Source organism: Chaetodon auriga, chromosome 17, assembly GCF_051107435.1.
Source record: "Chaetodon auriga isolate fChaAug3 chromosome 17, fChaAug3.hap1, whole genome shotgun sequence".
Taxonomy (NCBI): domain Eukaryota; kingdom Metazoa; phylum Chordata; class Actinopteri; order Chaetodontiformes; family Chaetodontidae; genus Chaetodon; species Chaetodon auriga.
Window position 1 is genome coordinate 18,961,944 of NC_135090.1, and position 105,733 is coordinate 19,067,676.

Genomic DNA, 105,733 nt, shown 5'->3' on the forward strand with positions numbered 1-105,733 from the left:
TCTAATCTAATCTACACCATGTTGCACTGCCTGTAAAGCGGCAGTTTTGGAAATAGTTAGATGAGAGGTTTGATCCCACTCTCTTGTAAGGCGGCTAAAAATGATATTTTAATGTATGTATCAAATGACAAATATGAAAACAATGTGATAATGTCACTTGAGTCGATCAATCTATCACCTGAATCTGCAGCTAGCTGCAGCATTACGGGGCTTTATAATGAGTTTCAGCTCGTTGTTTAACTGTCTGGCCCACAGCGTCACTGTTTTGGTTGACTCTCACCGCTCTCATGGTGTCGTGGTCACCACAGCCAGGCTAAGCTAAGCTAAGCGCCTGCTGGCTGTAGCTTCATATTTACCATACAGATGTGAGAGTGGCTCTCATCGAACTCTCCACCAAAAAGCGAGTCTGTTTCCGCACAGTCAAACTTTTGCTTTAAGACAAGTTCTCTCTCTGGAAAGTCGTCTCGAACATTGACGTGGTATTTTGAGTTCACCAGACGCATCTGTGAACATGGAAATGAATGTCACAGAGAGATATCTGCTCTCTGGAAACAACAGAAAAAACAACAACATAGCGCGAGAGTTAATTATACCTCATGCTTATTTCCATCTGCAGAGACACAGGATGCGATCCAGCTTCAAACCGCAGTGTCATCTGCTCACAAGCAAATCAGTTGGACATTTTTCCTCAGCTCTGCTCTCGATAACCACACCAACTGCAGACATGCTTGACTCCCACTCTGTAGCAGCTGTGGTTATATTCAGACTCTGACTTCAGCAGTGTGCTCTCCAAATATGTGTACTCGCCCTGTAAAACCAAACCATTGTGTACTCGGAGCTTTTACAATGAAAAAGCGTTTTATAACTCCCTTCTGCAGACAGAAATGTGCTCTCCCCTCTGGTCAAACGTGCAGGGAGGATCCAGACGAATGTTTTAAGTGTAACTGCAGGCTTTTTGTTAAGAGCCTTTTTGTAGTGCCTTGTGTGTAGGAGGGGCAATTAACTACGTGCCTCTATGGGTTTATGGGAGGCTCTCTGAACCTCCCCAGGTCTCAGTCAGGTGCAGGCGAGTACGGACATGCACTCCCTCAAAGAAAGTCTCATTGAGAAAACTCTTTGTTGTCGGAAAAAGCTCAAGGATACGTGGAGACTGAATCACTAGCTTGTCTATCATGGCTGATTTATAATCTTAAATGCTCAGATGTGCTCTAAACAGGTATGTTAGGGTGAGACATGATACCAGTGATAGTCTGAGGGATCCTGTTTGTCTCGCTAAAGTGACGCTGCCTGCACCGGAGTGAACGGCTTACAATGTCAAGTTGGGCTTATGTCTGCTGCCTGGCAGTACATCAGTGGACTGCAGGCACAATTTGTTCTGCTGTAATTTCATGAGTGTTGAGGCCCAAAACGCTTGAAGACACATGGTGTGTATTTATGGAGTCCTTGAGAACATGAAGGTAGAAAGATAATGACATGTGAAAGCTGTAGAAAAGCCATGCTAGCGAGCGGCGGGCTTCAGCGATGACAGTGTGGGTCAGTCAGACTGAAAACCACCAGACTGAAATAACTCGAACAGACGTTCATGGTCCCCAGCGGATGAAGCTTCCTGACTTTGGTGATACCCTGATTTTTCCTCTAGCAGCACCATTAGGTTGAAAATTTTGCTTTTGAGTGACAACAACTACATGGCTCACCATGAAATGTCATAGCCCACAGACGTACAGACGTACAGGACATGTCGCCCTCCAGTTTAATTATCATGGCTTTACTGCTGTTTTATCTAACACCATCCAACGTGTAATCTGCCTTTGGTTTATGTCCAAACGCCTGCAAAACTAATGACATTCCCATTAGCCTCAGCTGTACTTTATACTTTGCCCTTATTAGCAAATGTTAGCATGCTAAGCTAAGACTAAGAACATGGTAAACATTATAAAAGCTGAACATCAGCATTTTGACGTTGTCACTGTGAGCATGTTAGCATTTAGCCCAAAGCACCGACAGCGTCACAGAGCAGCTAGCATGACTGCAGACTCCTGTTCTTTTCTTCTTCGTGTCCTCATAAAGAGAGCATGGCTGTCAGCAGACATTGTGCTTTGTACAGTCGCTGAAACCTGAGGGGAACTAAAAGGTTTAGCTATGGTCTAGTTTTCATTTTACTGCCAACTGTGTCTGAAGACCATCACCACTGCAACAAAGATGTGCTTTGATGAATTAGGTAATTTATAATTTTGTGGTTATGGCTTTGAAACCCCCCCCCCCTCGCTATAACACATGACTTACAGTAGCAGCATTTTCTAGAAAACAAGTCTACTGTGTGATCAGTGTCAGCAAGCGCTTCTCAACCTGTCTGAGATCAGATTTGTTGTGGAGATTGCAACTCCAGATATGTAGTGGCGGGACATGGAAACACAAATGCTCCATCCGTCCACCCATCCACACCCTCCACGAGCCAAGTTTCTCCTGCAGATGAACAAGATAGGTGAGGTTTATTGAGCGCTGCCTGCCTTTCTCCTGCTGCTGTATTACATTTCCTGTCACTGCGTTTCCAAATCTTATTACTGCGTCAACAAATCATTTTTTTTTTGCCAGACTCCAGACTCAACAACAGTGCTGGCCGCTCCCTCACAGGCACCAACAGGTCAGATACAGCTCCATTAGCCCTGATGGAGCTGCCTCTCTTCCCCTTTCATGTGTCTCAGGGCGGCCAGTGGATTGATTAGCAGTGTTTCAGCTCATCTTTATCCTCCGTGTAGCATGTTTAAAGGAACACGTCAAACAAAAAGGATGTCACCTGGTTGTCCATAGCTCAGCTGGTTTCAACTGTCAAATATGTAATCTTAGGCCGAACTTTAAGAGGAAAGCGATAAAAGCGTTAAAAAGATGGGCCAACCATAGTGAACGATCTGGACGTCGAGAAGTCTCTAGCATCAGCCGCAACTCAAGTGTTTCGGGTCCTGAAGTCTTAAGTGTCTTCACCAAGCTAAATGGGTCATGCATATTTTATCTGTGGTAACGCTCACATACGTTTGGCCGTTCAGTATTTCATGTAGCTCCACCGCGTCATCATGTTAAACGATCTGTCCCGGTCCAAAGATGCTCACAATGACATTTCAAGGAATTTTTATTATGTTTTTTAACATGTATTCGTACTCGGTCTCGTCCTTTATGTCCTGCAGATTCAAGAAAAAAAAACAAAACACAGATGACCTCATCAATAATTAATCTGAATTTTTTATCCAAATGACCAAAAAGCGTTGTCGATGTTGTTCTGGTCAGCCTCCTTTAAAAAATGAATGACACGCCTCCTCACCCTCCACTTTTTGCTCTTTCTTCATCTGCGAGAGAAGACGTCATTGAAAATTTACTGTCATTTTGATAAATAAATGTCATTTTCATATCATAACCACTGATGCAAAAGTGTTTTGACAATATCCAAATTATCCAGTAATTGTCACGTATATGTGTATTTTGATCAAATAAGCCCCAAATAAAACAGTGTTTAACGCTGCCATGGTGTCATATACATTTCACACTGGCTCTGGGTTTGTTTCCTCAATATCCTTTCCTTTTTTTTTCCATCTTCCTGCTGCTTCTCTTTTTATCAGATAAGACTTGGTAGCAGATTTCCTCCTGGAGGACTGTCCTCCTCTGTCTCCTCCGATGGCGGGAAGGTCACATCAATTGTTAATCAGCTTGTCATCACCAGTACAGTGAGCAGCGTACAGGCAGATGATGTACTGTCAGTTTTTTAAAAGCAGGAAAGATGATTTAGGAATACAGCATTTTGCATATAGGGTATATCCTAAAGAAATACAATGGGCATGGCATTGTTGGTCTATTCATTGTAGGTTTATAGACACCTTCGATAGCTACTTAGTGTTGTTATTACTATTAGTACTATTTTTTGTTTATTGGATTTCCAGTAATATTTCAGTGAGATCTCATATTTCCTGTGGGAATTAAGCCAATAGGCCTTAATTAAGAAATCATTATTATAATATTAAGTATTTTTCCTAATGGATATCTTGTCCGTGAAGTCTAGAATGACAGTTACTGTTACACATTGTTAATTAAAGTGTGCCTAATTGCTGTAATTACACACGCGGTCCGTTTTTTATGCTGTAATGACAACTCACCTCGTTCCAGGCAGCAGGGCTGATTTCAGCTGCTGGAAATCATCTGATGGATCAAACCATTCACTGGCTTTGAGAGTTATGAGGAAGCGTCTGTTACTGCGGCTAAAACTGATAAGAGAGGCAATGCGGAGAATGAAATGTATTGTTTCACGTTGTTAATACGTCCCCGATAGATTTTTTTTTGGCCTGGTTTCATGGCTACATTAGTTTCGTCCCTTGCGAGTCAGTTGGTATAGTCCAGTTGTCCGGCATGCGGTTTTTCGCTGCCATCGACGACATCAAGCTAGCAAGAGGCGAAAGTGACTACAGCCGGAAATTCAGCAGTCGTGCCTTCAGAATAAAACGGTTAGTTCAAAATGGAGTAAAAATTGAAACATTTGAATGAAATTATTCAAAAACTGTCATTAGTAATTGTCTATGAATGATGGTTTCAACCAGAGCAGCAGTAGGTATTTCAATTTAATTATTGGGGCTTTGCCATGAAGACAATTCTGGGACAATAGGTGTATTTCAAGCAAGAAAATATTAAATTATTAATAGTGCTTTTGTATTACGTGTCCTGTCCTGTCTTTTTAGTGTTATTGTGTTATACATCATCATTTGTATGATATAATTGTGCTTTAGACCAAAATTGGCTTTAAAGCAAATCTAGTGCAACACATACAAGGGCAACGTTTTGTCTAATATGATATATGATGATATTAGATGATATTCTGATATTCTGCTTCAAAATATTTAAATTTTTATTCTATTTATTTATTACAGCCTCCTTTGACATGTATTGTTTCTTTTAATTGTATTTTATCACAGTGTTTGCTCTGTGTATGTTTAATGTTTGCCACAGTTTGTCACTTATTGTCTGTTAAAATAAGAAAAGCTTATTGAAATATGTGTTTATGAGCACAAATCGGCAACTACTTACAGAAGAGCATAATTCTTGACCTCAGAAATCATAGTTTGACAAAAAAAAAGCTAACCAAAGATCCACTTACTAGCTTTTTTCTGGAGGCTTCACCCCAGAGGATGGTTTTTGCATTTGTCATGGAGATAACTCAGCTTTCTAGGTCACGTGATGACAGCTGAACCCTCTCAAACTGAGCGAAAAAAGGAAATTTAAAGCCCTGTAAAACCCTAGTTAGTGGATCTTGAGTTCTGCTTTTGTCTAATATAAATTTTATTCTGATTTTTTTCACCGGAAGTGCTTTTCCCATTCTTTGTAACTTGACTCCTGCTGCTTTCAGGACTCACTGACGCTTTTTTATTCCCGCACTGTAGATTTTCCTCCGAAGAGCAGCTGGACTGGACTGACTCTCTGTAATTTAACAACACATTTTAACAAGTTTTATTACAAGTTAACATTTCAAACACTCCCAGGTGTTTTCGGTCAGATCCTGCTTTATTTCCACTTTATTTTTGGGCCACTTTTTCCTCTATTCCGGTTGGATTTACAAAGGGCGTGTTTGGGCGATCTGTACCGGGAGTTTCATCTCCTGTACTTGTGCGACTCTGAGGAATGACAGCAACTGGAAAGGGACTGCGATCCGGCTGAATGGAAACAATGGATTATAAGGAGCTGGGGCTGAATTTCGAGGAGAAGCTGACACTAACAGACAAATGTGAGTATTTTACAGTCAACACACATAAAAAATAGGTCATGAATAACATGACTGTAGAATTAAGGTGACAGTAGGGTGGTGTTGGGGGCTCTGAATGTGAAAATGATACCTCCTTGTTATTTTCCTTTTTATGGTTCCGATCATAATGAAAGTGTGTCGGTATTTTCAAGCCTTGATGATGAAACGCACCTTAGATTCAACAGCTGCGGCAATGCAACACCTCAGATTTTCCCCCCTTGAATCTTATAAAATGGGATGTTTGTCCGTTCTGGCAACCCGCCGTAATTCCGCCACAGCAAACAGCGGGTTGTCCGCATCTCTAACAGGCGGCTCTCACCCAGCAGAGACCCTGGAAATGCAGCACCGAGCTGTGGTCTCCATTACCAAACGCGTCAGGGTGAAAAATGGCCCCACATATGCAACACACAGGCAGGCCGGTGCAGCTGAAGACACACACCGCTCCCTGCAAAAACAACCAGCCAGTGAGGCAGGAAAACCCCTCTTCTATCTCCCTCTGGTGTCGGGAATAAGTGTCTTGCTCAGGAGCACTTCAGCAGCAGATGCAGAGGTTAAACATCTGCATCTCACACTGCTCAGCCTCTCTGTGTTGGTCTGGGAGCCCAGATTTCAATCAGTGAAATCCTTGTAATTATGCACAAATAAGCTGATATTAGTAGTCATATTTCCTCTTGTACTGTACATACTGTACTACAATGATTCACGGTAGTTATAATGATGTGTTTGCAAGCTTTGTCTCAAAAGAAGGCTTCATGGACTGTTTAATTAGGCTAGTATTCACCCTAATTTCTCCAGTATTATCGCACAGGGCTGCAACTAACAGTTATTTTCATTGTTGATTAAGCCCCTGATTAGTTTCTTGATTAATCGATTAGTTGTTTGGTCTATAAAATGTCAGAAAATGATGAAAAAGCCCAGGATGACGTCCTCAAATGTCTTGTTTTGTCCACAATCCAAAGATGTTCAGTTTACTGGCATAGAGGAGGATAGAAATTAGAGAAGATTCACACTTAAGATGCTTGAATGAGAGAATTTTGACTTCTTTTTTCCTAAAAAATTATTCCAACTGGTTAATTGATTATCAAAGTGTGTCAACAAATTGATTAATTACTGCAGTTCTATTATGGAGTAAATGATTTTGCCAATGATTTAAGGGATTTTCTGTGGTCTGATGGTCTGATGATATGATTGCATGACAGGTCATCTATATTAATATAAAAAAAACCCACAGAGGACGACCCTGATGGTGCCTCCGCCTCCATCACACACACCTCCCCTTGACCTGTGTAGTGGTAGAAGGTGACTTTATGTTCACTGGCAGCCCTCCCCCCCATTTCCACTGGATGTGGAGAGCGTTGGATGGAGGGAGAAACGTCTGCTGCAGCTTTTTATCACCGCAAAGGCAGGCTGTCATGGTGCCCGCTCGCTGCATGTGTGGGAGTCTGTATGTACATCGACTGCTGCGAGAAGAAGGATAGAAACTACAGCGAGACGGACGCTGTAATTCTGACGCCAATACTGATATCAGTATTTTGGAGTTTAAAAAATTAGATTATGATCTTCTTTTGGTGCAAGAAATGCAGCTTACTTATGAGACTTTTGTGTTGAAGGTGTAATTTCTGCTTTCCAAAGCAGGTTTACTGAAATACTCAACACCCTCGTATTGTTCTTGAGCGAATTCACCCATCAACGAGTGATCTACGACGACAAACAAAGGATGTTTTGGTTGCAGGACCTCTACCCAGAGCTCCAGCAGGCTCGATCAACATGTGACGTTATCGGGAATGCGAGATGCCGAAAAAGGCAGAGGCGTTAGATCAACAGCAACATTCTTTCTCTCTGACTCTGAGAGCTGTGAGTCTCATTCCTGTCCAAAAAAAAGAGAAAGAAAGATAGAAAGAAAAGCTAACTAGGGTTTGTTTTTTCCAGCCCTGCAGAGCTGTGAGAGGGATCATAATCCCATATCAAAGTGATTCATTCAGGTCTGAGGTTGGCAGACCTTTGGTTTAGCCCTAATGCATGTGGACCATCCAAATCCCGAACACCCACCCTCCACACACATACACACACTCACCCCTCCTGACCTCATCCCTCCTGTCATCCCTCAATACCCCTGAGACCAGTCGACCAGCAACATTATGCCGCCTAATCAGTCTTTTTTTTTTTTTACTTCTGGAGTCGGTGTTTGTCTTTGAGGAGACACAGTGAGCAGCTTCCTTTCTTACTGGCGAGTGCTGGAGTCAAACCGAGCCTTTCCGAGACACGACATGTTCAAAGACTCTCTGTTTGCGGCTCACAATAGGAGCGGCACCGTCGCAGAAACAATCCACCTTTTGTGTGAAGCAGACAGAAAACATCGGCACTTGTTTCTGAAGGAGTTTAAATTATCTGCACAACACCTCCCTCCCAGAGCAAAGCTTCTCCTCCCTGATATCTGCACTGTCACTCCACCAACTTTTCCAGCCTGGCTGGCCTGCAGTCAGAGTCTCAGTGTGGAGTTAAATGCTCCTCTGTGGAAGTAATCATGAGACGTGGACTCCCTTCGGCCCAGCGAGCTTCCCAGTCATGCTGACGTTATGTTCTTGGCACACGTTCAACATCACAGCCAGGCTGGAAAACCTTCTTCCACTGGCTTTTGATTTGCCACCATCGTGAACCATCCTCAAACTCGTGAAGTAAACTTCATCTGAGGTTTCCAGCCTGTAAATACAGTTGAATTACTTTCATTATCAATAAATCTGCTGATTATTTTATCAATTCTTTGGTGAATTGTATGTAAAATGTCAGAAAATAGGGAAAATGCCAAGCATACTTTCCCAGAGCCCAAAATATCTTAAAATTGCTTGTTTTTTTCACTTATTGAAATCACTATAACACATGACCATAGCAGCATCGTCATAGCAGCTGAAACAAAATGAGTCTCCAAAAATAAAAGAGCAAAAAACAAAAAAAAAAAGAATAAGAAATGGATTGAACAGTCTGCTCTATCAGAAACTGCTAATGTTAGCATATTCAGCTAACTAGCTAACTACCTGAACTATCAGCTGAATCCAGTGTTACTTTCAAGGCCAAGGGAACTTAAACTGCCTTATTTTATGGGGTTAAGTTCCATAAAAATGGAGAATAGATGGAAAGGAAGATGAATAATGAGCTCATGTAAAGATGTGAACGTGAAAGGATGCTACAGAGTTCAGGCTAACGTTAGCAGCTCTGTCCTGCTGTTTATTACATTAGCCTCAGCCAGTGTTAGCTGAGAGACGGTTATTTTTGCTAAAGATGCTTTTTAGTCCTCATCCTAAAAGCCTTTTCTCTAAACATAAATTTAACCTTATTCTTGTCTAAGTATGTTAGATAAGCAGCCAAACTCGATTATCATAACATTTTAAACTTTGGGGGATAACTAGCTCTAAACGGCAATATTTCTTTGTCCTCTGCATGGATCATCCACCGGTGAGTATATTGATTGTTTGCTAGCTTTAGCCTCCTAATTTTAGCGTGATATTACACATGCATAGCTGTCAAGAGCATATATAAGACCATTTTACAGAATTCTCAGTTTAAAAGAAGTCAGCTGGAAGCTTTAAAGTCAGCCAGAGATGGTGGTGTCAACCAAATCATGGAGCTAACGTTAGCTTAATTAGCTAAGTCAGGTTTTCCACAATGCTATCAGTGTATCTCGTTTGCGGCCTGGGGGCTTGTTCGTGTGGGTGGGAGGGTCGGGTCTGGACGGGATCGGCTAGAATGACTCTGAGAAAGTGGACGGGGAGTCGAGGTTTAGGCGAGTTGTTGTGGTTTGAGTGGATCCTTGAAGAAGGAGGAGGGAGGAGGAGACCGACCAGACCGGAGCGCTCTCCCCCAACGCTCCACGTCAGCGATCCCTGTGACCAGATGCTATAAATCACAGCCATGACAAGAGCCGCTCGCACAGGAAAGGAGAGGAAACGCTCCATTCTGCTGCCGAGTAAGACGAAGGACGAGGCTTCCTGAGAGCTTATGCACACATTAGTCATGTTTCCCTTCGTATCTGACACTCAAAAAAAGCAGAAGTCATGAATGGGGCATTGATATTAATAATCCTGTTTGCAGCACAATCCTGTTAGGGATTGGTGTGAGGCAGAGTCTCGTCATAAAAGCAACTGTCATATCACATTTCATAGATTAGAGTCACTGTAGCAACACCTGCACATCTGTGGCTATTTTAGAGCTAATGTGGAGGGAGTCATGAGATAAACGAGAGGCAGATATAGTGTTGACCTCTTTCTATTTCAACTACATGTACAGAATATGTCTCAACGATAATCCAAAATGACCCAGTGTTCAATCACGATGATGAAATGTGCCTTCTGTTTCAGTGTTGTTAGATAGTGCACTTAGTAGCTGTTAATGCTAATGCTATCGTCATATATATCTCCACCCGTTTCTTCTTCTCTGTATTCCACATGAACTGCTGCTGCTTCAGGAAAGGCTCATCACTTCCTGCCTGCGCACCAGAGGACGTTTACTATTGTAAAGAAAAAGCTTTTATGATTCAGACTTGTGTCACTGCTGCGTTACATCGACCAGCAGAGGTGTGGATTTGAGTCACCAATCTGATGACGACACACTTTTATTTGACAAAGGAAAAGATTTGGAGCTCAACTTTAACACTAATGATCTGTTACGTCACTCCCTTTATTCACTTTCTCTCCCAGAGCCCTTGTTGAAACTGTTGTAATAAAAAGTGTTAGGAAATAATCAGTCTGACAGCAGCCAATCAGTGGACTAAATGACTTGTAGGACTTGAAACAGGAAGGATGGGACTTGTTCTTGACTTGGTTCATTGTAGCTGAAACAAAAATTTACAATTTAATTTTTATTTTAGTCATTTTTCAAGCAAAAAAGCCAAATATTCTCCAGTTCCAGCTTCTCTATAGTAAAGATTTGCTACCTTTCTTTGGCTTATGAGATAATAACTTGAATATCTTTGGGTTTTTCACTGTTTGAAGATGTCACATTGGACTCTGGGAAATTGTGATTGTATTTTTCTATTTTTTAATTTGCAGATGAATTGATGATGAAAAAAAAAAAAAACCCATATTAAGATTACAGATCCAAGCAGACTTTCTGTGTCAGGTGTTGGATCCTTGGTGCTGTAGCCACATTTCGGTCAGTACCGAAGGAGTGCCGAGGTCTGACATCCGGCCGTGGTAGCGTTGCTCTTCTGCACTTGAATATATCTTAAATATTCAAGCTGAAGATTTGCTTTGAAGTGCTGAGTACCCGCAGTATTGATCGTGTCCTCAGGGTCTTTCTTACTAACCTGCAGGCACACCCCTCTCTCTTCTCTTATTCCTCAGCTCACCCCTCTTTAACTTCCTTGGGCGTTGGCTGTATATTAAAGTTTAATTGAGCAATATTAAGGCCGCTGAATTCATTTTTAGTGTTAAATAGGAGCTTTCTTGCAGCGCTTCCTGCAGGAGACCTCCTTCCTTCAAAGGAGATGATGCGTAAACATGTCAAGCTTTTTTTTTGCATTTGGTGTCTTAGCTTCATAGGCGTTCAGCTGTTTCTGTTTGGTTCCTGTCCTGGACTTGTCTCTCGTTACCCATGCTGCCTTGCACTATGCAGTATGTACTGCATGTTTTTGTTGATGTGTCACTACAACCTCCGGGGAATCACTAACAGATGCGTCCCCACATCCTCCTGCTTTGAAGTGTATGTGTGCTTATGTGTGTGTGCGCAGATAGCAGCGCAGATGTAGCTACATTTGAGGTTCATGCTCACACACACACAAACACACACACACACACACTCACATGTCACTGACCACACGGCATCTCAGTCACAGGACGCACAGGCTCTAATATTAGAACGCAGATGATGGCTGATGCTTGCTGCTAACATATTGCATGACTGCAACCGAATTTGATTTGTGAGACAGCACAACAGCAGAACTCATAATAATAAAAATATGATCAACCACCTCGACTCGACATAGATCTGACAACAGGAAATAGCTCCCAAACACGATGCAAGGAGAAAATATTTGGTTGTGTAAGGATGATGTTGTCATGTGGTGTGTTTTCTCTTTTGAACGGAGCAGCATTAAGCCAATTAAAATGCAGCATCTCCTGCTGCACCAGTCAATTGATTACCTCTGCAGTCTCCTACAGTGACGCTACACTGCTTCTTCCTGACCGAGCGAGCAGCTCACTCTTCCCTTTGTTGCGTTGAAATGATCCTCAAAAAGATCTTCTCCTGCTGCAGTTTTGGCTGCAGCCGGTCAGGTTCACCTCTTGTCTAGAGGGCTTTCAGCTGGCATTGGAGACCCTGTTGGTTGCCAGATTTGATGTGTCTGAGCTGCAGTAAATCACATGCAGGCTGTCTGACCTCTCTGAAGCGTCATTCCTGTCCTCCGGCATGTTGACTTTTTTTTTTTTTCTCTGATGATGACTGAACATCTGATGTTTTTGAAGCCAAACACTGCAGAGTTGATGCCCAGCTCCCTGTTGATTTTAGTGAAAAGAGGTGTTGTATCCTCGTCTTTGAGAGTAGATCAGAATAGTCAAGCAGCCAATACTGGATGCAAAAAGGGCATTAAAATTAAAAACTGTTCCCAAACATCAACTTTATTAACTGTAATAATTTAGCACAAATGCAGAAAATGATGATTTATTTCCCACTTACAGATTTCTTACAATTAATGGATGTTTGGGAAATAAATTTGCAACAGTATACCATTCATATGGACCTGTTGCTGACTTGAAAGTCCTTCTTTTTCCTGACTGTCACAGTATAACTTGTTGACCTGCTGTGACCGGGCTGAACGCACAGCACTGAAACCAGACCTCAGCTGAGATTAAACTTAGTCACACCTCACTGTGCTGCCAGGTCAACATTAGTCAGCCAGACACAGTTATGCCCTACTTTATGAGTCCAAAACAAGAGTGTGATGAGGCAGCTGTGCTCTATATGCACCTGTGGTGACTTGATTCTGATGCTTTAATGACAAAAAGACCATTGAAGATTTAGTCAGTTAAAATTGTTGTGCACAAGGTCTCTCGTGAAAAATAGTTGGTTTAAAGCAGTAAAAGAAGTTAGGAGTATGGCTGCCTTGTAAAAACACAAGAAAGATTTGCTTTGCAGACTCTCTTGCAGTGTCTGATGCAGTAAGTGGTCAGTGTCTGGTGGTCTGCGGCTATGAGAGAAGTAAACAGCTGCAATGCGACTCATTGTTACTGCAGATCTGTGTTTGCTTTCTTGTCTGTCTATTGTTTCATTTGCTTCTGTGTCTCTTTTTTTTTGTCTGTTTTCATATTATCTCTGCTTTTATTTAGGCAAATCCCTTTCTAACATCTTTTTTCAGTGGTGCTATACAGGGCTGAGCATTGTTTCAATGGCACTGGTGCTGAAACAACACTGGAGTTTAGACAATAATAAAAAATTCAATAGTCTCGTTTTTCATTTGACAAAAGAAGCCAAAGTTCACAAACATTAAGTGTTGTCTCAGCACAAGTAGCTGTACAAGAATTTTGCCTTACACCTGCATTAATTGATTTTTTTTGCTGACTCAGGAGTTGTGCAATAAGCCTTAAACACAATATTGATGTATTATTATTATCTTATAAAGTTGTTAAGGTAAACGTTTTAGCCTACAGTTGCATAGTTGCTCATCTCATGGACATGGATCAGCATTCATTTTGCATGTCAGAGCACCTGATGAATCTAAATCCAATATTCATCATCTCTTAGCTCTGTTTTTGGTCTCCACCAGCTCCTGTGGGAATTATCAGGCTCTTAATCCGCTAAATGTTCCCATTTATGCACCAGCTAATCACTAAATTTGTATTTGCTTAGCAGATAGCTTATATATTCGGTGAGAGTGAACCAAAACATTAAAGTAACAGGAGCTGCAGAGCGATCGTTGTTTGTAGGCTTGTCACTGTGAGGAACACCCTTCACATTACACGTTAATATTTTTAAGTCAGGAACTGGAACAGACCTCGAATACCAGCTTTCATTACTTGACAGTTTTCTCTTTTTTTGTCTTTGCCTCTCTGTGTTCTTTGTCACTCTTAAAACAGTAGCTATGAATGTGTTTGGCTAAATCAAGCTTGTACTGCACAGCCTTGCAGAGTGTGCACTAATGACTGAGTCTGTTAATACTTTATTGCCCTCAACGTAAAGAGAAACATACCTTGTGGTAACTTGTTTATTTTCATCGTGTGTCTTGCTTACCGTTGCTATCTTGTGGCGATGACATAATGATGAGGTCATGACTGAGGAAGTGAAACTCCCTGACGACGTCCTCAGTCACAACAAACCATGCCTGAGCTATTTTCCCTCTGTCTGGAAGAACGGCTTGTCTCAGCGGCACCCGCCATTTAAAAATGGTTCAAAAACCTCTTTTCCGTTCTCGCTGCATCACCTTTGACCTTATTCTTTAGTATCAACCCTGAACCGGTGAATAAAGGAGGAGAAAAAGTTGAATAATAGATGATGCATATATGATTCACGCTCGGCTCTGTTTTAAGTCTTTGTGACTGGGTAACCCACTTCTTTGTGGTTAAAAGCATCTCCAGATCTCTCCTGTTTGCAGTGGAGTAACATCCTGCTGCCTGTCCCTTTCCATTCTGACTCAGTCTATTTGAGCTGTCTTGTTCAGACCCGTACTTCTAATAGCTTGTCCTGTTTTTGCCCTGTGTACAAAGACAGAGGAAGGGTTGAGATAATGAGAACATGGACCTTCAAACTGATGTTTACTATAATGAGCCAGCTTTTGTGTCCTGATTGGTCAAGCTTTGGTGAATTGGAGTAGAAAGTAGGACATACAGGTTTGTATTAAAGAGACAATAGACGTAGCCTCAGTGTATTTTAGAGTTCATTTTCATAATGACTGAAATTTAATTTCAACACATTTTTATCAAGATCTTATTTAATGTCTTCTTAAAAAAGTCTGTTTTTATTTCATTACGCCATTTTTCCTGATTACACACTACAGCTCAAATTTAGCCAGTTAGCTTCTGTTAGCTAGAGCTCATGCTAACACTTACACAGTAACTAAACTTCACTTATCAGCTCTGAAGTAAGCCGCAATCGTTAGCACGTCCAGCTAACTAGCTAGTACCGAGCATTATTTCCAAAAGCAAAGGGCACATCATTAGCTAATAATTTTTGGTTACGTATCCTGGAACATTCACGTATATATCTAACCACTGTGTTGTTTGTCCAAATACTTTTTTCTATAGTAAGCTTGTGCCTGTGACCTGTTAGCTTTAGCTTTAGAGGGTCCTTATTTAAAAAAGGTCAACTTTCAACCAACTTAGTTTAGCATGAGGAGCTTATGCTAGCCACAGTTGATAAAATCTGAGACAGGCGTCATTTCAGGTGACTAAATCCTGTGTTTTTGGTTGCAAATGAAAAGCCTTATTGTGTCTACTTCTGTTTGAAATAGAAGACCCATAGTTTCAAAAAAGGGCTAAGGACAGAGCGGAAAAGCTAACAAGTGTAGCCGCAGAAGCTAAGGGTGCCATGGCTCTCTTCGCTTTAGCCAAACTTGCACATTCAGTGATCTAAAGGGAAAACACAGCATCCCGGCTGAGACACAGTAGTTCTGACAGTAAGTGGTCTGTAATTGGAGCCCAGCTTTAAATGTAAGGTTTCTCTTCTTTCATCATTACAGGGAAGCCACATTTCTCCCTCTGAGACAGTGATTAGTAGCTGTGCGTGTCGTTGTCGCTTGTTGCCGCGACCTGGAACTCATCACAATCACAGCTGCTGGTGTGGTGACCTCTCACGGCGTTATGGCAGAATCTGAGGGGTTCAAAGGTTCGTGCAGCATTTGTTCGTGAGGCCTGAAGTTTTCATGTTCCCTCAGAGGCAATGGTGCGGTTGACATTCTGTTTGTGGGCTTTTTTTCCATCGTGCATGCTTGAATATGGACTCAGTGACCTTTTGATTTACTCAGTTCTACTGTTGCTTGTCGTGGGATGCTGGATTTTCAGTTTTATGTGGCAGCCAGTTGGTGTAGAACTTGAATATTTACCTCAGAATTTTAATTTGCAAACATTTCACTCTCACTCGCTGGTTGTAGCTCTCCAGACATCCAAGCCGGAGTCGTGTAAATGCCTCAGGAATGTTCTTCCTCTGTTTTTCCCTGGGGTGTGGATGCCCAAGAGCATTTCCGTTTTTTTCTGTCCATAGAGGAAGAGGTGGCGGAAGCGTCCATGAAGGTCCACACGTGCTTTCTGACAGTGTGTAAGCAGTCAAACTCGTCCCGTTCTTAGTTCAAACATTGCAAATTCCTGGAGTCCGTCAACCTGTGTTTGTGCATTTTGTGCGAGTGAAATCAATCAGACATTGTCCTTTTGCTCTGACTGCACATACTGGGTTTAATCTCGTCTCTTTTTGGTTGATTTTAATCTCTTGATTCCTTGGCACATGCAGGTCATGCAGACACATAGGCCTGCAAAAGACACACGCTTGTTGTATAAACACGTGCGCGGGAAATGTGAATGCCAGGGATTCCTGAGGTTAGCCTGACCCAGATCCAACATGTCCCACTCATCACAAAGACACACACACACACACACACACACACACACACTGTATGTGCGTTTACATAGTGGCTCTCTCATGCACATAACTCCAAACAATAGAGGCTGACCTGCTTCACACAGCTCAGGGTCCGGCCGCCCTCCACCTTTCAGAAATGACTGATTAAAGAGATGCTTCGCGTATCTACTGTCAGCCAACCTCATTAACAGCTTCTGAAAAGAAATTTCTTTAACAAATCTTTTCTCAAGTCGATGAATAAAACCTATTGTTTAGAAAATGAAACTAACCGTTCCAGAATATGAAGATGCGTCCTCAGTGGCCGAGGTAGACGCTTGTAAACATGGAGTGAAACAGATAATTACGGTTAATAATGTTATTTAATTGTTGGTAATGTTAATATTGAAGTTAGCAACTTTGTTACTAGAGTATACACTCAGTTGCCAGTTTATTAGGTACACCTAGCTAATACTAGTGTAGTCTAACATAGCAGTTCATTAAGGTTATTCATTCAGAAAGGAATGCTGGGAAATGCAGTGCACTCGAACTTGGTGTTAAAGCATCCATACTCCCCCACTGTCTGAGGGAAAGAATTGTTGGAGCATCTAAGGGTTAACAGATTGTTTCCTGACTGTCATTGGTCAATTTCAGCTGTGGTTGAGACTTAATGTGGCTAAGTTTGGCTCCCAGTTTGGCAGGTTACCAGCTCTCATTTGGACGTCCCTCTTTGTTTTATTCTATTATTGGTTTAGCAGTTTTTGTGCCAGATGAATTTGGATTTTACCAGCCAACATGGCCCACACACAAACAAAGTTAAGTTTTCCTCCCCTGCCTGTCCAGTAAAGCTGGTGTACCACACGCTGCAGCTTGTGGTCACTGTGCCGTCCCAAGGTGCCTCGACAGAAGCCAGCCCCTTTTATGGCCGACATTCTCAGTATGGTGCTTAACGCTATTTATAAACCCAGAGTCTGTCACAGTGGCGCAGAAACCTGAGATGGCAGTGAGGGATGAGGATCTGAGGGGGAGAAAGCAGAGAGGGAGGGAACGACGGGTGAACATCATGCTGAATTTGTGTTTCTGTGTTAAATGGAGCCTGTCACATGAATGGCTGATCATGTGTGATAAGATGCACTTGTTGACTTGACGCTGAGCTATTTCTGCAAGGCTGGAGAACACCACTGAAAACACAGAGTTAAGACTGTCATATTTCATTAATTATTATCCAATGTCATGATTGTAGTTTTCACAAGTAGTAAGTAGTTGTTAATATACTGGAAGCAATTATGAACTTTGCAGTTGAATTTCACCTTTAATGAGTGTACACTGAAAATATAATGATAAAAGTTAATATTCATTGTTTTTGTCAGTCCTCATATTATCCTTTGTCTTATTTTTCTGTTTGGGGGATAATCATGCTCTAACTTTTGCGAACTACAATTCCCATAATTCTTTGGGGGATGTAAACAGGAGGTATAATGCTGCCATGGATTCAGTGAGCTCTGTTCTCATAGGCCCATTGTTATTAGCCTGTATTTTGTTATATTTCTTTGCAACCTGGCACCATTAAAAGTATGCTGAACTAGTTATTTGAAGTTGCTGTTCACAGTGTACCCATGGACATACTGACCAACATCACTGGATTAATTTGATACTTAAGGAAACTTAAAAACAGGATGATTCTCAGTGAAGTTCTGTTATAAGGAGCGTCTTTTTTCATATGATTTCTGAGTGGATTTATGGACATTTATTCACAATGGACATCTGAGATAATTATATCCTCAGAAAGTGTAAGTCACACTGAATCTAAAAATATGTGTGTCACATCTGTGTGTTTGGATTTGACTAAGTTATAGGACCTCAACTGCCTCCATGAGCTGTGTAACCTTAGCTAATGTTAGCCACTATATGCTACTGGTTATACTAGACCAGGTAAGACTGTGGCAGTGCAGTCCTGAGTGTATTGAATCGATGAATTCAGCTTTTCATTTGTAAGAGGTAGAATCTGCTACTTGTTCTTTCCAGTGTTTAGCTTAACACAGCACCTATCATCACTCCTCTCCTACAGTACATTTAGATGCAAGAAAATACACAACAGCCACACCCGTGCCATGCTTACGGTAATAACTAGTCAGACTGAGCTCTGCAGCATAAACTATGAGGGATCTGCCATAACCACACGCTTTTCTGTGGTCTTTTCTGTGCAGTGTATCACAGTCGTACCTGGTTTTTAGATATTGGTGATAATCCACAAGAAACAAGACACAGCACAATAATCTAGACAGTAGTGTTGGACACTTTCTACTTAGACATTTAAGTAAAGGACGATACTTCACCCCCATCACTACTACTGAGAAAGTCTTCGAGGTGTGCAAATCAACCAGTGCCGACTGCCAAAACACAGGAATTAAACATCCAGAAAATCGAACCATAGATAAAGACCCAAATTAAAAACTACAAGAAACATTCAACCCACAGCATAAAAGCTAATTAGGATGAAAAATTGAATTAAAATAAGCACTGCTCACAAATTTCTGCTTGTTGTCAAGTCTTACAGTAGCTCAAGCATCTTTTTACAGAAACGCCATTTGTCTGGTTTAAAGTCTGTCATGTGTTATGGGGGCAGTTTAATCAGCACCACTTGTTAATGTGTATTTTTAGGTAGTTGAGCTATATATGCTATGAATTCAAGGGATCCTAATAGTTCCTAATTTGGCCTCTCGGTGTCTCTTGCAGCCATGTAAGGCTGTAAACTGATCAAATTCAAAAAGTCAGCCACACTTGGTGAACAAGTAATCTTCTCAAGTAAGGAGGAGCACCGCAATCCTCTTTTTGCCAAATCCTAATCCTTTTTTCAACATCAGGAAGAAGCAGTGCCATCCTGTTTGAACATGATCCTGCATATTCTTTCTTACAGTTGCTCTCTTACCCAAATGCACACGGGGCTCCAATCCACATCCTATTATTCCTCCATTAGTATTCTATAGTGCAACCTGTGCGCTAAGCTCGGTGTTGAAGTACAGTGGGGGTAGCTGGAGAGGAGCCCAGTGTTAATCTGTGATTTATGTGGTTCGGTGAGCGTTTGGATGGGCCTGAGTCGAGCGTCACGCTCCATCTGCCCACTGCTGGCTGACTGGAGTGGAGAGCTGGCCTCCAGCCTGCAGCCGCTCACCTTCCTGCCTCACTGTCTCTGAGCTCCTGTCTCATTATTTCTCAGCTCTGGGCCTCGGCTCTCACTGTCTTTATCTGTCCTCCTTTTTGTCTTTTCAAATCCCATTCTCCTTTTTTCCCCCTCCGTCATTATAAAAACACCATCTTTCCTCCCTCTCATTGTTCTCCAGCTCTTCTTTCTCTGTTCACACCCTCTACATGTCCTTGTAGGAGTGCACAAACTCTCCCTTCTTCTTCTTCTTCTTCTTCTTCTTCTTCCTGCTCCAGCCCCCCTCCCCTCCCTGCGTCTTTGCAGCTCTGCTCAGTTTGTCACCAACTTCTCCAATATGACAGCCAGAGAGGGATAAAGGGAGGGAGAGACTCGGACAAGCAGCAGCCGAGCTCAGTGTCGATATCAGCAGCGTGACCAAGCTTGAAAACAAAATCCGAGCGGGCATTAAAACAGGAAGTGTTCTGTGGCTTTTTGCTGCCTCTTTGTCACCTTCTGCAAGGGTCAGAGGTCAGGAAGTCTGGTCACATGACCGGATCTGTGTGGAGAAATCAATGGCACTAGTTGTTGACAGTTTTCATGCAGACCTCTAGAGGTTTCATCTTACATTAAACATTAAATTACTCGAGTAATTTGCTATAAGAAGTATATCAAGTGTGATACATGAGAGCTTTCAGAAAGTTTCCCAGATGTAATTGCGACTTATTAATAATAACATGTTTATGACATAAACACAGAATAATGAAAAATACAGTCAAGTTGCTTTATAAGCAGTTTGACCAACGATCCAGAACAAACAGAGAAAAGCAACAAGTCATTTGAAACACTGAAAAAAGACTTAAACAGTTATTTATCATGAACGTTTTGTTGATTAATTTTCAACTTGAACAGCGTTTTGTGCCTCATAGTGAAGTCAGGGGATTTATAGATGAGTTTAGGTCGTTCTGTGGGGTAATTAAACCAATTATCATTAACTATCCCCATGATAATCACTATGTAAGCATTCTTCTTTGAGGGAATCGAGCTGCCTTAAACCACAATCTCCAGTGTTTTCCTCTTCCCCTACAGGGAAAATAAAAGCGTGTCTCAGCCTCTGCATCTTACTTTTACTGTAAATGTGTTACACTCGTTAAAAGAGAACTGAGATTTGTTCTCATGCTCGTGTCTCACCTGCTGCTGGTGTGTTAAACGCTGTTGACGGGGCTGCAGGACTGAAACCCTCAGGGACGCCGGGGGAAGCGTAACGCCTTGCTGCAGATCGCCTGATGTGTGCGAAGTGCGTGTGAAAGAGATGTTAATGATTTCTAATGAGGCGAGAGTGTTGTGTTAATGAAGACACAGAGGACGTGTGATGGATGGATGTAGAAGAAAAGTCACCAGTGTTTACTGAAGACTGCACGCAACAGCAGTGACGCAACAGCAAGACGTCACATGTTCGACTAAGAGCATCAGTGACAGCACAAAGAAAAGAGGGTTAATCAATTATTGGGATGATTTCATGCTGTGATATCTGAGATAATTAAACTGTGTGGTCTTGTGTCTGTCTTCCAGCTCTGCCCCTGCAGACAGAGTCTCAGTCCATCCAGAATGGGGACAAGTCTTTGGGGAAGGACCCTCTGACTTCAGACGACTCCGCCGTCACAGACCTCTCTCCTAAAACAAACTCCAGCCTCCAAACGGAGACCCCCACCAAGACAGATGCCTCCTCCAAGACAGACGTCAGGCCATCGACCCCAGGCAACAGCACCAGCCCTCAGCCCAAGAAAGGTGGAGTTATGGATGTTTTAGTTTAATATCTGTCATGTCTTGATTTAGCTTACAAAGTCCAAAGTGGAAACATGGCAATAAATCACATTTGCCCAGTTTTAAACTAAATTTGGCATCCCAAATTAGAGAAGAAACAGGAGAAAATGCTGCTGTTTTCTCCTTTTTTCTGTTGTAAACTGGTCCGTTTTCTACCCTGTTGTTCACAGTATTAGCTGTTTAATAGCTGATGAGGTGTAAAATGCAGAGTCAGCATTTTCTCCGCCTGCTGCCGCCCATGTGACTGTCAGGCTGTGGTTTGTTTTCTGATCAAAACGTGCTTGGCGTTAATCATTCAGTCACTCCCATGAAACACTGCAGTGCCGCCCTCATTCTCCAAAACACAGGACACTTTAAAAGGCACTGAAAGTATGAAAGGAGTGGTAAGAAATGAATTAAAGGATTTTCCTGCGTGTTTCATCTCTGACCTTCCTTCAAAGACAAAACCGACACATCACATGAGTCCAGACTAAAAGCAGTCATGCATGATCTTCTGCATACTGTCTGTCCTAATGGAAGTTTTGATGGACTGTATATTGAGTCGTCACCACACAGATGGTCGTGGCTGAAAGCCAAATCGTCATTTGCTATGGGGAGACAGGATGTATAGTGAGGAGGAAGAGTGATGGTGGCAAGGCGGAGGCGGAGGGGCTGATGCATTAAGTGACGTCTCAGTGCGACGGGCATATCAGCCAGACTGAAGTCTGCAGCCGCGCAGGAAACTCTGAAAGATGGGGAGAGAGGGAGGAAATTCAGGTTGCTATGGAGACCGGGCTGAAGTGCTGCAGGGCCCTCTGCGATTGGTTGAGAATGCGCGGCATGCATATTACAAAGCACGGAGAGGACGTGCTCAGCGAGCACCCCAGGGGTCCTGGTTTTCAGCGGCGTGCACGGCTCCTCAGTCACCGCTTTTCTCAGCCAGTTTTAAGGCGGAGGACAGAAATCGTCGTGTTGCAGCGCCGCGTCGTTCAGCGAGCGCGAGGGCTCACGCTCGTTATCGCTGCAGATGAGAGCAGCTGAAAGCACATGTACATCACAGCTGAGCTGCACCAGAGTTAAACATGGTCTGTGTACGGAGAGATGGAGCTGCGCTGACCTTGAGACCAAACCTGCTCTAGAATACTTCTGTGATGAGTCTTTATACATGAAGAAGATTCATCGTTAAAGGTTCAGTTCATGATGATTAAGAAGTTTCTCAATTACCTCAAGTGAAGTCTACCCCTGCATATAGTTTTGGTGTTTTCTGCCACCAACCCAGTGCAGTAGAGGTCCATCAAATCTCGTTTGTGGTGTTCACAGCTTTGAAAAATGACATAAATGAATCTACAACATGTTTTATTCCAGTAACAACATTCCTCACAACCCACAGCCCAACTGTGAACAGTTTGTCACACTTTCTGCTGAAGAAATTAGACTGTTTCTACGTGTTGTCTTGTTACTATGTACGTAACAAGACATTATTACAGGCATGACGCTTTTGGTGGCAGCAGGCGAAGCAACGTAACCCAGATGTTCTTCTTCTCCAGCTCCTCCTGGGGGATCCAGGCCAGATGGGATATGTGAAATCTAAAGGTTATGCCTTGACTGAAAACTTTATATTTTCTTTCTCTCTTCAGATTCAATGAGCTCGGAGCAACGACAAAAACTTGCCAAGGAGCGGAGGGAGGAACGAGCCAGATATATCGGTGAGACATTGTACACTCTTTTTGAACAAATCGGATTTTCCTAAAAGAGACTCTGCTGGTGGTGCATGAACCTGAATAACAAACCTGAAGCATGCACATCTTCTCTTCTCTGTGGAGTATTAACTTTCCTCTGTCCTCTGTCACTCCGCTCTGACGTGACTGACGGTTGTTGACGTCTCTTGTTGTTTCTTCTTACACGGCTTTCAGAACAGCAAACTCAGCTGCAAGGTAAGGGCTTCACTAAAACCCTCAGCGTCCGCAGCGGTCATGCCATTTGGGAATAATCAAACTTGTGATGGGAATCCCATTTCCTTCCATTTCCCCCGGCTCCGGCCTGAACAGTCGTGCCTTTTCTTCTTCCCTCCATGAATCGATTATGTTGTTTATTTGGTTTTCTGTTGTCATTGGGAGCTTTTCAACCCTGTGAGCCCTCAGCAGTTTCGCTTTTTGGCTTAAATGTTTCCGCTCAGGTTATTTTAAATGTAATTTTACTTTATGTTCTCCTGCATTCCCACCCAGCGTGCATGTCCTGTACGTATAATCATGGTCTGACTCTGTGGCTGCAGACTGAAGCTTTTCTGTCTTATGAAAATATTGCTCTAGCACAAAGACATGAAAGGCCGTGTCTAGTTTTCAAACACAGGGCTTCTCCCTGTGGATGAAGGCCAAAGCGTGAGCAGAGTTTGGTGGGCGTCTCCTTGCAGAAACGTCCCTTGGGCGTGAAAAATGAGCAGTCATTAGCATGAACTGAGACCAGGCCTCTCAGACAGATTAGATTTAATTACTACTTTAATTTGCATCATTAATGTGGTCGAGCAGCAGCCACAGAACAGTTAAAGGGGAATTCCGCTGCCTTTTTATCGATAAAATAAGATTTACTTGGCTTTAGTTGCTCTGAGATAAATTCAGTGTCCTGCAATCTGCTTCTGTCTGTAATTACAAGTTACCATATTTAGGCCTTTTTCACGCGCAGCATGCAATTTGTTGAAAACTGTACGGACTTAATTGCATGTAGGTCACACAACACGATGTTTACTGTTTGTTTAACCCTTAAACAACAAACACATCTGAACGTATTGTTGTTATATAACAGCCGCTGTGCATTGAATGTGCTGTGCGGTGGTAAATCTCTGCAAAATAAGTACGTGAAAGCACGCTGACAAGCATTAAACCGACATATTTTGCAGTCCAGCTGCACAGAATGCAGATAATTGGATTTTTTCAGGAATTGGATTTATGGAGGAATGAAGACGGCTTTCTTATTGTCGATGAGGCTCAGACTCGTGTGCCTCTTTGGCTCATTAGTGAAGATGAGCCACAGAATACTGAACTAAATACAAAACACGTCTTTGCCTCTCAACACTGCTACATCCCCACAGAGCTAAACCCACTAAAAATGTTCCTGAAGCCGTCTAACTCACAGCAATATGAGGTGATACTGAAACCTGTTATGCCATGATTTTGGTAACGTAACGTCATCACCCGCACTGACCTCTTCGCCATGCGGAGGCTTATATGCAAATGATAAGAAAAATGTAAATGTGAACATGTAAGGAAGAGAGCGACGCAGCTGCTGTCCAGCATAACGACGGTTTAATTTAAGAGGACTGATTGTTGTTTAATTGTTCCTTCAAGAAATGAGCCTCAGCAGCGTATGTGCAAAGACAAACTGGCATCTGCTGGAGGCTGCTGTAAAACGCAGCGGGGAACTTCTGCTTATTTACTGTTATCAGGATTACAGTGTAATGAACACAGTGTCTTCCATCTGCTTCACCCTTTCTGCCGGGGTGTCGGTGAAAGAGGCTTATCAAGAGTTTAAGTGATTATGCAGTGTGGAATGTGAAGTTTGGAATAAAGAGGACATTTCTTTAAATCGCTGCTGAATTACTATATAATGCATAGATTATGTACTTTTTTTATGTGCTTTTTAATAGCTTTAGCTAATTTTAACACATGGCTCTTGTGCTGTAACCTCAGCCTGTTGATTGGCTCACCACTTTGGTTTGACTGCCATGAAAGTTGGCGCCGATATTCATGATCCCCAGAGGACCAATCCTTGACTCTTCTCTACACCAAAGCTTTCTTTCATCTAGTGAAATATCTCCACATGCACCAGATGGACTGGCACACGATTCTGTGCAAACACTCAGAGGAAGAATCCTGCTGACTAAATCTTCCTCTAACATCAACTTGCAGTTCACATTTGTGGATCTAAATGAAATATCTCGATGAGTATTGGACTGTTTCCCATGAAATTTGGTGCAGACAATCATGTTTCCCTTCAGAATGAATTGTAACACCGGTGATCTCTTTCATTTTTCCAATACATCAACAAAATGACAAAATACCTGCAAAACTAATGACGTTCCCATCAGCCTCAGCTTTACTTTGTTTTGTTTTGTGCTAATTGGCAAATGTTAGCATGCTAACACGCTAAATTAAAATGATGAACACGGTAAGAATATCAACTAAACTTCAGGATGTTAACTTTGCTATTGTGAGCATGTTAGCATGGTCATGTTAGCATTTAGCTAATAGCATTGATGTGACTGAGTGAAGCATCATTGAGCCACTTCCTAAACATAATTTAAGAAAAGTATCATAAACAACAAAGAAATTATTCGTCCTCAACAGAGGAACACAAAATTGAAAGAAAACACTTAAAAATAAACATTCTAACGTTCATCGTTGTGAAGTTTAACGACTCTGTGTGGCGACCCTGCAGCGGCGAAGAAGGCCCAGTGGCTGGAGAAGGAGGAGAAGGCCCGACGTCTGAGGGAGAGCCAGCTGGAGGACCGCAGGAGGAAGCTGGAGGAGCAGAGGCTGAAGGCTGAGAAACGTCGAGCTCTGCTGGAGGAGAAACAGAGACAGAAACTAGAAAAGAACAAGGTCAGAAAACGCAGAACGACCAAGTTTAACTCATCCGAGCGTGGACTGTGACAAATGATGGTTTCATTTCAAAGCTTGTTTCTAAATACCAACACTGAGCTGATCTGGTGGTGTCTGTTATTGCCGGTCACAGCACCGTGTCCTGCTCGCCAAAATATTTAGCATCAATTGAAGTGAGGGTGGAAAAATCAACACCATGCCAGTGTTTAAACAAGCCTAATGCTTAGTGCAGTTTTTTGACCACTGGAAAATTGCCGACGTAACAGGGATTTGGTCCCATCTTGAATATCGTTCATGATGCCAAGTAGCGGCGTGCAGCCAAGTTTCCAGTGTTCATAAGTGCAGATTTTTCATTGACTGTAATTTGATTTACCTGTTATTGATCACAGCAGTGACGACCTCTGGAAATGAAACAGTGTCTTATTGTGAGTCCTTATACGGGCCTATGAGCTGTTTCTGGCTGCAGATTGTTAAATTTTAGTTATTGTTGAAGCTTTCTTAGCTTAGCATAAAGACTGGACGCAGGGGGAAACAGCTAGCCTGTTCTAGGTGTATTTCACAGAATGTCACACTATCAGTTAAACTGTTATGAGTGTAAATATGTGCAAAGGCTGATTCACTTGTGACTGTCCTCCAGGAGAGATATGAGGCAGCTATCAAGAGGTCGACAAAGAAGACGTGGGCCGAGATCCGCCAGCAGAGGTGGTCCTGGGCGGGCGGACTCAACCAGACCTCCCGCAGAGAAAGTGAGTCTCAAACGAACCGCAACCACACGGACACTCGTAGACCAACGCAATGGCAGGCGTACATCACATCCTCACGTCCTCACAGCCTTCAAGTTGAGCAACACTGCACAGATTGTGACTCACTGGTTCAAGTGATGCAATTCAAGGAAATAGCTGCTAACATAAGGGTGTGGGTACAAATGACCTATTCAGTAATTCATGATGTTAAAACATTGTAATTCCTCTGTGAACGTCTCTGCTTTTTAGGCAGAAATTGGTCTGAGTATCAACTTTCTCCGTTTAAAAGTGATCAAAGAGGCAGAAGGCTGAGCAGCCAGGTCGCTGCCATGAGCATGTTTCATTAGATTAGCAGTGTGAACAGTGTTTTTCAGACAGCTGTGAGATCATTTCCCTTTTCTTTAGCTGTCCTGTGTGTGACGGGCTGCTTCTGTCGGATCCCTGACACTGAGGTCAAGTTCCTCTCCTTCAGAGTGTGAAAGATCCTGAGTGTGTGTGAGAGCGCATGTGTGATATTTGACGCTAATTCCTTGCAGCACATAAAAGTAGTTACTCCAAATGTGATTTCTAACTTTACCAAACCCTTCCACACTTTCCTCAAATTTCCTCCCCGTTTCCCACAAGTCTGAATTGAGAGTAATCTCCTCCTAAATATGAACGAGAAGCCAGTTTGACCTCAGAGGACGGTGAGTCCGCGCTCTCCTCCGGATCCAGATCGAGGGAGTCGGCAGCCCCGTCTCTTGTCAGCCCTCGGCCGGGGCCGCCTGCACCCCGGCCGCCTTGTGAACAGTTGTTGTCTGTTGCGTTCTCTCCGGTGCAGGCAGATGCTCGGCCTCCACGGTCAACTTGCCGAGACAGGTGGACCCTGTCATTAACAACAGGCTGTCCAAGTCCTCTGCCACGCTCTGGAACTCCCCCAACAGAAGTAAGGACGACCCGACGTCAATGTCCACCAGGCTTCCTCTTCCCTCCCTTTCCCTTCCTCTTCATCCCCCTCCACCTCCCCCCTCCTCTTACCCTAATCTGGTTTTTGGTTTTTGTTTTTTTATTATTATAACTGTCGTCTCTGGTGGCCTGCCTGCCTGCCTGTGCTTGGTGACTGGTCATTTACCACCTACTCCCCCCTCTTATCACGCTCTCGGTCTCGTATGCATCGTGGTTTTTAATTTCAGTTGGTGGTTGTCATTGATTTGACTCCTTTCTGCATTTTTGATCAGCCTCCCTTTCACATCGACATCACCGAGCCATGTTTTGTGATATGTTTTGGTGTGTTTCATAGGTTTATCAGTTCATCAGCACCTCCTTTATTGGTTGGTCCCCTCCACTTTACTGTTGGTGGTTTGATGTGGTGGTGGTATTGGTGGTGGATATAAGTGTGACTGTTGCAAATGGAAGTAAAGCAACTATATTCAGTGATCATATTTTGATTTTATGTATTATTTTGTGTTGCTATAGAGCCTGTTTACGTAGAGATTAAGCCTCTCTTGCTTTGTTTGAATTTACAGCAACATATTGCTGCCACATGAGAAAAAAATGTTCATTTTGTTGTCATAACATGAAAGGTTTCTCACTGCAGCACCGTACTTACTCATTTTTAGTGTTTACTTGTTTTTATCACATGCTAATTTATTCTGCTTTTTCAAGAAACATTTCTCATTATAACAACACATCACTTTAGCTTGTTGTATCACAAACTTTCCCGTAATTACGCAAAACATATGGTTAAAACAAAAACTTCCATATGTTGTTTTAAGAGGAAGGTTTTGTGTTATGAAACGATAAAGTGATATGTTGTCATTTCGTTTCTTGTAAGATTTGAATAATTTGGTGTATAAAATATGTGTATAATATATAAAAACTTTTCACATTGTCACAAGAAAATGCTGATTTTTTTGTCGCTGTGGCGGCAATACGCTGCTGTATTATGACAGATATTTAAATTAACTTGTAATATCGAGCTCATTTCATCAGACCCCTGAGTTTCCACATGTACGTAAGCAGCACTGTCTTCATCTCAGATTCGTCTCGCCTCATAACATGCGACATTATAGATCGTATCACCCACAGTGCAATCAGCAGTTTGGCCCTCGTCTCCGCCGTCACAACAACAGAGATTCAGATTTCGTGCTCGATAACGACTATAGGCGACGCTCTGACAGTGCGGGAACATGAACAAGTCGAAGCTGAATCATATTTCTGCAACGCCAGAGTCGATATCAGAGCTGATGTCTCTGGCCTTGACAGATGCTCTGTGCAGTGGACCAGTAATACTGGGGGGGGGGGGGGGGGGGTTAGCCATGCTGGACTGGTGACGTTCATAGATCCAGGCGTCATTCTACCTCCAGGTGAACAGTCGATCACCAGGCAGCAGCTCAGCTCAGCCTCCTCTTGCCGCAATGGAGAAAGAGGAGGAGGAGGGAAACGACTGTTGCCTAGCAACAGGAGGTAGTCGGGTTATCAGTTAGTCATAAAACACGTTAAAATGATCTGGCCGGCGTGCAGCAGAGGTGACTGCAGGAGCTGTTACATAAGAAAGGCCGCTCTACGTTGCAGGAGTGTTTGTTTTGGTGTTGAAGGAGACCCGCAGGCCCCTCGTGCCGTTGTTGCAGCGCTGTTGTGATTGCACTATTATCATGTGTATGTGTTTGTAGGTGTCATGCATACCTTTGTGTGTGTCGACAGAGCGATACACTTCAGTAGAGCATTGAAAAGAAGCCGTGCACATGATCGCATGTCGTCAGCAGAAGTTTTTGTTATGAGAGACGGGAAACCTGCACAAACTGGACTCGCTGTCGTCTGTCATTAGATCTCACGTTGGGATGGTGCAGTTTGTGTCCATCTGTCTGTTTTATGTCTCCTGTGCACTTACGTGTTTTCTGTTGTAGCAGGACAGAACAGTAAAATAACTTAAAAAGAGAACAAAACCAACATGAACACATCATGTGCCAGTATCAAGTTACCAGGCAGCAGCAGATAAAGGATTCAGGTGTTTTTCAATAAAGGGATAGTCCGACAGTTTCTGAAATCAACTGGTTATTTTCTTGTAAGAAGAGAAAATTGATGCCACTAACATGTCTGCACACTTATCACGAAGCTACAACCAGCAGCCGGTTAGCTTAGCTTAAAATAAAGACTGGAAACAGGGGGAAAAGGCTAGCCTGGCTCATTGACTTCCTGGAGTCTTTGTCCGGGGTTTGTGCTAAGCTAAGCTAGCCGACTGCTAGTTGTAGCTTCATGTTTACAAGACGTGAGAGTGGAACTGAGCTTCTCCTCAAACTCTCAGCAGGAAGGCGAATAAGGGAATATACAAACATGTCAAACTAAGTTAAAAAAAAAAAAAACATACCCAAATATACATAAAAGTCCTGCATTAAAAATGTAAATAAGTAAATGTACACTTGTATTATCTCAATGTACAAAAATATCAAAAGTAAAATTACTTGTTTAGCTGCTCTACTGCTGTCAGTGTTATATAGTAATACTACTGATTCATCAGTGTGTAATAAGAAGTTGAGGTTCATGTGATTTTAACAATTTTACATAAATATTTATCATATTTTAGAAGAATCTTAACCTGCAATGCAACAAGCTAACTACAAATGTGCTATACTACTATCGACATAGTGGAGTGAATGACTGTCTGAAATCTATTAAAGTTTAATTATAAAGTAGCATTTAATGGAAATACTGGATCAAAGTACCTCAAAACTCAAACAAACATTGAGTAAATGTAGTACTTTCCACCCTGAAATTATTCGAAGAAAAATGCTTCAGTTGTTTGTTCCTTAATTTCAGTTCATTTTAGGGAAGTCTGAGCTTCGTTCTTGATGATATTCTGTGTGAAGAGTCTCTAAATCTGAGCTCTCTGCTTCATTCATACGTCTCTTTCTCACTTCTGGTATTTGTGTTGTGCTTTATATAATTCATGCACAGGCATCGATAGTCAAAGGCGGCGCCGACCTTTGACTAAAAGCAGCTTTATCCTCTGACATTAAGTTTGCTCATATGAGAGAGTGATTTACTGGTGTGAGTGTTTCTTTCCACCCGTCATCACAATGCATTTGATTATATTCCGCTGTCGTTGGACGTCACAAGTGCTGAATTTTCATCACATGATGCTCAATAACAGTTCGATACACACCGTATGATCCCAGAATGGTGTTCGGGTCAGAGTGTGTTGCTTGTCGAGCAAACAGCACTAACACCACGCCAGGTGTTTGCATTGCATTGGGTTTGAGTGGGCTCGAGTAAGCAGCCACTCTGGCTTCTTGTGTGATGTGTTTTTTGGCGGTAAGTAGCAGAAATTAACTTGGGTTTGCTTCTGTGTGTGTGTTATCTAATGTGTGTAACGTGTAGGCTGAAGTGCCATCATTCATCCTGTTCGACTTCTCTGTATCTTGTCCGTCTGATTGGCAGACAGACACGTCCTGGCAGCAGTAATAATCTCACTGGGTGAGTTAAACCTCGGTGTGTGAGGCTTAAAAAAAATAGAAAGACGAGCGGTCAGATGATCAGACAGGTTTTCAACAAATCCCCCAAAATAAAATGCAACCTGTAACAAAAATCCATCACAGTTCACAGACTGATTATCTGGTTCCACCTTGAACCAATATGACCCTCAGCTGTGCAGACTCGCTGTTCTCCTGTGCAATGAGGGATTATTAGCAACATCATGGGTGCATAAAATGGAAGCTAATGTGGCTAAAATGTGCTTGTTTACTACCTGTAAGATTCTGTGACTGTTTGTTGTTACTTTTTATGAAATTAAAATAACCGATAAAATTACCGGTTAGGGCCAAAAAACACAGCTGCTGCATCAAAGTGAAGCTTCCCTTCAAGACTCAGGCTCAGTGCCGTCTGTAGCTACCTTAAAATAGAACTTTGAGAGGTCAAACACAAAGTATGCTTCACGTGGTTTGAGTAATAAGAGCGCTTTTGTTCGGCGACCTTATAAATTGACGTCACCTCGTTCCAAAAAACGTCAGAAAATTTCTACTGATGGAGTCGTGACCACATCAATGGTCAAAAGACTAAAAGACTAGCCCGGCTAGCCTGTACGGCACAAGCTAGCTAGCTTCCCTGCTTCCCTGTCGGCAATAAATAGAAAGAAAGAGTTCTTAAAATTTATTTTTGAATGTCAGATTTGCCAGTTAACAGAGTTAGTTAGTTAGTTAGTTAGAAATACTGTGGAGTCTTGGCTCTGCCTCCTGATGTCTAAATCAGCCAATGAGATTATTGATGCTCTGGGAGAAGCATTTCTATACTTGAGGGAACATTCATGTTCTGCTGGAAAGATCTGAATAATCCTACAGTTTATTCATGTGCACCAGGAAGATGCTTGTGCTTGATTTTCAGAGGTTATCAGGGTTTTCTGCCTAAATAAACCTTAAGTGACACTAACAGGGTCAAAGTCATAAACATTTGCTCAGACTTTCCAACTTCATCGCACCACTTTGAGGAATGTAGTTTCTGTGATGTTTCCAGCAGCGCATGAATGCAGTGTAAACAGAGGCAGAGTGTGTGTGTGTGTGTGTGTGTGGGGGGGGGGGGGGGGGGGGGAGTGCTGCTGTGTGATCAGTGAGGAGCTGTACACCTCCTGCAGTGTGAGTGTGCACCTGTGCGACAGCGTACCTGTGTGCAGGAGATGGGAGTTTGTTTTGAGTACCTGTGAGTGCCTCTGTGCGCTGACAGTAACCCGACACTGACGGCGCCCTCTTGTGTCAGCCCGCAGCCTGCGCCTGAGCCCGTGGGAGAGCCGGATCGTGGAGCGGCTCATGACGCCGACGCTGTCCTTCCTGGCCCGCAGCCGCAGCGCCGCCACCCTCCTCAACAACAGCGACTCTCGTGAGTGTGAGAGCACACCTAAGTCTTTCTCTCAGTGTACCCATAATCCCGTTTGGTCACCGTGTTTTTCCTTTCCTCTTTCTATCTTGCTTTTTATCTCTTTATGTCTTTATATAAAACTCTGTGGTGATATTTGGTTTGATGAAAAGATAAAGCTGCAGCGAAAGATTGCGGTCAGATTGTTTTCTCAACAATAATTCTTGTCAACAGTGATAAATCTGTGAATTGTTGTTAGATTAATTGTTAAAATATAAAAATATAAGAAAGTACAATGTTATGAAAAACCTAAAGGGAGCAAAATCTCACATTTTATATGCTGGAACCAGCAGATATGTTGTATTTTTGTTTTATAGATAACATGTTTCAGGCTTTATCTTCTCACCTCTCTTAGTCTCTCTGTGTATCTCTGCATTCATATAATTATAAAACCCTGCGGTGACGTTTGGTTTAATAAGGCTGCAACGAACCATTATCTTCAATATCAGTTAATCTGTCAATTATTTGTTGCATTAATTGATTAAATGCTCAATCCAAAAATGTCAAAATGTAGTAAAAAAGGCACATGCAGGATTGTCAGATCCCAAGGTGGCACCTTTAAAGTGCTTAAAACCCAAAAATATTTAATTTACAGTGATAAAAAGCTGCAAAACCTCACATTTGAGAAGCTGGAACCAGCAAATATTTGGCCTTTTTTTCCTTATAAATAACTTTAATGATTAATCGTTTATCTGTATAGTAGTCGAGTGGATTGGGGTCATTGCTGTTATAAAGAATAAAGCTTCAAAAGACACTAACAGATAACATTAAATAAGAAAAGAACAGTAGAATAAGCACCCCCCCCCCCCAGCCGTCACTCAGCTTGATGGGAGTCATTGTCTCGTGGCATGTTGTGATGACCGTGTGGCCTCACTGAGACTTTTTATTATCACTCTGCATGGCGTCTGTATGTGTGTATGTATATGTGTGTGTGTGTATATGTGTGTTTGTGTGTGTGTGTGTGTGTGTGTGTGTGTGTGTGCTGGGGCCCTGACCTCGGCCCTGCTGCCGCTCTCTGCATGTTTATGTGTCACTCAGACTCTCACCACTGCTCCCGTTCAGCCTCTGCCAGCCCGCTGAACGCCTGCTCCCATCACCACCCGCACCAGAACGCCGCCGAGCGCTGGAGGGTCTCCTCCGCCAGCACGCCGGACATCACCCAGCGCCAGCGCCGACGAAACTCCACACCGGTAACCAGGACACACACACGATGAGTCTCATAACCGACTGTGAATATATGCACGGATCATTTCACGTGGGGATTAGGATTTAACTGTGTTGGAGGCCCATCGTTCTTTTAGTTGATTGATTTATGTTTTAAACGGGAATGGAAACTCAGATTTGGAAACCTGCACTAGAGAGATTAAATCCAGAGATTTAGATGTGTCAGCCATCGCCTGTGGTCATAACTGGTGTCACGTCTTCCTTCAAGGTGGACAAAAAGAAGAAAGAGAAGAAGGACAAAGAGAGGGAGAATGAAAAAGAGAAGAACGCTCTTTCGAAAGAGAAAGTGCAGAGGAAGAGACAGACGACATCACCCACCGCCACGGCCCAGAGATCCAGGCCAGAGACCAGGTATCGTCTGGAGACAGACAAACTGCCGTCCACCGGTGCCGAATACGTCCCATACAATCTGTATTTTTAACTGTAAAATGAACTGTTAAATGAATTCTGTATTGAGTCAACGTATGAGAGAGGCTGAGAGATGGTGAGTTCCTGTGCTTAATCCTTGGAGCAGGTTAATGTCTGACAGATGGTCCGAGGTGTTATAATCTAACTTCTAAAACAGACTCTGCTGGACACCGTTCAGTCGGCGGCTGAGGGCCAGTCTGCCCCCGGCCGAGAGAGGAGCTCTCAGACTGAACGAGGGGAGGAAGATGGCTCCCTGCGTCCCCTCCTCTCATGTTACGGCCCCTTACAGCCAAAGAGTCATGGCGGCCGAGTACAGAGTTTCAGATGGAGTCACTCATATCTTCCACTTGGCCTAGTTAGGAGCTTTATGTAGCGCACTGGGAGCTTCATTACCTTTTCCTGCACTGCTATGAAATCTCATCTCCTGTGCCGCCTACTCACTCTCTCTTCTCTTTGACTCTTCTCTTGCTCATATTTCACCTCCGCTGCCATCTCCTCTCTTCTCATCAGCACCCCGAAGCCCAAAAACAGACCTCCATCGCCCGCCGCCCCCAAAAGCCGGCCCTTGTCCCCCTTGGTCCCCGCAGCGGCCTCCAAGACGCCCACGGGCAAGAAGACGCCTCCTCCTGGCACCAAGACCAGACCCAAACGAGCCCAGACGCCCGCCAGGGTGCAGCCCCAGACAGTCGCTGCGGTCGCCGTGGAAACGGGCCATGAACCCCAGCAGCCAGACACCCCAGAGGAGAAAAAGAGTGAGTGTGGTTACCATGGAGATGATATCCAAGCCTCAAGGTGACCGTGAGGTTTTGGCCGACACTCACGCCGTAGTGTAAAAGCAGCGTGAACACACCTGATTACAGAGTGTGTGTGTGTGTGTGTGTGTGTGTGTGTGTGTGTGTGTGTCTCACCTGCAGCCTCCGTCTGTTGTCACAATCACACTGGTTACATTTTGGGAAATACTTAATTTAACTGCAGATGGATCACAGTGATGTCGAGTAAAATCACAGAAAACATGACGTAGGATCTTCAGCATGTGCAGGAATTCAACTTACCAGACATCGTCTGTCATCTTGGCAGCTGCTGTTTTCATATTTGAAACTCTGCACATCCCAGACAACAATAAGTGTCCTCTGAGGAAAACTCCACACAAACTGTCAGACAAGCCTGGATGCAAAATTACCAGATGCATTTGTCAGGACACGCTTTAAATTGTTAATTTATACGTTGAATCGCAGCTCTGTGATTTAAAAATGCATCATGTGGCGATTTGTCCTCATCTTTCTCGTCAGATATTTTTATTGAAACACGTTCCCGGTAAACCAAATGTTTGCTTCCCTCTGACTGTGTTTTTGTCTCTTTGTCTTCTCTCTCCCAGACTCCAGTAATGTTCCAGCCATCGTGGTGTCCTCTGCACCAGTCACGCCTCCTTCCCTCAGCCCACTGGTTGTATCAGCGGCCTCTCCAACTGTGCCAAATGCAGAGCCGGCTGCCTCGGACGCTTCTCCTGCTGCAGCCGCCGCCACTAATCCCGCTCCTTCTGCTACACCCACCGCAGCCCCAGCTGCGCCGGCCAGCAGGCCGTCAGCCGGCACCAACGACCCGGAGGAGGCTGCTCGTGTGCTGGCAGAGAAACGCAGACAAGCCCGGGAGCAGCGGGAGAGAGAGGAGCAGGAGCGTCTGGAGCAGGAGCGCAAGAACAGGTCAGACTTGATGAATATCAAGCTGTTGCTGATGCTGTGTCAACCAAAGCCCTCGTTATCCATCCTAAAATCTCATCTAGAGGTTATAAACAGAGTGCAGATTGTTATGATTGTCAACAATGTGTGAAACTACATTTTATCTTTGCTGCAATCTGAAAGAACATTAAAATTATTGGGTTTGGCAAAATAACAGGAACACCTCACAGTATGATGTAATCCAATGCAGCAGTCCTGCAACATAAAACACCTTTTAAACTTGCATTGCATCATATTGAAAGGGGATTTTTGTCCCTCCATAGAAGTTAGAGTAACATTTCAAAGCAGGATTTTTACTTGTAACAGAGTATTTTTACAGTGTGGTGTTACTTCAGTAAAGCATCTGAATACTTCCTCCACCACTGCATCCACCCCACAAACTGCTGATCTCCCTGCAAAATGCACAACATGAGCACGTGCAATACTGTAACACATGTAGACACATGTAAAGTAACACATGTACGTTATTTCAGGTTGCTCCGGGAGGAGGCGATGGCGCGGGAGGCAGAGGAGAGGAAGCGCAGAGAGGAGGAGGCTCGATTCATGGCCGAGCAGCAGCGCCTGAGGGACGAAAACCAGAGAGCTCAGGAGGAGAAGGAGGCGCAGGAGAGAGCCAAAGCCGAGCAGGAGGAGAACGAGAGGCTGCAGAGACAGGTCAGGGTTGATGTGGTGTTTTACTTTGTTCCAACGGGAGGACTTTTAGTCTGCGAGGCATCTTTGCTTTGACTCATGGTCTGTTTAACTGAATCCAACTTACTGAGAGACCAGAGTTCTTGCATCCAGGAGGCAGGAAAACCAGTGAGAGAGGGCTCTTTTACTGATATCTACTGGGAATCAAACCCTCAACCTTGTGCCAGGCCCAACTGTAAATACTGTAAGCACTGAAAACCTTCTAATTTTCCATTAACCAACATGAATCCCCATGATCCCCACCAGCAGAAAGCCCATTTGCCATCTGGGCAGATTAATGCGTATGAGGATGCCTGAGCTGTCTGGTGGGAGGGGTGGCGTGGGGGTGGGGGGGGGCAGGGGGGCGGTAAGAGTATGTGAGCCCAAACATCAGGCCCTGGTCTGACTCGCTCACCCCCTGACTGTCTGGCATCTGGGCAGATTAAAGGAGGAGAATATGTGCTGCTGTCACGGACGATGTGTGTCATGCGTGAGCCCTGTTCGTCAGAGGCCCCTTGTCTGCCCGGGCAGATGCCAGCTGGTGACCTCCATAATGGTGATGAACAGAGGCTGAGGGAGCCATTGTGATCGTGACAGGCCTGCGTTGCCTCCGTCTCGTACACTTGGCTCTGCAGCCGGCTGATAGTCGGATAAGCAGCGTCAGTGTACGCCATGCCTGAAGCTGTCGGCTGTGCCCGACTCCCCTTCTCCCCTCAATCGGACCATTGTTCCACCCTGACAGCTCACTCGCTCGAGATGAGGGCCGCCTCATACATTTCAGAGCTCAGTTTAAGTGTTGTGCTCTCTGCAACGGAAACAGTCTGAAAATGTGTGTGACTGTTTAAGATTTGCGCAGATAAAATGCAAACAGTTGCAGTCAGAAAGCAGTTTACTGTGGTTAAACATGTGAAACTGTAGATTTTTAAAACAGCAGGTTTCAACAGCTGACAGATGTGATTGGTGCTCACATCATAATTTTTGTTTTGCCGCTGACTTCAACACGTCTGTTTGGTTGGTGCTGAGTCTAAATACTCAGTGGAGCATGTAATCGAGTTTCTCACATAATATCAACCCTGGCCTGAAGGCTGCAGAGCAGACTGAGCGTGTGCTGCCCCCTGCTGGTCCGCAGCTGTTCTCCATTACTGCACATTCACATGCAGGGTGAACACCAGTGGTGGACGAAGTACTCACATGGAGTAAAAGTATTTTGTCAGCTTCATATTCAGGTTTTCTTTTTCCAGAGGGAGGAGGCAGAAGCCAAAGCTCGCGAGGAGGCCGAGCGTCAGCGTCTAGAGAGGGAGAAACACTTCCAGAAAGAAGAGCAGGAGCGGCTGGAGAGGAAGAAGGTGAGGAGAAAAACAGCGTTCAGAGTTCAGAAGGTCACACTGGGGTCCCTCAGTGGTTCCTCCCCCTTAACAAACATCCACCTGACACTCACTGATCTCTCTGTCTGATCTGCGCAGCGCCTCGAGGAGATCATGAAGAGGACTCGGAAAAGTGACGCAGGAGATAAGGTTGGTGATTCCTTTTAAACAGGCTTGAAGAAACTGGACTTCCTCTTGTCTTATTTTGAAATAACAAACGTCTTTTTTGTTCCTTATGATCGCAGAAGGACGTCAAAGCTCCTCCACAGGTCAACGGCAAAGACACAGAGCCGGCCAGGGGTAAGTGTCACACCTTCACATCAGTCAAGCTGCTCTTTCATATATGAAGTCTGAAATAAATCTGATAACCTCGTTGATTTATTATCTTCCTGCAGCAGCTGGAAGCCTGCAGAGTCCCACCGCTGCAGTCCTCAGCCCGGCACAAAGCGCGTCAGCTCCTGTTGTGAATGGCGTCCAGTCTGCCACCCACCAGAACGGCGTCTCAGCCAATGGAGAGGCGGCTGACTTCGAGGAGATCATACAGCTGAACAACAGCAGCGGCAACCCGGCGCAGACTCAGAGCGGGCTGGTCAGCGAGCCGATCCTGGCGTTCGAGGGCGGAGAGCCCTTCATGATGAAGACGGGCCCTATGAAGCCTCAGCATGTCGCAGGTACGATGAAGAGACACCAGGTGACACTGTGATAATACAGCAGAGTGTTCTGATCTGTCTTAGCAGCGCTTTGAGGGTCCTGGTCTTATTTTCAGTTTAAATTGATCTGTATTAACTGATCATGCTTTCAATAAAATGTGATAAATCATAATTTCCTACAGCCCAGATTTACATCATCAAATTCTTTGCTTCATTTAACTAAAAGATGTTCAGTTTAACGTCATACATGACAAAGAAAAGCATCAAATCCACACGTCTGAGAAGCTGGAAACATGTTTTTGATTCCACCTGGAACAAGTCATCTCACCTGCTGGTTCTGTGTCCCTGCAGAGGTCCTGTGAGTCCCCACACTTCCACGGAGACGCGCCTTACGCCTCAGCTTGAGCTATGAGATTCATGCCACACCACAGCGGCTTATAAAGATAGTGTGCCAAACAAACAACGACCTGCGCTGAATTCACATCTACAGCATCTGCCACAGAGGACAAAGACGAGGAGGAGGAGGAGGAGGAGGAGGAGGAGGAGGAGGAAGAAAACTCTGCCTGGAGGAGAAAAAAACCTCTCATCTGAAATATAAAAAAAAGTATTCTCTGTCTTCACCGCGTGTTATGGTGCAGCATTTGTCAAGTTTTATTGAAATGTCACATACAGATTTTTTGGTGCACCTTAAAGATGACTGACTGTGTAACAGATTTTAGAAAATACAGTATAAGACCCTGGAAATACATAATATTTGACAATGGTTGTTATTATTACCGTCGTTACGATATTGTTATTGTTACCTTAAGTTGAACAGTGTGTGTGTGTGTTTGTTGTTTGTGTCTTGAATTATTGAGTTATTTAACATGGGGAGCATTGTAAGGACCGGCCACAGACAGTGTATGTAAATGTATAATGAGCCTGGCTGCCTCGGCCTCCTGTTACAGGGGATCTGTGAAATAAAGCTTTATGAAAGGGACTCCGTGTCTGTCTGTCTGCGTCCATCCACGCTGAGACATTAGAGGACACTAGAAGACATTAAAAAACATTAGACATAAGATATAACTACAGAAATCTGAAAGAAACTATAAATTTAATGTTAAAATTCTGATATTTTGGCCTAACTGGGTTTCTTTAATCTGGGTCTCTAATAATCGTGCAGCTTTAATTCTACATTAAAGAATTATCATCAGAGGGCCCCAACCCTCAGGTTGGAAACCACAGGACTGAAGTACCTAAAGCTGCACTAATTCTGCAGAAGGAGTACTTTTACCTTTGATACTTCAGGTGCATTTTGCTGATAACAATGACATACTTTTACTTGAGCAAGGTTTTCAATGTAGACTTGTTGTGGAGTATTTTCACAGTGTGGTATTAGTACTTTTAAATAAGTAAAGGATCTGGGTACTTATTCCAGCACTCTAAGTCTGTAGTGAATGCCGAACCAGAGCTGCGTTACAGAGTAAAGTGTTCAGAGAGACCAGAAGGTGGCAGCACAGAATCTAAAGATCAATGAGCCAGTGATGAGCATGATTTCAGTGTGTGTGTGTGTGTGTGTGTGTGTGTGTGTGTGTGTGTGTGTGATATATACTCACATTATAAACATTCAAGCAGTAGATGGCAAGATATTCTGACTTTTGCTCCTTTGACTATGGATCAAGCTCCAAAAACACTAGATCCTACATTTCCCATAATGCAACACCTCCTAAATGCTAAAGCAGGCTTTAGGTAACCACAATGACATCTTCAGGGTTATTTTCTCAGGCTTATCAAACCACCTCCAGAGTCTCAGAGGATGTCACACAGCTGTCTTGATAAGCTGATTAGTGACTAATAAATGTAACATTTAATTTGTAAAATCAGTGCAGTACAAAAACTAAGATATCACACTCTTTACTGATCCCACAGTGGGAAAATTCACTTATTACAGAATATAACTGGATTACAATAAATGATGCATTGATGTGTTCATCATTTTAATATTGCAGCTGATAAAAGTGGAACTTTTTCTAATTTACTTTATTATTATTTATAGTTTGATTTATGGTTTGTATTGAGTCTGCAAAGTAACTGTGTTGTCAAATAAATATAGTGAAGTAGAAGTACATAAAGCTTGTACTTTACTTGGTTGTGTTTCATCTTCGTGAACCACAGGTGACTGACGCCATTCTTAAAAAAAATGTGTATCTTGACACGCTTGCTTTGCTTACTTGATAACAGACTGTCCATTCTGGGAAACAGGATTTCATGGATGACAGTATAAAGACTTTAACAGGGTTCCTCTCTTTGCACTGACAGTTTGTTTGGCTGTGGCTTTCAGTTACACAGAGACGAGGACTGACCTCAGGCAGATCTGAGGTGACGTCCAGCCAAAGGATCAAAGGCGCTTGTGTGAGATTTGCTGTCTGCTTGCTATAATGCACTCTAGCAATCAAACATTAGAAGCCTCGTGGTTGCTCGCGTTATCGCTTCAGTTCCAGGTAACTTTGTCCTCAGACAGGAGACAGGACTCTCATTGCTGCAGTGGCCCGTCGCTTTCAGCCACAGTGCATCTGTCACAGGGTCGCGAGCGTATCAAATGTCTAACAAAATACACTGGACCTTGTTTCACTGTGACCACGCTGCCATTTGGCACAGAGATGTGATTCTGGACAGAAACCCAGGGCTGGACATGTTGTCTGTGTCTGTTTGCTTTGGTTTGGATGGTGTTTTGTAATTAGAAAGCTTACTCACTATACAATGAAGCCAGATAATGAGACCCTGTTTGTCTTTCTGTCTGAGCAGAGCTGCAGTTCCTGGTTCTGTTATATTCTGTTGTTTGACTGGTGTTTGTCTGATGTTCACATGGCAACGTTTCTCCGGTTTCACCTGCCTGAGACAGGTGCAACACAGCTCTATCATCTCTAAAACTAATATTTCTTACCTATTTATGGAAACGTCTGTCTCAATATCTCAACAGCTATTGGACAGATAGCCATGAAACCCTACTAATGTTTGTGATACCCTGACTTTTCCTCTAGCGCCACCAGCAGGTCAAACTTTTCCTTCATCCAGGGAAATTTCACAACCTATACAGCATCAGATGGATTGGCTTGAAATCTACAGACAGTCATGGTTCCCAGAGGATGAATCCTCATGACTTTGGTGATCCCCTGACTTTTCCTTTAGCACTGCTCCTACATCGAAGGCTTTGAGTGAAACGTCGCAGCTGTCGGATGGATTACCATGAAATGTGGAACTGACATTCATGATCCCCTCAGGATGAATTATAATAAATTTGATGATCCTTCGATGTTTCATTTTTCGCTATCATCGAGACGAAATTTGAATCTGTCCCATACTTACTAATGGCATTCCCATTAGCCTCAGCTGTACTTTGCTAATTAGCAAATGTTAGCATGCTTAAACACTAAACTAAGGTGGCAAACATGGTAAACATTATTCCTGCTAAATGTAAGTACTGTATGTTAACATTGTTATTATCAGCATGGTATCGTGCTGATGTTAGCATTAGCTCAAAGCACTGCTGTTCTTTAATGCAGCCTCACAGAGCTGCTAGCATGGCTACATTAGCTGTAATTTTAGCAAACTCTTCTCTGTTCTCATGCTTGGGCTCAGTCTTGTGACAAGGGAGCTTGATCTTACCATCAATGCAGAGGTACATGTGCTGTACATGTACAAATACACACAGGATCATTCTAATAAAGATGTGAAAGTAACTCAGGGGATTATTTAATCCTGTTGCAAATGTTTTTGCTTTCATGTTCCTGCAGAGTTTGGTTTTTGCATAACCACTTTACAACTACGATATCAGCGTCTGTCTGAGAGGGCCGAGGCTGAAGAGGAAGTGTGACTTCAGCCGGAAGCCACAGGATACAAAAATCAAAACACGTCATGTAGCTGACAATTCAACCTGCCCATCCCTCACACAGCAAACAAAATGAGATCAATGAGCAATACTGAACATTTGAACGCCTGAAACGTCTGTGTACAAATACAAAGTCTAACTTTTCCTCTGAGAATCACCAGCAGCCCCCGCAGACATGTCACATACCGTAACTCACACACCATCACAAGCGCTTCCTTCAAACAACATCACTGAAAAGGCGTGGAGTGAACTATTTATAATTCAGATGTGATTTCACCAAGTGGTTGTCAGGCATTGGTTGCATGAGGCTGTACACGTTCTTAACCCCCTCTGTCTTCACATGTTTCTATGAGCGAGGAAGCAGAGACGCCTCGCTCTCCCCTGCAAGGTGAGCCTTTTCTTTTCTCTTCTGCTTACGTGCTTTACATGCTTTGTGCTGCTGTTTTTGTGGCTACAAACCACCTCAGAGCACTGCTGGGTTTTGACTTTGAGTTGCAGGTTTCAAAGTTTCACTTCTTTAATGAATTCGTTAAGTCAGAGTGGGGGTCCACATTTCAGAGGGAACAGAGAGAAAGAGACAAGACAAACAAGAATGAGCAGAGATACTTGATTAATTTCTAACTCTCTATTTTAACTAAGTCTTTACTGAACTGAACAATAAAGTTCAGTAATATACAGGAAATACAGGGATAGATAAATAGATGGATAGATGGATAAGTATAGAAAAGGTGATGTATTGGAACTTCTTTGTACTTTTGCGCCTTTGTTGCTTGTTTGCTCTATTTTGAATGATGACACAAATGCTACTAAGGTCTCATGTTGCGGTGAGTAAAGACGGCATTCCTTAATCTTCCTGACTTTATTTCACTTTCATCGAGTGATCTCACTGCTCAGTGTCGTCCTCTGCCCCCTGGAATTCAAGCCTCCGGTGAGCCCCTCAGCAGCTCGTAACAGTGAGTGACAGACAAGGAGTCGTGTGTGGTCTCACATTGTGGCCACAGCAGAGATTTGTCGGTGGTTAATTTTAACTCTGGCACGTTCGAGTGTCCGTCACCTGTGCTGCAAAGGAAAATGACAGTGAGTGGGAACTGCTTGCATACCTTTGACGAAGGTCAACGAGGGGTGATTTGATCGCTGCGTGCCATGCAGAGCTGTGAAAATTCAAACCAGGTGCAGGATGTGGACTGGATGTCATGTTACTAGAGTGTAGAATGGAGGACAGAAAGTTGGGTTTAAAGCTCAGGAAAATAGCTGAAGTGTAAAGACAGCAATTATGGTTCAGAAAGTACGACACTGTTACACAGTATTGTCTTAAGACAGGATATATGAAATTTTACTGACTACATAATAATATTGCACTTGTACTACATGTATTAATATATTTTATTAGCCTCTTTGTTGAATCATTTTGTGCAGTGACATCTTGTTTGGAACATCTGACTGACTGCACACACAGAAGATTAAACATGGGAGTCACAAGGAAACAATTTAAAACACTCAAACAATAAAGCAAATGTTACAACACTCTAGTTGTTGAGGACTGATTTCAGACTAGTTTCTGGTTGCTGAGGACTGGTTTCAGGTCAACATGTGGTGCACAACCTGAGAAAAAGTTAAAATTTGCAGGCCAGAAAGTGTACCCTTATTTATGACTTAATGTCTGAATTTTGGAGAAAAACTGAATCTGATATATTTATCTCAAAAAAGGCAATGAGTAATATCAAGGAGAACACTATCAGGCAGCAGATTCTTACAGCCTTAGTATAAAAGACGTCTCTGTTCTTCCTTTACGACTGACTCTCAAATCTCTAATAGAAAACACGTCAGTGAGATGAGACAGAATATAACTTTAGCAACTAACTAAATGTATTTGTGTTTGGCCAAGGCCAAGCGGCGCTGAGTGGTGTTAAGGATGGAATCTGTGTGTGTGATAGGAGGCGTTATGAGGCTTTTAGTCTGATAAAAATAGTGCACAGCTCTCCAAAGAGCATTGGCCCTAATGACACTAACTTCAAGCTAAAAGGCAGCTGTGTGTTTGGGGCTGCTAGGAGACTGTAAACAGTAGCTGGTGAAAGGTCTTTTGTTTCAGTGATGTTATCAACCCAACCCAACCCAAAAGATAGTCAGCGTTTGAGGACCCTGACACACATTCTGAATACAGTCAGCTGCAGGTGTTTTCATTGTGTTTGATTTATTTATTTCTGGGGAGAAAGCACATACATCAGCATTTCACTGTTAGCCAAGCGTATAATACCCAGTTCTTTTTAAATGTGGGAAGAAACCTTACATGCAAATCTTGAAAAAACGAATTTTGTCACATGAGAAACAACAATAACAACAACAAATGCTATTTGGTGCAGCAGGAAATTCTTCATTCTTTGATGATTGGTTGATTTGGTTGGTTCACTGGCCGGCAAGTTCTTTGGGATTATGAGAATATACACCACTAATACACATTACCAAGAGACACGATAAGGCCCTTAAGGTGGGTCACGCTTTATTACAGGATCCCATGGACGGAGATCAGGTAATAAAGAGATAGCAGTCTGCGCTGCCCCACAGATCTTACACAAAATAAGGAACCATCAAGGGAAACTTGTGGCACAGTTTATGTTTCCCTGAAACCTAGTGTGTGTACATTGGAGTGTATTCCTGAAGTATTTTGTGTTTAATCAAATGCACAGCGAGGGGGGAGAACAGCCCGTTCATAAGGGCCCTGTGGCTCATTTTTGCCCCAGGAGCCCCAGACAGATTATTCCTGCTATGTCCCAGTGCCACAGGTGGTACAGCAAGAAGAAATAGGCTACAGCTGAAGATAATGAGCTGTACTTCATTACACTCAGTGGTACACACACACAGGAAATTTGACCCTCTCTCCCCCCGGACTTCTAACGTTACGCTTGGTCAAACAACGTCTCGCGAGATTTGAACGTAGCGCCCGACTATAGCATCGTGAGCTAATAGTTTGTGTCGATCGTTAGCTACCGTTAAGTCTCGATGCTTCTGAAAACATACATTTAGCACAGTTGACAAATTCATAGAAGCATTCTCGGATACATCTGATGGGAAGCGACGCAGTATTTCGAACACCTTGCGTGTTGGAAAGCCGCAGTGTGTCCGTAACTGTTGCTAGCTGTGTTGGCAAATGTGCAGCAGCTAACTAGCTAGGTTGTAGCTAGGCAGCTAACATCCGTTGACACTCGTTCCGTACAGTAAAACCAGGAAGGAGGGACCAGACGAGCAGGCAGCTTGGCCTCAAAGGTTGCTCCACTTCTGCGAACATTTATTCATAAAAACGAACCTCGTCTTGTCTTGTGAAAACGGGGAAAAGGTAATTACATCTCAGTTTCATTTTGTAGCTCAGCCGGTAGTTGAAGTTAGCTTAACCTCCTGCTTTGCTTATAGTAAGAGATTGAGTAACGTTAGGCATGCCGTTAACGTCAGTGCTTCGAGGAGCATTACTGGCAGCCTTGGTCAGTTTTAATGGACCTTAGTATTGACTTCAGTGTTGTGTGACCCCGCAGCTGCACGTTAAGCAAACCTAACTGGTTTTGGAATTATTTTGACTGCGGTTATTTATATTTCTTTGCTATTTATTTGCAACCCAGTGGCGCCGGTTCTCTGCAGTGTAAAGATAACCTTACCGTGGGTTGCCTCTTTGCCTTAGATAGCAATTATTAACGAAATTAACTGAATAAACAAAAGAGTTTACCATTAATCCCTTTGAAACTTTTGTTGGTGAAACGTTTTTGTCACCCTGACATGTATGACAGTGTGTTTGTTCAGGTGGAGGACAATGGTTTGAATGAAGTGTAATGCATATGCAGTAGTTATATTAAACGGATATCTGATATTATATTTTAGCGGCTGAATTTTGTGATTTTTTTTCATGAGCTGAACTTTAGGGAATTCTATCATTTTCAAAACACTCAATCTAGACTTGATTTGGTTTTGACTTGAGCAACTCTAAACCAGTTTGTTGGCCACTGTCATTTCCGCTTTGCAGGTTTGACACACAGATATTTCCCTGTGGTTTCACTGTTCTGATGCGTCTGTCTTTGGTTGGATGATGCACACACTTCATTTTAACATCAACCCACACAAGCAGCCAGGGTCCTATTCATGCTAAACTAGAACCAGTTCTGCATATATTATGTGATGCATGATGAGTTGAGGAAGCTGAGAAATACTGCATAGGCATATTTGAATTTCATTGCACCTGAATGTTAGTTTTATTAGATGTATGCAGGGTGTATAGCTGCTCACGCTGTCCCCAATACTGTCAGAGGCAGCATGCACCGATGTAATGGAGAAACTTGAAATTAGACATACTCAGTTTCACTTCCTGCTTTGTTTTAATGCTGGAGGGAGAGCGAGGCTTCACCAGCTTACTGTAGAATGTGGGGAACGTCGATTTACTGGTGCACCTCCCTGTAATTATCATTCAGGGCATACATGAAGTCTGCAGAGCCTGTTCCAGAGAATAGCAGAAGCAGAGATGATGCTATGAATACAAACTCTTAAAAGACCTAATTGTGAACCATAATGCTTATTTTAATGTTTTCCTCTATGCATTTTTAGATGCTCGCCTTAATGATGCATCCTGAAATTTTGTTGTTCAGTGGATGAGCAGTGAGGGGCTTTTTTCCTCCAGACTGGCCTAGGTTGTCAAAAAAGCACTCAAGTGTCCTGCTTTAGAGTTGAACGGACCGGGACAACCCTGTATGGGCACGTAGCAACTATTGTTTGGCACATAGCAACTGTTTGTCCCTTAACACATGATAGAAAACAGGCAGTTCACAACGTTCTGTGAAAACCCCTATTGTGCATTTCATTGGGTTCACAAAGGAATTGAATAAAATGCAAATGCTTCAGACTTTGACTTAACCATTGCAGCAGCAGATTGACGTCATTGGTATCAGGGATGCTGCCTTTTCATCATTAGGAAGTCTTTGTGGTAGTAGAAGCATTCTCCTTGCACGACTGCACTAAAGCACACTACCTGCTCCGGGGCTGCTGCTTTGTAAGAGGCCGGTGCTCTGCTCCATTTTATTGAAGAGATGCATAAAGAGGAAAAACTATTTTGAGGCTTTATTTGAGCATCTTGGGAAATAGGCAGCAAGACGGACAAATGCTGAATTTTGGTTGATAAAATTGTAAAAATGCCTGAGAAATTTAATGTTAATGTGGCAGAAGCTGGCATTAAAATTAAAGGAAATAAATTTTCTTCTCCTGAGGGATTGGGAGGAAATAAGCGATGCCACGTTGCCCTCACCGCTTTAATCTTTCACGTCTTAGATTGTTATTTTCAGTCATTGTTGATTCACCAGTTAACCAGGGGGTCAAGGTCACTGAACTGAAGCTCTGTTTGTTTACCTCAAAGTTAGGTTCTACCTGAATAGAATGATGTTAAGCAGCAGTGAAAGAGTAAAAAATTGCTTAGTAGAAGTTATCAAGTGTTGGGATGCGTTTAGGTGGTTAGAGTTTAAAAAGACATTTTGTGCTTAACCAGTGATTTGCCTGGTTGGGTCTCTTGAATGTGGATGGGTTTGTAAATTTACCTCTGAAAATTCAGACGTCTCCTTTGAAATTAAAATTTTCTTTGAACATTTTCTCGTCGGCCATTGTAATCAGAGTATGGGATGTAGTCATATTAAGATTGTTGCTAATCATTATTGGTTTGTTGATTTTGGGATTAGAATTGTCTGACATTTATCAACCTTTATAGCAGCACGGACAAAGATTTGAACACAGATGTTATAGCCATGGGGACGCCCCAACAAAGGACTTTATGTACAGAATATTGTAGTGTTACTGATATGATAATCCTCTCACAACAACACAGAATACAGTTTCCCACAGAGTTCATTGTGTCGTTCCAACTAGCCTTGTTGGATGATTTTTGTTGTAAAGATGACTAATTCACAGAATGTGATCACGTGTTGTAGGTTGTATCCACTTTTACAAGGGTCATGTCACAGCCGTGCTGTTTCGATTGAATTGCGTTTGATGCTGAGCCAGCGTTCACTCCTGTACAGCAACAGACTTCACATCTTGCTGCGCAGAAGCTCAACCTGTCTCACATTGCTGCCGGCTCATGTGCACATGTTTACATGCTGCTCCAGCTGTCAGTTTTCAAAGCCAACGGTTTAAGATACAGTTTTAAAGCCAACCTGCTGGCCTCTGTGTGTTATCGCTGCTTACCTTTCAATTTAGTTTGCTCTGACGGTTCAAGTTCATGTGAGGCTTAAGCAGCAGGTTTGAAAGCAGCTTGGTGCAGGGGTCTTCGTGACTTTTCTGTTTTGTTTTTTTTTAAACAGCTTAATTGCTCAACATAACATTTGGTATCTGTTTCATTCATATAGCTAAAATCGAGTAAGTAGATTGTGTGTGCAAGCAAAACATTTGCATTAACAGTACAGCAGCAAATTCACTTGTTTTCTTGTTCATTTTTTTAAGGAAAAGAATATTTAAACTGGCCTAAGTGGAAAGATGTCAAAAGCTCCGGATTCTCCTGCTCGGTCCCGCTCCAGATCAAGGTCCAGATCAAGATCTTACTCCAGGTCTCACTCCAGAAGCCGCTCCCGCTCAAGATCCAGGAAACGTCGCTATAGGTAAATCCAGTGACTTCTTCATGTTTCTGCCTTGAAGAAACTGAAACTGAAGAGCAAAACTATTTTATATAAATGATGTAGGGTATATTATTCAATACAGTGTTGTAATATGAAATACTATGATGTATAATATAAAAAAAGTGAACTTACCAGGCGCCCTCCCACTGAACTATCTGTAGTCCAGTTGTACTGTGGGTAATTAAGGTGGCAGGTTTTGACAAAGCAGAATAGTGTGTGGAATAGAAAAGACAATGCAATGCTAAATAGGTGGAGTACTTATTTAAGTAGTCTGTCTATGGTCTGGAGCTGCCACAGGGTTTTATTTGTTCTGTGGTGAGTGAGTTACCAGATGTCTTATATAAGCACATTCAGGGTTTATTTCAGTTAACACTAGTTACACTCAAATGAAACTGAAAGTTAGTTGCTTGTTGTCTTGTCACTGGGCCATGCTCTTTCTAGGTTTTCTCTCAATTTGCATAAATGCTTTTCCTGTGTGGGAACAACAATTTGCATCAGCTCATCTTCATTCTTGTTGGCAGTGGCAATCTCTAATCATCATTTCTGCCATGTGTTAGAATTTAAGATATCAGCCAATATACCCCCTATAATGTTTTAATTAAATTCAATGTTGTGTTGTTTACTCATTTGAATGAGGGAGTGCTTCCCATGCTGGCTGCGGCGTTGTCAGGCCATGTTTGTGTTTGAAGCTCAAAGGTTGAGCACTTTCACAGACAGCGAGTTGTTGGAGTGGATTTTTTCCATGAAGAGCAATGCTACACTGCATGTCAATGATTGTCAAAGGGAAAAGGAGTGGAGCAAGTACTCTTAACCTTGCTGTGTCTCCCTCCCCCTTCACTGCCTCCTCCCTCTGGATTAGAGCAGGTTGTGTCCTGGGTGTACCCTTCGTTCAGCACTTACAATAAGGCGACACAGTCTGTCCTGCTTGTGAGAGTACACTGTATTTTATTTTTACTGCAGCACAGTCCAGAACTGCTCTGTTCCAATGAAAATTTGCAAGGGGTAAGCAGAGAGGACAATTGTGTGTTTGCATTGATGTTGTTGGCATGTACTTGCAGTCGTCATGGTTTTGTGTGGTTTTACAGGCCATCAGGACAGGTGCAGTGTTAATATTGTTATTGTTTTAATGCCATATTGGTCTATAGGTGCTGCACCTTCATCAGTCTTTTAGTGTATGGATGATATGCTGTGTAAAATTAAAAGTGCTCATATTTCTTGAAGCAAACAGGAGAAAACTGATTTTTGGCATTATCAATTGAATGCATAATGGTTCCAGTGGCAAAAAACACAGCATGATACACACAGTTTGTGCTGCTGTAGACGGCTTCGTTCAGTGACATTATTTACATACATCTCAGCAGGTTTACATATAATACATATTCCCTCAGCTGAAACTCTCGCCCTTAAAGAGTATCGTCAGTAAAAGGTAGCTCTTTCTGTAGCTGATTTAAATCAGAAGTTCTGAACATAACCTCCTCCAGAGCACGTTAGGAGCACGAGTTACCATTGATCTGTCCAGGTTTAGAGAGAGACACCTCTGTGACATTGAAAACTCTGACTTTAGGTTCTACATTCCTCACTAACCCATAAATTTTGCTTTGTAGTACGTTCTATACTTGTGCTGCGTTAACATTACCTAAAATATGGTTTTGGGACCTCCAAGGGCCATTGTTTACATCTCCACAAAAAAGTGAGCCATTGTTTATCGAAATGATTTCAGTCTCAAAGATTAACACAACAGAAGTAGATGGAGGAGTTTCATTCTCCCCAGTGGTGCAGTCAGCATTTGCTGTGGGCTCCATCTGCTGTTCAGAAAACTGAATCATCAGTCCCATCTTTTAAATGCTGTCTTTTAAGTGTATAATATAACACAGAGCTGCAACTAACAATTAATTTGATTGTCCATTAAGCCTTTGATTATTTTCTGGATTAGTCGATTCATAATTTTGCATAAAACATGAGAAGCGGCGTAGAAAATGTCTATTTGTCTGACAAAATGCCAGGGATACTGAATTTACTGTTATAGAGAATAAAGGAGCATATTTTAACTTTTGAACAGTTGGAATCAGTGAATTTCCAACATTTTTTCTTAAAAATGGCAAACATCAGGTAAAGTTGTTGCTCTCAGCAGACTAATCCCTTAATCCAGTAATTGTCCACCTCATGCTTTGCCTTCAGGAACATTATTGTTCTTCCTCTGTCTGTTCTCTCTTCTCTGTCAGTTCTAGGTCTCGTTCTCGCTCTCGTTCTCATTCTCCGTCCTACAGAAACTATCCTACCAGGGACTATCAGAATAACAGAGGTGGGTTCAGAGGCTACAACCGAGGCTACCGAAGACCCTACCACTACCGTGGCAGGAACCGAGGCTATTTCCAACGCGGCCATTACCAGAACAGGGGAGGAGGCGGCGGTTATGGCTATAAGGCCAATTGGCAGGGCGGCGGTGGAGGTTGGCACGATCGCCACCACGACCAGGACCACCACTCACACAGCCCCCGGAGGGGACGCTCACGCACACCGAGGAAGCGCTCAGGCAGTCGGAGTCGCTCCCGCTACTCTGACCGCTCGTCTTCGGGGAGATCTCGACGCTCCAGGCGCTCCAGCTACTCTTCGCGGTCCCGGTCCTCATCACCACGCCATCGCAGCAAAGGCAAGCCTGGCGCCAAGGAAGCTAAGGACAAGCAAACAGAAAATCAACCAGAGAAATCAGGTCAGGCAGCAGACGGCACTGCCATCGAGAAGGCCTCTGGAGGGAAGTGGATTGACTATGACACCAGCCCTAAAAGAACCACTCCGGAAACTAAGAAGGAGGACGCTTCCGCTGGTTCTGATGGCAAAGGGCCTGGGAGTGGCGGTCCTCTGTGGAAAACCATCGGCAGCCCGTCGCCCCCTCCAGCAAAGAGCCCCACAAAGTCTGGACAGACAGCCTCCTTCAGCGGCTTTGGGTTCTTCTCAAAGGAAGAGGCCAAAACTGGAGATAACACTATGATCTCTGCTGCCTTCAAAAAGTACGTCCATCACTTTTTAACTGGTTTGAATGTGATTACTTTCTTTTTCATTTTCTTAACAATTTATCAAAGTTATTTTTCTTTCGAACGTGTTTAGCCTTTTTCAAAGACCCTTGGAAGAATACAGTTTAAGAAGGAAAACATAAGACTCCTGATTTTAAGTGCGTTGAAAATGTAGCCGGCTGTTGTCCTTTTCTGAGAGGAAGTTGTATGAAACGTTGGTGGTTATGTGAGTATAATTATTGCAATTTGAGTCCTGGCCTGCACTGTTTGCATTAGGGATGGGCTTTTTAAAAATGTTTTAAAAACCTTGTGGCACAGTGAAAATATAATACAAACACTGTCAACATGTAATATTAAAGTTCTGAGGCAGTAAGTGAGTTAGTCTCTCAACAGCTTTGCTTTGCATAATAATCCAGTTAAAACTGTGCTGCATTGTTAGTTTTGATTTAAATTAACATATCATGCACATTATGAATGCCCTGTTTGGTGGATCTGTTTGCAAACTCGCTTTTCAGGCCATCCTCATCACAAAGTTCTGCCACATTTACTGTTAAAAGAATGTGTGAAGTTTCATTGTTTTTGCATCAGATGACAGAAGTTAATAATCCAATGAATAACATTATAAGTGTAGTTTCTTGCCCATGTGCCCATCCTTGATGTGTTTTTTCTTTTTCAGTTTGTGAGAATGTGTATTTTCCACTGTCTAATCTCAGTCTGAAGTATTGTTGTTAAAATGAGCACATTAGTGATGTTCATGGCGTTGCAGGCACTGAAGTTGAGTTTGGTTCTTTGTTTCAGGTTCTTGGCTGAGAATAAAAACAAAAAGCAGGCCGCTGAAAAGGAGAACGGTCGCGACAAGGAGCAGAGCACCGTGGACAGAGAGCGAGAGAAAGGAATCAAGTCTGGAGACCTTTTCAACATCTTGTCCACTTCCTTCACCGACTCGAAGGAAGACAAGACTGTGCCTTTCTTTGACGCTGGAGAAGAGGAGTTCCTCAAGTGTCACGGGCTGAAAGAAAGGGACATTGAGGAGGATGGCGAAGCCAAAACCACCCTCACAGCTCGGGACATTTTCGGGAAATGGGGTGACGAGCCAAGCTATTCAACATCGTACCCGTCAATAAAAGAGAAAAGCCGGAGAGACGCCGAAGAGGCAGACACCCTGGATCCCATGGAGGAGGAGATGTACCGCAGCCGCAAGCACGGCTCCAAGAAAGAGGACAAGCCCAAGAAGAAGGAGAAGAAAGAAAAGGAGAGGCCCAGAAGGAGTCCGTCCCCTCCCGCAACTTCCAGAGAGAAGGAGCGGCCGCTGTTCCCCGGCGCTTTCCCTCCTCGTGAGGGGTCACCTGCCCGACACCTGGCTGCATCAAGGGAGGACTTTGAACTGAGAATCGGTTCTTCAGATGAAATGCCCAGGTATGAGTCGCAGTATTCGATCACACAATGCACACTGCGAGAAAATAAAAGACAACCCCCCCATTTTTAACCCATGCTCCTCACTTCCTCTGCCCTCTCAGCTCTTCCCTGTCTAAAGATCGCATCCTGCCCCGAGATCTGATCAATCCCACTAAGAAAGATCCGGAGTTTCGTTCCATTTTCCAGCACATTCAGTCAGCACAGCTCCGTCGCAGCCCCTCTGAGCTGTTTGCTCAGCACATAGTCTCAATTGTGCACTACATCAAAGGTAGAGTATGATCTGTGCCGGCTCCGTCTGCCCTCTACAGACTCAACGTAACGAGACAACAGCAGTTTGGAAGGTTGACGAGACCCTCTGGACATTTCATTACCTGAATATGTTTAGTTTGTTGGCGCTGCTGGATGTGGAATAACATTTCTTTTGTTCCTTATTTTCAGCTCAACATTTCCACTCCTCAGACATGACTTTAAGTGAGCGGTTTGCCATGTACCAAAGAAAAGCTGCAGAGGTAGAAATGAGGAAGCCAAGGAAGAGCCCAGAAATCCACAGGTATCGAAAACATGAGCAGATCTTCAGTCATTTATTCAACATCTCCATCGTGCGCTCTCCTCATAATCCTTGCCTGCTGACATTAGAGCTCTCCCTCCTCTCTTAGGAGAATTGATGTTTCCCCCAGTGCCTTTAAGAGGCACTCTCACCTGTTTGAGGATATGGAGGAGTCAAGCTACAAGGTGACCAGCCCTTTTGAAATTTGACGTGTATGGAGCAAGCAAATTTGAGACGATCCAAAGCAGCAGTGTTCAGCTTTGTGCTTTTCTTTCAAAGGATGCATATTTCTAAATCAAAAGAGCCCAATTGTGTTTTGTAAGTGCCAAGCAAGCCCCCCTGCCTATGAGATATGGTTATTGATTGGGTATGTACGAACCCAAGGCTTAAAGGAAGTGAATTAAGATCCTGAGTCCAAGCCTCTCAAGGGACGCTTATCAGTGCCTTTACCTTGTAAGTATTTTTCTTGAAAAGAAAAAATCAAGCCACAAAAAAATGAAATTCTATTTATTTTAATAAGCTACATGCATGCTGCTGGTTTCCACACATACTTTTATATTGACTTGTGAAAGTAATTTTTTAATAAGTGAGCATTCTGCATTGTTATTTATGTTGCTAGTGTTTAATGTAATATGTTAACCACAAGAGGAAACACAGTGCTTTACATAAGTTGTGCCTCTTTATGTGTTCTGTGTCATCAGTATAACATTTTACAGTCTGTAGTAATATGTGTGCTTGATTGCTTCATTCAAAAATAGCCATCATCAGTATTACAAAGGGCTGCTGGAGTTGCTGACAAAGACGTATCTCTGCAGGATCCAAGTCAAAAGTTCAAAGGCGACGTGATGGACCTTCGCCTGGATATTGAAAGGCGTAAGAGGTTTGCAGGGAAGGAGCGTGACTACAAGCGTGAGGGCGGCAGGAGCCCAGGAGGCTCCCGAGGACCGAGCAGAGAGAGGTCCTCTGAGAAATCCGGGAAACACCACAAGAAATCCAAGTACGTTCAGCGTGTTGTCTCAGCGTCTCCACTAGAGGCTGACACAGTCCAGCGCTCGCATGGGAGGTGCTGGAGGAGCGGTTACTGTGTGTTAGGAGACATGGTGCCATGTTTGAGGACTAAGACGACCATCACCACCTCTTCCTCTCTTCACACTTTAAGTCTAATTTAAACAGCTTACTGCTGCAAAGAGTCGTGTGCCTCTCAGGCCACACGGTGACAGTGAGGATTAACTAGAAATACATCGCATTTCCTGTTTACTTTCAAAACAAAAGCATCCTTGTGTTTCGTGGATGGACAGCTTGGTATGAAGCAACAGCAGGGAATGTGTGATTTGCTGGGTACTGCAACAGTGTAATGGTTGAAGAGTCATACATATTTAAAGTGTGAGACATTTGGAGAGTTGTTTGTGTGAGGGAGGAAGAGGTGAAACCATCAGTCACGTCTCCTCTAACTATTGTAACCACTCCTCAAACCACAGCCTGCACATTTAAAGTGTTTTGACACATTTTTGGCTATAAAACTTCTATTTACGCCACTCATCCAACTTTTATGTTTGTGCTTACAGGAAGGGCAAAAAGAAGCGGGATCGCTCGCCATCCTCCTCCTCCTCTTCATCCTCTCCGTCCCCTTATCCTCCACCTTTCAGAGGTAAGGAGTACATGGGAGAGGGGATGGAGCACTCGGAGGAGGGCTACGCTCAGTCTCGTTATCCTCCGCGGGACTACAGCGGGCCCGCAGACAGGGGGCCTCGAGATTACGAGGGCCACGGCGCAGAGCGAGGCCGAGGCCGCGGATTTGTAAGTTCCTGTCCGAACTTTGTTCACGTCTTCTGCTGTATTTGTTTTGTTTTGTTTTGTTTTTTTCTTTACCGAGGTACTGACATCTCATCTTCTTGCAATTCTCTGTCCTAATGGCATCACAGTAGACTACGCTTCTCTGCTCTGTTCCTTCCTCCTAATAAAGGAACATAATGTGGATGGTGATGATAATGATGATGACACTATCATACATATTCCATGCACTACCTGATTTTTAATAAGGTAATGTAGCGCATATGAGTGGAATTTCACCTCATCACTAAACAAATGCCTGATTTCCATCAGTATGGCTTTTATTTGTGTGTTCTGTCCTTCTCATCGTCCCTGGGTCGATTTTTGACTTTGACTTGGATCAAGTTTCTAACATATTCTTCCATCTTATTGTGGAAAATGTGTTTGTTGCTCGAGTGCATGTTTAAATCCGCCTGTTGTTTTGATTTCAGTTCCCCAGAGTGAGAGGGAGAGGTTGGTCCAGGGGAAATTATCCCGGCAACAACAGCAATGGAAACCCTGCTAATATGAATCCTCCACTGCGCCCTCCAGAGGAGGAGTGGGACCCTGAATACACACCCAAGAGCAGGAAGTATTACCTGGTGAGTCTCATTCATATTTACTGGCATACAGACATTTAAAACATACTTATGAATATTGTAAGACTTTTCTTCTGATAATTCTTACACATTGGTCCTTTAACCAGAGTAAAGGCTGTAATCTTGACTTTGGAAGGAGCTTCCTTTGCATTTCTTTCATTTATTTAAAGCAAAAATGCTCAAAATGTGTAAGCAAATATCAAGAAGGTTCAAGCTAGTTGAGATCTGGTGGGACAAGACCAGCACCTGGTTTCATGATCCTGACTTCTGATTTTCCTCAATGTGTCCCCTTCCAGCACGACGACCGCGATGGCGAGAAAACCTGGATAGACAACCGCGGAAGAGGCCGCGGCTCCTTCCCGGCTCGCCGGGGACGCTTCGTCTACCGCAAGGGAGGGAGCAGCCCAAAGTGGACCCACGACATGTTCCAGGGGGGAGAGGAGGGGGAGCTGGGAGACGACAATATAGAAGTAGAGCGTAAAGAAACCAAGAGCGCCGGAGACGCCTCCGCCCTGAAGCAGTAGACCATCACACGTGTTGATGAGCGTAGGCGATGAGGAGGGGGGTTATTCTCTGTTGTCCCCTCCAGTCATCCCATCGTTTAACGGTTAAAATGTGTTCAGTGAGTTCGAGACTGCTCAGTTAAGGTTAAGAAGGAGCCGACTTGAAAGAGGAGCAGCACTCTGTGACTTTTGTATGTGAGGTTTCAGCTTCATTTCAGAGCGTCTTTTCTTTACGTGAAGGTGAGTTTTGTTTTGCAGGCGGTCCACTTAAATGCATCTTTTTAAGGGAGAAATTACCGAGGCAACAAAGTTCAAAGATCAATATTCTCTGAACGCAGGAGGAAATATGACATGAATTTGTGCCTTAGAAAATAAAAATACAGTAATGTGTAACGTGTTTGAAGCAATGGCTGTAAATAAAGATGGACGACGCGTGTCTGCTTCCTCCTGCTGTCCAGAAGTGAAGCCAGAACATCCAGGATGCAGGCGCCATATTGAGATCCCGCCCCACTCAATTGTGACAATACACCCCCCTTTATGTCCTCAAATAACTCATTTAAACAAAACTTAGCAGAAAAACAACCTAAAATGACAAACTGTCTTTGGGAAAAATTTATTTGATGTACATTTAATTATTATTTTTTTTTTATCTAGTTTGGCCCATTTCCCCTCTGCTAACGAGGAGGAGGTGGGGTTTATGAGCAGCCACCAGGGGGCGATCGAGATGTTTTGGCTTCACTTTTCCGGAAGCTGCCGCATCGGCCATCTTTACGTTAGCGGTTTGAGGGTAGAGCCCCGGCTGTGAGAGGCACAGCCCTGTTTGTCAGTGTGTGAAGGCGTTAATCGATGTCCGCCTCATTGTTTCGGTTTGATTTTGGGGGCTGGGATTTATCTCCGATGTTACTGCATGATTCATACCTCGCTCCACGGGACCAATCAGCAGCGGGCTCAGGGCTCCTGATCGTCAAATTATCACGCATTAAAGTTACCATCTGTGAAACCCCTCGGTGATGTTAGTCACTTACATTATCCAAGCCTTTTCATATCGTGCCGCTTCACCTGTGCGTCTCATTGGGAAGTGAAGACATTTTAATGTGTGTGTGCTGCAGTATGTTCTCATTGATTGTGGACGTTCTCGGGTAAAGAGGAGTGTGAATTGTAAAGGCACCAGAATCCCCTGATTTGCTTTAGACGAGTAAACATGTAGGTTTTCTTCCTCTGTCATACTGTTCCTTTAGATTTTTAAGAAAAATGGATAGTTATTACAAAAGGCTAATATGTGTATAGAATTGTTAGACCTAAATTATTGTAATCTTAACATCCGAGGGAGAGAAAAATAAGAGCTGATTGTTTTCTTCTTGCAGTGATCACCTCCCAAAAAAGATCCATAGTGTAATCTTCTATCAGAGGAAACCCTCAAATCTGTGACTGATCTTTTGTCCGAATCAAAGGTGAAAGTGTATATTTTTAAGAGGAGGTGGCACAAAGCAGCAGAACCATGCCGACTTTGTCAATCTCACTGTGCTGCTTTGGCCCACTTTTGACTGTACATACTGCATGTACTGAACAACTGTAGGACTGTCGTTTTCTTTTTGTTTTATCCGACGCTGAAAACTTTTTTACTGTTCTCGAGAGCTTTGAAGTACTTGTCTTTTAATTTTCAATAGATTTCTCTTTGATTCAGGGCGATTCTGTGAGGTTTTTTTTTTTTCTTTTTCAGATCTACAAATGAACAGACTGTAGAAACATTAAAACAGCCCGCTGTGTTCAATGGTTTGTCTCGTACTTCCTTGTTTGGGGTCTCACATACCCACTGCTGTTTGAGGAAACATGTTCATAGATGCAAAGTCAATTTTTTTCCTTCTTCTGATCTTAAAACCCAATATGTATGAAAGTATTGTGGTGACAACTTTCAGCTTGGACACAGACTGTGCCGGCACATTCCATACAGGGCTGCAACCATTAATTCATCTGTCAATCGTTATTTTTTTTTGATAGTTTTATCCATACAATGGCAGAAAGTAGTGAAAAATTCAAATTTCCTAGAGCCCAGTGTGACATATTTGAAGAGCTTGTTTAATCTGACCAACAGTCAGTTTACTGTAAAATACAACAAAGAAAAGTATCAAATCCTAACACACAAAAACACATTCAACACTCAGATACAAAGCATTTTAAAATCTGTTATATTGAACCATTTTTCAGTTCAAAATTACATTTATGAGGAATTTAACATGTTAAATATGTATTTTGAGCTGATAAAACAGTTGTGACAGTTCGTCGCTCACACACCATCAGGCCATGTAACTCAGTATTGAGAGTTTTCTCTAAAACCTCCAACAATCTCCAATTCAGCCGCTCAATGGACAGTGAACACAAGCACTACAGTTGTAACAGTCGGCCTTTTCATGGACGGAGGAGGAAACTCCAGCCCGCAGAAAATAGACCGTCTCCTGGGACATCACTTGGATCCACTTGGGGAAGCTCTGCATTGGTAAAATCTACAGTACGGCTGAGGTAAATGGCTCTTTCATGGACCCAGACAGACACGTCTTCAGCCCAGAGAGCTGCAGTGTTGGAAGTGAAACTGGGAGGGAAAGGTACTGGGAGTTGTGGAAAGGGACACACAGGAAGTGATGGGGTCAGAGATGCATGTCAGCGTAAAGGCTGGGAAAAGGGTTTCTGTGGGAAGCCCTCTTCTCTGATTAACCACAATGAAACTTCCTCAGTGGGAGCAGTTTGACATTATGGCCGCAACTAATTACTGATTTCCTTTGTGACTGATATACAGATTATTTTCTCCAGTGATCATTTGGCTTGAAAATGGAAATAAGTGAAAGGTCATAATTCTTGATAATAATTCAATTTGCTGTCATATAAGACAAAGAAATAAGCAAATTTATACGATTTGAGGCTGGAACCAGAGAGCGTTTAGCATTTCTGCTTTAAAATGACTGCGGGGGCCCGACTATTTCTTGGGTGCGACCACCGACTTAGTGGAGCACGCCCAGGTTGCCTGGCAACCTCAAAACGACACACTGAAATGCCGGTAGATGCTAAGCTAATTATGCTAAGTCGATATCGGTGTCGGTCTCATCTCATTCTCAACGAGAAAGCAAATAAGCGGATCGACCGATGCATCTACCGATAAATAAAAAAGGCCAGTTGTTGATTTAAAAAGTGGTGAAAGTTTTAATTATCCTTGTAATGATACGGTAAAATACAGATGAAGCCAAATATGACGGGTACAAACATGTCTCATGTCACAGGTAATATAATAAATCTACAGAAGACAGAAGTGCACAAGACGTACTGAAATGTTTAATTAATTAAAGGTTTTTAACTCAGCGCATTATTATATTTTTCCCTGCTTCTTTTCATGAAGCAATTGATTGATCTTTTTTTTTTTTTTTTATTCCTGCAGTTATTTTAGGACTTCACCCAAACACTGTTCTAATTTGACACTTGTCAGTGAGGACAAACTGATGTTTATTGATCAATAAAGACGTGAAAAGAAGCAAAATAAAATAACATTGATAACGCTGAGCTGAGGTTTAAAGATGTATTCAGTCATTTGAAGATATTGTGGATAAATTGTACATTTGTCTGTTTTTATTCATACGATCACTTACAATGTATTATTTATTTATGGACTGTAGGAAAGTTATTATGGGGTGGGGGGGGCTCAGAAAAGGGAGGATTATAATTTCTCTTTTGGCTGAAAGTAGTTTGGTCCAGACTGAAAAATCTCAGCCACTATTTGATGTATTGCCTTTCAGTTTTGTACATTCATGGTCACCAGAGGATCAATCCTACTGACTTTAGTGGCCTCCTGACTTTTTTAGTGCCTCTAGCAGGTCAGTAAGTTTTCACTATACCAGCAAAATATCTCAACATCTGATACATGGATTGGCACAAAAACTGGTGCAAGCCTTCATTTCCCAAATGGAAAATCCTTTAGTGATCCCGTGATGTTCCTCTGGTGCCACCATAAGGTTAGCATGTGGCTATGATGAACGGGAATCACTTTGCTGATCCCTTTGCTATGTAGCAAATGTTAACATGCTAACAGGCTAAACTAAGATGGTAGACACGGTGAACATCATATCTGAGTTATTTCCATTCCCCAAATCATTTTCATACAGTCTCTGATATTAATATTGAGCACTTTGGGTTGCCATACCAATCAAGGTGAAAATTTCTATCCAGTGCACAGTGCATCTCCTGCCCTGTGCAGTCTGTCAGAGGGATTTTTAGGGCACAGTCAAAGCGTCTGTTAGTGGTAATGCACTCGCCCAATAGTCCCCGTCCCTGTGACCAGGATGTCCGGCTGCCCGTTCCTCCAGATCTCCCTGACGATTCGCTCCCTCTCCTCCAGACGTCGGGCCTTCTCTAGCTCCTCAGCCGACGCGAACACATTCACGCTCCTCAGAGTACCGTTAGACTGGCTGCTGCGATCACTCATGGGCCCCATTGTCATTTTAGGGATCTCAGCCTCCTCCACATCCTCCTCCGCGATACTCTCATCATCCTCTTCCTCGCTAGACTCCTTCAGCTGTCTCCTCTCGGGAGAAGGGGGAGGCCTGGGGTGGCGGCGAGTCCTGCAGGCGATGCCCGCCACCAGGAGGCACAGCGCCATGAGGAGGCCGAAACAGACGCCCATCATGAAGTAGAGGGCGAAGCTCTCTGGGTTTGCTGTGAGGACAGAAACAGCACTACATTTCAGATTTCAGGGACACACTGTACTTTTTAACTTCAATACATTTATCTGACATCTTACTTTCCAGATTAACATTTTACATCAAAAAACATAATAAACTCATGAAATTAAAAGAACTGTTTATGATTTAATCAGTGGTTCCCAAAGTTTTGGCCCATTTTCAGATCCACCAGAGAGACATTTCCCTCGTTTCCTTCAAATAACTCAGGCTCAACGAGGCAAAACTATCCAGTGTTTTACAAAAACAAGCAAAGACTAGAGAAAAATCCCAAAAATGAGCAAAAATTTGTGTAGCAGAACTTTGTTTTTTTCCTCTTTCTCATTGCATTAATCATCTCAAGATCCCTCGCATTTGTCTTGCGACCCTCTGGAGGGGCCTGACCCTCATGCTGGTGAACTACCCTAAATTACATAAAGTAGTAGCAGTAGTAGTAGTACAATTTAATTTACTGGTGTGTGTAGTTGCATCAGTATTAACAGTATCTTCATACATCACTCACAGGGGCTGTTTCTCTCCAGACTTCTACTGGAGTTTTACATTAATGCATTGATACTACATGATGAGAGTTTGCCTGACCAGAAACACACCAAAGTCAGTGCTGTCTGTCATTTAGCCTAAAGGTTTGAGCAGCAGAAATTCAGCAGTGTGAGCAGATACACTGAGAAAGTGCAGCAGCGATGAGAGCCAAAGAAAACAGGACACTGAAGTCCCCGGAACGGATTCAGGCTAGACGGTGAAATGAATCCTGAAAGCACGAAAGAAAAGTCTTCTGTTGGGATCTGCAGTGATTTCGAGCAGCAGTTGGAGCAGGAGGAGCAACTACAGCGAGCAAGAAAACTGTGAAATGCTCCTTTAATATGAGGCCGACTTCTTTAATCGAAGCAAATCTTTTTGTCACCTTTGGACAGAGCCTGGCTAACTGTTTCCCCCTGTTTCCAGTCTTTGTGCTAAGCTAAGCTGACTGGCTGCTTGTGGTAGCTTTATATTTGCTGTACAGACATGAAAGTGACCTGAAGAAGTAAAACTATACAGTATTTTGATCAGAGGCAAGTCTGAAAAAAAAATGTAGTTTCAGTGTCATGTGGTGACCATCGAGTCCTGAACCGCAGTTACACTGAGTTTTACCTTTGATGTGAGCGTAGGTCGCCATGCTGTTACTGAGCAGCTCCATATCTCTCTTAACAGGCTCCATCCTGATTCACTGTGGGCTCAAATATCTACCATCTCCAGGACTTTCTTCTACACCCTGAACCGCTGGACCGTCCACCAACAACGGATCCTGTCACAAGAAAAACACAAGCAGACAGTTGGTTTAGGATTAATGTTTCAATCTGACACAATATTCTTTGATGGAGGAACAAATAGTGTCACTTTTAAAGCCACTAGGGAAGTCTGAGTCCGGCAGATACCAAAACCCTGACAAAATGTGTTCCCACCCATCATTCCCGCGATCTAAACTGGTGTCAGAGGTCAGGAGAGGCGAACATGTTGTTCCTCGTAAGTGTTTTACACTCAGGCCTGCGGTCAGGACGACGTGGGGCCCTGTCTGATAGGGATGTTTACATTTATGACATCAGTGCCTGAGGAGGCTCTTTTCCGGCATCCAGGAAATGCTTTTTTTTTAGCCTTTCCCACAGAAAAAGTGACAAGACAGATTTCACATGTTCACTCAGACTGAACCACGTGTCCACTGGGAGAAACTACAGCTAATAAAAGCTGCTGCTACAAAGGAAATTTTCATTGTCTTTTATTTTGAAATATCTGTGAGTTTTGAATGATGGAAACTTCTAACTAACAGCTTTATTTTATGGGCTTCTGCTGGTGTTTAGCTTTTCTTCATAAATACTTGATGGTTTACTAAAAAAGTCAGTAAGGACACTAAAAAAGATGGATTTCTGTATGTGGTCACTGTTGTCCCACTAAAGAAGCAGAGGAGCCAGATACAAAACATTAAGGCTCACTGCGGATGGTGGTGAATCAGCTCCAGAGTCACAAACAATAACTTTTTGGAGACAAAAACACTTCTGATAAACGTCTGTTTGTGAAGTTTAATCGGTTGCGACATTCCAGTCGTAGTTTGACTGACGTGCATCAGTTCGAGTACTGACGTGTGATTTCCTGTTAGTATAAAGTGGTTCAGTATATTGATTCACTGTAGACAGCCTGCAAAAACAGTCACAATACGAACGCCAACACTGAGGTTTAGCAGGTGTCATGTTTGCTTTGTTTAGTGGGATCCAGAATTACAGATGTTAGCATGCTAATGTTTGCTCATTAGCACTAAAGACAAAGTGCAGCTGAGGCTCATTTGAGTGTCTTTAGTTCTGCAGGTGTTGTACAAATGAAAATTCAAGTTATGCGACAACCACAGTTCCTCTTCAGGGCAATCCATCCAGTGGATGTCGAAGCATTTCACTTAAAACCATAAATGTCACCCTAATGGTGGTGCTGGAGCAGGGATTCCTCCCTTTGAGGGCCAAAACTAAGATGCAAAATGATTTCCCGAGTTTCCTTAATTGACTAATTAACTAGTATTTTACCTCACAGCATGAACAGCAATTTATATTATAAGATTTTTTAAACTATTTTTTGCTAAAGAGATCTCACGGGCCACGTCAAAGCTTGAGGTGGCCCAACTCTGGCCCCCAGGCCCTACTTTAGGCAGCCCTGTGCCAGAGTTAATATCACCAGATGACCGAAGTAATCAGGATTCATCCACTGAGAACCATGAATGTCTATACAGTATTTTACGACAGTCCATCAAAGAGACTTTCGGGCGTTTCACTGGATAACCGAACATTTTGACCTGATGGTGGCGCTACAGGAGCAGTCAGGGAATCGCTAAGTTCACCGTATGTTTGGACCGACTTCTTTGCCAATCCTGAGAGACATTTCTGTGCGGGCCGTGTGGTCAGCACTAACAGTAACGTGCGTCCAGAAACAATGGCGCTGGTTATTCTGGACAATCCACAGACCTCACTGGAGCTACTTTCTACTGAAAAAATAGTCCCTATTTTTGTAATTTGGGTGAACCAATCCTTCAGGAGTGTGCGAGACTCAGGCTGAACTGGGGGATTTGGTATGAAGCTCGGGCGCAGATGGTCCCACGGTTACAGTAAAGCTTGATGTAAACATGATGACTGATATCTCCCACCCCCTCACATTCCCTGTCATTACAACAACAGTGTGCGTGGGAGCTCGATGTTTTGCTTTCTGGTGCTTTCTCTCCAGGGAGAACGAAATCATGCCCCTGCTCCAGTCGCTGCCACTGGGGGCTCGAGTCTCTCCCGCCCTGATCTTTATCCTGGTCACTCTTGGCAGAGCCTGTACGCTCTCAAAGGCTTTCTTCTCTGTTTTGTTTGGGGGGCAGTTACAGCGATAGCCGTTTTGGTGTCTGAGTCAGGGCCCGCTGACTCATGGGAACCGATGGGCCTCCACCGGCGCTGCCTTCTGTTCGGCATTTAACTCACCGACAGAACACGCACGACTCCATCTGCACCCTCCATTTGCAGCCCCCAGACCTTAACAACATAAATGGGCAATTTAGTTTTCGGTTGAGCTGGTGTAAAGTCAAACTGTTTGTTTTAATTACAGACGGGCCTTTACACCCGATCAGAGCGATCACTCCTTTATCACAATGCAGACATGACCCTCGTATCAGTATTTAAAGGAATAGTTTGACATTTTCTGATATATTCATTTTCTTGTCAAGAGTTGCAGCAGCCGCTTAGCTTAACATAAAGTTTGCAAACAGCCAGCTTGGCTCTGTCCAGAGGTAAAAAAACAAAACAAAACAAAACAAAAAAACACATCTAGAAATCACAAATTTACACGTTATATCTTGTTTCCGTAAAAACACCAGTTTGTTGTTTTATGGGGGTTTTGTGCCAAGACGTTTCTAGCAGTGGGTGGTTGGTTTATATATGGATTCAAACAAGATATAACATGTTGGATGGATTTTGGATTTTTTTTTTTACCGTTAGACAGAGCCAGGCTAGCTGTTCCCCCCCATTTCCAGTCTCTGTGCTAAGCTAAGCTAACTGGCTGCTGGCTGTAGCTTCACACTGAATGGTATCGATCGTTGCTCTAAGTCTCTAAAAGTGAAAGCATCATTTTCTTAAGAAAAGAGAAACTGGTCAGCCGGTGCTGTAAGAATATTTCTACTTGTTTCAAACACAAGACACATTGTTTAAAAGCAAAATCAAGTTAAATTTTTCCTGATTCTCGTGCTCTTTGCACTCTCTCATGGTTTAAGATCCAGACACTAATTACTGGAAACTTCTTCAAACAAGTTAATTTCTATAGGAAACAGGCTGACAGGTCCTTTTCCTCTTGTTCTAAGAACAGTTTTATGACCTAATCAGACTCTTTGCAGAGCCACAGTCGACTAATTATACAAACAACACTAATAAGTTTAACAAAATGGTATCCTCGCAGAAGCACAGCCACACTCTTCTTGTTTTCTCACTTGCAGAATAAAACTATACATACATTTTTACGCAGAGCTCCACAGAGCGACAGGCAGTTTGTGGTGAAGTTTGTCCGAGCTTGGAAGCACAACACAAATACCAAAGGGAGACAAATGTCCATTTTATGCAGCCGCGGTCTCCGGCAGACAGATTTAACACCTAACGTTTCCAGACAAGTCCAATAACTTCTCGACTTAACTATACACATGCAAAGCCCGGCAGCTGCAGCTGTTTATGTAACCCCATAAAGTGCGCTGCCGTTCAACCCTCCAACACTTCCTGCTTAGATAATCCTATTTAAGTCAAAAGATGAAACCTGAAACATTTGAAAATAAGACTTGTTATTTTACAGTAGTCACACCTGCTTCCACTAATGTTTACAGTCTCTCAGGCGGGAGGTGACGTTAAAAATCATCGGCATCCAGCAGAGGAGAAAGCAAATTTAAGACGGGTAGAGACAGTCTAAAAATACATGAAACAAGCTGCGTTTTCTCCGTGACTTTATATTCAAAGTGTTAAAGATTTGAGGAGCGCAGTAGCTACTGCACCAATAAAGAAGTTTATGGTCTGTGGTACTGTACAGAACAGGGTGCAGGCCCTACTAATGAGCTAGTTTGTTGCCTTGTATACTGACTGACAGCAGAGTAAATGCAGTATATTGGGGAAGATCCTTGTGAAAATGTTTTAAATCTGAGTTTGCAAACAGGCAGAAAGTCCCTGTAATGTGCAATAAAAACCTGATGTACGTGAAAACCGAATATATCTGAAGAGTATAAGACAAACAGAAGACTGTGTGAAGTCAGACCATCACTCACCTCAGTCCTGGATGAGAGCTGCACAGGTTTGACCAACACAAAGTTTCCACTGGGAGACAAAGGGCTCAGATGCAGATCTGGACCTGGTCTGTCAGAAAACACTTGGATAAGATCCCATAATGTGGACAGAGACGCAGTGAGAGGCTGCAGAGGAGCTGATGTAGCTGCTGGACTGCCGGAGAGGGAGCAGCACTCCACTACGATCCACTCCCTGTCATCCTTCAGAGGAGGAGGACCTCACTCACACTGAGGAGGAGGTGTTTCCCTTTCCTGAGAGATAAGTGAATGCACCACTGGCATCTGACTCCAAAATAAAAGCCCCCGAATGCAGAGTCCTCACTTTCATAGAAATCCCCCTTTACTGGAGCTACCCTGCCTCTGTGCAGATGAGCCTCACTGCTGACCGGAGGGAGGTGATCTCTCCTCTGCCGGCCACAAACGCACCACAGTGAGCTCTGTTCACCGCTAAGCCGGGAGGGTGGAACAGGAAATAGCTCGTCGGCTGCTATGGGCGCAGGCTGCAGCACTTCGTGGATTAATTGAGCTCTTTGTATTTTAATCTCAGCGTTGAGGGAGGGGAGAAGCAAACAGTGGAGGGGCACCGAGGGGCTGTTGTTTGGTGGAAAGTAATCAAGTTTACTCCTATATTGTAATTAAGTCGAATCATTGTTCCATTTTATGGCAATTTAGACTATATTTAATCATTTTAGTCCATGGTCTTCAATTGTTGTTATTCTTATAAATAACATCAAGCTAATTCAGCCCAGTGGTTCCCAACCTTGGGGTCAGGCCCCTCCTAAGGGTCACAAGATAAATCTGAGGGGCCGTGAGAACGGAAGAGGGGAAAAAATAAAAAAAATAAAGTTCAGCTACAAAACTTTGTTTTAATCTTTTCAGGCTTTTTCTCTTTTGTTGTGAAATGTTGGACATTTTCATTTCTTCAGTATCATTTAAATGAAAAGGTGAGAAGTTCAGAGGAGAAATGTCTCTTTGGTGGAGCTGAAAACAACTTGTATACATCTTAAATGTCCCTGAAGGCATCACAAGCCAAAAAGGTAGCGAAACACGAGTTTAATCTTTAACAATGTGTTGTATTTTTATCAGTTTAAGACCTTTATTTGATATAAAATCTGAATCTGTACAGTAACTACAAAGCTGTGAAATAAATGAAACGTAGCAGCACAGGAGAATCAAGTCACTTAAACTAGAACATTCAAGTATAAGTACCTCAGAATTGTACTTATATATATGTACTTTTGATGCTTTAAGTATATTTTGCTCATAATACTTATGTACTTTTACTTAGGTGCAGGATCTGAGCACTTCTTTAACCACTGCTGGAGTGTAAACCGGGTCATGTTCTGTATTGTAAAGGAATTGTTTATGCGGTCGAGCCTCTGTAAAGTGCTATTCTGAGTTTAGTGAGTGTTGATGTGGCACTTGGTCGTGTTTTTAGCAAAGCAGTAAGCGGTCATTATGTGGGCTGCTGTCATTCAGACGCTCTCAAGGTTGGTTTTAAAGCAGTCGAGAGAAAAATATGTCCCTAAAAACACAGTGAGGCCACAGCCAAAACAATGACCCAACCGCTGAGGGACATTCCTGTGTGCATACTGCTCTTAATTTACTGCAGTGTTTCAGTTGAAATGATACGGCTGGCGAAAGCACTCCCATCTATCTACAGAGCCGGGTTTATCTGCAGCGGCTGCCTCCGCCTGTGTTGTGTCAGGCCTGTCCTCTTCCTGACACTGTGTAGGAATAACATCACATTGCAAATTCCTCAAATTCCCAATCGTATTTGTGTATCGGGAGAACACTGGGACGGCAGTTTCCAAGTGAAACACTGTCTGCCTTTCACCCGCTCTGCTCGTTTCCATTGGCTGAGCGGGGTCCCATCCTGCCCGGCTGGGTGTCACAGGGGAGAGTGACAGCTCACTGATGCATGCAGCGGAGATGTTTGTGGGGTGGAAGCTGTGGAAACATGACTGCTTGTTTTTCCCTCCACCAGACTGGCACTGATCATGACTAATGTTTTCCTGCATATGGGCAGTTATTAACTTTGGGCTGGTTTCACACACACACACACACACACACACACACACACACACACACACACACACACACAGATGAGCGTTGTGGCGCATGCCAGGAATACTGAGGAGGAAACACACTCTGGGCTACACCTGCACCCACTGTTAATTGTAATATGTTCCTTTTAATTTTGGAGAGGTTTTTGATTTAATTATGAGCATCTTTATTTAGAATTTTTGTACGTTTTTCGAAATATGGTTCATACCTAAACCTAAAACCCAATGACCAAAAAAAGCACCTGCCTGATGAATGGGCCAATATCAGAACACATCTTCATCACTCTGCAGACAGAAGAATCAAAGGTGTGTAGAGCTGCAACAGCTGAGCTGATTAATCGAGTGTCAGAAAATTAATCAACTATTTTTATTATCGATGAACTGTTTCAGTCATTCTCTGGTTTTATAAATGTCAGTCTTTACTGCTTTTCTGTTTCACATCATTGTAAGTTCTTTGGTTTAGGCTGTTCGTCATATGTGTCCTAAGATATCTGAAGACGTCACTGGGCTCTGGGAAAGTGTAACGGTAGGCCTGAGGTGAAAGTAACCACTATTTCACAATAAAAGAAGAGAAAAAAAAAGTCAGAAAAACAATGTTTGTGTGTAACTGACTTCTGTTTTGATGCCTTGACTCATTTTGTGACTCCTCGGGTTGTAAACAGCTGAGTGAAACTTGTCCTCAAATCTGAGAAAAAAAAAAAAGAAAAATCACTTTTCACCTCCAAGTATTTTTGGACTTCTTGACGTTGCACAAGCAGTAACCAACAGAGTTTTGTATCCTTCTGTGAAAAAGAGTTATTTTTTCTTCTTGGCGTATTCATTTCTGCCTCCTCCATGACTGGCAAAGTTGTGGACTCTCTGGATCCTGGCCAGCTGGCTCTGGATGGTCTTCATTATGTCTATGTGGTCTGGGATGTGAACGTAGCGAACGTTCCTGCCGGTGATAAACAGGTCCTGCAGCTGCGTGAGCTGACCCCGTCTGTCCCGGTACAGCACATCCTCCAGGCGTACGTTCATGAAGGCGTCCACGCTCACCACGCGGCCCCGCGCCGTGCTCTCGTTCTTCATGTCCACCGTGGTCACCTCGCCCTGCAGACCCTGCAGCAGGACCACCATGCTGTTTTCTGTGATTGCGCGCTCCCGGATGGAGCTGATGACTTCGGTTAGAACCGGACCCGACGGCGGTGATTCATGTCCCTGTGACTCCATGAAATCTGATGAAGAGGATCTCCAGAGGTCAGGGATCCCTGCAGACAGGAAGACGTTAGCTTTGTTATTTATTGTGTAACGTTTGTCTAAAGCACGATATCTGTCTATGAGTTATGCTGCTGACACTGTGAACTGAGCCTTGTACTACTTGGTGAAAAGTAATTCCACTGATTCTGGACCTGTGGTCATTGAAGTAAAACTGACACGAACAGAAACCAAAAACTCTGAAAAATGAAAACTCACCAAAACAACTTCTACTTAGACATTTCTTCAGTATCATTAAAATGAAAATGTGAGAAGCACAACATGCTGTGCAGACTGACTGCTATCATTTCTCACATACAGCCATGGACGTGACCACACCTGCATTTAATAAAGCACGAATTAAGAGTCCTTCAGGATCTCAGAGATGCACAATGACTGATGGAGCACGTATTAAGAGACAGAGCAGTGGCTGTGGGAGGCAAACTTAAGCTCATAAAGCATTAAGCTACATAATGAACCTGTAACAGTCAAAAACAACGGGTTTTTACAACAACTGGTGGCGAGAGAAGAGAGGGTGTGAACGACAGTATTATGGAGAATATCACAAAGGATGCGTATTATTGTAGTTATTCATCTTCAGGTCAAAATGTGGCCGTTTTCATCATCAGACGCTAACAGAAGATAAAATTAGCAATCTTCACTGTTAGCTTTAGCAACACAGGCTCTGGGGACACATACTACACGGTTACTCTTACATGTACGGTGTGTTTGATTTACCTGCAGTAGTTAAATCCTTACTTAATCTGAAAAGCGTTGACAATGTTTACAGGAGGCGTTAAACTGCCCAAAGATATCGACAACAAGTTGGTTTTCCCGCAAGAAGTCCGAACGAGGAAGCGCAGCGTGATGACGTCACAACTTGCGTCGCAGGTTTGCTTCAACACGGAACAACACCGCCCTCTGCAGGCGGCTCCAGACAAAATTCATAAAGAGAATAATCAAATCTCACAATTATGATCAGAAGGATCATGAAAAACTGATAAAATAGTAATAAATACAAAAACAGATGCGTATATCATTAAAATTTCTAAAAATTAATAAATATACAATATGTTAATACAATCATACATTAGTCAGACTGTATATTTACACACAGTATGTTTCTACATGTACGTATACAACGTGTTTGCCTAAGTTTGTAGACCCTACGTCAGGGCCAGTTGCATAAAAACAGATCTTAATCTAAACAGATAAGAATTAAAGCTAAAAAAGTTAGAAATATACCTAAATCTAATCATCATCATCAACATCATCACCTTAAAAATTAATGAGTAATAGAGAAATCCAGTAAATAATAATAAATTCTGACTCTCCTGGAATCCTGTCAAGAGCCCAGCAACAGAATGACTAATTTAGTCTCAAACTGTGTAAAAAGCAGATCATAAATACTAAAATATGAATAAATGCTTTATTGAAAACATAAAATTATTATATAGAAAATACATTATCAAACATAGCAGTTTTACAATTTGTCATCCATTCATGTAATACTTCTCCACCTGCTTGCAAATCGAAACGTAGTTAAATTCAATAAAAAGTTGTTTTTTTTTATTGTCTCATGACAGTCAGTACATATGTGCTACAGTATAAAGTCAGATATATCTACTTCAATGTTCAACAACCAAGTGTAGAACATCAACAACTGCATACTTCAAAGCTTAAACAGAAGCTCACAGTGACAGGTAATGTGATTTCACCTGAGATAAAGAGTCTGGCATGAATCAGAGTTCTGCAGTACAGCTGAAAACATCTCACTGAACCTACAGAACGGGATCAGAGGTCGTCCATCATGGCCAGCAGGTCATCTCCTTTGTTGGTTTCTTCAGGCTGCTCCTCTCGTTCTGCAAACTCTCCAGCAATTCGGGCCAGCTGAGTCGCAGCCTCTTCATCCTAAATCAAACAAAAGCCAAACATGTCAGCAGTACGCATATTCATAATCTACAAATATCACATTTAATCTACTTATAATGATGTCTGATGCATTACAATAGATGTCAGTCCAGTAATGTCAGTGCATGGTGCTTTTAACCCTGCTGTACCTGCATCGCTTGAATATTTATCACTCCAAACAAGGACTCCTCAGCTCCACCTGAAGCTCCCCTGTTAACCACAATAAAAGTCATATTTGTGGGAATTAATGTGCTGTAAATGCAGACAATGAGTAAAGAAAAGAAGGGCACTCACGCCTCCTCCTCCTCTTGGTCTGTAGTAAACAGATTGATCCGAAAGCCAGTTTCAGCTTTGGGCAAGTCCTCATACTTCATGCTGCCCATCAGACGAGCCAGCAGGTTCAGCTCCTCTTTGGCCAGCAGGTTGGGAGTGTCATCTGTCTGCAGCAGGAAGGAGGTGCACAGAAAGATGGTCTCAGTACAGTGTACTGTGCAGGGATGGAAAACGTATCCAGATCCTTTGCCTTAGCAAAAAGTGCCACATTGTAAAAATATTCAATTACAACATTCAAACACTTATAGAGTAAATGTACATAAGATTATCATCAAAATGTACATAAAGAATCAGAAGTAAAGGTACTTGTTACACAAAAATGGCACTTTGAGTGTTCTATTACTAAACATCATATTATTTGATCAGCACTGCTGATCAGGGGAGCTATTTTTAACTACAGTTGGGTAGTTTAATATTTAACAACGCATCACATTGGATGAACATACGGTTTGTATGTAAAATCGAACTGAACAACTGTGGTTAGACCAGCACCTGGCACGGTGTGTGTGAGTGTGTGCGAATGAGATAACATGAGATAAAAAGCTCTTTATAAATGCCGCTCTGTAGCACTTAAGGAGGGCTGCTTTGCATTTAGGTGAACCTGAAATTCTGCTGTTGGTTGAGCATATAGTCTGAATGTCAATACTCTGTCCGTGCTGGAGGTGAACATAGGTTGTATAAATCTTTCCCAAAGCTTCCAGACCTCTCCATAGGTTCTGGGGCACATGGGAGCACATGATGCAGTTCATGTTTTCTTAAAGCAGACCTATTGATTTTAATGTGGGTGTACTGTTGCCTGAGGAATTGTGCAGAATATTACTGTATGTCAGGAAAATGAATATGTAATATGAGGAATACACCTAAATCAAAACAAAAACTTCAGAAGCAGAAAACACAAGCAGGACATTCCTGTCTTCCACCAAGCCTTGTGAACCAACACTTAATGCTTGTGACACTTCAAACAAAGGTTCTGGCTTTAGTGCCACCTGAGGCTAAGTCTGTATATTAAATCATCTGTACCAGTCAGCAGAAGAAAAAGGCCTGTCATTACCTTGACAGAAGGAGCCTTGGATGTGTGTGTCTCCTCTGGATGATTCACAGTGTACCTTTAATTCATTGAACACACAGCAGTGTCATGTTCTAATCCACTTATTCAGTGGACTATTTTAAGTCAAAGCACATGTGGTGCGCTTGCATGCAGTTCATACACACATGTTCATGCCCAGTCTGGTGACTCTGTCTCCATGCAGGTCAAAAGATCCCTCTCTGATGGGGCTGGTGTAACTTCCTCCTGTGGGGAACTCACTTCGTCTCACTTCTCTGGCCTTACTGTCAAACGTCCTGTGGAAACAGGAAGCAGATGACAACACTCTGGAATATTGAGATATTTCCTACGAGCAGTAAGAGGAAATCTGAGATGCAAATTTAAGTATATTTAAAATTAAGACACGTCAGCATGTCAGCGGGGCCTTTGCAATTGCGTAAGACGTCTACAAGCCGCCACATCTGATGCTACTAATCAAGGTCGAGTGTAAAATTGGCTGTGTAAATAACAATAAGGTGGAAAAACAATTGGTGTCCATTGTCCATACTTTCCACTTACGCTGAGTGAATACAACTTTTTTATTGCTATTAGCTTTCCTAGCTAATCACCTCTGTTAGATTCAGTAAGGTAACTCTCAACGAGAAATTGTTTTGCTTCATTGCTTTTTCTGAGAAGCTAAAAGTTTCTAAGCTAATGTTAAAGTAACAAAATCTACAGCCATAGTGGTGCTTTGGGCTAAATGCTAAATGCCAATGATTAACATGCATTATGTTTGCTATATTTAGCATCTTAAGTTTGTTGTGTTAGCATGCTAAGATTTCACTAATTGGCACCATTAGCTCCACTGGCACGTCAAAGTTTTCACTTTTTCACATCCAGTGAAATATCTCTACTGAATGGATTGGCACAAAATTTGGTACAGACATCCATGGTTCACATAAATCATCATCATCATCATTTAGATTTATCCAGTACTTTGGTGTGTGACCAAATATCTGCAAAACTAACATTTCCATCAGTCTCAGCTCAAAAACATAAGTGGACAAATGGCTCTGGATGAAAAGTTAAGGAGTCACCACAGTTAGTACAATTCATCCTGAGAGGAAGATGAATGTTGTCTGACAGCACTTTGTATGTCAACATCATCATCATCATCATCATCATCATCATAATCATCATCAGAGCACATGTTGTGGCTCACCAGCTGCCTACCTAATAAGCCCTGGAACATCTATCCCATGAGGCACTGGGCCTGATGGTGACAGGGCAAAGCGTCCATTGGGATTCTGGACTTGACTTTTGAGGAAAAGTGACACCTAAGAGGGAATAAAAAAATGCTGATTGGAAAAAGGCTGTTATATTTTCGTCTCACTTGAATAGCTGAATGAAAAGGAGTGAACTCACGCGAACGTGCATGTCTTGAAAAAATATGAGTAGAGTTTGTCTGAGAAGCTGAAATTCACCTTCTGATAAAGATGAGTAAACCTACAACAAGAACAAGGCCAGGATGTACATACAATACAGACAATAACACTTCCAGCTAGACTAACTTAATCTACAGATCTGTTTAAACCACTGTAATGTGTCACAGCTGTATTTGATTTGAACATTAAATAATGGAATATGATAATTCAAGGTTGATTTAGTAAGAGCTCTCAATATACCTCAATGATCTTCCTATGTGTCTCTTCCACTTGGTTCACGACCACAGGAGTGTCTTTTACGAATTCCCTGATGGCATCTATGTGATTGTAAGAGATGAGCAGCAAATCCTTTGGCCGTGGACAAAGGAAGACTTGGTATTTGAACGCCATGATCATCAGCTCATAAAGCTACACAAGGAAAAAAGAAAGAAGATGATATGAACACACCTGTAATCAAACAACACTACTTTTGTGCTCCCATAACGACATGAAACTAGAATAAAAGATGCAGAATTAACAATGAGCATGTCAGAGTTGACTTTGAGGCTTGGCTCCTAAGACTTGACTTTGAACAGTTTAAAAGATTAAAACCTCAAGACTTGAGCTGGTACTATCCTGGAAACAACGAAAGTAGACAGGGTCAGACGGGCCTGTAGCCAAAATACTTTAATACTTTAACAACTTTAACTTATCTTGTACATACCCTGTCCATGCTGGCCGGGTTCAACCTCATGATGGAGGCGTGTGCTAACCGAGTTAGCACTGTTTTTAGTGTCCTGTGAGAATACAGCTGCTGAGGTTTGAGAAGTTCATCCATTAAGGATTTACTAAACATGGTCCGAACGATGTCATTCATAACTATGAATGGGGAAATAGACAGAAATAGAGATATGGTTAATTCTGGGATTTGCTATTGAAACTTTTTGGTTCACCATATAGGAAGAAATGGCACAGACAAACTTTGTTTTGTTAATGCAGCACAGACAGTACAGTACATGGAAATCAATAATAAAAACACATCTATAACCCACACTGTCATTTAAATGTAGCTTAATCCCACCAAATCACATGAATTCTACTAGAGTCAGAAGCTGATGGCAGTTATGGCTACTCTGCTAAGCTAGTGACCATTAGCAAGAGTTTAGCTAGGTTAATTTCTCTGCCACAATTGGATTAGTCCTAGCTACTGCTTCATTTAGTTATGAGAATTAAAACATAGAATTGAATTATCAGCATGTTTGTTTACCTTTGTTTTCATGCAGTATTACAATTAGAGTAAAATCTGAGCAAATTTAGTTTTAGCTAACTGGAGCTACCGTCCTGGCTAGCTAACACATATGTATAGTTTTGCTGTAGTTAGCTGTGCAGTTGTCTGTCTCTGACACTTTTCTGAAGTCTTTTCAGACAAAAGTTGACATGTATATGGCATAATCATTTTTTATATTCATATTCATATAATCTCACATCTGACCTCAGTTTATTCTAATGAGCACTACAGTAATGGACACCACAGGGGCAGAAGAAACTGACTAATGATGTACTGAAATATGCCATGGATACCTCTTTTCCTGTCATTTTCTGACCACACTCCTGCATGCGAGTTAGAAAGAAAAGAAAGAAAATAGCCTTGTCATTTGTTCTGTTCCACAAAAGAAATATGTGATGCACATGTTCAGTTTATAAGCAGACGTCTGACAGGTACAGCTTGTCAGGTGAAGGGATGACTGGGAGCTAAACACATACACACCGACCAAGCCTGTCAGGTCTCTAGCTACCTCTACCTTTCTCTGAATTGTCCTCAGACGTGTTGAGAGCTTGCAGGCGTTGGTCCAGTATGTAAAGCATCTCTCCACCAAGATTAATGATAACCAGAGGCAGAGTTCTCACAGACATCTTGCAACGACAAAGAAGGGATTAACCCTTGGGCAAAGGCTGGTGCAGAAGTAGGTGTTAGAAGCAGTTGAGCCCCTTGCGGATCAAAAGCACTCTTGTCATTTCAGCGGCATTATCTGAGTGTTTCTTTCGTTAATTTCCACTTGCAACAAATTGTCCATGTTAAGTCTCGTCTGGTCATGCTTCTGCAGATAACCTGTGGCACTAAGATGCAACAGGTGGTCAGGAAGAGGATCAGCAGAGGCCGAACACAAGCTTATTGGCCAGGATAAGGATGATGTGACAGCACAGCAAAACCAACCACAGAAGCTAGCTATGGCATATACTGCATGTTTCTACCCTTCAATTTGTTAACAGATTACACAATAAGTTATAGCTAACTTGTGAGCTTCAGACTGAAGTAACAAAATCTGTGTACCAGCATCTGTAAGTGTTTGCCCCTTTGTCCAATGTTGATGCCGAGCCAAGCTAACTGGCTTGACATGAGACATGAGAGTGGTGTCAAACCTCTCATGACTCTCTGAAGAAAGTGAGGTCTACTTTCTCAAAATTACAAACAACTGCTTTGAGATTTGTTTTATTTGTGATTAATGGGCTTAGCCATGGGATGTATCTGCCTACATGGATATATGGATATTGCATACTGATATTTATTGCAATCAAAGTGACTGTCCTCACAAATCTTAGTTGGAATAATATATTGTATGTTATTGATGACTTCTACATGTAGTGTGTATAAAGGGTAGACAGCTGAAATGACATGTGCATCTCCATGACTGTTCATGAAGCCACATTTTACTAACTGAAGTGTTATGATATGACCTGTTTAACACTTTTGTAATGCCCATGTCTTTGTCTCTTTCTTTCTCTCTCTCTCTCTCTCTCTCTCTCTCCCTTCCAGTCCAAATGCAAGATTAGAGAGTAGTAACATGCAAATGAAAGTTTATCTTTATGCTCACTGTCACTGCTGCTCACTCCAAGAGAGACAATTGCCTTTTTATCACAGTCATGTCGACAGTTTCTGAGGCTCGTGAAACATTTTACAAATTGAAAGTTGAGACAAAAATGTGAAAACATCTGGGACAGAGAGCTAAACAGATCCTGACTGAGCTAATCAGACTATAGATTAGCCAACAAACCAATTATGGAGATCCATCATTGCCTCTGGCTTCTCTCTATGTAAGTCGAACCTAATATTGATAATTGCATTGTTTTGTAATTTATTAATCTAAGAATGTGCTTTATCACATAACTCAGTATAGTCTGCTAACATATTCAGCAAATATTTCATATTCATATTTAGTCAATTGTCCTGTTTTCATTTGCTGTTGTTAAATAATGATTATTAATATTATTATTAATGATTATTATAATTATTTCTTTTCTAATGGTGAAATTTCCAAAGAAATATTCCAATTAGCAAGTATGCTGTCTTCCCCCATCAGAATAACTACGTGTTTGGGTTCAGGGACAGGTTTCAATGATAACCCAGTCCTTGATCCAAGATTTTATAACCTGAACTGGATGAAGTCTATACCTGATGAGACTCCATTATCCACTATCGCCATTCCTGGAACACATGAAAGCTTATCATTACATGGAGGACCACTTCTTATTTGTCAAGTCTGGAACTTGGAGAAGCAGCTTCAAGTGGGACTACGGTATTTTGATGTGCATGCTGGGATTTGGTTGTTTACCCAAGAACAAATATATATCCGGGATAGTCGCTTCATGTTTTGGCAAAAAATTCAATTTGATGAAGTCCTGAAGATCATTTTCAGTTTCTTAGAAATCAACAGTAGTGAGACTGTGCTTTTGAAAGTGGAACTACACGGGTTTCACAAGACGAAAGTTGAAGAATTGCTGAAAAAACTGATTGCAAGGTTCAAGGATAAAATATGGACTGAATTATCAATACCAAACATGCAACAGGCAAGGGGAAAGATTGTTTTTCTCCAGAGTAAAGCCCTCTCTGCTGGAATAGAAAGTCATAAATCATTTTTCTTTGAATATAACAAGCTAAAAAATGTTGAAGATAAAATAAAGCAAATCAAGTCACACCTCTGTGATCATCACATTGTGCTCACTGATAGTGCAGCGTCACTTCTTGTAAGTCCAAAAAAGTTGGCGAAGACAGTCAACAAAAATCTTAGTGATTTTGTGGTGCAACATAAGAAAAGCTCCCTAAATCAAGGTTGTTTAGGTGTCTTGAGCATGAACTTCCCCAGTGCTGATCTTATAAAAAACATCATTCAACTCAAACCATGCAGTTGTGTTCAAGGTGCAGAAATAGGACAAAAGTATGATGGCGAGAAGTCTCTAATAACAACTGAGCCACAAACGAATCAGGACAGAGAAACAACAAATAAACCTGACATTACACCTGCACCAGATCCACCAACATCTGGGCAAGATTCAGAAGGAACACCTGGAGCAACAACACCTGGACAGGATTGGGAATCCACCTCTCAACCAGAATCACCAACATCTGGGCCAGCTTCAGAACCAATACCGAGCCCACAAACAAAACCAGAATCACCAACAGCTGGGCAGGATTCAGAACCTTCCTCTGAGCCAGAACCTGCACCAGAATCACCAACAGCTGGACAGGATTCAGAACCCTCGTCTGAGCCAGAACCTGCACCAGAATCACCAACAGCTGGGCAGGATTCAGAGCCCTCCTCTGAACCAGAACCTGCACCAGAATCACCAACAGCTGAGCAGGATTCAGAACCTTCATCTGAACCAGAACCTGCACCAGAATCACCAGCAGCTGAGCAGGATTCAGAACCCTCCTCTGAACCAGAACCTGCACCAGAATCACCTACAGCTGGGCAGGATTCAGAACATTCATCTGAACCAGAGCCTGCACCAGAATCACCAACAGCTGGGCAGGATTCAGAACCCTCCTCTGAGCCAGAACCTGCACCAGAATCACCAACATCCGGGCAGGATTCAGAACCTTCCTCTGAGCCAGAACCTGCACCAGAATCACCTACAGCTGGACAGGAATCGGAACCTTCATCTGAACCAGAACCTGCACCAGAATCACCAACAGCTGGACAGGATTCAGAACCCTCGTCTGAGCCAGAACCTGCACCAGAATCACCAACAGCTGGGCAGGATTCAGAGCCCTCCTCTGAACCAGAACCTGCACCAGATTCACCAACAGCTGAGCAGGATTCAGAACCTTCATCTGAACCAGAACCTGCACCAGAATCACCAGCAGCTGAGCAGGATTCAGAACCCTCCTCTGAACCAGAACCTGCACCAGAATCACCAACAGCTGGGCAGGATTCAGAACCTTCCTCTGAGTCAGAACCTGCACCAGAATCACCAGCAGCTGAGCAGGATTCAGAACCCTCCTCTGAACCAGAACCTGCACCAGAATCACCAACATCCGGGAAGGATACAGAACCTTCCTCTGAGCCAGAACCTGCAGCAGAATCACCAACAGCTGGGCAGGATTCAGAACCTTCATCTGAACCAGAACCTGCACCAGAATCACCAACAGCTGGACAGGATTCAGAACCCTCGTCTGAGCCAGAACCTGCACCAGAATCACCAACAGCTGGGCAGGATTCAGAGCCCTCCTCTGAACCAGAACCTGCACCAGAATCACCAACAGCTGAGCAGGATTCAGAACCTTCATCTGAACCAGAACCTGCACCAGAATCACCAGCAGCTGAGCAGGATTCAGAACCCTCCTCTGAACCAGAACCTGCACCAGAATCACCAACAGCTGGGCAGGATTCAGAACCTTCCTCTGAGTCAGAACCTGCACCAGAATCACCAGCAGCTGAGCAGGATTCAGAACCCTCCTCTGAACCAGAACCTGCACCAGAATCACCAACATCCGGGAAGGATTCAGAACCTTCCTCTGAACCAGAACCTGCACCAGAATCACCAGCAGCTGAGCAGGATTCAGAACCCTCCTCTGAGCCAGTACCTGCACCAGAATCACCAACATCCGGGCAGGATTCAGAACCTTCCTCTGAGCCAGAACCTGCATCAGAATCACCAACATCCGGGCAGGATTCAGAACCTTCCTCTGAGCCAGAACCTGCACCAGAATCACCAACAGCTGGACAGGATTCAGAACCCTCGTCTGAGCCAGAACCTGCAGCAGAATCACCAACAGCTGGGCAGGATTCAGAACCTTCATCTGAACCAGAACCTGCACCAGAATCACCAACATCCGGGCAGGATTCAGAACCTTCCTCTGAGTCAGAACCTGCACCAGAATCACCAGCAGCTGAGCAGGATTCAGAGCCCTCCTCTGAGCCAGTACGTGCACCTGAATCACCAACATCTGGTTCTTCAGAACCTTCCTCTGAAGGATCTGAAGAACCTGCACCAGAATCACCAACATCCGGGCAGGATTCAGAACCTTCCTCTGAGCCAGAACCTGCATCAGAATCACCAACATCCGGGCAGGATTCAGGACCTTCCTCTGAGCCAGAACCTGCACCAGAATCACCAACAGCTGGACAGGATTCAGAGCCCTCATCTGAACCAGAACCTGTACCAGAATCACCAGCAGCTGGGCAGGATTCAGAGCCTTCCTCTGAGTCAGAACCTGCACCAGAATCACCAGCAGCTGAGCAGGATTCAGAACCCTCCTCTGAACCAGAACCTGCACCAGATTCACCAACATCCGGGCAGGATTCAGAACCTTCCTCTGAGCCAGAACCTGCACCAGAATCACCTACAGCTGGACAGGATTCGGAACCTTCCTCTGAGCCAGAACCTGCACCAGAATCACCAACAGCTGGACAGGAATCGGAACCTTCATCTGAACCAGAACCTGCACCAGAATCACCAACAGCTGGACAGGATTCAGAGCCCTCCTCTGAACCAGAACCTGCACCAGAATCACCAACAGCTGGGCAGGATTCAGAACCTTCATCTGAACCAGAACCTGCACCAGAATCACCAGCAGCTGAGCAGGATTCAGAGCCCTCCTCTGAGCCAGTACCTGCACCTGAATCACCAACATCTGGTTCTTCAGAACCTTCCTCTGAAGGATCTGAAGAACCTGCACCAGAATCACCAACATCCGGGCAGGATTCAGAACCTTCCTCTGAGCCAGAACCTGCATCAGAATCACCAACATCCGGGCAGGATTCAGGACCTTCCTCTGAGCCAGAACCTGCACCAGAATCACCAACAGCTGGACAGGATTCAGTGCCCTCCTCTGAACCAGAACCTGTACCAGAATCACCAGCAGCTGGGCAGGATTCAGAGCCTTCCTCTGAGTCAGAACCTGCACCAGAATCACCAGCAGCTGAGCAGGATTCAGAACCCTCCTCTGAGCCAGAACCTGCACCAGAATCACCTACAGCTGGCCAGGATTCGGAACCTTCCTCTGAGCCAGAACCTGCACCAGAATCACCAACAGCTGGACAGGAATCGGAACCTTCATCTGAACCAGAACCTGCACCAGAATCACCAACAGCTGGACAGGATTCAGAACCTTCATCTGAGCCAGAACCTGCACCACACTCACCAACAGCTGGGCAGGATTCACAACCCTCCTCTGAACCAGAACCTGCACCAGAATCACCAACAGCTGAGCAGGATTCAGAACCTTCATCTGAACCAGAACCTGCACCAGAATCAACAGCAGCTGAGCAGGACTCAGAACCTTCCTCTGAACCAGAACCTGCACCAGAATCACCAGCAGCTGAGCAGGATTCAGAGCACTCCTCTGAGCCAGAACCTGCATCAGAATCACCAACATCCGGGCAGGATTCAGGACCTTCCTCTGAGCCAGAACCTGCACCAGAATCACCAACAGCTGGACAGGATTCAGAGCCCTCATCTGAACCAGAACCTGCACCAGAATCACCAGCAGCTGGGCAGGATTCAGAGCCTTCCTCTGAGTCAGAACCTGCACCAGAATCACCAGCAGCTGAGCAGGATTCAGAACCCTTGTCTGAGCCAGAACCTGCATCAGAATCACCAACATCCGGGCAGGATTCAGAACCTTCCTCTGAGCCAGAACCTGCACCAGAATCACCTACAGCTGGGCAGGATTCAGAACCTTCCTCTGAGTCAGAACCTGCACCAGAATCACCAGCAGCTGAGCAGGATTCAGAACCTTCATCTGAACCAGAACCTGCACCAGAATCACCAACATCCGGGCAGGATTCAGAACCTTCCTCTGAGCCAGAACCTGCACCAGAATCACCTACAGCTGGACAGGATTCGGAACCTTCCTCTGAGCCAGAACCTGCACCAGAATCACCAACAGCTGGACAGGAATCGGAACCTTCATCTGAACCAGAACCTGCACCAGAATCACCAACATCTGGACAGGATTCAGAACCCTCGTCTGAGTCAGAACCTGCACCAGAATCACCAGCAGCTGGGCAGGATTCAGAGCCTTCCTCTGAGTCAGAACCTGCACCAGAATCACCAGCAGCTGAGCAGGATTCAGAACCCTTGTCTGAGCCAGAACCTGCATCAGAATCACCAACATCCGGGCAGGATTCAGAACCTTCCTCTGAGCCAGAACCTGCACCAGAATCACCTACAGCTGGACAGGATTCGGAACCTTCCTCTGAGCCAGAACCTGCACCAGAATCATCAACAGCTGGACAGGATTCAGAACCCTCGTCTGAGCCAGAACCTGCACCAGAATCACCAACAGCTGGGCAGGATTCAGAGCCCTCCTCTGAACCAGAACCTGCACCAGAATCACCAGCAGCTGAGCAGGATTCAGAGCCCTCCTCTGAGCCAGAACCTGCACCAGATTCACCAACAGCTGAGCAGGATTCAGAACCTTCATCTGAACCAGAACCTGCACCAGAATCACCAGCAGCTGAGCAGGAATCGGAACCTTCATCTGAACCAGAACCTGCACCAGAATCACCAACAGCTGGGCAGGATTCAGAACCCTCGTCTGAGCCAGAACCTGCACCAGAATCACCAACAGCTGGGCAGGATTCAGAGCCCTCCTCTGAGTCAGAACCTGCACCAGAATCACCAGCAGCTGAGCAGGATTCAGAACCCTCCTCTGAACCACAACCTGCACCAGAATCACCAACATCCGGGCAGGATTCAGAACCTTCCTCTGAACGAGAACCTGCACCAGAATCACCAACATCCGGGCAGGATTCAGAACCTTCCTCTGAACTAGAACCTGCACCAGAATCACCAACATCCGGGCAGGATTCAGAACCTTCCTCTGAACCAGAACCTGCACCAGAATCACCAGCAGCTGAGCAGGATTCAGAGCCCTCCTCTGAGCCAGAACCTGCATCAGAATCACCAACATCCGGGCAGGATTCAGGACCTTCCTCTGAGCCAGAACCTGCACCAGAATCACCAACAGCTGGACCGGATTCAGAGCCCTCATCTGAACCTGAACCTGCACCAGAATCACCAGCAGCTGGGCAGGATTCAGAGCCTTCCTCTGAGTCAGAACCTGCACCAGAATCACCAGCAGCTGAGCAGGATTCAGAACCTTCATCTGAACCAGAACCTGTACCAGAATCACCAACATCCGGGCAGGATTCAGAACCTTCCTCTGAGCCAGAACCTGCACCAGAATCACCTACAGCTGGACAGGATTCGGAACCTTCCTCTGAGCCAGAACCTGCACCAGAATCACCAACAGCTGGACAGGAATCGGAACCTTCATCTGAACCAGAACCTGCACCAGAATCACCAACATCTGGACAGGATTCAGAACCCTCGTCTGAGCCAGAACCTGCACCAGACTCACCAACAGCTGAGCAGGATTCAGAGCCCTCCTCTGAACCAGAACCTGCACCAGAATCACCAACAGCTGAGCAGGATTCAGAACCTTCATCTGAACCAGAACCTGCACCAGAATCACCAGCAGCTGAGCAGGACTCAGAACCCTCCTCTGAACCAGAACCTGCACCAGAATCACCAACAGCTGGGCAGGATTCAGAACCTTCCTCTGAGTCAGAACCTGCACCAGAATCACCAGCAGCTGAGCAGGATTCAGAACCCTCCTCTGAACCAGAACCTGCACCAGAATCACCAACATCCGGGCAGGATTCAGAACCTTCCTCTGAACCAGAACCTGCACCAGAATCACCAACATCCGGGCAGGATTCAGAACCTTCCTCTGAACCAGAACCTGCACCAGAATCACCAGCAGCTGAGCAGGATTCAGAGCCCTCCTCTGAGCCAGAACCTGCATCAGAATCACCAACATCCGGGCAGGATTCAGGACCTTCCTCTGAGCCAGAACCTGCACCAGAATCACCAACAGCTGGACCGGATTCAGAGCCCTCATCTGAACCTGAACCTGCACCAGAATCACCAGCAGCTGGGCAGGATTCAGAGCCTTCCTCTGAGTCAGAACCTGCACCAGAATCACCAGCAGCTGAGCAGGATTCAGAACCCTCCTCTGAACCAGAACCTGCACCAGAATCACCAACATCCGGGCAGGATTCAGAACCTTCCTCTGAACTAGAACCTGCACCAGAATCACCAACATCCGGGCAGGATTCAGAACCTTCCTCTGAACCAGAACCTGCACCAGAATCACCAGCAGCTGAGCAGGATTCAGAGCCCTCCTCTGAGCCAGAACCTGCATCAGAATCACCAACATCCGGGCAGGATTCAGGACCTTCCTCTGAACCAGAACCTGCACCAGAATCACCAACAGCTGGACCGGATTCAGAGCCCTCATCTGAACCTGAACCTGCACCAGAATCACCAGCAGCTGGGCAGGATTCAGAGCCTTCCTCTGAGTCAGAACCTGCACCAGAATCACCAGCAGCTGAGCAGGATTCAGAACCCTCCTCTGAACCAGAACCTGCACCAGAATCACCTACAGCTGGACAGGATTCGGAACCTTCCTCTGAGCCAGAACCTGCACCAGAATCACCAACAGCTGGACAGGAATCGGAACCTTCATCTGAACCAGAACCTGCACCAGAATCACCAACAGCTGGACAGGATTCAGAACCCTCGTCTGAGCCAGAACCTGCACCAGACTCACCAACAGCTGGGCAGGATTCAGAGCCCTCCTCTGAACCAGAACCTGCACCAGAATCACCAACAGCTGAGCAGGATTCAGAACCTTCATCTGAACCAGAACCTGCACCAGAATCACCAGCAGCTGAGCAGGACTCAGAACCCTCCTCTGAACCAGAACCTGCACCAGAATCACCAACAGCTGGGCAGGATTCAGAACCTTCCTCTGAGTCAGAACCTGCACCAGAATCACCAGCAGCTGAGCAGGATTCAGAACCCTCCTCTGAACCAGAACCTGCACCAGAATCACCAACATCCGGGCAGGATTCAAAACCTTCCTCTGAACCAGTACCTGCACCAGAATCACCAACATCCGGGCAGGATTCAGAACCTTCCTCTGAACCAGAACCTGCACCAGAATCACCAGCAGCTGAGCAGGATTCAGAGCCCTCCTCTGAGCCAGAACCTGCATCAGAATCACCAACATCCGGGCAGGATTCAGGACCTTCCTCTGAGCCAGAACCTGCACCAGAATCACCAACAGCTGGACAGGATTCAGAGCCCTCATCTGAACCAGAACCTGCACCAGAATCACCAGCAGCTGGGCAGGATTCAGAGCCTTCCTCTGAGTCAGAACCTGCACCAGAATCACCAGCAGCTGAGCAGGATTCACAACCCTCCTCTGAACCAGAACCTGCACCAGAATCACCAACATCCGGGAAGGATTCAGAACCTTCCTCTGAGCCAGAACCTGCACCAGAATCACCAGCAGCTGAGCAGGATTCAGAACCCTCCTCTGAACCAGAACCTGCACCAGAATCACCAACATCCGGGAAGGATTCAAAACCTTCCTCTGAACCAGAACCTGCACCAGAATCACCAACATCCGGGCAGGATTCAGAACCTTCCTCTGAACCAGAACCTGCACCAGAATCACCAGCAGCTGAGCAGGATTCAGAGCCCTCCTCTGAGCCAGAACCTGCATCAGAATCACCAACATCCGGGCAGGATTCAGGACCTTCCTCTGAGCCAGAACCTGCACCAGAATCACCAACAGCTGGACAGGATTCAGAGCCCTCATCTGAACCAGAACCTGCACCAGAATCACCAGCAGCTGGGCAGGATTCAGAGCCTTCCTCTGAGTCAGAACCTGCACCAGAATCACCAGCAGCTGAGCAGGATTCACAACCCTCCTCTGAACCAGAACCTGCACCAGAATCACCAACATCCGGGAAGGATTCAGAACCTTCCTCTGAGCCAGAACCTGCACCAGAATCACCAGCAGCTGAGCAGGATTCAGAACCCTCCTCTGAACCAGAACCTGCACCAGAATCACCAACATCCGGGCAGGATTCAAAACCTTCCTCTGAACCAGAACCTGCACCAGAATCACCAACATCCGGGCAGGATTCAGAACCTTCCTCTGAACCAGAACCTGCACCAGAATCACCAGCAGCTGAGCAGGATTCAGAGCCCTCCTCTGAGCCAGAACCTGCATCAGAATCACCAACATCCGGGCAGGATTCAGGACCTTCCTCTGAGCCAGAACCTGCACCAGAATCACCAACAGCTGGACAGGATTCAGAGCCCTCATCTGAACCAGAACCTGCACCAGAATCACCAGCAGCTGGGCAGGATTCAGAGCCTTCCTCTGAGTCAGAACCTGCACCAGAATCACCAGCAGCTGAGCAGGATTCACAACCCTCCTCTGAACCAGAACCTGCACCAGAATCACCAACATCCGGGAAGGATTCAGAACCTTCCTCTGAGCCAGAACCTGCACCAGAATCACCTACAGCTGGACAGGATTCGGAACCTTCCTCTGAGCCAGAACCTGTACCAGAATCACCAACAGCTGGACAGGAATCGGAACCTTCATCTGAACCAGAACCTGCACCAGAATCACCAACAGCTGGACAGGATTCAGAACCCTCATCTGAGCCAGAACCTGCACCAGAATCACCAACAGCTGGGCAGGATTCAGAGCCCTCCTCTGAACCAGAACCTGCACCAGAATCACCAACAGCTGAGCAGGATTCAGAACCTTCATCTGAACCAGAACCTGCACCAGAATCACCAGCAGCTGAGCAGGATTCAGAACCCTCCTCTGAACCAGAACCTGCACCAGAATCACCAGCAGCTGAGCAGGATTCAGAACCCTCCTCTGAACCAGAACCTGCACCAGAATCACCAACATCCGGGCAGGATTCAGAACCTTCCTCTGAACCAGAACCTGCACCAGAATCACCAACATCCGGGCAGGATTCAGAACCTTCCTCTGAACTAGAACCTGCACCAGAATCACCAGCAGCTGAGCAGGATTCAGAGCCCTCCTCTGAGCCAGTACCTGCACCAGAATCACCAACAGCTGGACAGGATTCAGAACCCTCGTCTGAGCCAGAACCTGCAGCAGAATCACCAACAGCTGGGCAGGATTCTGAGCCCTCCTCTGAACCAGAACCTGCACCAGAATCACCAACAGCTGGGCAGGATTCAGAACCTTCATCTGAACCAGAACCTGCACCAGAATCACCAACATCCGGGCAGGATTCAGAACCTTCATCTGAGCCAGAACCTGCACCAGAATCACCAGCAGCTGTGCAGGATTTAGAACCCTCCTCTGAACCAGAACCTACACCAGAATCACCAACATCCGGGCAGGATTCAGAACCTTCATCTGAACCAGAACCTGCACCAGAATCACCAACAGCTGGGCAGGATTCAGAACCTTCATCTGAACCTGAACCTACACCAGAATCACCAACAGCTGGGCAGGATTCAGAACCTTCATCTGAGCCAGTTCCTGCACCAGAATCACCAACATCTGAACAGGATTCAGAACCTTCCTCTGAGCCAGAACCTGCACCAGAATCACCAACATCTGTACAGGATTCAGAACCAACACCTGAACCAGCACCTACACCAGAATCAACACCTGGACAGGATTCAGAACCATCCTCTGAACCAGGGGCTTCGCCAGAAACACCATCTGCACAGGATTCAGAACCATCCTCTGAACCAGGGGCTTCGCCAGAATCACCAACACATCAGCATGAATCTGTTCTCCCACACACCGAGCCTGAAGCAACACCTGCACCAGAATCAACATCTGGACAGGATTCCAAACTCTCCTCTGAACCAGGGGCTTCGCCAGAAACACCATCTGCACAGGATTCAGAACCATCCTCTGAACCAGGGGCTTCGCCAGAATCACCAACACATCAGCATGAATCTGTTCTCCCACACACCGAGCCTGACGCAACACCTGCACCAGAATCAACATCTGGACAGCATTCAGAACCATCCCCTGAACCAGGGGCTTCGCCAGAATCACCAACACATCAGCATGAATCTGTTCTCCCACACACCGAGCCTGACGCAACACCTGCACCAGAATCAACATCTGGACAGCATTCAGAACCATCCTCTGAACCAGGGGCTTCACCAGAATCACCAACATCATGGCAGGATTCCGTAACCCCCTCTAAACCAGCACATGCACCTGAATCACCAATACCTGGGCAAATTTCAGGACCAACACTTGAGGCTCACACCACTCCAGCACCAGAATCACCAACACATCAGCCTGAATCTGTTCTCCCACACACCAAGCCTGAAGTAACACCTGCACCAGAATCCACGTCTGGTCACATGTCAAACACACCACCTGAGTCACACTTCACACCCACAGGAGGACATCAGGCGGAATCACCAATATCTGAGGATGACCGGAAAGCAGCTCCTGAGTCAAACACCACAAATAAAGACGAACACTCACATGGATCTGATTCAGCAGAGCACGGACCACAGCCAATAAATTCACCAGCCACTGTGCCTGCAGTACTACCTGAGTTACATCCTGCCGTGCTTCCTAACATGCCACCTAAAACATTGCTCAAGCCAGAACCACACTGGAGAGGCCGTAATTGTCATAGAGGATAAATTGAGTGAGAAATGAATCAGTAAAGTAAATGAGAATATCTTACCATTAGATTGTGTCTGTCCTGAAAACATAAATAAATTTTAACAAAACAACAGAACATTATTTTGCATTATTATATTATGTATCTAACTGACCAGCTTTTCTTTAATACTGACATTTATTGTTAGAAACAGTAACATATGAGCCTTTGAAAAATCACATAACTGTCTTTACAGACAAATATAGTAACACCAAAGACATGAAAAAGATAAAAACAATCACTTCAAAACAATGCATTAAATCACATATTTATATCTGCAATCATGTAACTGTGATACACACAAAGAGGAAGTAATTTAATTAATAAAATGTGTTCTATCCAATCCTATCATTGATGTGTAGTGATGTCATCGCAGCTGAAGTACAAGACTGTGATGATGTCATCATCTTTTCATTGCCACACTGAGAATTCCTCCATCACTGTCATGTGACCCTGTCCCTTTATTTCTGTGTGGCTCAAAGGACTCATGATGCCTTTACATAAATCCAACCACACAGTCAGTAGTCTATATGAAAATGAATTAAATGGGTGTTTAATGGTGCAAAACAAATAAATTATGACATGTAAGAGACATCAAAATGAATATACTTTTCTGTTAGTGTCAGGGAAGGAGGAATAGGACAGTGAGGAAACAATTAGCATCGAGGTTAATCTCATTTCATTTTTAGAGTTCAGAGTCTAATTTTAGTAATCTTCTACCTCAGTTTAAGCAGAAGATTGTTTTAAACCGAGGGTAAAGTTATGAGACTTTAAAGAGCAGAGTCAGAATTCAGCAGTAAAGGTCAAGACTTGCTGGCTCAAGATTAATGACAGTGTTTACTGTGAACGTCCACTCATATAAAATATATAGAAACTTCATTTTTGGAAGTATGACTCAGACGTATTTCTTCCCATAGGATCTTAGCTTTGCTCTGTTTTCTTCAGAATACTGACATCAATCTCAGGACTCAATTTACTCTTCTTATCGTCTTCCATACTGCATGCAATTATGTTAAATAGAGTGAGTGATAAGGCACCTAAAGCAGATGTATGTAAAATTCCTGACAAGACCAGTCAAATTTCTCGTATGAGGCCTGTAATTTTAAAAAAATGCGGCTTTGTCCCACTTCAGTGAAAGCTGTAAATCAACTTAATTGACTAAAGTTTGGAAGCAGCGCCTACAGCTACAAATTGGGGACCAATCAAAACTCCCTCAACAATTCATTCAAGGCATGCAGAAAATTAGATGATACACAAGTTAAGATTTTTTTTTTCTGCCTTTTTCTTTTATTGAATTTTGGAAAAAAACACTTAAAATGAAACAATCAGAGATGCAAAAAAACACGTTTTGTTTGAACTCCTAACAAAAGGCACAGGCTCTGCTGCTGTAACGCTGGATAAAGCTGGTCGCTGCCCTTCAGCTCCATCATGTGGTAATAACTTTATTGTAATTTAATAAACTTAAAACGTGTCTGTTGCTACTGGTGGAAAATAGACCAGGTTATTTATTGTCACAGCTCTTGTAGTATTTTTTTGTGAGTGGGCGCCAATTTCAAAGAAGCTTATGTCATCCCACTTTTACACCATGGTAGAAAGTAATTAAGTACTCAAGCTCTGTTCTTAAGTACAGTTTTGAGGTACTTGTATTGTACTTGAGTATCACTATTTTCTCCTACTTTATACATCCTTTACACTTTACAAAGGATATCAGAGCCACATGTTGTACTTTTTAGTCCATTACATTTATTTGATGATTTGAGTTACTTTTCAGATTAATAATACAAAATCAATGAATTATGAAGTATTATTAAGTGGCCTCACCTGTACCAGGTGCAAGATTAAAACCATGAGTGCATCAATAATCAGAATCAAATAAAATACACAATTCTTCTGAGTACTTTTACCTTTGGTACTTTGAGTATATTTTGATGCTATACTTTTGTATTTTTACTTGAATTCAGGACTTTTACTTGTAACTGAGTACTTCTACACTGTGTTATTGCCACTTTTACTGACCACCCCTGCTTTTACATGCATTTATTCTCTTAATGCTCCTCATTTATTCGTGCGTAATTGATCTCAGCGGACTGGATGAGTCAGAGCTCTGACTGGAGTCTCAGCATGTGACTCGCCCAAATCTCCACGTTGGTCGCCTGCTGGTTGTTTGATGATGTCGAGAAAAAGAAAAAACCCAACTTCCTTGAACCGGCTCACAGCACAGACAGAAGCTTCTGGTCTCCGCGCTCATCAGTTTTCACAGACTCGTTAACCTGCGCGAAAAGACGCATCCAGCAGCGCATTGGAGGCTTTTCAGGTGAGTTTCTTTCTTTGTCCTGTTAAGTTTAGGCAGAAACGGCAGGCGCGACTTTCTGAACTCGCTTGTGATCCTGGCACAAGGTTAGATTCTGCTCCGTTCACAGCGGATCCACAGCAAAACGAGGAGTTTCACTTATTCATGTAGACAGTGAGAGATGGACACGAGAGTCATTCTCTGTCTCAGTTCGTGTTTTCACCACATCAGATGGGATGAGGAGGAGAAGTTTACAGAGGAGCAAAGATGAAGTGCTCATGACTGAAACTATTAGTCGATTTATCGATTATCTGTACTTATTTCATTCCTGCCACGAGCCATCACGCTGTACAACAGTACGTTAAACAGTTAATCCACCAACCTCACAAACCCCAATATTTTACCTATTATCTGCACTGCTGCACATACGGTCTACTGTTTACATTTATTAATCATCTGAAACTGCAATTTTTTTTTCTGTAAATACTTGTTTATATACTTCGTTATATTGTATTTTTATTATTATAATATTATATAATATGCATTACACATATAATACATATTATATAACTAAATATTTAGTTATACTTAGTTATATTTTTATTTTTAACAAACTGCTGTTATTCCTGTTGTATACATTCTGTGTTTGTCTGTATGTTTAATTGCTACTGCAACAAAATAATTCCTAAATTGGGATCAATAAGAAGCTGTCTAAAGTCTAAAGTCTAATTTTGATAACCTATGAAACATTTCAGTCACTTAAAACGCAGCAAATGCCAAATATTCACAGATTTCAGCCTCTCAAATGTGTGGATTTGCTGTTTTCCTCTATTGAAGACGTTGCAAATATGACATATTTCCCATTTTATAGACATAACAGTGACTCATTAATAAAAAATAATCTGCAGATTAATAAATAATGAAAATAATGATTAGTTGCATCCCTAGAAATGAGTAATAATCTGATTTTGGACAAACTAAAAGGTGTTTAAGATATAAAGAAGAATAGAAATGATAAGAAATGAATAGTAAAGTAACAAAGTAAGTTTGAGAGAAAGAAATAAAATGATTTCATTAAAAGACAAATAATGCAATTAGGGCTGCAGCTAATGATTATTTTCATTATCCATTTATCTGCTGATTATTTTCTCAGTTAAGTGGAGACACTAAGGTGTTGTGTAAAAAATTGAACACTTCAACATAAAACTTCCCCAGGTGATGACTCACATTAAGACAATAATTTTTTATATTGCAAATTTTCTTAAACATCACAGCTGCATATGCAAATGAGACATTAACTGTTAACTGTGCTAATTTTCATAAATGTCCAGAACAGAAATCTGAAATAAATCAATGGATGTTTTCTGTCCACTAGTCTGAAAGACGGCATGTTAGAGAAGAAAAATAGCCCAAAATCTCAAAACTGACCAGTGCACCGAAAAAGATGCTTTCACCTGTCGTGTTTCCCCGTAATCAATTCATAGCTTTGTTTATCAAATAACAAAAAATAATAAAGAATGCCCTTTATTATCATTGCCTAACAGGATGTGTTCAAGTTCTTTGTTCTATCTGACCAACAGCCCCTGAAATAATTGATCAGTTATTATGCTGTTGTTTAGGGCTGCAGACTGATCACAGTAACAGTGATAATGTGTTTTTTCAAACAGGTGGAACATGAGTGAGAAGACATGAATGCTGAAGTTACCTTCTTTCCATCTGTTCACCTGTGGAGCAAAGTCCTCACAGGCCGAGACACAGCCGCATAGATCTTCCCTTCACTTCCTCCAAACTCCTCCTGTGAGAGCATGCATCCCAGCGACCCCGACCCGTCCCTGGACCCCCAGCACCTGGAGGCCCAGCTGGACTTCTTCCACAAGCTTGGGTACTCCACGGCTCAGGTTCAGGCCGTTCAGCAGCTGTTTGGCCACAACATGGACACAGATAAAGTCCTGGGGGAGCTGGTTCGGATCGGGGCCAGTCGGGAGGCCGGTCAGGGGACCAAGCGGGGGCCGGTGACCACGATGTCGGTGCTGGTGCCCAGAGGGGACGTCCAGGCTGCGGGCCCCACCCTGCTGCTGCCTTTCCCTGTATCTTCTCCTCGGAGCAGAGAGGAGAGTGGTGAGGATGAAGACGCTCTCAGACCCATTGTTATAGACGGCAGCAATGTGGCCATGAGGTGAGAAACTCCACAGAATAAAAACTACAGCTGAAGTAATTGATCAGTTGATCAGCACCTACTTAGTTAATCAATTAGTCTTTTTTTTTTTTTTAATGCCCCAAATTCACATAGCTTCTCAACTGTGAGGATTTGTAGCTTGCAGCGTGTCTCCTGCTCTAACGTTTTCCTCACCACCTTCTTGCTTGAGGACAGGTAGCGTCCTGAGTAATCAAGCTGTTTATCTTTTTGTTTGGTTTAGTAAAGCTCTTAATGTTTTTGTTTTATTTATTCTTAACTTATCATCTTAATCTGTCCCACAGCAGCGAGCCACCATGTATTTCACCTTTAATGTGGTTTTATGGTCAAAATGACTCTTTCATGTCCAGTTAGTTGTCGAACTACTTGCCAGTGAAAGTAATACCATAACAAATATGAGATATCTGCAGACGTTTCGTTTGACCTCAAGTCGCCCGATGATTCACTCTGTGTTTTAACACCATTGTCAGTGAGGCGATGGTAGATGTGTCTGATAGGCCACAAAGGGAGATTTCAGCTTCACTCAGATTGACGTCGTAGATGTATTTTTGTCGTAAGTAATGCGAGAAGATGCAGTGGGAGTTTTTTGTGATAAAGGTTTAATAAAGATAAAGTGATGTGCAGCTATCTGTGACCTTTCAGGCGGGACCAGCACATTTTTAGCTACGCTGCCTCGTTAGCAGTGTAGCACATTTAGTGATGAGTCACTTCTGACATCTGATTTCTACGACTACTAACACTAAACACATGATTAGCGGCTCTGTGAGGCTACACAGACCCTAAAAGCCAAAAGCTAATGTCAGCATGCTAACATGCTCAAAATGACCATGCTAAATGCTAATGTTAAGCAGGTATAATGTTAACGATGCCCACTATCCATGTTTAGCATATTAGCATCCTAACATGTGCTAACTAGAGGTAAACACAAGAAATAGAAGAGAAATAACGTGCTGTTTGTTTTCTCTGTATTTGCACTGAGCATTGAGGGATTGTTCACATGTTACTCAGAGGGCTAATGCACCAGTTTTCCAATTTTGGCTTCTTCTATGTCACTGACAGAAAAGGACAGCATGTCCATTATGGCCTCTCTATGTTAGCGGATGTCATAGAGTTCAACAACAAACAGGAACTGTTGCCGTCTGCTCACTTTCCAGCACCATTAGACTGATATACCATCATTACCTCTCCCATCATTCACCTTCTCATACATGCACACACAGTTGGAACAGAGAACAGAGAAAATAGGTCAGAGAACGAGACAGCAAAAAGCACAGCGTGTAAACTGTGTGTGTGTGTGTGTGTGTGTGTGTGTGTGTGCAGAGTATACACACCCCTTGCCTTTCCCAGCCAGGCACGCCCGTTCAGGCTCGTTGCAGACAAGCTGCTCCAGTATGCAAATCAGAGCGCATACGTACGTCTATGAGTGCCTTCTTGTTTCCTTGCAGGCCAGCACTTCTTATAGAGAAAGGCCCCATTTTAACAGAAACAGGCCTGACAGCATTTTACACCTCCGCTCTCCTATAAGCAATCTGCTTCCACTGCTCTGCTGTTTGTCTTGGCTTTAAACTCGACTCATCCAAAAAGCTCCTTAGGGCTAAGAACACTAACAACTGTCATATTTTTATCGCTGAGCTCTGCTAAAGTAAATAAGCAAAGATTGCCTGTTGTGTCTTTAGATTTGTGACTGTTCCTCAGGTTAGATGCTCTGATATCAGTGTTTGCTGCTGACAGATTTGTTGTTAGTTTTAGATGACAGCGAAACCACTGCCAAGATGAGCAATCAGCTTGGTTTTAAACCTTTGTGGGTTACTGCATTGGTGTCTGGACAAGATGAATCTGAAAAAAGAATGAAAACAAGAGAGACAAAATATTTTTGTTTCCCAAATTATTAATCTTACTATTACATTTTTTAGATGTTTCTCTAATTGCTTTTTTCTTGTAAAACACTGGATTATTTTAGCTCTTCAGGTGTAAACAAACAGTCTGAAGTAACGCTTGTTCGCTGTCTTCTGAGAAAGAGCTCAGCCAACAAATTGTTTGACATATAACTCCCTGTAAATCTACAACTTCCTGATTTTATGCTTCTGGTTTTAAACAGATTAAACAAATGAGATAAAACATGTTAGTTAATGAGTTCTTAGGTGGTGGGAGGCTGATTAAGTTTCCTCTGAACTGAGCCATGCTAGCTGTTTCCCCTTGTTTCCAGCCTTTATGCTAAGCTAAGCTAACTCAGATTCTCTGTTAGCTTGACCATAAACCATCAGAACTGAACCAATCAGATTATTTGAGTGTGGATGTGGATTCTCTATGTGCTCAGGGGAAGCTTTCATCCACAAACACTTAATTCTAAGAAGATGAATATTTTCTGTTTTCTCATTCATGCTTCCTGGTTTCCATTCATTCATTCAGCCATGGGAACAAGGAAGTTTTCTCTTGCCTGGGAATCCAGTTGACTGTGGACTTCTTCCTGGACAGAGGCCACACTGAAATCACAGTGTTTGTTCCCTCATGGAGGAAGGAGCAGCCCAGGCCAGATGTTCCCATCGCGGGTAAGAAGATGGGGCTTCATGTTTGTTCTCAAAGTTTTCTATTTCCTTCTTTTCCTGGCAGCGCTGAGCACACAACACTGCCCTCTTTGTTAATTGAGAGCAAGGTGTGGTGGGATCGCTGTGAGGTTTTATTATACTCATTATTGTTATCAGGAAGCAGTTTGTGAGTGCAGGAATGTGTCATCATCATGAACTGGTATTTTATAGACTAAAAGATTATTGGACAAATGAAATAATTGCGAGTCGCAGCCCTGTTTCAAATGGTTTTTGGCTTGCATAGACTTGAGAGCCATAGCCAAGGTTAAAAGGAGCAGGATGTGATGGCTCTGATGAAATGCTTCTGAGAGTGGGCTTTGTCTCGAAAAGGGAAAAACCCCAAGTACTTTTGTTTTTTTTTCAAATGCCGAGTAAATGATCTTTATCTGTAATCTGTTTGGCTATAACTCAAAAGATGCACAGTAAACGCAGGGTTTTTCCGATGGTTTGTGATGACAGAAGATAACAACTTGAACTATTGGCGTCAGTGATTTGAACATCCTTTGATGGCCATTTGGAAGCGTCTACTGACACCACACCACTTGTTTGGTTTATGTAGATGAACAGATTGCTCATGCTGATATAAAGGGTTTTTTTTTTTCTTCCAGGATGTACTTTTAGGGCCCTTAGTTAATATTAAACTGGGTTAATCAGTCTGACTCAATTTGAAATGCAACAGTGGCTTCCTGAAAAATGACAGTTTTGGTTGTGCATGAAAATTAACGTGCCTTTATTTTAATACAGTTTACTTTAAGTGGCTATAACTCATATTATTATTATTATTATTATTATTATTATTATAATGTCTTATGACAATGTGAAGAGGTGCAATTCTGAGTTTCAGCTCATTCATTGTTTAGCTGTCTAGTTCACTCTCACCTCTCTCATGATGTTGTTTTTTTTTTGCCACAGGAGGCTGTTGATTTCAGTGAAAGAGCTCTAAAAACCATCCATAGCAGCTAAAGAGCCAGATATTTACCTCAGGAACTGGTGGAGACCAAAATCCGAAATAAAAGAAATTGAATGTTGGACTTTATAATTGTCATTTTATTATAATCACATGACACCAAATGAACCAATAATGTTCTCCAGAACTGTTGGATGTGTAAATAAGCCCTTACGTGGTTCTAACTTAGGTAATGCTGTCGTAATGTGTTCACAACTTGTTTCTGCTGCCCACAGGAGGCCAAAACAGTTGCTGCGGGTATGATAATGGCCTAATAAGGACTTAATGTTTGGTTGACAGATCAACGCATTCTGAGAGACCTGGAGAGGAGGAAGATTTTGGTGTTCACGCCGTCGCGACGTGTTGCGGGGAAACGGGTGGTCTGCAATGACGACTGTTTCATCGTCAAACTGGCCTACGAGTCTGACGGCATCATCGTGTCCAACGACACGTACCGGGACCTTCAGGGAGAGAAGCCGAAGTGGAAGCGCTTCATCGAGGAGAGGCTGCTCATGTACTCCTTTGTTAATAACAAGTGAGTTCTGCCTTCTTGGTACGGGCTTTCCCTTCCTGCTGTCAGTCAGTGTGGGGCTGTCCAGTTCTATATTTAGACTAATGTTTGAATTTCACCCTGATGCAGGTTTATGCCTCCTGATGATCCTCTGGGTCGCCATGGGCCGACCTTGGAGAACTTCCTGCGGAGATTTCCAAAGACTCAGAAAAAGCAACCATGTCCTTATGGTGAGAGAACCTGTGTAATACATTACTAAGGCCAGTGATGTGCCATTATTTTTGTGAAATGTGACACAAATACTAATAATACTAATAACACTTTAACTGTACTAGCAGTGTGGCTGTATGTTGATTGGTCCACCACAACTACTTTGTGTTTAGTGCTAATTAGGAAATGTTAGCATGCTAGACTGACATGGTGAGCATGATAAAATTTTGTACCTGCTCAACATCGACATCAATTGTGAGCATGTTAGCATGCTGACGTTAGCATTGAGCTCACAGTACAGCCTCCCACAGCTGGTAGCATGGCAGACTACCACTGTTCTCTTGGAGGTTTTTGAACACTAATAGTAAAAAGCTAAACATTAGCATGTTAACATTAACATTGTCATTGTGAGCATGTTAGCACGCTGATGTTAGCATTTAGCTTGAACTACTGGTGTTGCAGAGCTGACAGAGTGGCTGTAGACGCTTATCAGCACTGCTACAATCTTCTGTTTTGTTCTTCTTTCAGGAAAGAAATGCACGTATGGAATCAAATGTAAATTCCACCATCCTGAGCGTGCCAAACAGTCCAATCGCTTGGTTGCAGATGAACTTCGGGAGAACGCTAAGCACCCTTCCACTGCTCAGAAGCAGTCGTCAGTTCACTCCAGTCCTGTGCCTGGACAAAGCCTCTCGTTGGTGGAGGACGTGGCAAACAAACTGACCATGGGACATGAGAGCGGCTCCCTAAAGAAAGATCATAAAAATGAACATGTAGCTCAGGTCAAGGCGAGTCACCGCTCCAGCAAGAGACCGACATCTAGAAAGGACAAGACCAGCCAACACTCCTCTTCTGACCACGGCTCAGTGCGGCATAGTGGCTCTCAGGAGCAGCTGGACTCTGGCTTGGGCTCCATAGACAGTCAGCCAATGGAGGCTCCTTGGAGTGACCACCAGTATCGGGTGACATACGGGACCTCACAGCACACCCACAGTGCAAGAAAGCAGTATTGCCCTCCTAGAAGTGCACCGTGCAGCTGCTGCTCACATGGCCCTTCCGCTCAACACCACAACCAGCATTACAGCTTCGGGCCTGTCAGCAGCCACAGCTCTGATATGATCCCCTACAGCTCGCCTCATTACCCCAGCTATGGTACCTACCCAGTTAGCGTGCGTGCGTACAGTCAGCCCACAGATTTCCAGCACAGCAGGGTCCACGGCCGCCAACAGCAGCAGTACTGCTCCGATCTGTTTGGGGCTCATTCTCCAGTGACCCGCCGCCTGTCGGGGGAGCACTCGCAGTGGGAACCTCCTCAGGGGACACAACCAAGCGAGGGGAGGGAGAGAGAGGTTGTCCGAAAGAAACTTCTCGCTATCTTCAGTGTCCACTTGGTGGACACGGCCATGGACATGTTTCCTCAGCTGATGGATCCACAGTTGCTGGTTGCGGAGATCCTCATGCTGCAGAGTCAGAACAGGTCTCTGAGATAAGATGAAGTCCAGGTCCGGTCTAAACCCTCGTCTTTCAGTGGAAAGACTGACAAGGCCGCAGAAACCAAGATAAACATGAGTTTGTGTATTTTTGTATTGTGGTATCCACCTTGCTATAAACTGTATTAGAATACATTGGAATGATGTTTTAAGTTGCCTCAGTGAACTGGATAAAATAAGAGCCAGTATGCAGTTGATACAAATTGTATCTTTATTTAAAAACGTAAAAGGAAAAAGTGGATTTAAATGTCAGATAATGGGATTGAAAGCGGTAACACCCTGACACTCTTATGGTTTACCACTGTTCTGCCATCTAATCTGCTTCTACTATGCTGACGCTGTCCTGGAGGTGTTTAATTATATGTTTAGTGTGGCATGGATGAAAAGAACACTTAGGTAAAAATGTCTTTGTGTCATATTGGCACTGTGCACCGTGCTTTCACAGTCAACTATTGCACAGGGTTGGGCAATTATTATTAACTAGTTTCAACCCTTCAATTACGTTGACGATGAAATAAAAGTGTTGAGATATTGTGATATATACTTATTAGGCAATGCTTCATAGGTGCAAGTAATAATCTCAGAGATAATGAGATTTGAAACTGTAAAAAGTGGCTTTAATATTCCCCAGTTTATTTAATGTGTTTGTCTGTTTTTGTATTTGCTATTGTGATTCTTTGGCCATATTGAGAAATTAGATCCTTTGTAACAGTTCAACTTTTTGGGATGGCAACACAACCGTTTAACATGTGTCAGTGTTTCATTTATTGTTTCAGTCATAGTATTTAAAAGTGTAAATGTACTGATGGTTGACTGAGAATGACAAATGATTGTTTTCATTTTAATAGCAATGAACGTCACTGTTATGATATGAAAATAAACTTTTGTACATTGTACGTGCCACGGTGATTGATATACTCTGAGTGAACACCAGCTGACAACACAGACACTGTGTGTGTGTGTGTGTGTGTGTGTGTGTGTGTGTGTGTGTGTGTGTGTGTGTGTGAGAAAGAGAGCTGTGAAGTCCATGGCTGCAGTCTTGTCTGCACAAGTAAGTCCTGTTCATCACACCCATTCAGGTGGCTTGCATAACTCTTAATTGTCTCTGCCAGACAATCCTGCAGGAAGTCATTCGTTTGGTTGTGTGTGAGTGTGTTAATATGTGTGTTTGCAGCTCATCTTACCTGAAAAAGTAATGACATTCCCATCAGCCTCAACTGTACTTTGTGTTTAGTGCTAATTAGCTAACGTTAGCATGCTAAACTGACATGGTGAACAAAATAAACATTGTACATGCTATACATCAACCTTCTTGTGGTGAGCATGTTAGCATGCTGACATTAGCATTTAGCACAAAGTAGAACCTCAGAGCTGGTAGCATGGCTGTAGACTCTTAGTCTTGTTAAAACACAGCAAAATTCAGAGCAGAATGGTCAAATGTAGTGTAAGGTATGTTTGATTTTTAATGAATGGGATAAATAATGCAAAAAACACCAGTTTGTTGCATTAAAATGAAGAAAACTAATATTGTAGCAAAACAGTTTGGCACATTTCGTCCCAAATTTTATCATTTAATTACAATTCACAACTAATTAGAAATTAGTTCTTTAAGAGTTTTTTTTTTTTTTTTTTTTTTTTAACAATATGTAGCTGTAAAAAACCTAAACATGAGCATGTTAGCATTGTCATTGCGAGCATGTCAACAGGCTGATGTTCGCATTTAGCTCAAAGTACTGCTGCGCCGGCCTCACAGAGCTGGCATAAAATACTCAAGTCCAAGTACCTTACATTTGTATTAAAGTACAGTGAGTAAATGTGCTTCATTTAGTTCCCTGTTCCACCACTGACTACAGCCAAACAAGCAGAGGAGTATATACATGTACTACGCTATGTGAAAAAGATTTGAAGTTCTTGTGTAGCTCTGATGCCTGTGAACATAAAACATCTCTTCTCTGCAGTCTGAATGCAAAGAGTCAACAGGTCATCAGAGGTCGTCAAAGCCTGTTCTCCAACACAAACACACAGCTAAACCACATTTAATATCATCTCCATAAGTCCACACAGAGAGAGAAAAAGAAAAAGTTATGAGAAACCAAGCAGCTCTTCTAATTAAACAAAGTCAAATGCGTTTGCAGGAGATCAGATAATGATGCATTTTGTGGGTATCAGATTAAACAGCATGTGCAGAGGTGGGAGACAGTTTCGTTTTAAATCAGTTACTGACAGCTGGGGAACAAAAGCTACTCAGCTTCTTTTTTAATGGTTTTAATGTCTTTGAACGCGAAAAACAAAAAAGTTAAACTTCCATGAACTCACCCAGAGTTACCACATACTGTGTTTGCATGAGGCAGGTGTTGAAAATAAGGAGTGCTGCGTTCACTCACTGCTTCATACAATATATTGATACACAGCGAACACGTTTAGTCATGGGACACTTAGCAAAGACGCGCAACAAGCTGCCGGGGAAAACTCTAACAGTGACATTATGACTCATTCACGGAAACAGTTTTCCATTGATGTGCTCTTACTGTACTTTCCCACCTTACACTGCAAAATGATACCGACTAAACACATATTAACATACTCAAATACACATTACACACAAACATGTACCAGAGTGAGGATGTGGAACAAGGAAATGTTCTTGTTGTCAGCAAAGAGTAATTTATGGTGAGACCAATTAAATTTCACTGATCATTGAGTGTAAACTAGGCCAGTGAAGCAATAACGAGTTACACAAGAAATTAAAGGATAATCATTAATGAGAATTTAGAAATTTTCATATAAACATGCACTTTTAACGCAACATGGATTAAAGATCAGGAGGCAAAAAAACGTACATAATGTTTGTTGAGGCCATGTTGTGATGAGACTGCATGCTCCAACAAAGTTTGGACTGTTTTTGGTAGTTGCTTGGAAGAGTTCTTGTCCACATGTAAATATCAACAATTGTGTTTCTCTGCTGCACCTTTTTCTGTGTTAACAGCCAAGACTGCCAAGGAAATGGCATGATTGCACAATCAGCTGGGGGAGGAATTCTCATCAGAAACGGAAACTCAGTGTAATGTGGTGCAGCAAGTGGAAAGCAAAGAGAAGAGCCTGCTAACCCAACAGCACTGCCATCACATGGAGATGAAAAAATACACGTCAAAATTATGATCTGAATGTTCGTAAAGCAGGAATATTTGTAGAAACACGAAGTCTTCGTCTGCGCAGAAAGTGTGTCGTGTGTTATTTTTTTAAAATGGAATTTATTACACTGTGGGAACTTTGCCACCTCGTTGTTCCTGCTTTGCATCTTTAACTTTGGGGGGACATAAGCCCCCCCGCCCCTCAGTAGCTGGTGCTGGTAGATCTTATGGAGGTTAAAGACCAAGAATGATCAGCATTGATGGAAAGTAACTAAATATGCTTGTGAAAGTACTGTACTGAAGTGCAATTTTGAGGTACTTTACTTGGGTATTTCCAATATTTTTAGCTCCTGTTTACTTCCACTCCACCGCAATATATAGGCAAATACTGAACTTGTCCACTACATTTGTTTTATAGCTTTAGTTTCTGTAACTTTACAAGATTTTTACATATAAAACACATGGTCATCAACAAATGATGCATCGTTATAGATTACAGTTCACAGTTCACAAGAAAGTATAAAAATACATGAAATTCACCTCAACCAGCTGTGACATTAAAAGGCTACTCATGCTTTAATAAGTCTGTCATTCTATTCCAATAACGTAATATATAATAAATATTATCTGATTATAAAACATTCTGAAAGGGGTAATTTTATCCAGTGATTACCTTTAGGTTTGATACTTAAACAGGACATTTTGCTGATGAAGATTTGACATCTTGTCATCTGAGCTGCCACAAGATCTCACAGGCCTTTACCATCAAAACGTTATACATCATCGGACTATAAAACGCCTGGAGAGGCTGTCGTTCTTTTCAAGACTCAGATGAGAAGATAGATATCACTGTTCCGTCTGTAAGCAAACGTGAAGCTACAGTTGGTTAACTTAGCTTAGTTTAGCTCATAGACTGTTTACAAGGGGAAGCAGCTGGCCTGGCTCAGTCTGAAGGTGGCGAAATCCACCTACCAGCACCTCTAAAGCTGGTAATGAATTACATCAGGGTTCATGATTAAAGGACAGATCTTTGCCCGGACCTAACCAAGTTGTTTGTGTGCCAAAACCTAACCAGGTTACAAGGTGTGCTGGCCTTCTGGGAATGTACTTACAGAGCACGATTGATTGATGATTGATTTACTGTTTCAAGAAACTTTGGGTTTAGATCGATCATGTTTAAAGATCCAGAAAACAGCGGCAGGAAATAACTTGATAGCTTTTATCTCACACACTAAAAGTCAGTGAGCAGGTCAGAAAACGTGAAATGTGACTTCCTGAGAAATATATCAGAGGTAAAAAAGTTCCATATCACAAACTGGCTGAGGGCCCAATGCAGCCTGGTTGCTGAAACTTAGCGGCTAACTGTCGTTCAAAGTAACCACGCCCATAATTCAGCATAACATCATAATATAATTTCAGTGATTGAGTTGAACAGGGAAGCTGTCATGAATGGGGAAATTGGCTATAGAGACCAAAACCGGTTTTTATACCAGGTTGTAAACGTGTTTATTTCTGCTGTAAAATTGAGCATTTTAAATTTTAGAACACAGCTATAAATCACTCAGTCTGCTCTTACAAGTCAACTCCCTGCGGATAATCATGAAATGTGTCTGCAGCTATCAGTTAAAATATTCTTTGAAAGTGTCCCAGCAGAAACCAGAACCACCGTAAGTCTTTCCTTCTGCAGTAACACAAAGTAATTGGATGTTAAAAAAAAAAAAAAATTATCTGACATCCATACAGGTGGAGACAAGTCAACACAGTGAAAATGAAATGTCCCACTTTCTACGGAAAATGTCAGGTTGTTGGAAAGAAATTACACAGTACAAGGGAACTGACACCAAACCACATATTTTTAATGTGATTTGCGGCATCAGAGAACATATTTAGCAAGAAGTGTTTTGTTTTTTGGCCACCCACATTTGGCCAATAAACAGCTGTTTATTCACACATCCAGTACTTTTCCCCCTTTATAGCCTAATTTTTATGTCCTTTGCATTTTCGTGTCCAAATAAAGACGCAGCACATGATACAACAGCAAGCAGCAAACAATAACTACAGGATCCACAACGATAACAGCACCAGCAACGATAACAAGACATCAGCTATGGAGGAGGGGGTCTCATGTCAGCAGCTGTGCAGATGATTCCAGATACAGCTCGATGGGTAAAGATAGGTGCTGCAGGGAGATCTTAGGTTAGTAGAAACATGCGAACTGGGCAGGTATACTCTGAGCACTGATTATATGTCTATGCTCTTGTGAATCTATAAAGGATCTTACAGTGTCTCTGTGCTCACCTGCATCCTGGTCTAGGTACCTGTGGATGGAGGCAGTCTTCTCCATGCTTGAAAGATGGAGGAAATCCTCCAGCCACCTATTCTGTTTTAGCTCTGTTTTTGGTCTCCACCAACTCCTGAGGGAAACATCTGGCTCTTTAGCTGCTAAATGCTCCACTGTGTTCACCAGCTTCTCGCTAACTGTGCCTGTCTGCTGGTTGATGCTCAGCAGATAATGTAAAGTGGGTTTTTAGAGCTTTTTTGCACAAATAAATAAGGATAAATAAATAAATAAAAAAGCTGCCTATTACAGTGGTGAGAGTGGAGTTGCAGCCGGGCAGCTAAACAA

General features: G+C 43.3%; 6 protein-coding genes across 20 annotated transcripts; 3 read left to right on the plus strand and 3 right to left on the minus strand.

Annotated features, from left to right (window-relative positions):
- Nucleotides 1–5,385: 5,385 nt before the first annotated feature.
- LOC143335080 (uncharacterized) lies at nucleotides 5,386–39,493 on the plus strand. Of its 10 annotated transcripts, none has more exons than XM_076754206.1 (18): nucleotides 5,386–5,755; nucleotides 21,015–21,230; nucleotides 22,883–22,951; nucleotides 23,159–23,179; nucleotides 25,677–25,840; nucleotides 26,478–26,586; nucleotides 27,404–27,508; nucleotides 32,308–32,433; nucleotides 33,502–33,653; nucleotides 33,896–34,038; nucleotides 34,606–34,847; nucleotides 35,471–35,795; nucleotides 36,305–36,485; nucleotides 37,742–37,846; nucleotides 37,964–38,014; nucleotides 38,110–38,164; nucleotides 38,260–38,535; nucleotides 38,866–39,493. In XM_076754206.1, exons 1-18 carry the CDS (start codon nucleotides 5,689–5,691, stop codon nucleotides 38,874–38,876), a joined length of 2,418 nt encoding a protein of 805 aa, XP_076610321.1. In that variant the 5' UTR covers nucleotides 5,386–5,688; the 3' UTR covers nucleotides 38,877–39,493. The 10 variants fall into 10 exon arrangements, with proteins under 10 accessions (XP_076610321.1, XP_076610325.1, XP_076610322.1 ...); XM_076754210.1 differs by having other exon boundaries at nucleotides 33,526–33,653; XM_076754207.1 differs by having other exon boundaries at nucleotides 32,308–32,427.
- A 5,809-nt stretch (nucleotides 39,494–45,302) lies between these two features.
- On the plus strand, nucleotides 45,303–58,670 carry thrap3b (thyroid hormone receptor associated protein 3b). 2 transcript variants are annotated; one of them, XM_076754442.1, is made up of 11 exons: nucleotides 45,303–45,713; nucleotides 48,842–48,996; nucleotides 51,237–52,022; nucleotides 52,824–53,441; nucleotides 53,543–53,709; nucleotides 53,880–53,991; nucleotides 54,098–54,173; nucleotides 54,804–54,985; nucleotides 55,554–55,785; nucleotides 56,250–56,399; nucleotides 56,693–58,670. In XM_076754442.1, the coding sequence occupies exons 2-11, from the start codon at nucleotides 48,875–48,877 to the stop codon at nucleotides 56,918–56,920; spliced, it is 2,673 nt and encodes an 890-aa protein (XP_076610557.1). In that variant the 5' UTR covers nucleotides 45,303–45,713; nucleotides 48,842–48,874; the 3' UTR covers nucleotides 56,921–58,670. The 2 variants fall into 2 exon arrangements, with proteins under 2 accessions (XP_076610557.1, XP_076610558.1); XM_076754443.1 differs by having other exon boundaries at nucleotides 51,282–52,022.
- A 264-nt stretch (nucleotides 58,671–58,934) lies between these two features.
- Nucleotides 58,935–67,608, minus strand: eva1bb (eva-1 homolog Bb (C. elegans)). Of its 2 annotated transcripts, XR_013078449.1 has the most exons (4): nucleotides 66,905–67,608; nucleotides 62,746–62,899; nucleotides 60,773–61,594; nucleotides 58,958–60,731 (listed from the first exon to the last, which is right to left on the minus strand). XR_013078449.1 is itself a non-coding variant. In XM_076755395.1 (3 exons), the coding sequence occupies exons 2-3, from the start codon at nucleotides 62,810–62,812 to the stop codon at nucleotides 61,176–61,178; spliced, it is 486 nt and encodes a 161-aa protein (XP_076611510.1). In that variant the 5' UTR covers nucleotides 62,813–62,899; nucleotides 66,905–67,608; the 3' UTR covers nucleotides 58,935–61,175. The 2 variants fall into 2 exon arrangements, 1 of the variants encoding a protein (XP_076611510.1); XM_076755395.1 differs by having other exon boundaries at nucleotides 58,935–61,594.
- Nucleotides 67,609–67,961: 353 nt separating this feature from the next.
- Nucleotides 67,962–71,087, minus strand: lsm10 (LSM10, U7 small nuclear RNA associated). The gene is made up of 2 exons (XM_076754823.1): nucleotides 70,960–71,087; nucleotides 67,962–70,235 (listed from the first exon to the last, which is right to left on the minus strand). Exon 2 carries the CDS (start codon nucleotides 70,195–70,197, stop codon nucleotides 69,784–69,786), a length of 414 nt encoding a protein of 137 aa, XP_076610938.1. The 5' UTR covers nucleotides 70,198–70,235; nucleotides 70,960–71,087; the 3' UTR covers nucleotides 67,962–69,783.
- Nucleotides 71,088–71,703: 616 nt separating this feature from the next.
- oscp1a (organic solute carrier partner 1a) lies at nucleotides 71,704–77,040 on the minus strand. 4 transcript variants are annotated; one of them, XM_076754862.1, is made up of 11 exons: nucleotides 76,716–77,040; nucleotides 76,495–76,524; nucleotides 75,638–75,792; nucleotides 75,175–75,342; nucleotides 74,915–74,995; nucleotides 74,723–74,826; nucleotides 73,678–73,806; nucleotides 73,517–73,571; nucleotides 72,427–72,572; nucleotides 72,282–72,342; nucleotides 71,704–72,132 (listed from the first exon to the last, which is right to left on the minus strand). In XM_076754862.1, the coding sequence occupies exons 1-11, from the start codon at nucleotides 76,825–76,827 to the stop codon at nucleotides 72,016–72,018; spliced, it is 1,158 nt and encodes a 385-aa protein (XP_076610977.1). In that variant the 5' UTR covers nucleotides 76,828–77,040; the 3' UTR covers nucleotides 71,704–72,015. The 4 variants fall into 4 exon arrangements, with proteins under 4 accessions (XP_076610977.1, XP_076610976.1, XP_076610979.1 ...); XM_076754861.1 differs by having other exon boundaries at nucleotides 76,710–77,040; XM_076754864.1 differs by lacking the exon at nucleotides 76,495–76,524.
- A 14,950-nt stretch (nucleotides 77,041–91,990) lies between these two features.
- zc3h12ab (zinc finger CCCH-type containing 12Ab) lies at nucleotides 91,991–100,086 on the plus strand. The gene is made up of 6 exons (XM_076755166.1): nucleotides 91,991–92,064; nucleotides 93,708–94,216; nucleotides 96,644–96,783; nucleotides 98,066–98,300; nucleotides 98,406–98,506; nucleotides 99,015–100,086. The coding sequence occupies exons 2-6, from the start codon at nucleotides 93,846–93,848 to the stop codon at nucleotides 99,974–99,976; spliced, it is 1,809 nt and encodes a 602-aa protein (XP_076611281.1). The 5' UTR covers nucleotides 91,991–92,064; nucleotides 93,708–93,845; the 3' UTR covers nucleotides 99,977–100,086.
- The last annotated feature ends 5,647 nt before the right edge of the window (nucleotides 100,087–105,733 follow it).

Bases quoted from the DNA above. Each gene is read 5' to 3' on its own strand.
- oscp1a (XM_076754861.1), bottom strand. From the start codon at position 76,827: ATGTCTGTGAGAACTCTGCCTCTGGTTATCATTAATCTTGGTGGAGAG. The intron at 76,525-76,709 runs GTAGCTAGAGAC...ACTCGCATGCAG, and splicing joins CAATTCAGAGAAAGGTAGAG to GAGTGTGGTCAGAAAATGAC. The intron at 72,133-72,281 runs GTACAGCAGGGT...TGTTTGATTTAG, and splicing joins TAAATATTCAAGCGATGCAG to GATGAAGAGGCTGCGACTCA.
- eva1bb (XM_076755395.1), bottom strand. From the start codon at position 62,812: ATGGAGCCTGTTAAGAGAGATATGGAGCTGCTCAGTAACAGCATGGCG. The intron at 61,595-62,745 runs GTAAAACTCAGT...CTGTCCTCACAG, and splicing joins GACCTACGCTCACATCAAAG to CAAACCCAGAGAGCTTCGCC.
- zc3h12ab (XM_076755166.1), top strand. From the start codon at position 93,846: ATGCATCCCAGCGACCCCGACCCGTCCCTGGACCCCCAGCACCTGGAG. The intron at 94,217-96,643 runs GTGAGAAACTCC...TCATTCATTCAG, and splicing joins GGCAGCAATGTGGCCATGAG to CCATGGGAACAAGGAAGTTT. The intron at 98,301-98,405 runs GTGAGTTCTGCC...ACCCTGATGCAG, and splicing joins TACTCCTTTGTTAATAACAA to GTTTATGCCTCCTGATGATC.
- lsm10 (XM_076754823.1), bottom strand. From the start codon at position 70,197: ATGGAGTCACAGGGACATGAATCACCGCCGTCGGGTCCGGTTCTAACC.
- thrap3b (XM_076754442.1), top strand. From the start codon at position 48,875: ATGTCAAAAGCTCCGGATTCTCCTGCTCGGTCCCGCTCCAGATCAAGG. The intron at 53,710-53,879 runs GTAGAGTATGAT...CCTTATTTTCAG, and splicing joins AATTGTGCACTACATCAAAG to CTCAACATTTCCACTCCTCA. The intron at 53,992-54,097 runs GTATCGAAAACA...CTCCTCTCTTAG, and splicing joins AAGAGCCCAGAAATCCACAG to GAGAATTGATGTTTCCCCCA.
- LOC143335080 (XM_076754206.1), top strand. From the start codon at position 5,689: ATGGAAACAATGGATTATAAGGAGCTGGGGCTGAATTTCGAGGAGAAG. The intron at 32,434-33,501 runs GTGAGAGCACAC...TGTGTCACTCAG, and splicing joins CAACAGCGACTCTCGTGAGT to ACTCTCACCACTGCTCCCGT. The intron at 33,654-33,895 runs GTAACCAGGACA...TCTTCCTTCAAG, and splicing joins GCCGACGAAACTCCACACCG to GTGGACAAAAAGAAGAAAGA.